Consider the following 144,179-nt stretch of genomic DNA (forward strand, 5'->3'; position numbering starts at 1 on the left):
AGTATGTAACCTATTGTACAAGCCAAGTAATTCAAGCCTTGGCCTATGTGCCACGTCTAACACAGTGTATGGCACAGAGTAGATATTCAATAAATTCTCTTTAAGTAGATAGACCCAAGGAATTATTTGATAGATGCATTTCATCTCTTGTGTATATCAGAGTTGGGGGAGGGGGGGAACACCTGGGAACCATGGTTTTTATTTTTTTTTATTTTTTTTTTATTTTTTTTTTTTTTTTTTTTTTTTAATACCAACCTTTTTAATTTATTTATTTATTTATTTATTTATTTATTTATTTTTTTTTTTAATAATTTTATTTGGTTACTTTTCAAGTACATTTTTTTTTCCCTCTTCCCCCCCCCCGCCCGGTCTCCCCCCCTCCCTCCCATTCCCCCCCCCAAGTCCTCATCTCTGTGTCATTCATACTTGTTCCTCAAAATCCCTCCCCCTTTTTCCCCTTAAGTTCCCTTCCCTCTCCCCTCTGGTCGCTGCCCACTTGTTCTCTATTTCAGCGTCTTTATTTTTATTCTATTTGCTTATTTGTTTTATTCTTTAGCTTCCTGTCAAAGGTGAGATCATATGGTATTTGTCCTTCAATGCCTGGCCTATTTCACTCAGCATAATGCTTTCCAGTTCCATCCATGTTGTTGCAAAAGGTAGTAGCTCCTTCTTTCTCTCTGCTGCATAAAATTCCATGGTGTGTATGTACCATACAATTTTTGGATCCATTCATTTACTGATGGGCACCTAGGTTGCTTCCAACTCTTGGCTATTGTAAATTGTGCTGCTATGAACATAGTGGCATAGGTTCTTTGAAATTGATGTTTTAGGATTCTTGGGGTATAATCCTAGCAGTGGAATTGCTGGGTCAAAAGGCAGGTCAATTTTTATTTTTCTGAGAAAATTCCATACTGTTTTCCATAATGGTTGTACCAGTCTACAATCCCACCAACAGTGAACTAAGGTCCCCTTTTTCCCCACACCCTCTCCAACATTTGTTGTTTGTTGCTTTGTCTATTATAGCCATCCTGACTGGTGTAAAGTGGTATCTCATTGTGGTTTTAATTTGCATCTCTCTGATAGCTAACGATATTGAGCATCTCTTCATGTGTCTCTGGATGGAACCATGGTTTTTAAATGATGAAATGGGTTTATTAAATTTTTAAATGATAACTAGATAAACTAGATATTCAATATGAACAAAATATTTGATAAAAGTTTGTTAAACAAGTGAAGTGCAATTATTAGAGATAGTAATGGAGTTGGGCAAATTCAGGATAGTAAATCTGAGGAGGAGAAGAAATTGAATAATGTGGATGCAGGGTAAGGCTGGCTGCATGCAAATCCAGAAAGAAGAAATCTGTGGGTTCCAGTGCAGATAACACATGAACGACAAAGAGAAGATGCTGAAAGGGTCATTGAGATTACAACCTTAACAATGTGTCCTCATTTCAAGTTTAAGTGACATAATTAAAGCAAGTCGTTAGCAATTCACCAGCTTTGTTTACTTGTCACTACTCTTCCGTCTTCCTCCGTTAGTGGGAGTGCTATTCAAACTAAAATAACTCAATTACTACCCTTACCCAGGTGGAGTGTGAAAAACAGGTCCTATGAACTTTTGAAATATTTAGGTTATTGTAGATCAGTCTGAAAGATGAATTTTTCATCCACTCAACGAGTGCTGACTGTCTGTTCTGTGCAAGGTACTGTCTTGGGTGTAGGAGGTACTGTGCTGATAGGGCCAGTGGGACCTCTGCCCTCCTGGGATTCTCAGCTATTAGTGGCCAGAGTTGAGGATCACAGGGGAGGATAATGGGACAGATCACAGAGCCAAGATGTGTGCAGCAAGATGGAGACTTCAATATTTTAGAGCAATGAATTAGTCCTTCAGACCACATGGTCACTGTTTTTGCTTGAAATGCAATCACTCCACCAAATACACTTCCCTGAATCAAGCATAAATGATGTTTTTATGTCCACCTTGTTCCCTGCCCCCCACCCCCCAGCAGGACGGGTCACTGGGCAGTGGTTACAATCCACTGTGTTGGATGTGGCCCTGACCCAGACTAGTTAATTTATCTCATTTGGGGCTCCACATGTGAGGCAAAGCTACACACTGTAAAATATATATATATAAAATGCTTAAAATAATATTAAACTGATAGAGGTTGCTGGTGATTTAAATAATGGCCTTCAGACCTTCAAATGGTAAATGACTGATGTGAGGCTATGAAACCTTTCTCTGGATTTGAATCCAAAAATATTGGAAATAGCTTCCTAAAACAAAAGAGAAGAATCATCATTATTATTAGCAACATTGTGTTGATGCTGCTCTAAAACAAACACACCAACAGAACAATGTGCAGGGTCAGGGCTGGAACACAAATAACCCTAGAAGCCAAATTCAAATTTCATTTTTGTTTCTAAACTATTTCCAAGTTGGGATGTCAGGAGGAAGAAAAAAGGTCCCATGAGGCCACATGCAGAGGAAGGGCTGTAGACACAGACCGACTAACATTCCTCTTCCTGCTTTTGATTTGATTTGATTCTTTGAAAAAAACAGATACGAGCATTGCTGATATGCAGGCCAGCCGGATGCTAGCATAAGTAGGCTTTGAAATCTGCTGTAATTTCTGTCTCTCCGTGATTACATGGGCTGGGAAAAAAACAAAAACAAAAACGGAACCTGGGACGGGTGTCCCAAGTCCCATAACCACAGCCTTATTCCTGTTAATGAAGGCACTGTCCCTTGTATGTCAGCTGTAACCAACCAACTGACATTTATCTTCTACTATGTCCAGACCCTGGGCAAGGTGCTTTCTTCTAAGATAGACCTGGATGAGAGGCCAAGGAAAAGGGATATATTCAATAGGGGATATTTGGGATCACATGCTCACCTCCCAGGACTTGGTAACAGCACTTTCATAGGCCTTCTGAGTGTTTTCCTTATAGGAAATAGAAAAATTTTGCAACTCTTTTTATTCCTGTTCTTGTAAGTTTAAATGTGTTTCATGTGTCCTAATAATCATATATTTCATTTTCTACCCATCCAGACTCCTTGCTCTTCCCCATTCGGCTGGGAGAAAACTCGTAAATGTCATTGGTCACAAAACCACTCTCTATGCTCGCTAGAGTGACAAATCCGTTTTCCGATGGGTTCACAGCTATGTTGTCATAGTCACAAGACATGTCATCGGGAGTGGCTTCTCCCGAACACACTCGGAATGAAATGTTTTTCAGGTCTGGCCGGGTCTCAGCTAAATCAGCTTCACTTTGTTTTCGTATGACGTTGTAAACCTCCAGGTCTGGTCTGTGGTGAAGAGATGGCCAAATGGTGTGCTGCTCCTTTGTGCTGGGGCTGGGCTGCTCCTGATTCCTAGGAAAGAAACCAGGGCTGAGCATTTTAGACAGGTGGACTGAGAATATCCCTGAGCCTCCTGCTAGGGAGGATGAGGTCATCCTGGGCAATCACTAGCTGTACTTGTCACCTAGCTGAACTTATCATGTCAGGGCTTCAGGGTGGGGTGGGGGAAAAACATGAAATGTTGTTATGTTTAAAGTGATAGTCTGTTCACTGCTTCTAGAGCACAGAACAGAGATGCTTATCCTGGGATCCCCAGAGCTTCCAGAGGGTCCATGAATAGAACTAGGTGGGGACAAATATCATAGTAAAAAAAAGCTTTTCTCTCAGTGAAATTTAGCATGTCCTTCAATCCTAACTGTAGGCAATAAATCAGAATAGAATTAGTAATATCTTGGACTTGATTAACAATAAAAATCACACATATTTTCATATCACATCACAGTTATAACAGATAAGTATTTTACTCTCATCTCTATTTCAAAATTATAATTATACCCACCACTAAATAAAAAAGCATTAATAAAGACATACATTTATTACTGTATCACATTCATTTTTTTAGAAATATCTTGCTAAACTCTATATTAGTATGATTGTTTCCCTTGCAATCCAATGCATTTTATCTTATGCATTTAAAAATATTCTTCTGGGAAGGAGTCCATAGACTTCACCAGACTGCTACAGAGGTCTGTGGCACAAGAAAAGTGAAGTAGACTACCTGTGAAATAGACTACAGCTTCAGAGTCACAATTCCCAAATCCTGGTGACATAGATTAAGGAAGGGAAATCAAGAACCAACTGCAACTTCTGGCCAAGGTGGAGATACATTGTGCCTCCTCCCACAACCAAAAGGACAACAACAAGTTTAAAAACAAAAAATAACCAGAAATGCCAGAAAATCAAATTGTGTGAAAGTTCGACAACCAAGGAGTTAAAGAAGAAACATTCACCCAGACTGGTGGGAGGGTGGAGATGGGCAGCCAGGATGGAGAGGACTCGCAGAAAGGCAGTGGCTGCAGGACCAGTGAGGTGGTGTCTGGCAGAGTGTGTAGCCCCAGATTTGCTTGGGAATAAATTGGGAGGAACAACTGGTGAGTGAGACAGACCACGCAACCCAAGTTTCCAGTGCAAAAAAAATAAAGCCCCCAAACCTCTGACTGAAAAAACCTGTAGGGGTTATAGAAGTGGGAGAAACTCATAGCCCCACAGGAGAGTTTGCTGAAGAGACACAAAGGGTCCTAAAACATACACAAAACTACCCCTCTAGGAATCAGCACCAGAAGGGTCCAATATGCTTGTGGGTAGTAGAGGAAGTGACTGAAAGACAGCTGAGAGCTGAACAAGGGGCACTGTTCCCTCTTGGACCCCTCCCCCATATACAGCACCACAGCACATTGACCTGGGTTGCCCTGCCCTGGTGAACACCTGAGTCTCCACCATTTATTACAGAACAGGCACACAGAGACAAAAAATGGCCCAAATGAAAGAACAAATCAAAGCTCCAGAAAAAATACAACTAAGTGATGAAGAGATAGCCAACCTATCAGATGCATAGTTCAACACACTGGTAATCAGGATGCTCACAGAACTGGTTGAGTATGGTCACAAAATAGAAGAAAAAGTGAAGTCTATGAAAAGTAAAATAAAGGAAAATATATAGAAAACCAACAGTGATGGGAAGGAAATTGAGACTCAAATCAATGGTTTGGACCAAAAGGAAGAAATAAACAGTCAACCAGAATAGGATGAAGAAAGAAGAATTCAAAAAAAATTGAGGAGTTGCTTAGGAACCTCTGGAACAACTTTAAAAGTTCCAACAGCCAAATTATTAGGGTGTCAGAAGGAGAAGAAGAAGAGCAAGAAATTGAAAACTTATTAAAAAACATAATGAAGGAGGACTTCCCAGTCTGGCAAAGGAAATAGACTTTCAGGAAGTCCGGGAAGTCCAGAGAGTCCCAAAAAAGTTGGACCAAAGGAAGCACACACCAAGGCACATCATAATTACATTACCCAAGATTAAAGATAAGGAGAGAATCTTAAAAGCAGCAAGAGGAAAGGACAGAGTTACCTACAAAAGAGTCCCCATAAGACTATCAGCTGATTTCTCCAAAGAAACCTTGCAGGCAAGAAGGGGCTGGGAAGAAGTAACCCAAGTCATAAAAAGCAAGAACCTATATTCAAGGTTGCTCTATCCAGCGAAGCTTTCATTTAGAATGGAAGGGCGGATGAAGTGCTTCCCAGATAAGGTCAAGTTAAAGGAGTTCATCATCACCAAGCCCGTATTATATGAAAAAGTAAAGGGACTTATCTAAGAAAAAGATGATCAAAACTATGAACAGTAAAATGACAACAGAGTCACAACTATCATCAACTGAACCTAAAAAACAGAAACAAAAACAAACTAAGCAAACAATGAGAACAGGAACAGAATCAGAAATGGAGATCACATGGAGGGAGACAGTGAATGAGGGAAAAGGTACAGGGAATAAGAAGCATAAATGTTAGGTAATAAATAGACAGGGGGCGGTTAAGAATAGTATGGGAAATGGAGAAGCCAAAGAATTTATATGTATGACCCATGGAAATGAACTAAGGGGTAGAATGCAGGTGGGGAGGTGCAGGGTGGAGGGGAATAAAGGGGTAAAATGGGACAACTGTAATAGTACAATCAATAAAATATATTTAAAAATAAAAAATAAAAAATAAAATTCCTTGGACTATCCTAAAAAAATAAATAAATAAAAGAACCAGCTGCAGTATAAGCAGTTGTAAATGCATTTGTAATTTTTGAGCTAATTCTATTTTCAGATTTAAAGGAATCAGCTAATAAAAATGATTATAGTAAGAGCTAACATTCTTAAGTGCTTACTTTATGCCCATTCTGCATATATTAACTGCCTTAATTTTAATAATTCTATAAGGAAATTGTTATCAAATGAAGTAGGTTCTACACTGGAATTATACTAATTCATCTTAAATTGGTCATCAAAGGGTGTCAAATCTTAAACTGGATCTTAGTTTTCTCATTGTAAATGGGCCCGCCAGCCTTCTTCTGCATACTGGGAATAAAACGGGAGCGGAGAAGAGCTCTGGGCATCTCAAAACGGTGTCACAAGATCTGTAAACAGCATTGCCCTAGGCTATTAATATAGCTATTTTGCAGCAATCTACAATCGTGCGCTTAATTGAAAGAAAAGTCAAATGTGGCTATTTCATTTTGAATAAATTGATTTGGTTTCAGAAGTTTGCCAGAATGATTTGAAAAAGATGTTTTTCATGTGGGTTACTATTCATTCCTTCACTCACCCAGCAAAAATTTTTAGAGTCAGAGTATGCATTTATAAGAGCACTTCGCTGATGAGTAGTTATAGAATAACAGTTTCACCCCTTAAGTCATTAAAATAAAATTAAAGAATGGAAGATTACTCTGAATCACAACTAAGCATAAATGCTTAGTACTTGTCAATTAGTTGAGCGTGGTCAAGAATTTACTCTTCACTCTGCTGTGGTAGCTGTCTTGGAGCTGGCATAGCTTTTAATGAAGTAAACAGAGCAATGTCCAAATTGCAGAGTTCAGAAGACATAAAGATTTACATGACGAAAGTTGTACTTGCCTCCTCCTCCAGATCCAAACCCAACATACAATGGTGGTGACCACAAGGAGGAAGAGAAGGGAAACACAGGGGATTAGGATGTAGGCAACATTCCAGGCAGCTTCTGAAAAGAAAAATGCACTTTTATCAGTGATGTTTTTATATGGTTCAAAATGGGCTTAAAAATCATAATCAATGTAACCAACACAGAGAATTGCAAAAAGCATCTACTTAAAAAAAAAGTGAGCATTTTCTACCTGTTCTATTATTTTAAGTAACAGAGAAAAGAAGTTTAAATTTGGGGGCTTCCTGTAGATATCAGAAGAAAAGTTTTAACTAATTTTTTTTGTCCATACAAAAGATATTCTCTCTTCTTGTCCTTCCTCTCCCTTAATGAAGAAGAGGCTGCTTGGGCAGCACTGATGTCTCCGACTCTAACAATGAAAGTGGGAAATGGCAGTTCCCATGGTGGGGCAAGGGAGATGCTAGAAAAAGGAGGAAGCCAGAAGTTTGAGTTATTACCAGGAAAGAGCAAGTCCTATGGAGCACACGCATCAGACTGCAGAACCCTCTGTTGGGGAATTATCTTTCAAGGGACTTGGGGAGGAATCAAGGATTGGGGACTGATCCCTTTCATACCATCCAACCAGAGGCTGTTGCTTTGTTTTTCTACACAGAAACACACACTCACACACAAGCCCCAAATAAAACCTACTTTAAATATTACCATAATAACAAAAAGCAATAAAAATGGAACTCATCTCTGCATTGCACTGTGTACTTTTATAAAAATATTTTCACATATGGGTATTATCTGTCGTAGAATAACAAATTTGCCCCAGGCTCCTGGGAGGGGTGCTACATCTTTAGAATTTGTCAGGTAATAAGAGTGACTGCTGCTCATGAGCCCCTCAGACCACATCAGTTTATGCTGACAGAGATGTTTCAGGATGAAGGCTGGTGGAGAGGGAGTGAGGCCTGGAGAATAAGTTCAAGTACATAGCCAATGGTCAAATCAACTAGGCCCATGTAATGACACCTCAATAAGACTTCTGCACACCAAAGCTCAATGGTATTCTCTGGGTGGTGGACACATTGATGTGTCAGGAGCATGGTTCTACAGGGACAGGACCCAGAGCTCCTAGTCTGGGACCCCTCCAGACCTTACCTTATTTGTGTTTGTCATTTGGCTGGTTCTGATTTATACCCTTTATAATGAAATGTAGTCATAAGTACAGCATTTTCTTGTGTTCTTTGAGTCCTTCTACCAAATTAATGAACCTGAGGGGGTTGTGGGCACCCCCCACATTTAGAGCCAGTTGGTTAGAAGTGCAGTTGCCCTGGGGACCCAGGGACTTGTGGCTGATGTCTGAAGAGAGGGCTGACTTGATAGGGTCTGAGCCCTTAACCTGTAGGGTTCGTGCCAGTGGGGTGGCTAGTGTCAGAACTGAACTGTGGTATTGCAACCTCCTGTTTTATTTTATGGACAGTTTCTCAGGCAGGTGAAAAAACTATTATTACTTCCATTATATAAATGATTAAGTTGAAGCACAGAGATGTTAAGCGGTTCTTAAAAGTTGTTTAGTGACAAAAACCTAGCTCTCCCTCCTAAAACTCAAGGTTGAAAGTCCACTATCGCCCATTTCCTTTTATCTTTTATGATTTAAGTTTTAAAATGTTTTTGCCCATTTCCTCTATTTGTTTCACAAATGAATATTAAACATGGATGTTACGCATTATGGTCTGGGTCTGTCTGCTCTTATTTCTCTACATCCATTTCTCAGTCTCTGCCCCAAGGCTCTACCTTCATGCAGATAATCTCCCCAATTGTCTTAAGGTACCTCCATTTGCATACTTCATGATGAAATCTAACATTTAATGCAGTTTTGCAGAGTCACACATGCCCTGTCTAGTTCCATTGTTAAGTTGCTGTGGAGAGAAGAAAGCAGGAAATGTAACTGTGGGTAGTTTGTGGTCAGAAGAGTCCCATTATCAATTTTTCCCAGGAGAGTTTTCTTTATACCTTTGTTTTCTCTTAAGGTTTCTTCGGCATCTTCTTTCTCTGTATCTTCTGGAAGTATGGGTGTGGCTGGCTCTGTTCTTTCACCTGGAGACAGATACAAGGACTTGAGAACCCGGAGAAAGGAAGGCATCATGATACAGATATTCTTTGAGGTCCTACCAGGTTCAAGGTGGGGTGTCAAAAGGCAGTAGCAATTTGACCAGTGCCATTTATAAACATAGAAAAGCAAAGGGTGGAATCTGCTGGCATAGAGGCTTATTTGTCTTCACCTTTCTGGTGAGACTCATGTACTGGATCATGTCCTGAAACAACCAGCAGGTGGCTGGCATGAAGGCACATGCAGTGCCCAGGTGCCTTATAAGGGGGAGAGTCCCTGAGTCATTTCTAGGACCATCGATGCTCAGTTTGGCTCACTCGTTTAATTAGATCGAGTTATTCCTTTCATATTGTCAATAATGACAAGTAACATTTCGAACTGCAAGTATTTCTTTTCAGCTTTGAGGGAAATAGACAATGCTAGAGAGTGAGATTAACGAACTATTATGTCTGTATGTGGTACATACCTGTATGTTTAAATGTTCTGTAATCTTTCTTTGGTAATGTTGAATAATCTGGTCTAAAGATCTCAAGGTTCTAACCCTATAAAGAAGGGCTGGGAAATAGCCCCAATTAACCCAAATCCCAAAGACAGGCTTACCTCCTGGCCCCATAGGAGGAGCCGTTAGTTCCTCTGTAGCAAAAATAAACAAAAATAGGAATTAAATTTCCATGCCATCTGAATGAAATTGACCAGGGTATAGATTCCATTTTATTTGCTCATTTGATGGCAGGAATGGAGTTAGTACATCAAAAGAATCACTCGTGCACAAAGACAAGCTTTCCCCCAACTTTGCTTGGGTACTGTTTTCTTTTTTAAAAAGTATTTTGAAATTTTTGAATATGAAAATTTCCAAATATACACAAAAATAGAAAGGCTGGTAATAATGAACCTTTATGTACCATCACTCAGCTGCAACTCTTATCAACATATGGCTACTCTAGTTTCAGCAATAATCCCTATTCCTTCCCTACTATACTCAAGCTGGAGTTATTTTAAAGCAATCCAAAAGACTTTGACAATTCCTTTCTGGATGTTTTAGAAAGCAACAAACACTGATCACAAGCTGTGGAAGTAGTTGGGGGGCTAAGTAGACCCCTGGCCAGCCCCTTGGTGAAGACTGGTGATCTAGAGCCCTGAGTCATTTAAAATATCTCAGAGAGCCCCGGAAAGTCAGGTTGTACAGTTAACCTGTAACCATGTTTTCACTTCTGGCTGGGAGTGTGCCAGCCTCTTGTATTGGCAGTTGCTCTCTCATGCTAATCAGATGCTCTGCGACTCATAGGGATGAGGTCCTTACTGGAAAGATTTTAGAATTCACAGTCCTAAGGCCAGGATGTCAAAGCTATTCAGAGAGAACACTTTTAATCTTCTCACAAGTTCATGAATTTGTAGAGGTGATGCAAATCCATTCATTTAATAAATGTATATAGTGCATGTTATAGGACAGAAACATCATCATGTTCTAAGTGGTTTCTAAAAGCAAACACAATTTATCCTGATAACAGCCTTTTGAGGTATGTGCTGTTATTACTCTGATTTTGTACATAAGCAAACTGGGAGATTAGCTGACCAAAGATACTCCAGTGAATGCATGAGTGAGTGGAATAACAAATCAATGTTTCTTTCACTCTGTCTCTCTCAGGTCAATAAATAAAAATTAAAATAAATTCAAATGAAAATTAAAATCACAAAAAAAACAAACTCTGTGCTAGGTAATGGAGATAAAATAGCAAATGAGAAGTGGTCCCATCCCTCTCAGGCTCTTACACTCTACAGTTTTGTCATAAAATATGGAAATATAGAACAATATTAATATTGATTTTGTGATATTACATTACAATACTAAGTATATTCAATAACATGATATGATCTATTCATTGTCCTGTCCTTCCGTGGTTCAGTGCACTGTGTAAACCTGCAGTAATCAGCATATTAACGCAGCATTTCCTTCAGTCCTGCAGTGCATCTGCAATGCATTGCCTCTGATGACTTGTCTCTGATTTTTACTTAATCTGCCTGTGCTGCTTGCATATGACAGAAGTAATCAAGTGTTCAGATCTGGTTAGCATGCCACCTACTCACTCTACGTGGCAATGGGGTCAAATCTGGTATTAGATGTTATTCAGCCAGTCCTTCGACACCCTAGCATAATGGATGGCACACCATCCTGTTTGAACCACAATGGATGACCCTGATTGATCAAGTTCAGGGGTTAACTGGTCAAACATGTAGATTTCCAGACCTCACCAACCATGTGGTGAAGGGGACAAACTGGCAAATAAGCAGTGACAGTACTGTGTGTGTGAGGTGCCACAATTCTCAGAGGAGGAGCACCTAATTTAGTTTTGAGGGTCCCTGGAAGGTTACCCAGAGGCAATGTTTTTAAATTTCTTATTTTGAAGTAACTTCAGATTTATGAAAATTAGCAAAATAGTACAAAGAATTCCCATATAACCTCCACCCAAATATTATTGTATTTCATTTATTGAATTATTCTCTTTAATATCTCTTGCTGTCATTGCCCTGAAAGATGACCCACTAAGATGGCCTCTGTCTTTGCAATCACCCTGCTTACAGCAACTCTGTATGGTGGGGAGGGCTAGGTCTCTGGAGCATAGCAGTCACTTGAGGGGATGGGAAGAAAGAAACCTTTTAGCATCAAAAACTGCAGCAAAAGCATAGTCAATTCAAACAATTGAAAAATGATAGAATTATTTAGTAACCAACTAGATGTAACCAGTCATTGTACTCCTGTCAGGAAAGGATGCAGAATTGGAACCAAGCAGTTGGCTTCATGGAGGGGAGAAACATCAGGGACAGAACAAAAATCATGTCAAGTTTAGATCCAAGTCAGTTATAGTGGAGGAGTTTGGGAAACTCCAGCAGAATGTGACTACATTATCATAGACTCTATATTCTTAACAGATCTAGAAGTAAGTGCCAGTTGAACTTGCAAGGTTTATATAAAGGGTGGCCTGGGAGTTTCAGTTCATCAATGTGTCTGCTCTTTGCATAATGCCAGTGAAATAGGTGTATTTTATTATCTACTGCCTTTGGTCATTATTTGGTTTCCTTAAAGTTCCGGCAAATAATCTCACAGGACTCTTAGAAGACTTGTAGGTACAATGGCCAGTTTCCTTTCATATTTTTTCTTTATTCCAAGATCCTACAGCCAACATCACATGTGGGAAGAGTAAGGATTCATAACTGTCCATCTAGGGCTTTTTATTTCCTGAAGTTCTCACAATTCTTGGTTTATTATCCATAAATTAGACCCTTTCTTTTCTTCATCCCTTCTCTTAGCATCTGATGCTCCTCGCCTTTGCTGGAACTACTCCTCAATGAGGAAGGGTCATTACATGTCCCTTTACAAGAATTCCCAGTGTTTAACATTGCTGGCATTGGCAACAAGCTTTCTCAGAGACCACATAGCAAATGCTTGGAACTAGCAGATGCTTATGAAATGAGACAGGAAATTGAGATTCAGCCACAGAACTTGGGAGAGGATTCATTACCATTGGAATATTTGCAAATGAAATTGTTCTTCACGTTGCATCGGTCATCATTCCACTGGAACATGTAGGGGCCTCCGATGCCGGTGGGTGCTGATGGCTGATGGTACATGACCACACAGACCTCACTGCCACAGGAAGGCTCATCCACATACCAGTTCCTGTAGGAAAGGGGTCCACAGTAGAGACAACGGCAAAAGGATACCACAAAACCTCAAAGCCTGTGTTTTCCAATCAAATTCCATGATGGGAAAACACAGAGCCATGAACTTAAGAGTCTGCTTCCGAAGAAGATAGAGAGGGAGGAATTGAAGTACTGCCAGTAAGAATAGTTGCATGCTTTCTGCTATGGACAGCACGGTCAATCATCTGACGTTTGCCATAACTTCTTTGCAGGGAGGGAGGAATACATTACCTTATGATGTCTGCAAAGTAATTATTAGAAAAGGCAGCTGGCAGCGCCAGTCTGGACAATCTTATTTCTTTCTTGCTTTTTGATAACTGGGTTTGTTTTTCTTTGTTTAGAAATCAGATGCATTGAGAAGAGGCATGACTTATCCAGACCTTGCCCTGCTCTCATCTCCTTGTACTTTTTAATTGAATATAAGCACCTTCCTAGCCCTGGAAGACTTTCCAAAATGTAGAGGCTGTCAAAACAGGCAAGGGAGAGGGGACAAGAAAGAGCAAGAGGCCCATGTAGCATTTTTCAGTGATTTCCACTTCATCAGGCCCCTCTGTCAGCTTCCACTACTCATTTTCTCTTCCTTGTCTCCCTAACTCCTGGATGAGGTGCATTAGCAGCCTTAGCTCCACTATACAGTGGTAGTTGGAATTACATGGTACTGCCACCCAACTGAATATGTGCGTGCCAGGCTGTAGATTCCATGGAAAGTCTAAGTGCTGTGAGCATACACCCCATGCATTAAGCCATGGCTGGGCTCTAGTCTGCCTAGTAAGCCACCTGAGCTGTTTGCTTCCAGGATTCAGACCTTGCCCTGATGCTCAGATTGTTAGCTGGGCCCTGCTGCTCTGCCTACTCTTGTCAGAGATCCTCCTTAGGAGATAGCTAAGAGACAAGTCTCCTCATAGCACCCCACTATGGCTCTGCTGGAGTGCTAAGGTGCCACCCACCAAACCCCTGTACCCATAGGGTTTTATATGCCTGGATATCATCTGACCTTGCAACATTGCTTAGACACTCTGCCTGGACAGCCGGCGGCCCTGTCTGGGGCTGGGCCCTGCACCTCATTAGTTACTTCCAGGCCATTCTGCAGCTCCACTGGGGGCTTCCTACACTTACTGGCCTCTTCTCCCCCCTGGCCTTATGACTTTAGGTTATTTCATTTCACAGATGATAGAATAGATGGAATATTATACCTGCTACCTGGTTTCTGGTCTTGAGCCAGTTTTCAAGCTCGGAACTCACTGATAGAAGGGAGAGGCTAGATTCCAAGGACCCTGCAATACCATGGCAGGTGCATGTGGTAATAATTTTCCCTGTTCTCCCAAACAAACCTATGGCCATTTACTCAAGTAACCATATACTTGGAAAAGAGGAATACCCAAGTATTATAAAAACTGTTAGACACAAGGTACAAAGTGACACTGATACCCAAAAACCTCAGTGTTATCAAGGCTACCCATTAGAGTGGGAACATACTGAGGCCAGGGATCAAGTGGAATCCTGGACCAGGGCCAGCTATCTCATGGTGGGACTCATCCAGTGGTTATCCTCCAGTCCCCAAGTACACAAATTGAAAGTCCACAGGGTAAGAGCTATAATAGTGGAGAAGGTCAAGTGGAAGTCTCTGAATCTGCATTCTTCTCCACCCTCTTCAAGATAATAAACAGAAACAATCTCTTATCCAGGGGAAGATGACAGAAAGTAGTACCCTCCCTAAAGACCTAGGGAATGCAACAATGGTCTTCCCCCATCATATCTCTGTTTGAACCACTAGTCTGGCTCCTGGAAAAAAAAAGTCAGATCCCAGAGGATAATACTGAAGTGGTGTAAACTGAACCAAGAAGAAGCCTCAATTGCTGCTGCTATGCCTTATGTGGTATCTTTGCTACAGCACATTAACATGACCTTGGTACCTAGTATGTAGATTTGGTGAACATATCCTTTTCCATCTTTATCAAGAAAAGAATCAGAAACAGTTTGCATTTATTTGGAATGGACCATAATACACATTTATAGTCTTCCCTCAAGCCTATACTAATTTTCCTGCCCTCTGTCCTAATATGGTGTGAGGAGACCCAGATTGCCTAGATATCTTGCAGAAAATCATACTGGTCCACTATATAGCTGGCATTGTGCCAATTGAACCAGATGAGCAAGAAGCAGCTAGTATATCGGAGGCCTTCTTAGTGAAATTTGTGTGCTCCAAGGGTTGGAGATAAACCTTATGAAGATTCAGGGACCTGCTACTTCATGAAAATGTGTAGGTGCCTTTCAAATTAAAGGATTTCATGCAGTAATTTAAAGCACCTTACAATAACTCCAAGGAGGAAGCATGGCACCTGGTAGGCCTCTTTGGCTTCTAGAGGTAGCATATTCCACTCCTGGGAATATGCCTCTGTCCCTTATATCAGCTGACACAAAGGCTGCTGGCTTTGAATGGGCAGAAAAGGACTCTGAAGCAGGTGTAGGCTGTGTAGTGCAAACGGACTTGCTACTTGGGCCATAGGATCAAGTAGACCATATTATCAGAGTCATCAGTAGGGGGAGAAATAATGCCATATAGAATTTGTGACAAGCCCCAGTGGGAGAATCACAGTAAAGACCCCTAGGATTCTGTAGCAAGACCATGTCATCTCTAGCTGAGAAAGAATCACGTGGCTTGCGACTATGCAAGGAGCACCAGACTATTCAGTTTAACTTGCCCATCATGAGTGAGGCATTGTCAGACATGCACAGTCACAGGTTGGCAGGCCTGGAACAAAACCACTATGAGATGGAAGAGGTATACACAGAAAGAAAGGGCATTGTGTGAGTAGGACCAAAGTGAAGGTAGAGCAGGCTTTCATGACATCTACCATTCTCGTGCCTCTTCCTTTGCTGATACCCACAGCTGTATAAGGGATCCCTCATGACTAGCTGAGAGAAGCAGCCCAAGCCTGGTTTGTGGAGAGGTCATCCAAGTAAGGGAGTATAGCACCAAATGGACAACAGCTGCACTCCAGCCCCACTCAGAGGTGGTCTTGAAAAATTAAGTGTTAAGGTGACATCCTCCCAATGTCCAGAGCTTACTTGGCAGTTATTGGAAGTTAGAATATAAAAGGACTCAGGGGTAGAGTGGAGAGCTTGGCCAGCTGATCAGGAGAAAAAGAACCTTTAGGAGAAAGGGTGAAAGATTGGGGACAAGGAGCTACTGGATAGAGTGATGTGAAAAGACATTATGAGAATAGGCAGAGTATGAGACTCTGTCATGTGTTGAAGTCTGCCAGAAAGCTTCTAGATGGAAGGAGCCCTAAACAATGAGGGGGACAACATGACTCAGCCAGTTGATGTCAGCCAGCCTGTGAGCAGCTGCCCCAAGTGCTGGCACCATAGATACCAGAGCAGCCATAGTGGCAGGGATGGAAGCTATGCCTGGGCTCAACAGCACTAGTCCCCACTCTCCAAGGGTGATCTAGCAGCTGGCAAAAATTTGGCCTCCAGCAATAGAGACCAATGCTAAGTCCCTGAAAGATTATCAGCTCTAGGAGATCAGCCTGGCACTTGGTAGAGAGTTGATGACATTGAACTTCTTCCAGTGATTCACTTTGACAGGAATCGACGTACAATCTGGATATGGGTTTGCCTTTCCTGCCTCAGGGCCTTAGTCAGCATCACTACCAAAAGCTTACACAGTATTCGATCTGCCAACACAGGATCCTGTGCAACATCTCATTAGACCAAGGGACCCACCTTCCAGCAAAGGAGGAGAAGGAGGAGGCACCTGGCCATGGGTTTATTAGTCCTATTGTATGTTGTGCACTATCCTGAAGCTGCCAGCCTGACAGAGAGAGGGAAGAGTTGTTGAAAACACAGCTGAAGCACTAGCTTAGCGGCAATACTTTGTACGAACAGGGCATCATCCTCCAAGATGCAGTGTATACTTTGAATGAATGACCTTAGTATCACCCTGTGTCTCCAAGGGTAAGAATATATGGGTTTGCAAGAATATGGGTGGAAGCAGGAATAGTCCCAATTACTGTCACTTGGAATATTTGTACTTCCTATCTCTGCAATGCTGGGCTGTATGAGTTTAAAGGTCCTCATACCCAAAGGGTACCCATTACAAGATATAGCAAGAGCCTTATTGAACTACGAGCTATGGCTGTCACTTGGGCACTCGGGGATCCTTATGCCCAGGCACCAGCAGGCAAGAAGAGGACTCATTAACTTGACAGATGGTGACTGACCCTAATCATGGGAAGAACATCTGCTGTTACACACGTGGGCAGAGAGATAAGTTTGGCACCCAGGTTACATACTTGGGTATCTGTCGGTACTTATGTGCCAATTTTGATGGTAAATGGAAAAGCGATTGCACCGAGGAGTGCAAGGTGACTAGGGCCTCCCTCTCCCTCAGCAGAGGGCAAGGGGAATTGGAACTGATAGTAGAGGAGGGAGAGGAGTAAGGTTCCTTGTGGCCCTGGGACCAGCTGCAGCAGAGGGGAGTGCAGATCATCTTACTAACCTTCCTTTTTAAAGTTTCTCCCAGGAGGAAATGCCCATGAGAATCCCAAAAGAAGAACCCCTGGAACTCAGAGGAAGATGGGGATGTGATCGGCATGATGGGTACAATAGATGCTGACATACTGTCTTAAATGTAATAGGTAAAGAAGATATATTTCAACCTCATTCTTTTGATTGGTAATGAGGAGTTTAAACTGCATTTCCATATGATTGTTTACCAGTCGGATTTTGTATTTCCTGAAATGTTTGCTTAGGTTCTTTTCCTCTATCTTTTGGGATTTTATTAACTTATGTAAACTTTTAATGTTTTGACTTAAATTCATAAAAAGATACTCTGTTAAATTTGTTACAACATTTTCCCAGTCTCGTGTCTGCCTTTTAATCTCATATTTTTGATGTTTGTCCATGCTACTGCATTTCCTGGGGTGGGGAAGGCGATGGCAATGCCATGGTGCCAGGGTCAGGTGTGAAATGAGTGAGTCCTGATGCTGCGGGTTTGGGAGGGTTCTACAAACTGCAGCCTTCCTCAAGTCCTCTCTTGGCCAATCAGTAGAATCAGATCTTGGCTCTGATTTTTTGCGCATCATTCTGATTCCCTGTGGTCTGGAGCCCCACAGATCTTTAATCTCTCAGTGGAGTTCTAGTCCGAAAAGCCAGATAGCCAGAACCATTGATGTGAAGCATTGTATGCCACTGAAACAACCCTTTTGGGTTGCACCCTGCTGAACGGAGCTCAGTGGATATGAGTTGGGCCCAGGTCAAGGCTGCTGCACCACCTTTACCACACTGCTCTGGTCAGTGCTGATCTGGTGCAGCTGTCTCTTCAGGGCTGTTGCCAGGGTCAGCCTTCTCCTCTCCCTCATGGTGACCTGGCACCATGGCATCTGCCTCCTTTTTTAGTTATGTCAAGTGTGTTAGCTGCTGTGGGTTCCACACACTTACCTGAAAGTTGATATGCTGCCATCGGTCCAAGTGTAAAGGTCCTGGCAGGCTGTGCTGTTGCTTTGTTTCTCTTCCCGCCTCCTGAGCCCAATCCAGAAGTCACCATCAGATGCCAGGAGGTTTTCGATGAACTTTTCTATCAGTCTCTGTTCACCTTCAGACTCGATGCTGACTAGCTGGCCACCATCCCTCCAGCAGGCTGCTCTAGCTTCCTCAAAGTTCAGTCTTCGAGAAGCATCATGGAAGTACATGACTTTATAACAAGGTCTCTGTGTTCCTCCCTTGCAGATGGACTGCCCTACAGAAAAAAGAAGCCAGCCTATTTCAGGGCTCCCCACGTGCACCACGGCATGTGGATGAAGCCATCCCTAGGGCAGGAATTCTGATTCCTCACCAGTGGACTGTCGTAATGTCAGTTTGGGTTCTCAGAGTGAATTAATACCCCTTCCAGCATGGAGACGCAGTCAGTTAAACTATATTGTGTAGGAGCTCCATGTTTTGTTTGTTCTATTACAGATTCTTGAACAACAGACATTTTTTACTATCCTTTAAAAGAGGGGTAGATGGCCCTGGCTGGTGTGGCTCTGTTGATTGGAGTGTCCTCTTGTAAACTAAAAGGTTGTGGGTTTGATTCCTGGTCAGGACACATGCCTGGGTGATGGGTTCCGTCACCAGTTGGGGCATGGATGAGCGGCAATTGATCAATGTTTCTCACATGGGTATTTCTCCCCCCTCTCTCTCCTGCCTTTCCCCTTTCTCTAATTAAAACAAAGAACCAAAAAAAAAAAAAAAGAGAGGTGGATGAAAATTTGATTTCACTTAAAAGCACAAAAATTACTTTCATGCAATTATGAAATGTCAGGGGAGAGTGTGGCTGTGAATGAGGTGTCTCTGTTTGGTGCTTCCTCAGGTAAGAGAGGCATTCTAAATTGGGCATGGGCTTTTCTACCTTGGAGCCCTCTGCCTAGTAGCAGGACTGATATAAGCAGAAGCTACATGATATAAGCAGTGTGTGATATAAGCAGAAACTCCGAGCATCAGACCCATGCTGTGTTCTGCTGCTGATCTTTCCTAAAGACGGCTAAGGATCACTGAACTCCCACTACATGCCATGAACTGTGCTAAGGTTCTTTACATTTACACGCATTATTTATCTCATTGAATTTTCATAGCAAGCCCCTGATGTAGATATTATTTATGCTCCACTTCACAGATGAAAAACCTGAGGCTTAGAGAAATTAAGTAGTTTGGCTAAGGTTAGGTAGCTATCAGCAGCACTGCCCAAGTCAGAGCCCAGATCTCATTACAAAGTCATGCCAGTAGCCAGTGAGCCACACTGCCCACTCCCTGCTCCACCTTAGGTGCAGGTTGCACTGGGAGCCCAAGGAATGTGTTTCACCTGACTGACACATGAAGGGCAGAAGATCATGTTAGACAAATAGATGGGAACCTACTGAGGAGCAAATAACAAATTGTTCACCATTGCACACCCCCCTGACTTGTGCCTGAGTGCCTGAAGCCTTGCTCTACCTGGGACATTTGCCTCATCATTCCCTTGTTAAATCAACTTGTATTGTGTGCACAGTGTGTGCCTAGCATGGTGGTGAGTGCAGGAAATATGGAAACAAATGCCAGTTCTCAGCCCACAGGAGCAGACAGTATTTGTTTCTGGATGCAGATGTACAAAGTGAAAACCAAATTTCAACAAGGGGAATACCTTGCAGCAGAGAGCCAGACTGTGGGCTGCGGGTGTGAATTGCTGTCATAAAGCAAGAAATAAAAGATTTTGGTTTGGGAACCTCCCAGCCAGCCCTCACGAAATGTTCTCATGTTTCTAACTTGTCCTGCAGCTGTGCAGGGAGCCAGATAGCATCAATTGTTCTCGATACTGTCTAGAATACAGTGCGAATGGGAACACAGCACCTACGGATAGTCCAGAAATCTCCTGTGATTTCTTATTTTCTATTTTCCCTTTCATTGCTTTGGTAAAAAAAAAAAAATTCTCAGTAACAAGTTATAAGAGTTCTGAATCTTCTTCTTTTCTGTGTCACTCTGCTATTGCTAAATAAACTCTAACAGAACTGTCCTGCTAGACATATAGGAGGCAGGCCTCAGACACAGGACATTTTCATTAAAGGGCTATTCTAGAGAAATTGGCACTCCTGGGCAGAGAGGCTGGGCTCCTGTCTGGGGAGAAGGAGACGTCTATATGGCTCCCAACAGCCAACAGAGCACAAATGCAGGGGCCCCAGGACTCCCCAGCCTGCAAAACATAAGTGTGAGTTGAATTTCCTGGTAGTCCCCACTGAACACTGTTGGATTATCAAGGGAAAATGTAACACCTTAAAGGCATTTCCTGTGTGGTCCAGCCTGGCCACGCATCCTCAACTGGGAGTCCAGAGGGAGAGCTGGAGCTGGAAGGAGGTCCAGGGGCACATCTGGTTGCCTCCAGGAAGGGTCTCGCTCTTCTTATTTGCAGGAAGGGGGAGGGCAGGAGGACTTCTGTCCCCCATGAAAAAAAAAAAAAGCAGAACCCAAGCAGCCCCATTCAGCTACACTTCCCCCACCCACCCCATCCTGAAACCATCTTTAGATTTTTTCAGTCCGCCGCGCAAGCACGATAACGGAGTGCAGGTTTTCATTCTCCTCCGTCCCTTTTAGCCAGTCTGTCGCCTGCGAGGCCGACCTGAGAAAGAAGGGAGCACGGACCTTCTACCCCGACATGCAGACTCAATGGAAGACGCGGAAAGCCAAAGCACTGGACCTCCTCTGAGGTCCAAGTTCGGGGCTGCAGATGCCACAGGAGGAAGGAAGCAGAGAGAGTTATTCTCTGAGTCGGGCGGGGCATGTCCCGTGCAAACTAGGCTTCTTTCCGGATCTCTGAGCGCTTTTATTTCAAGTGCTGGATTCAGCGATCCCTCGTCTCTCCCCCCCCCCCCCCCCCCCCCCCCCCAAAGACCAAGAATAACAGGCACTGCGGATCCAGAATCCCTATTGTACCCGCCGTTTCTGGGGTCAGAAGACGTCCGCAGGGGTCAGGACGAGGGAGTCGGTGAGCCCTGCCTGCGCGAGGGTCCCGGGCTCTGCTGCGCCATGGCTCAAGGGAAGGGGTGCCTACTAGGGCAGCTTCGCTCACTGTCCACCTACCCTACGTCCCCCGAATTCCCGTGACCCCGGGGCGGGAATGGACTTCGAGCTACCCGGGATAGGCAGGGAATCCTCGCGGGTCTCAGCCACAGGGGGATTGCTCCCCTAGACACAGGGTGTGCCGAAGGGCTGGGTCCACCAGTAGGGTTGGGGCGCCACCCCTCACCACCCCCACCCCGCGGCGGGCCAAAGAGGCACCTCAGCCCTGAGGACAGTAGAGGCTGGCGATCAGTGGGTGCGGCAGCCTGGCCCTCCAGGGAACCAGAGTCCACCCCAGCGTACTCACCACTTAGCAGGCTACCCATCGCCCCTCGGAGCCCCGCCAGCAGCTCGGCCAGCAACACGGCCTGCAGTGCCGCTCTCAGCTGCATGGCCTGGCTCTAGTGCACCCTCCGACACCCGGGTGCTACAGCGGTGCAGCGGGTGGACTTTCAGCAGCGTGCAGAACTGCCAACGCGACAGCAGCATCTCCGGAGGACCCACGGACCGACACCCGGACCAGGCCGGGAGGGCGCAGAGCCAGCCAGGCTCCCTTCCGCCCCCTGGGACGTCACTGCAGGGAGGGCAGCCCCTCTGGCTGGCCCGCCCCCATTGCCTGCTCCCTGGAGCCAGGCACCAGACACCCGGCCCTCCGGAGCGGAGCGAGTAGAGGCGGGGAGGGAGCTTCCCAAGGAGATCCTGCGTTTGCTTAGGGCTCAGGGCTTGGGGAAAATCCTAGTCTGGTTTTTCTGAAATCTAATGATGAGAGCACTGTGGCTAAAAACTGAACCACAACTCGCCCCAACTTCTGAGGACATAGTCGAGGCTCTGCGGAATGGGCCAATTGGAGGCAAGGCACTCAGACCTTCCTAAGGCGGGGTAGAGTTCGAGCGCAGGCTGTCAGGGCTGCTCCTGAGAAAGGAGCGCTAGATGCAGAGAAGAGATGCTGAGGGAGATGGTGTGCCGCAGGCCAGGCGCATTATAGGACGGCGTGGATGGCATCCAGAGAAGGAGGCCAAGTGGAGGTCTGGCTGAGAGGAGAGCAGCTCCACCAGAGGCCAAAGGGCGCCTCTAAATGCATCAAGGAAATAACATTGTACTGCTTTTGCAGGGCACGTGTTGGGATGTGGGGCTGAGTTTTCAGCCCTGGACTTGTGACACAGTGACATCAGTTCCTCTAGAAAAGCATTCCTCAACAATCTAGCCTTCATTATGTCCTCCTCCTTCTGAACTCCCACAGCAGTTGTGTTTTACATTTGCTTCTTATAGTTAGCAAAATGTTCTCAAATATATTCAGGCAATAATAGCATGAGCCTCCTGCCCCAAAACTAAGGTACTAAGTGACAGAAGGTGGGTCTGATTTCCTTGCTTCCCCCCTCTCTGAAGCCTAACAGAAGCTCCATCTGGGCTACTGACTTCTGGGTCTGGGTTTCAGCTTGAGCCACTGTAATTCTAGACGAACAGGCTTGGATGCAGGTGGCGGTGGTGGTGGCAGCGGCTGTGGGCCTGTTGCAGTTCCAGCTGTTAACAGGGGGAAGCTCTGCTACAGAAGAAAATAGGAGCATCAGCAGGAGCTAATGGCAAGTTCAATTACAGCCAGTCTTTATGTCCGAATCAGAACCTCTCACATCGAACGTACATTCTAGAAATTCCTGATTATCCAAACAATCAAAGGGAGAGCTGCTATGGTGAAAACCGGCCCTCGAGTTGGCATCTGATAGTTTCCAGTCCTGCTTTTCTTCACTTAATGTCCGTGTGGCCTTCAAGATTTTTATTTTTATTTTTGCCTAAGTTTCGATTAAATCTTGGCAACACTAAAAGTTACCCTAAGTTTTGTGAAGGGTTGGTAAGGCAAATAGATATTCAAGTGTGCAGATAGCTGGTCACTTAGTGTCAGTTGCAAAAGATTTATTTCCAATATTACAACATCTATTACAACTTAGAGAAGCTGTAACCCTCATCCAATTAATTAAATTGTGCCCTGAGTTTTCCCTTTAATACCCTGGCCCTTGTCCAGATAGACTTTGTTAAGGTATATGGTCAACCTAATCCACTAGATTACAATAACAACCCCAATTCTTCACATATCCTGTATCTATAACCTTTACTATGTGACTTTGAAGTTCCTCTTACCAAAGGAGCACAGTATGTTTCCCTACCTCTTGTCTTTGTGTTTGACCATGTGACTAGTTGGCCAATAGAATGAACCAGAAGATTCTGAGCCCACACTGGAAAAGGCCTCACATGTTTTTATTTGTTCTCTTGCTTCTCTGCCACTCTCTGAAAGGTACATAGCTTAGATGTCCCACTGGTTCATGTTTATCCCAAAGAAGATACAAGGAGCAGAGCTGCCCCAATCAACAAATGCATAGTGAAAACCAGCCCTGCCCCATGTGCTGTAGCCCAAAGCACAGCTGTCTCTCCAAGTCTAGATCAGCCACCCCCCCACTGACCTACAGATGTGTGATTAAGAATACGTGTTGTTTTAGGTCACTTTGTCACTCAGTATTATTGCAGTATACCTAACCATTACGCCCGGTAATGCAAACAAGTGTTATTGGGGGAAGGCTGATTGCCAAGAAAGCTAACAAAGTAGAATTTTCCTTGGTTTAATTATCTTGGTCCAGATAATTAAACCAAGATAATCCTTAGTTTGACCAGCTCAAACCCAATCTAAGAGACTAATATGTTCACACATTAAGAAATACAATTATCAGGTAAACTGATGTTTGCATTTAATGTTGAGCACATTGAAAAAAGATTTCTCTGTGAGCATGGAATCAGAGCAAAGAGAATTAGTTATATGATTTGAAAGTTTGGGCTTTGATAGCCTGCTATGTCCGTCTTCTTTATAGATATTTATCTGGCAGACAAAACACATCATCCTGATAGGGTGCCTTTTATTCTTAATAGTGCTGAGATGAGATTCTCATTTTATAACTCTCTAATCTTCCTTTTTTCAGATGTCTCCTTTCTGTTCAAAACATTTTTCTTCAAATAGTGTGGCAAAAACTACTAGTTCCCACTACTATCATTCTCTAATTCTTTTTGTGTTAGAATCCTGAATTTTAACTAGGCAGACCCACCCCCATTTAAAGCCCATTTCCTGGCCTCCCCTGCAGTTTGGTGTGTCCCTGTGATTAAGTTATGTTGTACTGTGGAGTAGGAGTTGCATCTAATGGAGGTTATATCTAGGAGTTTCAGGTGGAGGCCACGTGAACAGTGATCATAAATAGAGCTGTGAGCACTGGAGCAGAGTGTACAGTTCTGAGCAAGAATGCCAGCTGGACAACGCAGATGGGATAGATGCTTAACCTTCTCTTTTCCAATATACACCAAAGGGAGGGAGGGAGGGAGGCACCAGGTTGTACATGTGTGTGACATAGGAACGCTAAAGCAGCTCTTCACAGAACTAGAAACAATTCATTTCTGACTTCAGACATGTTCCAGAAACTTAAGAAAATAAATTTTGGAAAACAAATTTTTTCTTTAATAGAAAGAAGACTTTATAGAACTGCCCCTTCATTCTTATTTCCTTATTATTTTTACTGGTTGTCTACACGTTGGGATGCATAAAGTCCTGCTTCTTGTTTATCCAATATTCATAATACAGATCAAGTCTAGCAATTCTGAAAATAACAAATGAAAATAAGGTAAGTAGGAGTTTGAGACTGTGAAAGATGAGAGATAGTACCGTGTGCTGTCAAATACAGTAGTTCCCAACAAGTAACATAGATAAAGTATTCAATAACTGGTAAGGTTCCTAGAAGTCTGAATACTTAACTTTTATTTCTCTGCCTATTTTAACTGATGACCCCAATGAACCTGATGTAAAGGCAGGTTGTTTCAAAAGTGAAGATCAAAGTAAGCCATCCACTGCCGTGTGTCCATCAAATTAGTTCAAGGCTTTGACTTCTTCTTGTTCTTTATTTGACTCTGGAATCAGTTTCCTGTTGGCAGTAACATGAATCAGTTCCAAAACACAGAACTCTGTAGTTGTGAACTCAAAGTAGCAGGAAATCAGCTTTTAAAAGTTTCCCCAATAAAGATTTGCCACTTTAGATTCTGACTATGCATTAGATTTTGCAACCAAGTATAAACCTATGTGCAAAAGACGTGGTTATTCTACTGTACAGTGTGACTTGAAGGGCGTGGGAGAAGAACTCCTAACCCTTAATGTGTTTTGCTCACCCAAGAGTCAAACTTGGGAAATTTCATCACTGGTGATTGATTTCTTTGGATTGCCCATTGTTTCTTCTAGTCAGCCCTCTTTACAACACAAATATTCCTGGGGTGGATAATAAACACATTGCTACTCAAATCTTACTTTGTACATACTTTCTAGTTCTTTCTGACAGAAGGGGACTTGGATTATCTTAAGGTCTGTTGGAGAAGGGACACCAGGGGTGTATCTGTGTGCCTGTGGGGGTTTGGGCAGATGGGAAAGAATGGAGGGAGGAAAAAGAGGGCAATAATATTTTACAATGTGTCTAAAATAATTCAAAATTTAAAAAATCTAGTTAGTTTATATACTAACATTCTGTATAAAATACCACTTTCTAAATTAACTAATATCCCATATTTTAAAATGAATTTTTTTCATTACAAATATTTTCTGAATCTCTACATGCAGGCAGTGTGCTAGGCACTTTGAGTGACCCCATTTCTCATGGAGCTCACAGTACCATCATAGACAAATTAGAGATATGTGACAAGTTAAATAACAACTCAAGAGATAATAAGAGTAGAATAATTATAAAATATGAGCCCAAAGTAGTGCTTGGTCAATTGCCAAAAGTTGATAATAGTATGAGAAGCTCAGAGGAAGAGGATATCACAGTGAAATGGGATGAAAACCAAGGACAGAGGAGGGAGAATTAGCAAGCAGATACACAAAAGAAATTAAGAATTTCATTAATCATCAAGGGAGTTATCTGTTCAAGCTGTGAAATAATGTTTTACTCTTAGATAGACCCACATGGATAGTAGCAGAAATGTTCTGATCAGTCCTGCAAAAATATGCCCAGAAATCAAAGGCCCCCAGAGATACCTGTGGATGATATGCAAATAGCAGTCTTCATGCATTATTTGAATCAGATATAAGTGAATCTTTTGATAGAGCTAGTTTTGCATCATCCTTAGAAGTTAAATTTAATCATCTGGCTACAGTGAGAGTGATTAAGTTTCTGAACATTATATAAAAGATATAGCCAGGTGATTGAATGATCTTTTCATTTTCTTCAAAGTTTTAAAAATTAGGGTAGATGTACTATTTTTTCTTTAATAACATCTGATAACATTAAAGGGAGTCAGCCTCAATACCAGTGAGATAAGAACAAAAATTACTTTCTGTTCTTTTCTGAAGACTATAGTATTAAAATAAATACTTGTCAAATTAATGTTGAGTTAGCCACATTAGTTTTCAGTCATAATATAAAAACTGAGATTTTTAGTTAATGATTAACTAGCAGTAGTTGGTTTCCTTTGAACTCTTCTGAACCATGTGCCTGGTCCTGCTCTAACATTATCCCAGGAATAAGACTACTCACCCATCACTGTGAGGGTAAAGCCCTTGCTACGTGAATTTAGATTGAACAACTTTACATATGCCACTGGTGACATCAGCATCGATCATCTAGAAGGCCTTCTGATTTTCCAAAGATGGTGGGGTTAGGTGTGGGTAGGGGAGAGGAGAGATGAGGGGCAAGAGCAGGTGACTACAATAACCCAGGTTGAGAAAGGAGGGGAAGAGAATAGGTACAGAGATACAAGGTTGACTTACTTTCCTGTTTATACCAATTTATGCTTGCATATATCATGGGGCTTAATGTAAATGAGGGGAAACTTTATTCAAGGCAAGAAATTCCTAAATCAGTGTCATGGTTTTTAGAAATTTGAGTGTAGAGGGCAAAGTGAGTAAGAAAAAAGAAATGCTTCTTTATGGGGAAAATAGAACAGTGAGAATAGTTGACAGAAGTATACTTACTTTGCTTTGTGTACTTTGGTCTTTGGCTTGTGAGGAAGGGAGACAAGTTCTTTCTAAACAAAAAAAAATTAAAAAGGAACTGTTTTGTTTCTTGCACTGACTGAAATTTAATAGAAAAAAAATCCGAGGTAAAATTATCACAGAATCTATATGGACTAGCTTCTTCCATCTGGAGATGGCAAGGTCAGAAATGTTCCAGATTAGGGATTTGGGTTCATTCAGGAAAGTGTGTTTGTTCATTCATAAGTTTACAGGGTGCTCTTATTGTTTTTATTAAGTTTGTTTTCTTCACTTAGCATTTGCTTTTGCATGATCTAAGTAAGAGCAATCATGGTAAAACAAACCTTAGCACTGCAGTGATCCATGTTAATACAGAACAGCTTTACACCGGGTGATAATAAACTCACTGACAATAATGCCGCATTTCTCTGCCAGCAGATCTAGCACACTCTGGAGATGTCTCTGGTGTACCAAGGATTGCCAAATTATCTGATGTCTACACTCTGCCCCCCTCTGGTATATAAGTGGCTCAGGGCCATGTGTATCTAGATTTAAGGGGTCAACCTCTGAGAATTTGCCATAGTTCAGCCCCACCCCCAGCAGAGAGATTTTTCCAAGTGCCTCACTACCAGTCTCACCAAGATCCTCTCTTCTCTTTGTTTTCTTAAGAGTTGGAGAATCTCATCTCTCCTTTTAGCCTGTTTAAAAGGCGAAAAAAAAAAGCAGGTGAGTTTTTAATTCATTAATAAAGTTTTATGTCCACCAAGGGTAGAATTTTTTTTTCATTTTTCTTCTTGTATGTTGGGGCTGAATTTAAAAATATTTTTCCATGATAGGTTTACACTTTTAATTTGTAACACAATGCAGTTTTTATTTGAGAGGATGCTGATCTGCAAAATATTTTGATTTTGATTCCAAATAAAAGGGGGTTTCTTATGTATCTAATAATTGGCTTTTATTAAGACTTTAATACATGAACTATGCTAAGAACTTCATATACATTATGTCATCATTTTCTTATAATAACTCATAAGTTTGATGACTATTATCCAATTTTACAGATGAGGAATCTGAAGCTTACTCAGGATAAATAACTTACCCAAGCTATTAAGTGCAGAGTGGGATTTTATACCAGCTGTATTTGATAACGAAGTCTAAGCTATTGACCACCCCACTAAATTTCCATTAAATGGAAATTGTATCATTAGTAAGCTACCAAATTGGTGAGCTCAAACAACATGCTGCCCCCTAGGTCCATGATCACAGGGCTCACTCTAGTAGTTTGCATATGAAAGAGTCTTATTCTCTCATCTCTCCTGTCTCAGATGTTGAGACATGTACATTCTCAGGTAAGTTCTCCTAAGCGTAAAAAACTAATTTAATTCAGTCATAAAGATTTATCAAGATACAGATTATATAAAAAGAGGCAAGTATAGTTACAAGTTATTTTTCATAGAATCCAGTTATATTAAGTTTTGGAGATAGCCAGACAGAGACCTCATCTGGAGAATTGGAGAACAAAAGAAAAACTGGAGAATCTGGCAAACAAAACTTGTAGCTTCAAATGACCAAATAAAATGAAAGAAGTTCTGTTTAGATCAAGGCTAGAAGAAAGAGGCTTCCAGTCCATATGGTAGCAAAGGTTATGTGGTACTCATAACCTTCCCACAACCACATCAGAAATCTTCCCACAACCACATCAGAAATACAACTAAACTACAGAACAACCATCATTCAGAACTGCCTGAAATCTGGCTGAATGAAAGTCCTACAACTAAAGATGTAAAGAAGCCTCATGAGACTGGCAGGAGGAGTGGAGACACAAAATGGGCTGGTGCCCCATGCCCAGTGTGGTGGTTAAAAATCAGGAGGGATATCTAGGCTGCTAGGACCTCCTGAGGATCAAAGGTTCTCAGTCCAACACCAGGCCCCATAGAACAAGGGTTCCAATGTCAGGAAGAGAAGTTCTCATAACTTCTGGCTGTGATAACCAGTAAGGAATAAGGCTAAGTGAGATGGAGGTTTTCTGGAACCCCAGGTATTCCTCTTAAAGGGCCATTACATGGACTTACTTGGACTCTCTCTGAGTCATTGAACTGGGACAGCAGCTTGAAAGGCACCAGGGATATATAGGAATGAACTGAAGTGTCCAGCATCAGGAACAGAGCTGGAGGGGCAGTTTTCTCCCAGACAGAAGTGCTAACAGAGGCCACTGTTCCTTTTCTGAATCCTCCTTGCCTTCCCCCTCTGCCCCCCCACCCCCCAAAGCCAGCAGGCAGGTACCAAAATTGATTCTCTAGCAACCTGGCTATGCGGTTCACCCAGCCCTGGCGATTCCCTGACACCCTGCCCCACCCCACCTAAGGTGTTTCCAGTGGCTTTTCAATACCAATGGCCTGTCACAATTCATCCTTCAAACTTTTCTGAAGTCTCTTCAATAAGCAACATCTGGCCCCAGCATGCCCTATACCTCTTGCTAAGTGACTCCAGGCCTGACACTACCAGCATCCAGCCTTGGTCTTAGCTTGGTCTCTCCTGCACACCTCCAAGCCCAGCACAAGTAGTAGCTATCTGCAGATTGCTTTGTAGCTTATGCTGGTGGCCCCAGGCAGAACACAGGTAGTAGTTGATCTTGGCCTATGCCTCCTGGGAGGCCCCAGAGCCAGTGCACCTGGTGGACATCTTCAGACTATGTTGCTGTACCACACAACTACATCCACAAGTGACAAACTCAAGGGGCAGAGTCAGTGGGCACCAGAACTCCACTGAAATAAGTATTGTTCCACTAGACAGGTTCTGGCACAGCTGATCCTCCCTGGTGGTCTCAGCCAGTCCTTGCAGCCAATCAATCTGCAATTAAATCATATGTGCCAACAGCAATCAAGGCTCAAGTACAATAAAAGGGTGTACACAGCCTTCGTGGGGGTTGGTGGTATAACTGGAGGGCCCAGTCTGGATGAATGGCAAGGCTGTGCCACTGGACCCTTCAGGATACATACTACATGAAGCCATTCTACCAAGCCTGGGAAATGTAGCAGCTCTACTTAGTACATAGAAAGAAACACAAGGAAGAGGCCAAAATGAGGGCACATAAACACATGTTCTAAATGAAAGAACAGAACAATATTCCAGAAAAAGGACTAAACAAAATGGAGACAAACAATCTACTAGATGCAGAGTTTAAAACACTGGTTATAGGGATGCTCAGTGAACTTAGGGGAAAAGTAGATGAACTTAGAGAGAACTCCAAGCATAAAAAAGGACATGAAAACCATAAAAACTGTCCAGTCAGAAGTGAAGGATACAATAACTGAAATGAAGAATAATTTACAAGTAATCAGTAATAAAGTAGGTGAAACCAAGATTTAAATCAGTGATTTGAATATTAGGACACAACCCCCCCCAAAACACCTAATCAGAACAGCAAAAACAAACAAAAAAATGAGAGAAAGAGAGAGAATTAAAAAAATGAAGATAGTGTAAGAAGCCTCTGAGACAACTTCAAGCATACCAACATTCATTCACATCATGGGGATGCCAGAAGGGAAGGAGAAAGAGCAAGGAATTGAAAACTTAAAAAAAAATAATGATAGAAAACTTCCCTAACTTGGTGAAGGAAATAGACATACAAGTTTAGGAAATGCAGAGAGTCCCAAACAAGATGAACCTAAAGAGGCCCACACCAAGACATATCATAATTAAAATGACAAAGGTTAAAAACAATGAGAGATTCTGAAAAACAGCAAGAGAAAAGCAGTTAGGTATCTACAAGGGAGCTCCCATAAGACTGTGAGCTGATTTTTCACAGAAACTTTGCAGGCCAGAAGGGATTGGCAAAAAAATATTCAAAATGATGAAAAGCAAGGACCTATAACCAAGATTCTTTACTTAGCAAGGCTATCATTAGAATTGAAGGGCAGATAAAAAGCCTCCCAGACAAGTAAAACCTAAAGGAGTTCATCATCACCAAACCAATAAGTATTACATGAAATGTTCAAGGGTCTTCTATAAGAAGAAAAAAAAAAGGTCAAAAGTATGAACAATAAAATTGCAATAAATACATATCTATCAACAATTGAATATGAAAAAAAGCAAAACAAGCAGAACAGAAACAGATTCACAGATACAGGAACATTTTGATGGTTACAAGAGGTGAGGAGGGTTAGGGGTTGGGGGAAAAAGGTGAAGGGATTAAGAAGTACAAATTGGTAGTAACAGAATAGTCATGGGGGTATAAAATACAGAACAGGGAATATAATTAATAATATTCTAATAACTACATATGGTGTCAAATGGGTATGAGGTTTATTGGGATGATCATTTAGTAAGTTATATAATGTCTAATCACTGGGGTATATACCTAAAACTAATATAACATTGTATGTCAACTGTAATTGAAAAGTAAAAAATGATTTTAAAAAGGACTAGAAGCAAGAAATAACAGCATAGATAGAAATTTGTCATCACCAGGTAAGAATTGTCACTCATTCATTGTTCCCTTAAAATTTATTGAATACAGAACTATTTTCTCAGGGCTGCTGTAACAATGTATCAAATTGGGTGGCTTAAACAACATATTGTTGTCTCACAGTTCTGGAGGCTAGAAGTCTAAAACCAAGGCATTGGGAGAGCCACGCCCCCTCTGAAACCTGTGGGGGAATCCTTCCTTAGCTCTCCCTAGCTTCTGGTGGTTTGCTGGCAGTCTGTGGCATTCCTTGCCTTGCAGTGGTGTAACTCCAATCCCTGCCTTCATGGTCACATTGCTTTCTTCCTGTGTGTTTCTGTCTTCACAGGGCTGCCTTACTGGGACACCAGTCATATTGAATTAGGGGCCCATCCTACTCCAATATTAACTTTTTACTTCATTTTATCTACAATTTCCAAAAAAAGGTCACATTTTGAGGTATCAGGGGTTGGTAATTCAACACAACTTTTTTTGAGGGACCCATTTCAATCCATAACAAGCATTTATGATGTCAAGCACTGTGCAAGGGCTGAACAAAACACAATTCCTTTATTGCAGACTTGTGGAGAAAAAGCAAATAGTTCCAATGTGCTATGATTCAGTTAGTATAGAGTGCAATTAAAGAACTGAAGAGGGACCCTTAATTTCAGACTGTCAGAGGAACTCAGGGAAGATGTCCCACGGGAGGTGATGTCCAAGCTTGGCCCTGAAAAGTGGTGGTCACCGGATAACAATGGAGACAGGATAGAAAAGAAAGAGCTTTTGAGGCACAAGAAACAGAGTGTGCAAAGCCCCAGAAGCTGCTGCATTGCTAAGGGATTCCTCAGGATGAATCTTCAGTCCAGATACCTACAGGAGAATCTTCACCCCTCACGCACGCTCCGAGACCCTGGAGAGGAGGAGCCCGTGCAAGGGCGGGAGTAATCAGCAGCCAGACTGGAATACTGGTGCTTGGGCTTTGCATCATTCTGCTCAAGTTGCCTTAATCTGATCTTCTATGAGCCTACAAAGTTTTAATTTTATTTATTTTTGGACAAGATTTCTACTTTTTATTTGAATATTATGCATCACATATCATAGTTATTGAAAGGAAATAAATTCAGGGTATTTTAAAAACTAAGCCAAATTTCATAATACCTGTCAGCTTGCTATGGATTGAATAAAATAATGTCTGTAGATGAAGACCTGGGTTATTTTCAATGTCGGTATTAAGTGTTAGTTTCATTTCCAACTTTCCCATTGCACATGTACTGAGTTAGAATCAATTGCTCCCATACAGTGATTACATAGCACTTTATATCTTTATTATGGTATCAATCTTGCTTTCCCTGCTTTATCTCATAATTGCTACTGTGTCTGTTTCAGAGTCTTACTCACTTTCTTATGCTTCCTCAGCACTTATCAGTGCCTTGTATGTTATATTCAATGTTTTTTTGTTGAACTGAATTTGAATTGAGTCATGATGTCTGAATGAAATCATTACACTGTCTAATACACAACTGTTAGCCTGAGGGAAAAAAGTTTTCAAAAGTGATATTAAACAGGGGCAAGTTTAATTCTTATAATCCCTGTGAACAAAACCACATGATCATTTCTTGTGTAGCCATAGGCAAGTTATATTGTTATCATGCTTCTAATATCAAAGTAGGCAAATATTTAGTTACGAGATTCTAAAATAAGAATAAAAAGTTCATTTATTTTTTATTTTTATTTCATGTCCTTTTTTATTATAATGGGTTTTAGTGACTAATAACTTTTATAATGTAATACAATACACCAGAAACAAAGCTTTCAAATATGATTAGATTTCTGTCCTGGGACATGATTCCTGGGAATGGACAACAAAACTACCATAAACAACTGTGTCATTGCCCACTAGTATAAGAAATCTCGAACTTCTGCTAAGATGGAGGCATAGACAGAGATGCCGTGCTTTCTCACACAACCAAGTTTAGAGACAACTAAATATTAGCAACAGAAAACACAGCCAGAACACAGAAAATTGAACTTTTTGGAAGTCTATTAACAACAAATTCTTCAGCCTGACCGGTAAGGGGCGAAACCAGCAGCTGGCTGAGTGGAATAGCACAGGAAAACTCGGTCAGATGGACTCAGGCGCGGACTCCAGGCGCAGGGTTGGACCCAGTGAGAGACCCGGCGAGCAACTGCGGGGAAACAGCGAGGGAGCATGGCTGCAGGTTGACTGTGGTCGCACATTTGTGTGTGGATAGACAAGCGAGGGAGTGGGCAATTGGACCGGGACCCAGAGAATACCCTCGGCGAGTGGCTGTGGAGGGTGCCGCCATTTCCCCTGCTCTGACCCCACCTCCACATACAGCGTCATAACCCAGAGACTCTGAGTGGCCCGGCCCTGGTGAACCACATAAGGCTCTGCTCCTCACCCAGCAGCGAGAAACAGCAGAGGGGGCCGCCATTTCCCCGCTCTGACCACACCCCCACATACAGCATCACAAACCAGCGACCTGGGAGTCCAAGGCTCCTCTCCTCATACTTAATCACCCGAACAGACCAAAAATGGCTCAAGAAGAACTCAAAGCCCCAGAGCCTATAAATCTAAGCAATGAAGAAATAGCAAAACTCTTGGATGCACAGTTTAAAACACTGGTGATCAGGATCCTCACAAAACTGGTTGATTATAGCCACAAATTAGATAAACATATGAAGGCGAAACTAATTGAAATGAATGGAATTGCACAGGAAACTGATAGCGATGAAAAGGAAACTGGGACTGAAATCAATGGAGTGGACCAGAAGAAAGCAAATAATGGCCAAACAGAAAAGAGTCAAGAAGCAAGAATTCAAAAAAAAAACCGAGGAGAGTTTTAGGAACCTTTAGGACATCTATAAACGCTCCAACATCCGAATTATAGGGGTACCAGAAGGGGGAAAGGAACAGCCACCAGTGGAAAGCTTATTTGAACAAATAATAAAGGAGAACTTCCCCAATCTGGAAAAGGAAATAGACTTCCAGGAAATCCAGGAAGCTCAGAGAGTCCCAAAGAAGTTGGACCCAAGAAGGAATACACCAAGGCACATCATCATTACATTAGCCAAAATTAAAATGGAGAGAATCCTAGAAGCAGCAAGAGATAAGGGGACAGTCACCTACAAAGGACTTCCCATCAGACTGTCAGCTGATTTCTCAAAAGAGACCTTACAGGCAAGAAGGGGCTGGAAAGAGGTATTCCAAGTCATGAAATCCAAAGACCTACAACCAAGATTGCTCTATCCAGCAAAACTTTCATTTAGAATGGAAGGACAGATAAAGTGCTTCTCAGATAAGATCAAATTCAAGGAGTTCATCATCACCAAGCCCTTATTATATGAAATGTTAAAGGGACTTATCTAAGAAAAAGAAGTTAAAAAAACATGAACAGTGAAAGGACAGCAAACTCACAGTTATTAACAACCACACCTAAAACAAAAGCAAACTAAAAGGACAGCTAGATCAGGAGTGGAAACATAGAAATGAAGATCTCAAGGAGGGTTAGCAACAGGGGAGTGGGAGGAGGAGAAGGGGGGAGAAGGTACAGAAAATAAGTAGCATAGACAGTAGATAGAAAATAGATGGGGGGGCAAGAATAGTATGGGAAATATAGAATCTAAAGAACTTGAGACACATGGTCATAAACTAAAGGGGGGGTAATGTAATGGTGGGGACGGGGGAGTAGGGTGGAGGGGAATGAAGGGGGGAAGAGAACAACTGTAATGGCATAATCAATTAAAAAATAAATTAAAAATAAATAAATAAAAAATGTTTTAAAGAAAGAAAATAAATAAATAAAAGCATAAAAAAAAGTAATCTCTGCCAGGATAACTAAATACACTCATTGGTAAGGGAAACATCCTTAAAATTACCTTATTATTAGGGATAAATAATTTACTTGTTAATTTCATAACAACAAAAGAATTCTCATTCCTAATCATAGTGTTTTGTGTTCATTAGTGGAATTTTATAAGATATTTTAATGTGTTAATTAAAAAAATGAATACATTAAACAGAGGTGAGAATTTATAGTTATAATATTTAAATATTGAATATTTTCTTATATTTATACACTATTTTTGAAAAAAGTAAGTTATCTAATAAAAGTTGATTACAGGAAGTTAGAATGTGATAATTTATAAATGTAGTGCCTCCTAGAATAATAATGAATATTAGTGTTACTTCTAGAGTTAAATTGCTTAGTTCTCTATTTCTGTCTATTCAAAGCCAAACAACTGGGGTGGAAACATAGATTACTGAAGCCAAATCCATCTGGGTTTGACTACCAGTTCTGCTGTGTGATCAATGGCAAGTAAGCTCTTCACTATTTCTCCTGGCTGCTCCCTTCCTCCCTCCAACTGTAATCACTAATTTCAAGGGTTAGAAGTTTGTGATCTTGGGTAAATCAAAGAATGATTTCTCTGAATTTTGGGCCTCTCGTCTATAAGAAAAGTTGTGAAAACTGGAGGTAACACAAACATTGCTTAACATGATGCATGGCATGTGGTGGATAGTTAGTAAATGGTGACTATTATGCTGTGGTGACGATGGTGATAAAAGAAAATTTTTCTTTCAATGCTCTCAAACTGTGGAAGAGAGGGAAAAGGAGAAAAGGATGAATTGCCCACCTCCTTTATACAGGCATGGAGGATTTCTGATGATTCAACCTTTGACCTATGGGTGAATTGGTGAATAGAGTTTGAAGGAAAAAGGAGAAATAAGGAGTGATATCTAAGCTATTATTTGCCATGAATTATGTAGTGAAAATTCCTCTGTCCACAAATTCTCCTGTGTATCATAAACTTTCTCCTTAAAATCTTCGGGTATAAAAAAAGCTCTTAATACACACAAGACTTTAAAAGAAAGGTCTTTTCTTCTTAAGACCTGGTTCTCATATGAAAAATTAATTTCTTCCTTGTCTTATGGTTGTTGACATTTTTTTGACTAAAACATTCATCAAAACTAGTATATGGTAGTGTTTGTTTCTCCAATTACCTATTATATCACCAAAGAAGATTTTATTTTGATTACCATAGTTTAAAAGCTAATTCACTCACTAAATTTAATCTTAAAATATTTTACAGTAGTATTGAATTGATTCCCAAATCAGCTCTTTGCTTAGTTACTTGGCAACCATCCCAATACTTAGGATCTAGAAACTCTTGAAACCAGTATGACATGATAGTCAAGCACCTAGGCTCCATTGTCAGACACACCTAGGTTCAAACTGTCATTACTATATTTTAGATGTGTGATCTTGAAAAAGCCACTTATATATTTCTGCTTCAGTTTCCTGACTGTAACAGGTAATTTAATGCTTCTCCAACAAAGTTTTTCTGAGAGTTAAATGACAATGTGACTAAAGAGCTTGTAGTTTATATGCTATATAATTAGTTTTCAAAAATATTATTATATAGTGAGAGGAGCAGATGTTATGAAAGCAAAAAACATGATGAAAACAGACTTAGAAGCACTGGGGGAAATATATTAATTCAAACAGGAAATTTTTAAAATTCTTTATTCCTTTCATTGAATACAAATATAATACATGCTTCTGGCACAGACACCAGAGAATGTGAAAGAGAGCACATGAAGGAGGATAATATTTACACAAGCCTATTGCTGAATCTTAGTATAAGTTTAAAATTTTATAACATGTAAAACATTTAGAACCTTAGAGAAATAAAAAGCTTCTGCATGGCTAAAGAAAACAGTATTAAATTAAAAAGACAACCAACTGTATGGGAAAACATATTTGCCAATGATACCTCAGACAAAGGTTTAATCTCCAAAATATACAAAGAACTTACACGACTCCACTCTAGGAAGACATCGAACCCAATTAAAAAATGGGAAAAGGACTTGAACAGACACTTCTCTAAAGAGGACATACAGAATATCCAGAGACACATGAAGAGATGCTCAATATCGTTAGCTATCAGAGAGATGCAAATTAAAACCACAATGAGATACCACTTTACACCAGTCAGGATGGCTATCATAAACAAAGCAACAAACAACAAATGTTGGAGAGGTTTTGGGGAAAAAGGGACCTTAGTTCACTGTTGGTGGGATTGCAGACTGGTACAACCATTATGGAAAACAGTATGGAATTTTCTCAGAAAAATAAAAATTGACCTGCCTTTTGACCCAGCAATTCCACTGCTAGGATTATACCCCAAGAATCCTAAAACATCAATTTCAAAGAACCTATGCACCACAATGTTCATAGCAGCACAATTTACAATAGCCAAGAGTTGGAAGCAACCTAGGTGCCCATCAGTAAATGAATGGATCCAAAAATTGTGGTACATATACACCATGGAATTCTATGCAGCAGAGAGAAAGAAGGAGCTACTACCTTTTGCAACAACATGGATGGAACTGGAAAGCATTATGCTGAGTGAAATAGGCCAGGTGCTGAAAGACAAATACCATATGATCTCACCTTTGACAGGAAGCTAAAGAATAAAACAAACAAGCAAACAGAATAAAAACAAAGACGCTGAAATAGAGAACAAGTGGGCAGCGACCAGAGGGGAGAGGGAAGGGAACTTAAGGGGAAAAAGGGGGAGGGATTTTGAGGAACAAGTATGAAAGACACAGAGATGAGGACTGGGGGAGGGGAATAGGAGGGAGGGGGGAGACCGGGCGGGGGGTGGGGTGGGATGGGAGAAATAGATTAAAAAAAAATGTACTTGAAAAGTAAGTAAATAAAATTTAATTTAAAAAAAAAAGAACCTTAGAGAAGCTCCAAAATAAATAATCTAAGGATTTTAAAATAGTGAATCAAAGGGAGAAAGCTAGCAAAGCGGTGGGCTAGTTTAGTTAACATAATACAAAAAACATGCCCAGTGATGAAAAGAAATCAGTCCAATTAAAAATAATTGAAGGTATGGAGGTTGGGATGAACGTAAAGGTGATTGAAGCTGCTCATAAACAAGGCCGCCTGGGGTGAGGTATCCAGCACAGGACAGTGGAATGGCCTCATGCTGAGGATGCTGACACAGAAATAGCTGCATGCAAACTTAGTTTTAGTGGAAGGCAGAAACTGTTTCTGATGTCAATGTAGAGATAAAAACCAGATAATTTAAGAAGACTTCATATATTTGAAAATTAAGAAGCATACTTTAAAAATACAATAAAATGAACTTAGAAAATAAATAAACAAACAAAAACAGAAAAAATAAAATAACTTCTCTCAAAAGGGCACTTAAAAATAATTTATTAATTCAGGAGATACATTTTAAGTCAAAATATAAATTTATAAATATTTAAAATGGAATAAAGATGAAATCACTAGCTTAGGAGATGCAACTAAAATAATACTTTCAGAGAGATATATATAGCTGTAAATGATTATATTAGAAAAGAGATAAAATGGAAAATTAAGAAACAAGTAAAAAGAAAAGAAAGCTAGAAGGAAAAAAGAACTATCCCAATATTGAACAGAGAAGTAATAAAAACCAGTAACAAATGATATAAAAACCAAAAACATGGTAGAGGATAATAAAGCTAAATTCTGGCTTTTTTGAAAAGAATCTTAAAATAGCTAATCCACTGGTATAGTTACTTAATAAAAGAAGATGCAAATGATTAGAAATGTAAATGGGTGATGACCAGAGCTAGAGCAGAAATTAAAATGTGATTAAAAACACTATAAATTCTTTATACCAAATAAACTTGAGAATGTAGGTGAAATGGCAAATTTCTAGAAAAAAAAACTTAACTAACTATTTCAAGAAATACAAAACAGTTCCGATCAAGATGGCAGAGTAGGTAAACACAGTACTCACATCCTCTAGTGACCACATCAAGATTACAACAAAACTACAGAACAACCATCATTGAGAACCACCTGATGTCTATCTAGCTGAGCAGAAGTCCTATAACTAAGGTTACACAGAAGAAGCCACGTAGAGACTTTAGGAAAGGTAGAGATGCAGAATGGGTTGGTCCCACACCCATGCATGACAGTTGGAAATTGGGAGGGATATCTTGGCTGCAGAGTCCCCTCTGAGATCAAGGGCTCTCATTCCCACACAAGGATGCCCAGCCCAGGGTTTCGGTGCCCTGAAGAGAAGACCCCATAACTTTTGGCTGTAAAAACCAGCAGGGATTGTGGCTAAGTGAGATGGAGGGCTTTGGAATCCCAGACATTCCTTTTAAAGGGCCTGGCAAATAGACTTAGACTAACTTGCTCTAAGCTCCAGCATTGGGGCAGCAGCTGGAAAGGCTCTAGGGACATATGTGGAGGAACTGAATTGTCTGGCTTTGGGACAAGAGCTTGGAGGCAGCTTTCTGTGAAACAAAAGTGCTGGCAGAGGCCATCGTTCCTTTTCTAAGGTCCCCCACCCTCTACAGGGCCAGCAGGTGGGTGCCATATCTGAGTCTCCATCAGTCTGGCTCACACTGTTTGCCCTGCCCTGGTGATTCCCTGAGACCACCTCCTACCCTCAACTTGTGGGATCAGTTAAGCTGCTTTCAGTGGCTTTTCCATACAAATGGCCTGTCTAGTAGGCTCATGCTTTAGAGTTTCCTAAAATCTCTCAAACAAGTGGCATCTGGCCTTGGTGTGCCACATACTTTAGTCTAAGTGGCCTCAAGCCTGGCATTAGCAGCAGCTGGCCTTGGCTCACAGCTTGGCCTTGGCTCACAGCTTGGCCTTACCTAGGCACCTCCAAGCCCAAAACAAGTGATGACCATCTGCAAATCACTTTGTAGCTCATGCTGGGTGTCTCAGGACAGGGCACAGGCAGCAGCTGAGTTTGGCCTGTACCTTTTGGGAGGTCAGACAGCTAATGCACCTAGTGGACAGCTTCAGGTCATGCTGAAGTACCACCCACCCACCTCTATGACCATCACACTGAAGGGACAGACTCAGTAGGCACCAGAACGCTGCTGAAGTTGGTCCTGCTCTATGGGGTGGGCCCCTGCATAGCACCTTCTCTGCTGTGTCTCAGCCAGTCCTCAAAGTCAATTGGCCTGAAGGCAGGGCGATCAATCCTTCTCTTTGATGTGCCAACATGGGGGTGGTGCATCTGGAGTGCCCTGTTGGGGTTGCCAGGGAGGCTGCAACACTGAGTCCCATAGGATACCTACCACATTAGGCCACTCTACCAAGACTGGAAGATGTAGCAGCTCTACATGATACATAGAAATGAATACAGGGTGGCAGCCAAAATGAGGAGACAAGGAAACATGGCCCAAATGAAAGAACAGAAGAAAACTCTAGAAACAGAACTAAATGAAATGGAGACAAGCAACATACCAGATTTGGAATTCAAAATACTAGTTGAAAGGATGTTCAACAAACTTAGGGGAAGAATAGATCAGCTCACTGAGAGCTTCAATAGAGAGCTAGGAAACATAAAAAAGGACCAGTCAGAAATAAAGAGTACAATAACTGAAATGAAAATACACTAGAAAAAATTAACAGTGGATTAGAGAAGGCAAAGGATTTAATCAGCAATTGGGAAGATGAGGTATCAAAAATTGTCCAATCAGAACAACAAAAAGAAAAAAAGAATAAAAAGCAATGAGGACAGTTTAAGATACCTCTGAGACAACTCCAAGCAAACCAACATTTTCATATCATGGGGATGCTGGAAGGAAAGGAGAAAGAGAGTGAGCAAGGAATTGAAAACCTATTTGAAAAAATGATAGAAAACTTCCTTAACCTGGTGAAGGAAATAGGCACACAAGTCTAGGAAGTACAAAGAGTCCCAAAGAAGGTAAAGTCAAAGAGGCCCACACCAAGACACACTGTTATTAAAATGGCAAAGTGTAGAGACAAAGAGAGATTCTTAAAAGCAGCAAGAGAAAAGCAGTTAGGTACCTGCAGGGGAGCTCCCATAAAGACCGTTAACTAATTTCTCAACAGAAACTTCACAGGCCAGAAAGGATTGGCAAGAAATATTCAAAGTGATGGAAAGTAGGGCCCTGCAATCAAGATTACTCTATTCAGCAAAGCTATTATTTAGAATCACAAAACAGATAAAGAGCTTCTCACACAATCGAAAGCTAAAGAAGTTCACCACAATCAAATCAGTATTACAAGAAATGTCAAAGGGTCTTCTTTAAAAAGAAGAAGAAAAACAAAGAAAAATATGGATAATAAAATGGCAATAAATATATATCTATCAACAATTACTTTAAATAGAAATGGATTAAATGCTCCAATCAAAAGGCATGGGGTATATGAATGGATAAGAAAATAAGACCCATACATATGTTTTCTACAAGAAACTCACTTCAGATTTAAAGATACACACAGACTGAAAGTAAAGGGATGGAATAAGATAGTTCATGAAAAAAAAAAAGGGCTGGGCTAGCAATACTTAGGCCAGGCAAAATAGACTTTAAAACAAAGACTGTAACAAGAGACAAGTAGGACTCAGCAATTCCACTTCTGGTTATTTATGTTTAGGAACCCAAAACACTAAATCGAGAAGACTATGTTCATTGTAGCATTATTTAAAGTAGGTAAATTATGGAAGCAACCTAAATGCCCATCAACAGACAAATGAATAAAAAAGATGTGGTACATACTTGCAATGGAATATTACTCAGCCATGAAAAGAATAAAATCTTTCCATTTGTGACAACAAAGAAAAACACTATGATTTCACTTATCTGCAGAATCTAAAGAAAAAAATAAGTGAACAAACAAAAACAGAAACAGGCTCATAGATACAGAGAACATTTTGATGGTTGTCAGAGGGGTGGAGGGTTTGAGGGTCTGGGTAAAAATGGTGAATGGCAAATTGGCATTTACAATCTAGTCATGGGGATGTGAGTACAGCATAGGGAATAGAGTCCGTCACACTGTAGTGGCTATCTAAGGTGTCAGACGGGTGCTGAACGTATTGGGGTGACCACTGCATTGGCCATATGGATGTTTGTTCACCAGGTTGTACACCTGAAACTAACATAGTATTGTATGTCAACTGTTATTGAAAAATAAAAAAAACTATTTAAAAAACCAAAAAAATAAACAGGCCCATCTATTTACTCAAACCACAAAACAAATTAAATAAGTTAACCAGACCTATAGTACTTATGAAGATTAGGATCATATTTATCATTTCAATTTTAGTCACCATTTAGCTCATCAATTGAGTTTGCTTTGGATTGAGTTGGGTCTACTTGCTGTATAACTTACCACGTCTCATAGTGCTTCAGCTTCAGTAGGTTAGCTTCTATACTGGAGTCTTTTTCTAAGTTTTTAAGAACTATTGCAAAGGATGTATATAGTTAAAAATATCCCTTTCCCAGCTGATTTTTGATAGGGTTCTGTTTGACAACCACGGATCCAGACCTTCAGCATCATTCACATTCACCTCTTAATCTAAAGAGAAGAACTACCATAAATTTAATTACTTTTATTTACCTGCAACTGTTAAATCAACTTTGGCCACACATTTTTGATCCATGGTTGAAATTGTGAAATATATCTCCAGTGGTAATTTTTCTTTTTGCAGTTGATTAATAAGGGGGGTTAAGGGAAAATATCAGGAGAGCCTCTTTAACAGTATGAACAAGCCAAACTTGACTGTTTCTATTCACAGGGTGTGGATACTTGTCTGACTATGACTATGCCTCCAGTAATCTACACATCACCCTCCAAAATTTACCACTTTAGTCAAAGCATTTCATTTAACATTAAAGCTTATTTTGTACCTACTAACTTTTATTTTTCAATTATGGGTAAAAAAAAAAGGGGGAAGGCAAAGAAGGTAAAAACAAAGTTTCACTGAGTAACTGCTAGATATCGGACTAGTGTGAGGAATTACTCATTTAATCCCCCTAACACAGTGAGGTAGATAATATTACTACTTTACAGATGAATGAACACAGCCACATACAAATTAACAACTTTCTGGAAGGTCACTTAACCAACTACTAACTTCTCAGTTCTGTTTGACTCCATATCTTACGCTTCTTTTGCCATTCTATTTCAAACACATATTAGAGAGTCTGTACACCTAATGCACACACACACTGACAGAGTGGTTTCTTCATTTTGAAAATGAAGAATTAATTAGAATTAACTATGATGAAGAAGATAGAGTCTCTGCTCTCACATAAAAGCTTATATTCTAGTAGAAAATGCATACTATGGGAATACACAGCAGGCATAGCTAATCCAGTTTAGGGCCAGTTTGGTTCAGTGTTAATTTGCTTATTTATGGTATCATGTAACATTTTGTAAAAGAAGCTTAATGGGTAAAGAATAGTCCTCAACAAAATATTATCAAACCGAATTCAGCAATATATTAAAAAGGTCATACACCATGGTCAAGTGGGTATTTTTTCTGGAATGATCAAGTGGGATTTATTCCTGGGATGCAAAGTTGGTTCATTATTTACAAATCAATTAATATGATGCACCACATAAACAAAATGAAGGATAAAAAATCATGTGATCATATGAATAGATGAAGAAAAAGCATTTGATGAAATCCAGGCCCATTTATGATAAAAACTCTAGAGAAGTAGGAATAGAGGGAACATACCTTAATACAATACAGGCCATACCTAACAAATCCACAGCTGATGAAAAGCTAAAGGTGTTTTCCTTAAGATTAGGAACAGGACAAGGATGTTGACTTTTACCACTTCTATTCAACATAGTACAAGACATTCTAGACACAGAAATCAGGTAAGAAATAAAATACATCTAACAAAATGGAAAGGAAGAGGTTAAACTGTCTTTATTTGCAGATGATGTGATACTATATCTAAAGAACCATAAAGATTCCACAATAAACTATTAAAACTGACAAATGAATTCAGCAAATTAGCATGATATAAAATTAATATTCAAAAATTGGTTGCATTTTATGCACCAGTAATGCAGTATCAGAAAGAGCAATTAAGAAATCAACCCCATTTACAAGTGTATTGAAAATACTCAGGAATAAATTTAACCAAGGAGGTAAAAGACTGGTACTTGGAAAATAATAAGACATTGAATAAAGAAATTGAAGAAGATACAATTAATGGAATCATATAGCTTGCTCATGGATGGGAAGAAATAACATTGTTAAAATGTCCATGGTGCCAAAAACAATTTATATATTCAACGCAATCACTATCAAAATACCAATAGCATTTTTCATAGAACTAGAATAAATAATTTTAAGATTTATCCTGAATAGCCAAAGCAATCTTTTTTTCCCCATAAATTACTGCCAAAGCCATCTTGAAGAAGAAGAACAGAGTTCAAAGATTCATGCTACCTAATATCTAACTATACTATAAGACTATAGTAATCAAAACAGCATGGCACCTACATAAAAAACAGGTACTTATATTAATAGAAGAAAATGCAACCCACGCCTCTATGATCAATTAATCTATGACAAAGAGTAAAGAAATACAAAGGGGCAAGGACAGTCTATTCAATAAATGGTGTTGGAAAAAATTGGGTATATATATGCAAAAAAATGAAACTTTACCACTTTCTTATGCTATATAAAAGAATAAACTCAAAATGGATTAAAGACTTAAATGTAAGACCTGAAACTGTAATACTAGGAAAAAACATGGACAGCAAACTGTTTGACATTGCACTCAGTAATTTTTTTGATATGCCTCCTTGGGCAAGGGAAACAAAAGAAAAAAATAAACAAATTTGACTATATCAAACTAAAAAGTTTTTGCACAGCAAAGGAAGCCATTAACAAACCAAAAAGACAACCTATTGAACTGAAGAAGATATTTGCTAATGATATATCCAATACGGTGTTAATAACCAAAATATATAAAGAACTCACATAACTTCACACCAAAACAAACAAGCAAACAAACAACACCCCCTAAACAAGTGATTAAAAAATGGGCAGAGGACCTAAATAGACAAATATCCAAAGAGGACATACACCTGATCAATAAATGTATGAAAAAATGCTCAATGTCACTAACTATCAGAGAATGCACATTGAAATCACAGTGAGATGCCATCTCACACCTGTCAGAACAACTATCATCAATAAAGCAACAAACAAGTGCTGGCAAGAATGTGGAGAAAAGGGAATTCTTGTGCACTACTAGTGAGATGGCAAATTGGTGCAGCAACTATAGAAAACAGTATGGAAGATCCTCAAAAATTAAAAATGGAACTACCATATAATCCAGCAATCCCACTCCTGGGTATTTATCTGAAGAAAACCAAAATACTAATTTGAAAAAATATTTGCATCCCTTTGTTCATTGCAGCATTATTTACAATAGCCAAGATATGGAAGCAACCCAAGTGCCCATCAACGGATAAAGGTATAAGGCTAAATGAAGTAGGTCAGACAGAAAAAGACAAATATCACATAATTTCACTTACATGTGTACTCTAATAAATAAAATAAACAAACAAAACAGAAAAAATATAGATACAGAGAACAAACATGATTGCCATATGAGAGGGGATCTTGGGGGCTGGGTGAAAAAGGTGAGGGGATTAAGGAGTACAAATTGGCAATTATGGAATAGTCACAGGGATATAAAATGCAGCATAGGGAATATAGTCACTAACATTGTAATAATGATGTATGGTGTGAGGTGGGTACTAGACTTACTGGGGGATCACCTCATGAGTTATATAAATGTCTAATCAATATGTGGTAATGAAATGAGTATAATATTGAATGTCAATTGTAATTGAAAAACAAAAATATTAAAAATGAGTAAAGAATACTTGAATTATAGTGGTACTTACAAACTGATGAGATTTCCAAGATCTTATTTAATGTAAACTAAATATCTATGATAGGACTTTTGACTACCTATTAAGTACAAAATGGGAATTACATTCTAAATTTAGAAAATTACCTAAGAAGAATCAAGGTTCTATGATTTTACAGAGGTTGAGAACATTATTTGATACTTTTTTCTTGAGACTCCTGAATTTAAATTTTAAATCTACGTCAATGATTGGGAGTTAAATGTCCCATAGGATCACTAGAGAATTTTAGTTCCTATTCTACAGAGTCTTAATTCTTAGGAGGTTCTATTTCTATTCTATGTTACAAATGCAATCTTAAGGAAGGTGAGAATTTTTCTTGGCTTATGGTAAAGCTACGTACTAGTAAAAACAAATCACTTTGGGCTCGATTCCAAAAGGCAGTATGCACATCTTAGCTTGTTGACTCTGATAAGAGAATGCTTCAACTGTGACTATATTTTATGAATTTACTGCCATCCCCTGTGTCTACTAGTTGAAATCTGCTATGTAGATTCTATAATTTCCATTTAGTAAATGTATAGCTATTATAATAAGACACAGAACTGTTCAACCTCAACGTATCTGCAATGTACTTTAAAAGACAGCCTGAATAATAAAATAAGTAAAAACACATTCTCTAGCACTAATCTGATTTTTAGAAGGTAAACCTAACCAGTCATCTATCAGTGTGGATGAAAGATGTTAGACGATTATTAATCAGAGAGAAGAAGAATGCTAACTTGCAGGGAAAAAATGCATACCTAAGCACCTTTCCATTCTTCCTGGAAATTGCTTGATCTTGGCTCATTTCCCAGCTTTGACATATAATTTTCATTTAAAAAATGACAGCTTACTAAAATGAGAAAAATACATTAGTCATTACATAAAAGAGAGGTGATAGATTTTTATAAAATGTACGTTTCAGTAAAATATGAATTTATCTGTTTTGAAGAAGAAAAATGTATTCTCTTGGTTCTTTTACATATTTTTTCTTACTTCTGTTACATATAGTTAATAGAAAAACAATAATAATTACTCAAAGAATGTAGGTCTTCTTTTAAAACATTTACACAAAACAAATGCATCACACAGGAAAGAAAAACAACAAAATAAAAAGACAACCCATAGAACAGGAGAACATATTCACTGATACATTGAAAAGGGGTCAATATTCAATATTCACAAAGAACTTACAAAACTCAACACCAAAAAACAAACAACCCAGTTAAAAAGTGGGCAAAGGACCTGAATAGACACTTCTCCAAAGAGGACATACAGATGGCCAATAGACATATGAAAAGATGCTCAACATCACTAGTCATCAGGGGAATGCAAATTAAAATTACAATGAGATATAATCTCACAACTGTCATCATCACCATCAAATGGCTATCATCAATAAATCAACAAAGAACAAATGCTGGTAAGGATGTGGAGGAAAGGGAACCCTTTTGCACTGCTGGTATGAATGCAGATTGGTGCAGCCACTGTGGAAAACAGTATGGGGATACCTCAAAAAATTAAAAAAGAATCTTCCTTGTGACCCAGCAATCCCACTTCTGGGAATATAACTGAAGGAACCCAAAACATTAATTTGAAAGAACATAAGCACCCCTATGTTCATTGTAGTGTTATTTATAGTTGTCAAGATATGGAAGCAGCCCAAGTGTCTATCAATAGATGAGTGCATAAAACAACTATGGGACATTTACACAATGGAATTCTACTTGGCCATAAAAAAGAAAATTTTAACCCTTACAACATTATGGATAGATCTGGAGAACATTATGCTAAGTGAAATAAGCCAGTCAGAGAAAGACAAATACCACATAATTTCACTCATATGTTGAATCTAATGAATGGAACTAACAAGCAAAACAGACAGACTCATAGATGGAGAGCAGATGACAGCTGGTGAGGGTAGGGGGAGGTTAGGAGATAGAGGGATTGAGCAAAAAGGAAAAAAGACTGGTGTACATGAACGACAGTGTGGTGATTGCTGGGGGAGGCATGTAGAAGGGGACTAAATGGTAATGAAAAAAAAATAAAATAAAAACTAGACTTTAGTCCTGGCTGGTGTAGCTCAGTGGATTGAGCACAGGCCTGAGAACCAAACTACTGCAGTTCGATTCCCAGTCAGGGCACATGCCTGGGTTGCAGGCCAGTTCCTGGCAGGGGACACACGAGAGGCAACCATACATTGATATTTCTCTCCCTCTCTCCTTCCCTTCTCCTCTAAAGATAAATAAATAAAATCTTTAAAAAATTAACCTTTAAAAAACAAAAGCGCGAAAGTAAAAGTATGTGATTATAAAAACTGCTTTAAAAGTCACTTATTTTTTACTTTTAGGTTCTGTCTTTAATTTTTTCTAACATAATGTAATTTATGTCTTTTTTAAAAATAGATTTTGTTGATTATGCCATTACAGTTGTTCTATTTCCCCCCTTCATTCTTTTCCACCCTACCCCAACCCTGTCCCCACCATTCCCCCCTTTAGTTTATGACCACATGTCTCAAGTTCTTTAGATTCTATATTTCCCATACTATTCTTGCCCTCCCCCTTATCTACTTTCTACCTCCTGTCTATGCTACTTATTTTCCGTACATTTCCCCCCCTTCTCCTTCTCCCACTCCCCTGTTGCTAACCCTCCATGTGATCTTTATTTCTATGGTTCACTCCTGATCTAGCTGTCCTCTTAGTTTGCTTTTGTTTTAGGTATGGTTCTTAATAACTGTGAGTTTGCTGTCCTTTCACTGTTCATCTTTTTTATCTTCTTTTTCTTAGATAAGTCCCTTTAACAATTCATATAGTAAGGACTTGGTGATGATGAACTCCTTGAATTTGATCTTATCTGAGAAGCACTTTATTTGCCCTTCCATTCTAAATGAAAGCTTTGCTGGATAGAGCAATCTTGGGTGGAGGTCCTTGTCTTTCATGACTTGGAATACTTCTTTCCAGCCCCTTCTTGCCTGTAAGATCTCTTTTGAGAAATCTGCTGACAGTCTGATGGGAACTCCTTTGTAGGTGACTGTCCCCTTATGTCTTGCTGCTTCTAGGATTCTCTCCTTCATTTTAATCTTGACTAATGTAATTATGATGTGCCTTGGTGTATTCCTCCTTGGGTCCAACTTCTTTGGGACTCTCTGAGCTTTCTAGATTTCCTGGAAGTCTATTTCCTTTGCCAGATGGGGGAAGTTCTCTTTAATTATTTGTTCAAATAAATTTTCCACTCGTGGCTGTTCTTCTTCCCCTTCTGGTACCCCTATAATTCGGATGTTGGAGCATTTAAAGATGTCCTGGAGGTTCCTAAGCCTCTCCTCCTTTTTTTGAATTCTTGTTTCTTCATTCTTTTCTGTTTGGTCATTTTTTTCTTCCTCTTGGTCCACTCCCTTGATTTGAGTCCCATTTTCCTTTCCATCACTATTGGTTTCCTGTGCATTTCCCTTAATTTCAATTAGTTTCACCTTCATATGTTTCTCTAATTAGTAAAAGTCACTTATTTTTTAAAAGCAATAACTGAGATATGAATTTTAACATTGAGAAAAATGTAAACATAAGATGAGCATTACACAGGATGGTGGCCATGAAAGTTGAAATCTGCTCAGGAGTATGGAACAACTCATCTGCTCAGTCAATTAGCCCTGAAAATGGATGGTGCTGGAGCATCGGACCCATACCCAGCCATTGCCAGCAGTTGATGGAGTGTGAGCATTGCTGATGAACATAGATACTAAAATCCTTAACAAAATATTGGCAAACCATATCCAGCAATACATTAAAAAGATCATACACCATGATCAAGTGGGATTCATCCCAGGGATGCAAGGATGGTGCAATATTTGCAAATCAATAAATGTAATATAACACATAAACAAAAGCAAGACAAAAATCACATGATCATATCAATATATGTGGGAAAAGCACTTGATAAGCTACAGCACCCATTTATGATAAAAACACTCAGCAAAATGGGAATAGAGGGAGCATTCCTCAACATAATAAAGGCCATATATGAGAGACCTACAGCCAATATCATAGTCAGTGGGCAAAAATTAAAATCTTTTCCACTGAGGTCAGGAACAAGTCAAGGTTGTCCACTTTCACCACTTCTATTCAACATAGTATTGGAAGTTTTAGCCACAGAAGTTGGACAAGAAAAGGAAGTAAAAGGCATGCAAATCGAAAAGGAGGAAACAAACCTGTCATTGTTTGCAGATGATATGATAATGTGCATAAAAAATTCTATAGACTCCGCCAAAAATTTGCTTGACCTAATAAATGAATTTGACAACACAACGGGCTATAAAGTCAATATCCAGAAATCAAAGACATTTTTGTATACTAACAATGAAACAGCAGAAGCAGAAACCACGGAAAAAATCCCACTTGATATAGCAACAAGAAAGACAAAATACCTAGGAATAAACCTAACCAAGGAGGTAAAAGACCTGTATTCAGGAAAACTACACAACACTGAAGAAAGAAATCAGGGAAGACACAAACAAATGGAAACATATACCATGTTTCATGGATTGGAAGGATTAATATCATCAAAATGTCCATACTACCCAAAGCAATTTACAGATTCAATGCAATATCTAATAAAGTACTAATGGCATATTTCACAGACATAGAACAAACACTTCAAAAATTTATATGGAGCCATAATGACCCCAAATACCTGCCGCAATTTTGAGAAAGAAGAGCAAAGTAGGAGGAATCACATTACCTGATACCAAACTCTACTATAAGGCCACTGTAATCAAAACAGCCTGGTACTGGCATAAAAACAGACGCATGGACCAGTGGAACAGAACAGAGAACTCAGAAGTAAACCCAAGTCTCTACAGTCAATTAATATTCAAAAAAGGGGGCAGCAACATAAAATGGAGTAAAAATAGCCTCTTCAACAAATGGTGTTGGGACAACTGGACGGCTATGTGCAAAAAAATGAAACTCCAGCACCAACTTACACCATACACAAAAATAAATTCAAGGTGGATAAAAGATTTAAATATAAGTTGTGACACCATTAAAGTCCTAGAGGAGAACATAGGCCAAAAAATCTCAGATATTTCACACAGTAGTATTTTCACTGATATGTCCCCTAGAGCAAGGGACATAAAGGAAAGAATAAGCAAATGGGATCTCATCAAAATAAAAAGCTTCTGCATGACTAAAGAAAACAGTATTAAAATAACAAGAGAACCAACCATATGAGAAAACATATTTGCCAATGATACCACAGACAAGGGTTTAATCTCCAAAATATATAAAGAACTCACATGACTCTAAGAGAAGCAACCCAATTAAAAAATGGACAAAGGACTTGAACAGATACTTCTCCAAGGAGGACATACAGAGGGGCCAGAGACTTATGAAAAGATGCTCAATATTGCTAGCTATCAGAGAGATGGAAATTAAAACCACAATGAGACACCCACTTCACACAGGTCAGAATGGCCATCATAAATGATGCAATAAACAACAAGTGTTGGAGAGGCTGTGAAGAAAAGGGAACCCTAGTGCATGGTTGGTGGGATTGCAGACTGGAGCAACTACTATGGAAAACAGTATGGAATTCCCTCAGAAAAGTAAAAATGGGCCTGCCTTTTGACCTAGGAATTCCACTACTGGGATTATACCCTAAAAACCCTGAAACACTAATTCAAAAGAACCCATGCATCCCAATGTTCATAGCAGCACAATTTACAATAGCCAAGTGCTATTGTAACTTAGCACTTAGGTGCCCATCAGTAAATGAATGGATCAAAAAAACTATAGTACATTTACATGATGGAATACTATGCAGCAGAAAGAAAAATGACCCTGTACCCTAATTACATAGCAAGGTTTCTTTTACATGCTGTTGAAACTTGGCACCATGACCTTAAATTTCTAACTATTGCCTTTTCCTGGCATCATCTCCAGAAAATAACATACAATGCTCATCTGCTGTGACTTTATTCCATGACCTACAGACTGTGTTTTCACTCTTGTTTGTTGCTTGCACATCCTTTTGTACAACTAACTACATGTCTGTTCAGTACTTAGGAATCTGTGAGGCCTCTGGGCCTTGGTCAATCCCATCTTGAACTCCAACAAAAATGAGTATCTCATATACCATCTGAATGGTACTATCATGCAGGATCCTTGTCCAGACAAGTTAAATCATCCATTTACTCATTCGTAAGCACTTATTTGTTAGGTTAGGAGATCATCTACAATTTGTTAGGCCCTGTGATTATAAAGTCAAAGAAGTAATGATCCCTTTCCTTAAAGAATGTAGAGCTTGCTCTGGCTGGTGAATTGAGAGCAGGCCTGCGAATCAAAGAATCATGGTTCGATTCCTAGTTGGGGCACATGCCTGGGTTGCAGCCAGTTCCCGGCAGGGAATGCACGAGAGGCAAACATACACTGATATTTCTCTCCCTCTCTCCTTCCCTTTCCCTCTAAAGATAAATAAATAAAAAAATCTTAAAAAAAAAGAGAGAACGTAGAGCTTCCAGGACAAATATAGTAACTACACCACAGCACCCTGTCAGGATTTTGACAGGGCAATGCAGAGTCCCAGGGAAGTAAAAAGGAAGGGGCCTTCACTGGGAATATGTGAAGGGGACAAAACACTGGAATGTGAATATTGAATAGTTTTAAAGTAAAAGTAGGCATTAGCTAAGTGGGAAGGATGGGAGAAAGGCATTTCCAGGTAGAAGAAATGGGAGGCTCAATGTCACAAAGGTATGAAACACCTTGGTGGGTTCTTAGAACTACAGGGGTTATAGTGTGAATTGCACTTAAAGTGGGGGTGGTGAATGAGGCTGGGGAGGTGTGTCAGGAAGCAGACAGGGAAAGACCTTGTATATTAAACTACAGTTTAACCAATTTTAGCACAGTCAGTTCTCATTCGCAGTAGCTATGGTTTATAAAGTTGCTGCCAACACTGAATGAGCAAATACTGAGCTATTGATCCTAGGTTCCTGTCTGCCTTTGGTCACATTTCATCAATGGATCAATATATAACTTTGTTTAATGTGTGTTTATATTTAAAGACACCATATTTAAAATACATTGTTGATTCATCAATATTGAACTTGTGGCCAGCATCACTTATACCTATGTCTGAACAAAGCTTATCTAATGCATATATTTTCCCCATTAGACATTACACTTTCTTGCACTTTGGAACAATAGACAGCATTTCAGCACTTGAAAACTTTTTTAAAAAAGTAAACTATTTTTTTAAAAAGCTAAAAATGTGGCACTAAATAAGCTACAAAAAAGAAACATGTTTGTAGTAAAAGAGCTAAAACAAGATGGCAGAGCATCATTACCTCATTCATCCTTCAGCTAGAAATGTGTGATTTTGGGCAACTGTAAATTCTCACTGTTTGTGAATGTCCATCATTGACCATGAGAGCACCATGAGTATGGATTTTGATGTTACAAATAAATTGTAGGTAGTAAGTGAATGTGCAAATTTTACCAACACAGTGACTTAGGGAAATGGTAAGATCTCAAAAGTCAAAACACCCAAATGATTGCATCACCTCAGGCTCCGAGGGCATTCCTGAGCCCACTTCATGTGACTAACACGACTTATCACAAAAAATGGTAAAATGATGAAGTAAATATAGACACATAAACTGTTTAACTTCACTATCTGGCTACACTATAACTTGCCCATGATTTTTCATCTTGCTTGTGATAGAGACAAAGGGAATAAAGAACATTATATTTTGGATTTCAGGTATGTTATGATTCTTTTTTGAGTCACATGATCCAAAGAATAATCCAATTCTTTAATAAATCCTATTTGATTTGCCCTGCTGCTTTTAAGGTGTTTATTAATTTGAACAATAAGACTTTTGTAAATGAAATCAAGTTGATATTTCTGCATTTATTTAAAAAAATACATGATCCTGCACTGGCTGGGTAGCTCAGTTAGTTGGAGCATTGTCCAGTACACTGAAAGGTTACAGATTTGATCCCTGGTCTGGCCACACACAGCTCATAGGAGGTAACCAATGGATTTTTCTCTCCCACATTTATGTTTCTTTCTGTCTCCCTTCCTCTCTCTCTAGAATCAATGGATATATGCTCAGGAGAGGATTAGAAAAAAAATACATGATCCTTTTTAAGATTTTATTTATTTGTTTTTAGAAAAAGGGAAAGGGAGGGAGAAAGAGAGGGAGAGAACATTGATTTGTGAGAGAGACATCAATCGGTTGCCTCTCCCACACCCCCAACCATGCACCTGGACCATAACACACGCTTCTGCCCTGACTGTGAATCATACCTGTGACCTTCTGGTTTGCAGGTTGATGCCCAACCCACTGAACCACACTAGTCAGGACCATGATTCCCTCCCCCAACCTTTTTTTTTCTTCATTCTGTATTTAATAGTTTAATTTAATCATTGCAAACAGAAAATTAGTATGGGTCCCCATCCAATTGTACCTTAAAGATTTTAGTTCTTAAGGTGAATATGTCTAGAAGATAAAGTATACAGATCTTTGGGTAAAAAAGGAAGAGATACATCTGGGGACATGACCTTACCCAATGGCTGGGTCTGTCTAGGGTAATGAATTCAGTTACTTCATCCCAAATCTAATTCTTTTCCCCAAGTACATTTTCATGGACTATAGGTGTTACAAAGGAAGATTAAGAGGAGAATCTCATCTGTCAACTAAACACGTTCTCCAAGATTAGATATGTTTGAAAGTGAAGTGGTACTATAGATAATATAAGAGTAACTCATATTTATACTGTATTATCTTTTAACTATCATTTGCTTGTTATTGTGAATGCACAGTCTATTTTTGTGATTCTTCCACTTGAATTCTTTGATAAATTAAGAACAAGAATTTAAATGACTAGATAGATTTTGTTGGTGAAGGGGAAATCTACTACTTCCTAATGGTATTTGTTTTACGTGGGGAAAGGGACTCTGTTAATATTACACTAAGGTGGGATAGTAAAACTAAAATAAAGCCAGATAACACTGTTACTGAGGGACAGTATTAGGTTTGTCTGGGAAGCCCATCCTGATCAATTTGGCACCAAAAAAGAGTTTCTTTATCTGAGTTTCCTGCATCTTTGATTTGGTCACAGGACACCGATTTACAGTGATTCTGAGTATCCCTCTTACAATTGTACATTGAAAATATAGGATAACATTAAAGTTTTATATCCACTTTCACAATTCAGTGCCTAAAAATATACCATGTCAACCTTTTTAGATTTTTCTTCTAAGAATGTCCTTAACATAGTACAATTTGTTTCTGGTTCACAGGAGTGACATATAGCAAACTCACTTTTGACTTAGACTTACATTATGGCCCATGTTGGTTGGTAGACTGTGCGATAGGACAGATTAAAACTTCATTCCCAATAGAGCATTTATTTTAGATGTTGATAATGTAGATTGAATAATTTCCTTATAAAAATATTATATATTCACTCATTTAAAAATTTTGATTCCAGATGAATATTTCCAAACATGTCATCTATAAATATGCCTTAAAATACTGCTCTGATTTCTTCTTTATTCTCCCAACAAATGCATCACTTATAATTCTTTTCATAGAGATAATCATCTAAAGAGCTTTCTGAAAGGTGGCAAAACTAGAAAGCAAATTAGTTTTATGATTTCAAAGAATGAGCTGACTATTCATTTATTGTAATGTTTTCAGACTCCTTTGGAACTCTCAAAGGAAGAATAATGGTCCCGTATTGTGCTATAAGGTTTCCTTTATGGGCAGAGTAAGCCATCTAATCTTGACAGGCTCAATTGTTTTTGATTTTCTGCCATGGATATCCATCACAGAAATAGAAGTTGTGATTAATAGCATTTTGTACACTAACCAAAAGCATTTATAATGTATACCTGGAAAATATTCCAAAATGGAGGATAATGTTAAAGTTTCAAAACTTTCAACAACTAAAAAATCAATATCAGTTGAGGAGAGAAAGGTATAAATGTATTTTTAGAAGAAATAAAAAAATACTTTTTTAGATTTTCATTAATTTTAAGGAGATAGTGGAAGAAAAAGAAACTTTTCAGAGAAGTGATGGGAAATATTTTTCCTATTTTAAAATGAAAATTATTCCAGGAATTTATTTATCATATAGGTGTTCAAAACATGTAGAAGATTCTCTTAAATCAAATAGATTATTGTAAATGTTTTATTAGTTAAAAAGAACCACTTCCATTTATTTTCTGCCATCAAGCTAAAAATTCTAGAATAGTGGTGGCAGCAATATAGAGTCAGTACTATAGACTTAGAAAAACAGTGGTACCCCAAAATTGATTCTATATTTTAGTAATTACAGGGAGTCACCTTTCCTCTCATCATATATAAAGCCATGAGACAAAAGCGCAGCTGAGAGGAGAGGTGATGTGCTAAAAATGGTCCTAAAGCAGACCTGCACACAGGTTAGCTTTGGGGAGTATTCTTGCACACATTATCAGCCTACAAATTTTCAGCCTGGAAAATTTGCTAGATGGATGTAATCCTAGAAGTGGAATTGCTGGGTCAAAAGGCATATTCATTTTTAGTTTTCTGAGAAAATTCCAAACCGTTTTCCATAGTGGCTGTACCAGTCTGCAATCCCACCAACAGAAAACTAGGGTCCCCTTTTCTCCACAACCTCTCCAACACTTGTTGTTTGTTGCATTGTTTATGATGGCCATTATGACCTGTGTGAAGTGGTATCTCATTGTGGTTTTAATTTGCATCTCTCTGATAGCTAGTGATATTGAGTATCTTTTCATGTGTCTCTGGATCCTCTGTATGTCCTCCTTGGAGAAGTGTCTGTTCAAGTCCTTTGTCCACTTTTTAATTGGGTTTCTTTTCTTCTTAGAGTGAAGTCGTGAATATGCCTTTTGATGCAGCAATTCCACTGCTAAGTTTATATCCTAAGAACCCTGAAACACCAATCCAAAAGAACTTATGCACCCCAATGTTCACAGCAGGATAATTTACAATAGCCAAGAGTTGGAAGCAACCTAGGTGCCCAACAGTAAATGAATGGATCTGAAAACTATGGAACATTTACACAATGGAATTCTATGCAGCAGAAAAAAAGAAGGGACTCCTACCCTTTGCAACAGCATGGGTAGAACTGGAAAGCATTATGCTCAGTGAAATAATCCAGGCAGTGAAAGACAAATACCATATGATCTCACTTTTAACAGGAACCTAAACAACAAAACAAACAAGCAAGCAAAATATAACCAAAGACACTGAAATAGAGAACAGGCTGACAGTGACCAGGGGAGAGGGGGGGGAATTTCAGGGGAAAAGGGGAAGGATTTACAGGAACTAGTATAAAGGACACATGGACAACAACTAAGGGGAGTGGAAATGGGAGGGAGGTGGGTAGCACTGGGGGTGGGGTGGGCTGGGATGGGAGTAAAAGACAGAAAACTGTACTTGAACAATAATTAAATAAATAGGAAAAAAAGAAAATTTGCTAGATGGATATATGTGGAAAGGCTAAAGAAAATGGAGCTATTATCGTAGAAAGCATACATTGTCATTCATTAATTCAATTACGCATTTATTTATTCAGTCAACAAATATTTGAATTTCAGTAACTGGAAAGGCATGGGGGTTAAGTGAGTAAGGAATGACCTCTGCACTCATAGAGCAGAAGAAAATTAACTTTTGTTGAGGGGAAACTATGGTCAGATGCTTTCATCTTATATCAACTTTATGAAGTAGATAGTTTTACCATTCCTCCTTTTATATCTGACGAAGCTGAGCCTCACAGGTGTTTAACAGGTTGCTCAAAGTCACACAAATAGTAAGTGGCAGAATTAGACCTCCAAACCCACTTTGACTCCAAAGTCCACTACACTATGGCGCTTGTAATCTAGTTGGAAAGATGGAAACCTACCCAATAACTTTTGATCCAGATAAGAAACTGTGATAAATACTAAGGCAGAGGTAGATGGGTCATGCTATGGGAGCACAGAGAAGAAAGCTGTTCATCTGTTAGTCTGTAGATCACCTCTAGGAAAGCTTCAGAGAGAAGGTGACATTTGAGCTTGGCCTTGAAGATAAATGGAGAACAGTATTATAGGTAGAGGCATAAAAGTGCATTGCAGGTTGAAGAAACAGCTTATAGTTCTGCAGGGATGGGAAGCTGTTTCTCACACTTGTGTTCACTATGCTGTTTTGAGTTTTAGAATATTGGTGCTGTATATGAACAATGCCATGGTCAGCAGTCTTTACAATACAATGAGTCTCAGTAGCTCTGGAGTTAGGATACAGGCTTTGAATCTAGGCTCTGCCACTTCCCAGTTATGGGGACTGTGGAAAGTAATTTATGCTTTCTTTGATTAAATGGGATAAGCATCATGAGGCCGTTTTAAGGAGATTATGAGTAGATGTAAACTGCTTAGCATAGTAGTATATGAGCACATGGCCTGGACTCACTAACTTGGCTATTAGGAATACCACATCACAGTAATATGTGAGGATTTCCCAAGAGCATTAAGTTATTGCAGGATTCTCTTGGTTGCTATTTGCACCATATCATTGTTTGAAGATAACTGACTCAACTGTTATATTCAAGACACAGTTTTGGTAACATTCTCTTTCTTTTCTACTGGCTCGCTGTTTTGTTAGGCCTCTTCTACTCTCAAAAAATAATCTTCTATACTGTATTGCAGCACCCACTTGACTTAATGTACAATTTAGAAGATACCACAGAATAATGTATATGTTTAGTTTAGCAAAAACATATTTTACCCATTCAACTTTGGTAGCACATATGGAGAGGGGTACATAACGCGGCTTAGCCTAGTGATTGTGAACCAACTGTAGAGGGTAGGTTACATTGATGGTGGTGTGGAGTATAAGGAAAGGAAGAGAGTGGTAGGAGAAGTCAACGGGGTCACAGTCAGATTGCAAAGGAACTTGAATGCTATGTTGAAGGGTTTGGTCTCGATCCTGCAGAAATGGAAAGCCATGGAAAAAATGACAGTAGGTGAGTGGACTGAGCTGTATCCCCCTCAAATACCCATGTTGAAGCCCTAACCTCCTAGTGTAACTGTATTTGGAGGTAATAAGGTTAAATGAACTTATCAAGGTTCATTCAAGAACCTTGATATAAGACCAGTGTCCTTATAAGTCCTAATATAAGACCAGTGTCCTTATAAGAAGAGAAAGAGATACCACAGCCTTCCTTCTGCCATGTCAGGTCACAGGGACAAGGTGGCCACCTACAAGCCAGGCAGAGAGGCTTCATCAGAAACCAACTCTGATGGCATTTTGATCTCAGACTTCCAGCCTCCAGAACTACGAGAAAACAAAATTGTTTCATTTAAGCTACTCACTCTGTGGTATTTTGTTATGGTACCCCAACAGACTAATATAGTAGGAGAGCAGCATAATTGGACTTGGGATTTAGGAAGAGAACTAGTGCAGGGTGCAGAATTGCTCTGCATATTTTGTCTGGTCAACTCTATACATTCTTTGAAATCAACTCCTTTGAGAAGAGTTCTTGATTTTTTTAAGCTTGATTTATTGACCTTCAGTATGTTCCCATAATATCATGTGCATACATCTATCATAATAATATATCACAGTTCTTGACTTTAATTGGCTATCTCCTCCACTAAGTTGTAAACTCCTTGAGATCAGGAACCACATTTTATCTTTGCATTCCCAGCATCTAATACAGCATTTGACACAGAGCAGGTTCTCAATAAATATCCGAGGAATTAAGCAGTTTATAAGTTTATTGGGGAACCTGAGGCAAAGCAACCGGTTCTAAGATTGCTGATATAATTGCCCATTGGCAAAACATCCACCTGCAATTCACGCCATATTGTCTTATCTGTCTGACAAAAGATAAAAAATTTGATAATAGTTTACCTCTAATCTTTCATTTCTAATCCCTTCCAAAAATAAAATTAAATGAAACTTAAACTCCAAAGTACTGAAGAAGTTCCTTTATAATGATTTTTGCCTCACTGAAAATTAGGCTCCTTTCCTCCCTTTAAGTCCTAGCATAAATATACAGCACCTAATACCCTCTTAAGAGAAGAAAATGCTGACTATTTTTCATTACCTAATTTGTTTGGAGGAATCACCAATAGTCCACAAAGTAAATTAATGTAATCAGCAAACTCAAATGCATTGTTCTGTAATTTATGCAGAATTCCCAATAAGTCTTTCAGAGTTTGCCAATATGTGCTATGATTAAAGATATTTAGGCCAAAGTGAACCCTCTGTCTTTGCCTTCATAGTGCAGGAACAGTCACAGAAATGGAATTTCTCCATTAACCCACAAAACATTTCTATAAATCACTGCATTAATTGCCGAGTTAAAGGCTGTGGCTGCATCACGAAAAGCAAACAAAGGATATTGCCAAAACAGACATATTCAGTTGATTTGATACCACCAATATGTTTAATTTCAGCCCTGCATGAAAATGGTTCTAGATGACAGACTTATTCCTCCCATCATTTAATTTTGACCTATTAAGATGGTCAATTATATTCAACTTTTCCTGATCTTATAATATTTCTGTTCTTAGAACATTGTGTATGGTTTGGGGCCTTATTGGATAGACAGTATGTGAATTCATTTTTCTGCATTTCCCTTTGATTCTGTTTTTCTATATATCCTTGGGCTTTTGAAGAGACTGAGAACAGCCAAGGTTTAATAGAATTTCTTAATCTTCAATTAAAACTCTAATAAAGGTTTTCCATTTGTTCAAGCAAACATACCAGAAATAGAAAATTTTTATATACATATATTTAAAAAAATAATTAGGATTATTTAGAAAAGTTTACTGAAAATCATATGACCTTCTGAAATGTTGGCCTACCTTTTGGAGATACTTTTCTTTCTCCTCAATCTTTAGGGTTTCAGCAATATCATCTGTAGCCTCTAAAGAAAATAAAGTCAAATTCAATCTGGAATAATTTTATAATGATTTTACAATAATATTTATATAAAATTGCATAAAGATTAAAAGTGCAAAAGTAAACATAAATACAGTAGAAAGGTAAACATGAATACATACTGTCTTAAAACTTTATAAACCAGATTCATAAACAATTGGAGGTGGAATTAATTAGCTATGGCTGCAGGGAACCTCTAATCTTTTTAGAAGATTAAGTAAGTCTGAGTCCAGAGACAAGAAAAGGTCTCTAAAGAGAACATATTTGCAGTATCAGAGATTCCAGTTTCCACATTCCTATTCAACAGGCTATAGGAATTTAGACGTTTCCCTCCAGATAAATAGGGCAGTTCCTGAAGCAGGGTTTTGGTATGCAATTCAGAAAGTTGTGCCAAAGTGTAAAGTTGTATCCTTATACTTACTATCCATTTTCTGAAGAATCTCAGAGTCAGGATGTTGAAGACATAAAACTTGGTACTTACTGTTTTTCTCAAGGAAAGAAGACTGCAAGTAACTTTTCTCTAAAAATTACAAAAGAATAGAAATAATTGGGAAACCATAGCATTAAAAGTATTTAAGCTTTTTATACCTATAAAAATTACATAGTAAAGGTTTTCATATCTTAGGCCTTACTAAAATCTTACAGGACAGGGAAGATTTTGGTTCCTAATGTTGACTCTGCCTTCAACTTTCTCCAGGGATTGCACGTTTGAACTCAATTATGTAAAGAATTATTCTTAATATCCTTTAAACCAAGATATAACATTTCCCCAGATTATTCCAAACCCTTTGGCCAAATAGATGCATTGCCTAAGGGATACTGTGAGATGTACTTTTAGATGTAACAAAGATTTTGAGTAGAAAGATTGCTGAGAAGTTTGAAGAATTATTTATATAGGGTTTTACACATTTCAAATGAAAGATTCTTATTTTAAAGTTAGGTTTTACAGATAAATGAATAAAGAAGATGTGATACACATATACAATGGGATATTAGACATAAAAAAGAATGAAGTCTTGCCATTTGTGACAACATGGGTGGACCTGGAGGGTATTATGCTAAGTGAGATAAGTGAGACAAATCAGAGACAAATACCATGTGACTTCATTTACATATAGTCAATAGTATTGTAACAAGTATACGCATGGGCACTAAACTTATGGGGGGAACACTTCATAGGCTATATAAATGTCTAATCACGATGTTATACATCTGTAACTAATATAATTTTGAATGTCATCTGTAACTGGAAAAAAACATTTAAGAGAATTATGTTTGGCAGTTTCTCTTGGAAAGAAGGGCTCTAGTATCTTCAGTGTTATTCACGGTGGAGGCAGAAATGATCACCTGGAGGCAGCTACTCACCAGCCTCACTGGTCTTGGAGACCCCGGCCACCGGCAGACGCTGAGTGCTGCCTCCAGACACCAACTGGGATTCATTAGGAGGGTACATTGAAGCTGTGATCCAAAATTGCTTGGCCAAGTTCATGTCCTGTTCTGAAGAGCCGCTGAACACCAGTAGTCCCTGGGGACAAATTTCATAGGCCTCCTTTCCACTGCTAGGGCTTGCTCTCGGCTTCGTTTCCATGGCAACTCAGGACGCTTCAACAAGCTCCCCGGCCCCTCTACCAGCCCCGCCCCTCGGAGAACGGTCAAGTTGGCGACTGCCGGGCCAGAAGCCTTCAGTTTATTCCATACATGTTGGGGTCCATCGGGCGTTGTGGGCTCTCTGAAGCCCACTTCTGCAGTGATCACAGGCTTCGAGACCAGCCTTAGCCTTGGAGTCCGGATATGGGAGTCAAAACACCAATTTGGGGGCGTGTCTTGTCTTGTTGGAGTCAGCGGGGAAGCACCTCAGCTCTCTCTCAGTTAATCTTCTATCTGCCTCCTCATTCTCTAGCTTCCAACCCCCCAGAAGATACGAGTAAAGCTTTCAGTCCTTAGCCCCACCGCCCCAATCCCCCATCCACACTCGATTGCCGTAGCTCAGCACCCCTTAAAGGGAAATTCTGGGTCAGCTTTGCTTGGAGAATTAAATAAGGCAGTTAGCATCCTATTGGGGAGCCAGAGGTCTGAACCTGACCGATGGGTACCCATGTATATAGTTTTTGTTATAACTGCCCCCCCCAGGCCCAATCCTTTAAGACAAATCTTAGGAAAGAAGCTGGATTTATATTACACTGCGTTTATCAGTGGGCCCCACTGAGAGCTGCCTAGGCTGCAACAGTGTGAATGATTGCTTGAAAGAAGGGGTACATCTGATAAGCGGACTGAATCCCTCCGTGAAAAATATTTTAAGAAAAAAATTGTTAATTCAGTCTTTTAACCATTTCAGTGATAGGGAAGTTGTAATTTCTGTGACAGGAATTGCGATGATCCTCATAACTTAGGAAATGAACACATGCTAATAACCCACAGTTTGTGATGTTATGCCATTTTATTCTTTCAAAATATTAATAAAGTCTCACAGAAAAGTACTGCAAAAGTTGATAATCACAAGTCTATACAATGACAGAGATCAGGTAAGGGGAAAACCTGATTCCCCAATTTACCTGAAACTTTTCTAGCTAAGAGTCTGAAGAAATACTAAAAAAGTACATATAAAAGTACATATATATTACAAACGTTGTATGTTTAGCAACTAATAGGTTGATTCTTTTTTTAGCTGAGCTATTGGTAAAATAGGCATTGGTTAATACTAGTATGTTTTAATCCCGTCTCCCTCAAACACACTGCTGTGCACAAGTTCATCTGGATGAATTCTCAAATCTTTTTACCTGGCCGTGTGGTTAGTGATTGGTTCTATTAGCAATCAGCTAACTACACTGCCTAGTAACTAGACTCACAGAATAAAGTTTACTTTCGCCACAAACCGCAGTCTGAAGTAGGTGCCCCATACATTGCGCTATGTCGATCGTTGATTCCGCTATAGCTCACGTCGGTTGGTGGGTTTGTGAGTGCCCTACTAAACAGTGAAAAGAGGCAAAATGAATCACAGCTATACAGCATTAAACGTTACAGAGGGGGCTCCTCCCCTCGGTTTTAAAGTCTGTATCTCACAATTAAAGCCGTTAATCTCCCCTATTTCGCTTTCCTTAACGCGGGATTGCACAATCTTGCGTTTGCTCCTAGAGAGGGGCGGTTGAAACGCGTCGGGAAGCAGCAGCGCGCCGAACGCGCAGCGGTTCACTCGCGCTCCGACCGCGCGCCGCCGCCTCGGGTCTCGAAGCGCAGCGTTCGGCTCCCAAACGCTCCAGGTGGGCCGTTTGCGGCCCAGGGCGGCGTCCTCCTCCCGGCGGGGCTGCGGGTGAGGCCGTGCCTTGTTTTGATGGCAGTGGAGTTAGTGATTGCAAGTACTAGAGTACAATCAGCTAATTACACTGCCTACAAACCGAGCACCGGGCGCCCGGGGGCGGCAGCTCCCGGACGGTGCGCAGAGCCGACGCGGAGTCCTCCTCTGCGGGCCGGGGTAGCGCGACCCGCCAGGACCACACACTTCACCCGGGACGCTTCACCCGCAGAGCCCAGGGAGAGGGTCTCCGGAGGACTCCACCGGACCCACCGGGGACCCTCGCCCGGCCTGCAGGCTGCGCTGCTCCGGCAGGGCTGGCGGTGAGCGCCAGGCGTGGCACGGCCAGCCCGCGGGCGGCGCCCCAGGGGTCTGCAGCCCCGGGGCCCGACCCCAGGTGGTTCCCCGAAGCTCCGGCCCCTTAGCTTCGCCTCCGCCGCCCCGCGGCCTCCCGCGCCCCCCAAGCGCCCCCCGCCCGCTTCAGGTTCCCTTCCCTTTTCCTCTCCCCTGAGCCTTCTCGGGCCGGTCCCCACCTCCCTCCCTCCCAGGCGGGCCGCCCCACACTACTTCTCTACAGTTCCCAGCCCAAACCCTACGGCAGGCTCGCTCAACCCCCTGCGCCCCGCAACTCCCAGCGGCCGAGTGACCGCGACCGCGGCGAGCCAACCGCCCTTGGAACCCTGCGGGAGGAGGGGCAGGGCGGGCGCGAGCCCGGCTGGGGGAGGGGTGGGGGGGGAGGGAGCGAAGCTCCGAGAAGGGGCGGGGGCCGGAAGACGCCCGGGAGACCAAGGCACAGGTTCTCAAAAGGTTTCTCTACCTGATCTGACGTGAGGGGCGAAGAGCTCCTACTCCCGTCACCCTCCCCAAGGGCCCCACAAGCCAACTTTTCATGCTCATCCCCATTAGGGAAGACAGCTTGCCAGGCTCCAAACTGTAGGCTGAATTTTCCAGATGCAGATGGGCCGGGATACCCTGTGACCTGCGGAGAGCTGACTTTGGGAGTGTCATTTTCACTCTTGCGTTCCCCTTACACTCTTGGAGGGCCCGGTGGTGAGGTGAGAGTCAAATCGTGAGCCAGCCAGCTTGCCAGTTGGATCCAAGTGTGGCCCTCATGAGATCAAGGCCACAGTTTTATACTCTCAAAATTGTGCTGCTTTAAACAAACTCTTCCTACTTGCAGCACATATTTATTTAAAAACCAGCTATGTGTTCAGCACCTAAGGTCATTCATTCCACCTCCATATATACAATCTAGGTGATAACAAAAACGGAACACATTATTTACTGTTGGAGACAGTGTACAATAAATTACTGAACAGGCTAGAGACAAAAGTGGGTAGAATGGGACACTGTGGATTGTAATGGGCCAGGGAAGGTTCATGGAGCAGGTGACACTGAGGAGGTCCTTGAAGCAAGACTAAATTTGGACATTCAGGGTGAGGGCTGTGAAGGACGGAGGAACAATGTCTTGTGACCAGGTCCATTTTCTTACTCTCACCATTTCACGTTCAATGACGTAGATGTGTTTCTATTTGTGTACTCGGAGTAGATTCGGCAAAGAGGACAGTTGCAGAGGATTTCTGGGAGACCTCTACTAATAATCGTTTCCTTAATTACTCCTTCCCCCCTTTCCTTCAATGAATGAATCAGAAGAGGATAAAGAATATACACTTTGTGGAACTCAATTGGGAGTAGCTCCCCTCCCCCCGGCCCGCACCATATAGTCTTCATGAACACACTACGGTACACTCATTGTTGACCCTGAAAGCTTATTTGCGAATTATTTTCCACAAAAAAGCTTCCCAGCTATAGATTGACTCCCTAACCCTGGCAAATGGTCTTGCAGATGCCCCTAGTAACACAGATGGGGCAGGTAACCCAGATCATTCAACACGAATTCCATATTCACACTATTTAAACACCAGAACAACTTTCTAAGGATAAAGTTGAGTAAATTATAGCATTATCTTTGAATATGAAAACATATATTTTGACAGATTCATCATTTCTTCTGTGAACAACAAAATGAAGAATAAGAAACCCAAGTGAAGTATAAAGTGTATAGTACAGAAAACTTTAATGTAAAAATTAACTTGTAAAGTTAAGTTGCAAAAGACAGTTAATTTACAACTAACTATAAGTTCTATTCATCTTTGGGAGAGGCACAATATTGTAGAACACATTAATTCCTTATACACCTTTAAAATGTACAATGACGTCATACCAGGCAACATACTGAAGTCAGAGGTAATTAACCTCTGACATCTTTCACGGTAACTGTAGAGCCAATTTTGTATTTTATAGTTAAATAAAATACAATATATTTGTATTTGTATATTGCTCCTGAATAAAATCAGGAGCAAAATATCTTTCATTCCATTAGCAATATGTTAACTTTTAAGTCTTGAGTAGGGCACAGTTACAAAAATAATTCCGTTCTTTCAAATTGTTAGTCATTTTTTTCTCAATGCAAGATTTTAATACCTCTCCTTGATTGATGTTTTATGATTATCAGTTTGGATCTCACATGCCTTACCTGAGTCGAATTGCTTCCCGTGAAGGCTGCAGTAGATGCCTTGAAATTTAGATTTTTAAAACTTTTTTTCAGGCCCTGGCTGGGTAGCTGAGTCAGTTAGAATGTTCTCCTGATACACCAAGGTTGAGGATTTGATCCCTGGTCAAGGCACGTTAAAAAAGCAACCAGTGAAAGCATAAATAAGTGGAGCAACAAATTCATGCTTCTGTCTCTCTAAATTCAATTTTAAAAACTTTTTCAAATATAATAAAAATAAAGAAAACATACATAAAAGTCACCAAGATGCACTGCCTACTGAAATAAATTTTTAAAATGCGGTTTATTTTGTAGGTAGTACAACTAAAAAAAATGAAATAATGAGAAAAAGTGTATGCGGCCTAGTTCTGTGGGGCTTTTTGTTTGTTGGTTGGTCTTGTTTTTTAGAATGCTTGTTCTCAGGGTTGCTGTTGATTTGGCCTGCAGTTACTAGAGAAACTCCAAGGATCTCATTTGCTTTATGGTTCATGTCTAGGCATGCCTGGAGACAAGGGAGACCCACGGTTTAATCTAAGTAAGAATGCGTGTGGTGTGTAAAATGCCCAAACAGAAGATTGTGTTTGTTTTAGACAGCACCAGGAAGGCTCCTTGCAGAGGAATTATTTACTGTTTTATTTAATTTCTGAGCTTTTGATGAATAGGGAGAAAGGGAAGGAGCCCGAAGGAAAGGAGTTACTGAGTAGAAGGAAACCAAGAACTGTATAGAAAACAAACACCTTCTGGGTGAGCTTTGGCAAATTTATATTGGCTAAATTTACCATTTCTGAAGAAAAGACTAGAATTGATGGGAATTAGGAATTAGAAAAGATGGAGACAACTTACTCCTTTCAGCACACATAAACACACCACATGAACTTTTCCTATTTTCCACAGCTTTTGAAGCATGTGTTAGGGAGGAAGAAATGAATCAGACTGATTAGAAATTACTGGAGTTTATTAGCTTCTTTTAAAACTTGTTTCTTTATATGCCTATTCTCTCTTAGGAAATATACAACCACATTTTGATTTTTATATAAATCAGTAAATGTCACTATCTTATTAACGTTCATGATACTACATTTAGGAACTAGTTTATGTGTTCAGACAAGATTGAAGTCAGCTCAATGCCTTTGAAGAACCAGACATCATTGAATCTGCTTAATTATGGAGATGTTCTTTCTAGCTGAATGAACTGCCAGCAGTTTTTATGATCTTATGCTTCTGATTCCATGTCATTGTACTCTCATTAGCAAGAGTGCACCAGATTCTTAATTAGCTTCTTGTATATATTTATTGATTGATCGATAACATTTCTTTCAATATGAAAATGTTAAAATAATCTTTTAGTAAATCAAAACTAATTTAAAAATAGGCTTTATAATTAAGGTTGCTTGAGCTCTTAGAAGTAGGAGTAAACATGTTGTATGTTTACCATCTTCAGAGAACAGAGTCTAAGGATTTGTAGTCTAGTTGGAGACATACACAATTTGTATGTATAGATGGCTGAGATCGTTATAGTATAGTCAGCCCTTGGTATGCCCAAGGGATTGGTTGCAGGACCCCTGATGGACACCAAAACCTGCAAATGCTCAAGTTCCTTATGTATAGTATTTGTATATGAACTATATACATTTTCCTATATACCTTAAATTACTTCTATATTACTTATAATACCTAATATACTGTGTTATATAAGTAGTTGTTATACTGTATTGTGTAGGGAATAATGACAAGAGAAAAGAAATTTGTACATGTTCAGTACACACACAACCATCCTCAATACACGTCTGCAACAACATAACAATTTTTTGAATATTTTTGATCCATGGTTGGTTGAATCTGAGGATGTATCTGACTCACAGATATGGAGGGCTGACTGTATACTAATTATATTAATATATACGATATAATACTTTAGATATTATTTATGTGTTTATATTACATATAATTATGTTAAGTACCTAGGTGGCACTTAATTATGACATGTTTAGGCTTAGGCATGTTTAGTTCTAGGCAATGGAAGGACAGTGTGGTGGAATTAAGTTTGTGGCACTGGAACTCTGACAAGAGACCAGATCTGAAAAGAAAGTTTTCACAGTTTTCTTAAGGTATAATAGTTGAAGATGTGAGGATAAGAGAGCTATATTGTCTTATTTTTAATTGATCCTCCAGTACCTGCTATGTTTCACTCAGGACAGAGAAGGAGACTAACAGCAATGTGTTGTTCTGGCAGAAAAGGGAATAGAATGATGAAAGCAGAAGGCTCATGACCAGCTTTGAGAGCGTCCATCTTCTATTCAGGCAAGAGGAAGTGAATTTTGAGAAGGATTATTAGCCCACAAGGAGAAGCAGAAGAGAGGACACTCATTTAAGCATCACTCTGTATCTACTTATTCTTGTTCTTATTTTCACTCTCCTTAATTGGCACTGAATCCTTTTTTTCTAGGTAGATTTACACTTTTTAGTTTTAAAAAGTTACATAGCTCTCATTTGTTATCTTTATTTCCTTTATATCCATAGAATACATCTCCGAATTTTGACATAATTACATTTATTAAAGTTAACATTGTTTTTCACCCCTTAGTGCATCTATAGCTTGTTTAAATCTCAAGCTGAAATCTTACTTTTGGGGTAAAATTCCCCTTGGTGCCTTTAGCTGATCTTGATCTTTTCCTTCTCTAACTCTTTGTGCACTTAGTCTATTTACTCTACAGTTAGTATCTTCCACTGGTCAGAGAACATTATTCTCCAATATCTAATCGCCTTTTTTAAAAAAGCATTTTATTATAACAGTAGAGTGTGCTGGTATATATAACATACATTTATTATTTAGCACAGAGCATAGTACATACATTTTCTTACACCCTGAATCACTTTTAGTGGGCTATCTTGGTTTTCAACTTGATGTATGATACACATGTTTGCATTCTCTAGCACAATACCACTTACATTATGAGTGCTCAATAATTCACACAGAGAATAAAAATAAAGTCAGAAAAATGCTTGTCATGAATAAAGCATGTGTATAGTAAATTGATGAAAAAGAAGCATCACATAGTTTCAGATTCATTTATTTTAGGCAGCTCTAAACTGAATTTCTTCTGGCTTCAAATCAACATTGTATAACAACTATATGATTTTACTAGGTAATAGTTTGGCATGTGAATTTTGTTTCAATAATTAATGTAACTTTCTTAATATGTGGTTTGACAATAATGGGACTAAGTTCATGCCTGGGTTGTAGAATAGTTCATCACTATATAAAATGGTGCTACTTACTTGCTTTTCTTAAAGAAATGCGCTGTCAGAAGTGGGATTTCTGTGGGCACCGCCACAGTTTCCCCTCGTGAGCAATGACACGCACTTTCAAAGGGATGGATGAGCTAGTAGGTGGACGCAATTTGCAACTTAAGGAAGGGAAGCCAATGATCAAAAGTCCAGTGAGTTTAGTGTTCAATTTAGATGATATATTTTAAATTATCTTGCCTATTTTATACCGTTAGAGACAAAAATATTTTCATTTTGTAGCTGAAGTTTAGGTAAAATCGAGAAGACAAATGTAGCATGAGATTTTCAAGGTTTACCTTTATTGATGAGCCTTGCGGGGCTTGACGATACTTTAGCAATCAAATTGAATTCATGTTAATATGAAGAAACACAATTCTTAAAACTGTTACTTGTACAAGGTCATTTGGGGCAGTTTCATGTTTTGTGCTATTTGACTTTCAGTTACAGAAAAGAAAGTGCCTTTGATGCTCCCCTTGGTTCAGTTCTTCATCGCTGTTCCTAGTGGCAAGAAGCCTCAGGTTTCCCACTTTCTGGGGTGCACCCCCCACCCCATGTCTTCCTCCCCCTTCCAAATGTCTCCAGAGGGAGTAGGATCCTTTTGTTGTACTATGGAGAACTCATTTGGTATTTTAAAAAGAAAATCCTGGAAAGAAAATGTCTTAATTTAGGGCAGGGGTGTCAAACTCACCTTTGTGGGGGGCCACATGGGCCTCACAGTTGCCTTCAAGGGCTGAAATAATTTTAGGACAGTATAAATGTAACTACTCCTCAACTGTTGAGTTGAAATTACATTCTTCTGAAATTACATTTATCAGAAGGTTGGCCCAGACTCGACCTTCTGCTAAATTCTAACATCCTTTCAATGGATATCACAACCTAGGTGTTTCATCGCCATGGAAAACTCAGTATACCTCATCTGAACCAGCCATTGTTCTTTTTATACTGGCTTTTCTGCTGAACTTGATTATTTCTATGATGACATTATTGTCTTGGTTACTAATGCTTGAAACCTGGAATAATTTTTCGGTATCCTATTTCTCAAACTCTGTATCCAAACAGCCACTTATGTACCTATCTGATTTCTTTCTCTAGATTATAAAACTCTTAAAAGGCAGGGTTTTTTCCAACTCCATCACATTAAGCATTGTCTAATATGTAGTACATAGTAAATTTTCATGAGCGAATGTTTACTATAACAGAGGACATAGTTGTCATTAATGTGTAGGAGGTGATTTAAATAGGTGGCCATAAACAAGTAACTGAAGGAAGTCTTGCATGATGTTTAGTTTCTATTTGATTGTTCTTTCCTGAAATCTAAGTACATTGTTACCCTATTATTCTATTCATACTTCCAAGGCCTGCCTGGGCCTGTTGCAGAAACTAATGCTAGGAGAGGGTTCAAAACCTTATCAGCTAATGTGATTCACTAACTCAAAAGTCCAGTAAAACAGTAGCTATCCAGGAAGATGAAATAATAAAAGCATTATTAAATAACTGACACCACTTTAATACTATAAATGCAAACACTGATCACTTGAAAAGGAAAAATTTGAGTGTGTTCATATGTTGTCTTTAGTTCTGAAGCATATTTTATTTCAGTAGCATCTGAGTAGTTGTCCTATTTTCAATTTTGTTATTTCCAATAAAAGTTTAAAAAGTAATCTTCTCAAAAGTTATCCCAGCAAAGGCTAGATAAGATGAGATGCAAATATATCATAATAATCTTTGTTAAGCTTAAGGCATTATTAAGCAATCAAAAGTGTAAAATAAAATTCAAATTTCTTTGATAGCTGGGAAAGATCTATGTTGATGATCTTCCACTTTTGCTGTACATTAGGATTACCTGGGAGCTTTTAAAATCCTGAAGCCTGGGTTGTACTCCACCCCGATGAAGTCGGAATGTCTGGTGGTAGGAGTCAGGCATCAGTATTTTAAAAGGATACTCAGGTGATTCCAAACTGCAGCAATGTGGAAGCCTGTGCAGTTGAGTAAAGGGAATAGAAATCTATCATGGAAAGCTGAAATAAATAAGACACTGTGGACATGGAAGATCATCAGAGTCCTAGTCTCACCATTTTTTAAAGATTTTATTTTTTATTTCTTTAGAGGGGAAGGGAAGGAGAGAGGGAGAGAAACATCAATGTTTGGTTGCCTTTCGTGCGTCCCCTGCTGGGAACTGGCCTGCAGGGGACCGGCCTGCAACCCAGGCATGTGCCCTGACTGGGAATCGAACTGCGATCTTGTGATTCGCAGGCCTGCACTCAATCCACTGAGCTACACCAGCCAGGGCTTCACCTTTGTTTTCTTTTTATATGTTCTGGATATTTAGTAGATACTTAGATACTTACTGAATTGAACTAGACTTATTAAATAATATCATTATTAGATGATTCAGTCATCCATTTCCATAGTCCTTATATAATCATTTTTCATACCTCTTAAGCATCAAAGATACTACACTAGCCAATGTACCGGTATCTGTACTTCATCTCCATCACTGATAAAAGTTTTGACAATCACACCTCTCCAGCATGCCAGAAGCCATCCATCCCATATTCTACTACCACAAGCAATGAGGTTTTCATTCTAGCCAGCATGTGAGTAACCCATCTCCAAAAAATCTCATTTTAGAGTTGGCTCCCTTAAAACATCCCTGTTACAAACTGTATTAGATTGGGTTTCTTTGAAACAGACTCTGAGATGGGAGTTGCATGCAGAAAGTTTACTGGAGAGTTCTCTTGAGAGATATACTCGTAAGGGAGTGAAAAAGATAGGACTGGGCAGACCGAGAGATGGACCAGTGAGGTGATTGCAATTGAGGCCTCACTTAGCCTATTTTATGAGAAGCTCTGGAGGTACCTACCTCCAGAGTTGTTGCTAACTGAGGTAAGACAGCCAGGTTTTTGTATCTCCACATTAGCCTGTCAAAGGGGGAGGGAAAGATAACTTTACTCCGAGGTAGTTTTCAGAGCAATTCCCAACGAGGGATGCAGCTGTGAGCCAATAGCATCTGATGCAATAGTTCCATCTGTTGGAGGATAATTGTGATGACCCTGAAGAGGGGCACAGGTTGAAGGACCAAAATATCCACTGTAAAGTTCAAAATGACTTGTCTGTGATCACTGGGAGTGCCTTGTGTGGGCCCTTGTGTTTTTTTGACATGATCATTGGTTTTGTATAGTTTCCTTGCTTTCTGGTATAAAAATTCCAGCCTCTTATAGTATATTACCTGAACTAGAACTGATATTTGCTATTTCTCCAAAGATTTTCTTTAAGGTGCATTTAGAGACCACAAAATGAATGTTAGGATTGTTTATTAATTCTAGGCCTTTTCAATGGACAGCACTAAAATATACATTTTAAAAAGATGTATATGTAAAATATACAAAATACAATGTAAAATATACATTTTACATTCTTGTCATATTTACAGATAACAGGAAACCACAAAGATAAAAGAAAAAAATCACAAGTTCATATTAATTTTGCCATTTCAAATTTAACATTATGGAATTTTTTACTTAATTTATTTGATTTTACACTTTTATCTCCTTTTCCTTACATTAAAAAGCTTAGTTCATAATACCACAAAGTAAATATTTGTATTCCTCTAGTATCTCCCCATATGTTTCAAATTAGTAATACTACTATTACTGTAAACAGTTAGGCTACAAAATAACTTAAAAAATATATTCTTGCAGATCTTCCTAGAATATATTCCAATGTGTTTGAGAGTCACTAGATTTTGTGAAAAAGCACACTGCTTGATTTTTACCCTCTCCAACCTTTTAATTCACTACTTATAAAAAGATACATTCTTGTCATATTTACAGATAACAGGAAACCACAAAGATAAAAGAATTTATTAGAAGACAAAAATCAGGCTCACAAATAATCTCAATTCTTTACAGTGATGGTCTGAGTTTAATACAATGAAATATGATAGGTGTGGCTGCAATTAGGTTTTATATTCCGCTTAATCCACAAAGAATCAGAAAAGACATAATAAAATGATAAACATAAACTTACACTTACTAATAAGAAAGGCTATCACTTTTTGAGCACATACGATATGCTAGGCCCTCTGCTAAATGCTTCATATAATTTTTAAATTTAATCTTCACAAGAATCTCATAAAATAATAGCAGTACTGTAGTATGAAAATTATACTACAACTAGTAGTAATATCTAACATTTAAAGGGCTTGTCTTGAGTACCAGGTTCTGGTCTAGGTAGTTTACACTTAATTCTCCTAACAACTTTACAAATTGCATCCTACTGTTACTTTCTTTATATAGATTGGGAAACTGAGGCACAGGGAATCTGTAGTAACACAGCAACTTGCTAAGTAACACAGTAAATTTAGGTGGGATCCAAGTCTGGCTGTCTGATTCCAAGGTCTTAGGTGTACTTCTCCCCCCTTTTACAGATGAGGTTCAAGGATAAACAGGCGGAGAAACTTCCCCAAGTTTCTAGTAAGGTAAGGACTAGGATTCATCCACGGTGCTTGATTTTTATAGCTGATTTCTCAACTGCTAGGTAACTGATTTCCTAACTGGTAGGTAACTAGTAATTGGATCAGTTGCTTTAACACATTAATAGCTGTAATCTTAGTAACAACCCTAGGAAGTTGCTACTTCAATGACAGGAAATGTAAAGTTCAGGAGGTTAAGCATGTGACTCAAGGTTATAGATAGTGAGCTGTAAAGTTGCAGCTCACACCCAGATCTGACTCCAAACCCCATTTTCTTGAACATTGTACCATGCAAGAAGATAAAGATGTGACAAAACAGCAGCATTAGTTTAAAAAAAAAAGAGAGAGACTTCTTGCAAGTTCAGCATGAGGCAGTGGTAGAATGCTACTGCCACCCAGGTAAATGCAACCTGAAGCTGCGGTGCAGAAATACAGTATTCAAAGCAAGGGAGGCAGCCATCCCACTCTATTCAGTAATGGCAGAGGACACCTGGAGCACTGCATGTGATTCCGGGCTCCACGCTTTAAAGGAGGGTCATTGACACACCTGAAGCTTAGCCAGAGGTGAATGTCAAGCTTGGTGAAGGCTCTGAGTAACATTTTTAAAAGAACTGTTAGAAAGCTGGGAGTCGCCCTCACAGAGGAGACTCAGAGATGGTTGAAAAGCTAGTATTTATAGTGTCTTCATGTGGTGGAGGATTCGATGCAATCCAGCGGGAGAAATTAGGCTACATAGAGAATCACAGAGCTGGATTTGGCTCTTCAGAGGGAGGAAGGACTTCCAGGTGTTCGGAGACTTGAAGAAATGAAACAGGCTTCCTTCTAAGAGAATGAATACTTGCTCACTGACATGAACTTGACCACTTGAATGACCACTTGCTGTGGGTGTTAAAGGCTTACATGTCAGGTGTGGTAGTTCTTAAGTTTTTTTTAGCTGGTATATGAATCACCTGGGGGGCTTGGTAAATACTAGTTTCCAGGCCCTGTTTTCAGCAGTATTGACTCAGTAGATCTGATAAGTTCCAAGAACTGGCATTTTTAACAGGTGGTGTGGTGGATCTAAACTGGTGGTCAGTGACTCACACTTTGAGAACTAGTGAGATTAGTAAACTCTGAGATCTCCTCCACTTATTTCACAAATAAACATTTTAGTAAAAAATGTGTGTAGTCAACATATGACTTCTCAGAGAAAGTTGTCATAAGTTTTACAAAAGATTCAAGACAAAATTCTTTGATATGTCGACAGTTACAAGTAGAAATGAAATTATTGGAATGTAGGATATTACGACATGGAAGGAGAAGGCTTGATTCTTAATCTGTCAAAAAGATAAGGCTTTAAAATAAAACGGAAGGTACAAATCCAGTTTGAAAATCTTTGAACACTTTAAATAAAGAACACAGTCTACGTATGACAAGAAACAATTTCATGGGGACCTCGCAAAAGCTGATTGTCCTAAAGGACTGCACCTGTGTCAGGTTAAACACCCACCAGGCTTTGGGGCCCAGGCTTATATAATTTCAGCCCCAAACTGACACAGCAGGTGGGGGTGCGAGTCAGAAGCCCAAAGCATAGCTGGTCTTCTAACTCTCACCCACTTTTTGTTGGGGCTAAAGGACTTTTGCTGGCAAGTACAATATGTTTGAGTAATCTGAACTTTTACTTAAAGTGTGCAACTTGAGAGCCACATTTTAAAACTATACTGCACCCTGAAATGTTTTTGCTCTCTGTGAATATGTTTTTAAAACGTATTTACAACAATTACCCACACTGATTACAACAGTTTTTAAAAAGTGGTGCTTGGTGTAATTACTGTCGTATTTCAAGACTTTTTCTTTTACTTAAGTTGCATAATATTTCATTTGTTAAGTATATTAAAGTTTAAAAAGATGTTTTTCCTTGGGAAATCATTAAACACTGTCTAGTTGAGGAAGTGGTGTTTTGTATTGTCAGTTGATAGTATTAATGTGCTTATTTAGCTCATTAAGAAGTAGTAAATAATTTGTTTTGAATTTAAGGTATCTACAATTTCTGAATATCAGTTACATGCTGGTAAGCTAACTTGTTTCTATTTAACTTCTTTTTGCTTCCTTTTCATGGTTACAGACCTCCTCATAGGGTTTTTTTTTTCTCCTTGAATCATGAGAGATGAAATTGCAACAACAGTGTTCTTCCTCACAAGATTGGTGAAAAAGCATGATAAATTGAGTAAACAACAAATAGAAACCTTTGCAGAAAAGCTGATGGCCATCCTGTTTGAAACCTACAGAAGTCACTGGCACTCTGAGTGTCCTTCCAAAGGGCAAGCCTTCAGGTAAGAGCCAGTGCGTGGTGCGAAAGGGAAGCAACAAGCCTCGGCCATGATTTTGTGGGCAGTCTATCTGTAATGTCAGTTTAGTGGATCCGAATTTATTTGTTTGAATATGGGCTTGAAAGAAAGAGGTGCATAGGTGATAGTGCTGTTGATTATTGCAGTACAAACTTAAGCAATTTGTAACTTGTGTTTACCATGAAAGATATACAGTGAATGTTTGGTGAACAAATTGTGTGACTTACTGATGCAATTAACATCCTGAGCTGCTGTGAGAAAAGTTGATGTTTCAACTCTTACTTGTAAAACTGGAGGGTGGGGAAGGGGTCAGGGGAGGGCAGGGGTGAGGTTGGAATTGTGGGTATTGCAGCAGCGTGCCTACAACATGATTCTCCTGCTACAGCACCTATCACCATGCCTTTGTTTCCCTTTCTTTGTTTTTAAAGGTGTATCAGGATAAACAATAATCAGAATAAAGATCCCATTCTGCAAAGGGCTTGTGCTGAGAGTAATGTGGATTTTGCTCACCTGGGACTTCCAAAGGAGATGACAATATGGGTAGATCCCTTTGAAGTTTGCTGTAGGTGAGTAGTCTCATTGGATGTAAGAGTTTGTGTTTTCTCTGACACCTGGAAACAGGTTGTTCGGTCAATTCTGCACACCTTTGTGAAAGATGATGTTCCAAAACCCTGGGTTAGCAGAGAGGGCAATGGTTGGTTAAGATTTTAGACACAAACTTTATTAGATAACACAGATTTCCAGTAGGAGTGGGAAGCACAAAGATTTTGCATAATATTGGAAATTTGATTTTAATCCCTGCACCCTATTGCCAGCAGTAGATTATATAAGTATTATTATAGGCAGTATCAAGGAGGAAGAGGAATTACTTCTCATGGGGCAATTCAGTCCATTATTTGGATCAAAAGAAACTAGTCTTTGTCTTTTTCCAAGCAATTAAAGGAAGTAGTTCTTACAGAATGCCCCCACTAATTACAACAGTGTGGTTGTTGAAGATTATAATGTCTCTTGATTTACTTTGCTATGAAGTCATTTCAATTTATTTTTCAGAATAACTTTTTTTGTTAACTCTTTTTGTCTCCAGAAAAGATTTGAGATAAAAATGTGAGACATTGAACCCCAAACGAATACTTTATTTTCCTCTGTTACTTAGGTATGGCGAGAAAAATCATCCATTTACAGTGGCTTCTTTCAAAGGCAGATGGGAGGAGTGGGAGCTCTCTCTGTGGATCCGGGACGCCGTCAGCAGGGCCGCCCTAGACCACGCCTCCAGCGGCGCTTCCTCGGATGAAGAGAGTCACCACCGAGAACCTCAGAGAATCCCTAAAGTCTGCAATCCGAAGAGTATTTATAAGGTAGAGTGTGTTCCAGTTCTTCTGTATGCTTTGACCCCGATTCCAATTCTAAAAAGAATATGCTCACTGTAAAAGCAGAGAAACAGCAATTGGAAAACATGGAAAAAACGACACTACAAAGATTAAAACCTCGATTTTAATATTCTGGCAAAACGCCTTTTTCCCTTTTCTATAGGTATTTCCTCCATTGGCTGAGTGCTCAGCATCTGTACCGCCTTTTACAGTCCCGTTGTCTGTATAGTATTTGAACATGAGCTTTCTTTCACCTCAATTTCTTTAGAATTAAACATTAAAATTAGTGGGCCTTTTTTGACAACACTCATAGATACCACTCATAGGTAATTTGGAAAATTAAGAAATAACCAAAGGTCTGCAATCCCACCACTGGAGCAGTTTTTTGAAAAAATTTTTTTTATCATAATCCATAGAAAGATATGCACTGCTTTGTGTTAGAAATAGGTTTCATGAAACAATATTTATCCTTACTAGTACGGTTCTCTAATTTATCCTTACTAGTACAATTAACACTTTGAATGAAATGAAATTGATTTCAACCACCTGAATTGATTTCATGATTTCCTAATGGTGGTAACCCACAGTTTGAAAAGCAGTGATCTAGAGACTGTGTCGACACTGTGTGTGTATATACTTATTGGTATTTAAAAAAATAACTTATGCATTAAACTGTTACAGCAATTTAAATATTTAAAATTTTAATATTCATTTGCCTTAACTAAGTAATTTACTTAGTTAATCTATTATTGGTAGATATCTAGACTGTTTCTACATTGTCGTGATATAAAAAAAGCTGATAATTTGTACCGAGATGTCTGAATTTTAAATTGTTTCTGGAAACGTGATTCTCAGACATGGAATTACTAGGGCATTGAGTATGGACATTTCACTCATTCTCAATGTATAGCCACAGTACCTTCTAGAAAGTTGTGTTTATTTATAGTATAGCCAGCTTTATGTGAAAGTATTTACCATTTTTCCTACAATTGCGTATTCTCAGTTAAAAATAGTTTGATAACAGTACTATTACAGATATTATTAATTTAATTAAAAATTTAAAAAATCCCCATGTCCCTAAATGTTTAAGATAGTTACTGTCTTTTGAATTTTCTCTTTTTCATCCACTTATCATGGAGGTCTGAATGTATTGGGTTGGCCAAAAAGTTTGTTCATTCTTTTTTTTTTTTTGTAAGATGAATCTCTAGTAGAGCTTACTTGTTTTTTTTAATTCCATTCAAAACAATTTTGTTAGATTGTATTGTGGCAGATGTCATATCAGCATGTACTAAAAAAATCAAAATTGGTGAATTTTTGTGTAGCCATTTTAATATTGAAGATGGAAAAAAGTAAGCAACTTTTTTCACATGTTATGCTTTATGATTTCAAGGAAGGTAAAAACGCCAGTGAGACTCATAGAAAAAGATAGGAATAGTGAGTGTATGGAGAAAGTGCTGGGACTGAGCAAACATGTCGAAAGAGGTTGTGAAGTTTTGTGCTGGAGATTTCTCACTGGATGATGCCCCATGGTTGGGTTGACCTGTTGAAGTTGACAGCGATCAAACTGAGACATTAACTGAGAACAATCAATGTTATACCACATAGGAGATAGCTGTCATACTCAAAATATCCAAATCAATAAAGTTATTGATGAAAATGAAGACATGTATTTTTTATGGGGGAAAACACATGAACTTTTTGGCCAACCTAGTATTGCTGCTATAGGCTCTTCAAACTTTAGGAGTATTTTAACTCTTCTTCATATTACTGGAAAAAATTTTCCTTTAGCTTGTATAGTTTTTGAAACTATACATATAGTTCATATATAGTTCTATATGTATACAAGTTAGTAAAATACTTGCCCTTAATTCTATCTTTATGCTTAGAAAGGTCATCTTCCATCTAGGGGTCAGGTCTGTAGTCAGCTCTGTTCTTCTAGAGCAGTATCCTTTCAAGGGATAGTCTGCAAAACATTTGCGTTAGTCACCTGGGATGTTTAAAGTGGATATTTGTAGATCTCAGTCCCAGAGATCATGATTAGATAGTTTTGGGTTTCACCAGTGAGGCAGGGTGAGGTAAGAGAGGAGTTAAAATGTGTAGAAATTTGCATAAATGTGTTTTAAAAAAATTTAGTTGGAATAAGAATTAATTTTGTTAAAGTATGAAGTTGACTTTGTTACATACAAAATGCTAGCCATTTTTTCAGACATAATTATTTACTTTTATTTCTCTTCATTTGTACTTCCTATACTTTTGACAGGTTTAACTTGAGTTTACTGGTTTTATTTAATCCTTACTAGTTTATTAGTTTATAGAAGATCTTTATACTACCCCTTTTTCTTTCTTTTCCTCCCTCAGGTTGAAAACTTGAAACAGCCCTTTCAATCTTGGTTCCAAATCCCCAGCAAAAAGAATCTGGCTGATGGCCGTCTGAGCTTCCTAGGAAATGCTTGTCATGCCCTGCGTAAGAACCCTAGGGGTCATAGGCCTGCAGCTCTTTGCCGGGTGGACAGGTACCACTGGGTCAACACGAACCGGTGAAGCCGTGCCTTGGCACTCAGGGCCTCAGAGCTCAAAGGAGCCATTTTATTTTCTCTACACTGAAACTAGTCTCGGTGGAGAGGGAGGCCCCTGGAACAGAAAAAATAACGACATTAGGGACCAGCGTGTATGATGGTGAATCCTCTCACACAAATCATGACTGTGTTCTTAGCTGTACTTTTAATTCTTATTTAATTTCATATAAACTTTTATGTAACACTAACAGATGTACCCAATAAGTGATAGAATGAAGATAACTAACCTGTGTTAAGATTCAGTGAATTTTGAAAAGTAACAATTTAAATAAATGTGTTGTGTTTTTAATATAGTTCCCGTTCAGTTTGTTGCAAGAAAATCTTAAAAGTTTGTATTTCTTCATTAGCTATTAAAAACAAAGTAGATCATCGTTCAGGGAAGAGTGGTCCTCGTGATAGAGTTCCTGGTTCTGCTTGATTCCCTGCCATCACTTCTAGTTCATAGGGCCAGCGAGAGCTTGTTTGAAATTGCTCCTTAAGGAAAATAATTCTTTTTAAAAATTAGTTTACTTCTAACCCTTTTAATAGACTTAATCACTATGACTTATTTTATAAGAGTGATAATATACTTATCACAAAGAATTCAAACTAAGCAGAAAAACACAGTGCCAAGCAAATAAAGATCGATCACATCCAGCCAGAAATGACCATCCCTGACATGAGGTGGTGGCCATCCTTCCAGCCACCCTCTTACATTGCAGGTGCGAGGCTCTAGCTGTAGACCCGGTAGTGATACAATCACACTGCAGGAGCTACTTCTCAAAATACTCGGGTTAAACTTTGCTTGATCTTAGCAAAACAAAGACACCTAAAGTGAAACAAAGAACTGTTGAAATATTCAAAAGCTTTTCTATCACAAAGTATTTTATTTCCTAAAAGACTACTTATGGTGTTTTTTAAAAGGAAAATACCAGGAGGCTTGGAGCAGTTTTTAAAACTTAATTTTTTAATATATATACAATTTCATTATTTGTTGCAATGTAAGCTGCAGAGATTAGAACTCTTCATTTTTTCCTATCCTTCACGTCCCTTGTCCTTTTTTAAAAACTGAGGTATAATTGACAATTAACATTGTTATTTTCAGGTGTACAACCTAACTTGGATATTTGTATACCCTGAGAAATGATCACCAAAATAATTCTAGTTAACATCCACCACCATACACAGTTACAATTTTTTTCTTGTGATGAGAACTTAAAGATTACTCTTGGCAATTTTCAAATATGTAATGTTTTTAATGTCAAAGTTTATGTTCTGTCCTAAAACAATTATTCCTATAGGTTTTTCTTAGTTGTATGTTTAAACTGATTCAATGCTCATCGATAACCTTTTCGAAACATGAAACGTATTTTCATCTTTGGTTAGCTGGATTTTATTGTTAAGCAGCTTTTCTTTTTTAAAAATTAAACTTTTTGAGAGAATTGTAAATTGACATGCAGTTAAGAGAGAGCCTGTGCACTCTTTACCCAGTTCCCAAGGGTAACATTTTGTGAAACTGTAATGTCACAATCCGATATGGACATTGATACAGTCCAGATACAGAACAGTTCCATCACCACAAGCATCCCTCTTGCTGCCTTTTATAGTCACACCCACTTCCCTCCCACACTCATCTCTCCCTTTACCCCCTTGACAGCTACAAGTCTGTTCCCCATTTCTATAACTTTGTCACCTCAAGAATGTTATAAATGGAATCATACGTAGGTGACCTTTTGGGATTGGCTTTTTTTTTTTCACTAAAATAGTTGTCTGGAGATTCACCCAGGTTGTTTCATGTATTAATAATTCGTTTGTTGTTACTGTATTTCATGGTATGCATATAACAAGATTCGTTCAACCATTCACCTGCGGAAGGATGACAACTGGGTGATTTCTAGTTTGGGGCATCATGTATAGGAGCTGTTACAAACATTCGTATACATAGAGTGGGTATCTAAGTTGTTATTTCTCTGGGATAAGTGCCTAAAAGTGCAATTACTGGGTCATACGGCAGTTGCATGTTTAGATTTGTAAGAAACTGTCAGGCTGTTTTGCAGAGTTGGCTGTACCATTTTATATTCACACTAGCGATGTGTGAGTCATGTAGTTTCTCCATACCTGTGCCTGCCTTTGGTTTTATTACTTCATACTTACCAGAAGGGCTTAAACAAAAGGAACAAACAAACAAAAAATAGTGTCACCTCACTCTTAATTTACATTTCCTTGCTGGCTAATGAATCATGTTGAACATCTTTTCCTGTGCTTATTTACTGTCTTTATATCCTCTTTGGAAAAATGGCTATGCATAGCTTCTGGCCCTTTTAAAAATTGGATTGCTTTTTTATTTTTAATCGTTGAATTTTGATTAAAAAATTCTTAGTCTCTACAGAGTCCACATACTGGTCCTTCATCAGATATTTGGTTTAAAATTATTTTCTTCCAGTTTGCAGCTTGTCTTTTTATCCTTTTAACAGGGTATTTTGCAGAGCAAAACTTTTAAAATTTTGAGTATTTCATTAGTTTTTCCTTTTATGGATTATGCTTTGCCATCAAGCCTAACATCTCTGACTAGCCCTAGATCCTGAGGGTTTTCTGTTTTATTTTTTCCTGTAAAAGTCTTGTAGTTTTACATTTAAATATGTAATCCGCTTGGAATTAAATTTTGTATGGGTAGTGAGACTTCAGTTGATGTTATTTTTTTTTTCTGTTAGTATCTACTTGCTCCAGCCCCATCTGCTGAAAGTTGACTTGTTTTTGCGTTTGTGAGAATTCAGCTAGGCACGTACATGTTGGTCTACCTCTGTCCTTCTCTTGTACACTGACCTGTGCCTTTGTCCTGCCGACATCACAGTCTTGGTTTCTGTAGCTATGTAATTCTTGAAACTGGGTAAGTTGAATTTTCCCACTTTATTCTTCTTTTTAAAACTTCTTTTAGCTCTTCTACTTCCTTTGCCTTTCTATAAAAAATTTAGAATAAAGTTTTGTCTATATCTATAAAAAATCTTGCTAAAATATTAAAAGGAAATGCTTCAAACCTGTATATCGGTTGAGGGAAAATCAACATCTCTGCTAGGTCAAAGCCTTTCAACCCAAGAATATAGTATGTCTCCGCATTTATTTAGATGATCTCTGATTGCTTTCATCAGCATTTTGTAGTTGTTAGCATACACATTTTATACATGTACTTGAAATTTATACCAATAATTTAATTTTTTAGTAGTTATAAGTAGTGTTATTTTAAATTTTGATATCTATCCATGTGTTCACTGGTAACATTTATAAATATATTTGCCTTTTGTATGTTTATCTTTTGTCCCATGACTTTAATTAATTCATTAGTTTCAAAACATTTTTTTATTTATTAACTTTTTGTAGAGTTCTTGGGATTTTCTAGATAGACAATAATAATATCTGCATTTAGGGACAGCTTTATTTCTTCCTTCTCAATCTGAATGCCTTTTATTTCCTTTTCTTGCCTTGTTGTAGTGGCTAGAACTTTCAACACTGTGTTGAACGAGAGTAGTGAGAACAGGCATCCTTGCCTTGTTCCAATCTTAGGGGAATGCAGTCAGTCTTTCACTATAAAGTAGATATTTACCATTTTTGTAGATATTCTTACATCAAATCAAGGAAGTTCCCCTCTATTCCTATCTTTCTGACAGTCACAATCATAAATTGGTGAAAGTTTGACAAATGTTCTTTCTGCATCACTTGTTACAACCTTGTGATTTTTCTGCTTTAGCCTGTTGATGTGTGAATTACATGTTTTTTAAAATATTGGACCAACTTTGCATCTATGGATTGTGGTGCGTGATTATTGTATTGCTGAATTTTATCTGCTAATATTTTAAGGATTTTTTGCCTCTATACTCATGAATAATATTGGTCTGTAGTTTTTTTGTTGTCTTTGCTTTTGGTATCATGGTAATAATATAAATATACTATAAATATATAAATAAAACATATACATTACATCGCAAACACTACATAGAATAACTTGGGAAGTGACTGCTCTTATTCTGTGTACAATTAGTGTTCACTCTGTTTTTAAATGTTTGGTAGAGTTATACGGTGAAGCCATCTGGGCCTGTGGATTTCTTCTTTGGCTTTTAAAACTATGAATTCAATGTCCTTAATAGTTATAATGCTATTCAAATGATTTATTTTATGTTTGATGACTTAGGGTAGTTTGTGTTTTTGAGGAATTGATCCATTTTATCTGTCAACTTTATTTTCTGTAGAGTTGCTGTTTGTTTCCTTATTATCTTGTTGTTGTCTGTAGTGATAGCTCTGCATTGATTTCTAATGTTGGTAATTTGTGTTTTCTTTCTCTTTTCCATTGTCAGTCTTGCTGGGTGTTTGTCAATTTTATTGACCTTTCTAAAGAAAACAGCTCTTTATTGATTTTTTCCTATTGTTTTTCTGTTTTCAATTATATTGATTTCTGGCCTTTGTTACTGTTTTTTTTCTGCTTGCTTTGGGTTTACTTTGCTTTTCTTTTTCTAGTTTCTTGAGGTAAGAGCTTAGATTATAGATTATTTGCTATTTAATTTTTGTTTTCTATTCTGTTTTTCATTGCCTTCCTATGGATTACTTGAACATTTGTTAGAATACCATTTTGGCTTATCTGTAACATTTTTTCCTAAAGAACAATTTTGTTTTATCATCATGATTTGTGAAAACAGGGTAGAACAGTTCAAGGATATACACATACACAGTGTCCTGTTTTAGATCCCAAATTTCTTTTTTGATGGGTGGTGGGAGCTGAGCAATGCTGTCATACAGAGGCCATTCTACACCCACCAGTGTTCTTTCATTGAAAAGATCCAGTAGGAGCTTGTATATCTTAGTAATTTTTAAAATATATTTTATTGATTATGCCATTACAGTTGTCCCATTCACCCCCTTCATTCCCTTCCACCCTGCACACCCTCTCCCACCCACCTTCCCCCTCTTTAGTTCAGGTCCATGTGTCATAAGTTCTTTAGCTTCCACATTTCCCACACTACTCTTGCCCTCCCCCTATTTTCTCCCCACCGTCTATGCTACTTATTCTCTGTACCTTCTCCCCCTCTCTCCTCCTCTTACTCCCCTGTTGCTAACCTTTCATGTGATCTCCATTTCTGCGGCTCCGCTCCTGTTTTAGGTGTGATTCTTAATAACTGTGAGTTTGCTGTCCATTCACTGTTCATATTTTTAAATTTCTTTTTCTTAGATAAGCCTCTTTAACATTTCATATAGTAAGGGCTTTATGAACTCAGATGATGAACTCAGATAAGGTCAAGTTCAAGGATTATATCTTAGATTTTTTAAAGGCATGGATTTTGTGCCTCCTGATGACATCTGATTCACTCATGGAAGGAAGTAGATTGTACAGGTTTTGTTATATGGAAGAGGCAATGACTTATTGATAATGCTCAACATGTAGGCATCGTGGAGAAGCATGTGCATTGGTCCCTTGGGATGAAAACTTATGTGTGTGGTGGGAGTATGCCTTTAGAGACAAAAGTGATGAAACATCTGCATCTGGATGGTCTGGCTCTACTCTATATACTGTCTAAGATGCTGTATTCAAATATCTGCCGGTCAGAATGAGCAGTGACAATGTTGTTGGTATTGGCCAGAGCAGTTACAGCTCCTGTAAGCTGTGACTTACAAAGAGCTCTGTAAGCAGGAAAATTGTAAGCAGGCACTGTACAGTGAAGTTTTGGGTGTTTAGTTGTACACATGGACTCCAGCACTGGCACCTGATGCAGCTATCCAATTTCCATTGGGACTGGCTGTCAAAAGACACGTGTACTCCACTGTGCCTGAGTGAGGCTGTAAAGTATGCTTAAAGCCTGATTCCAACAGCTGAATGCTATGTGGAGACCCCTGATTGGAAGCCACAAAGAGCTTTGTTGAATCTCTGGAAAACAAAATCTGAAGCACAGAGTGAGGAAATGCTGACATTTTGGGAAAACCTTTGGAGGCTTATGTTGTCGTGTTCATAATTTAACTGATAGATAAAAAACCAAGAAGCTGTAGAATAGGCCATCCAACTTCCACATGGGGAGATACAGCTGCAAATAATGTTCTTAGGATACTTCTCTTGAGGTGTAGTAAATGACCAGCATCTTTAGAGAGTGGAAGGGCATCCCCATGCCTTCCTGTTGCAAATATAGATCCCAGTCACCAAAGATCCAAGTGATGAAAAAACTGAAAGAGCGGAAGCTGCCTCTTTTGAACAGCAGAGATGTTGACGGGGAAAAGTGATATTTCAGAGAGTAGTGTCATTTCTTTACCTCCATTTTTTTCCATGAGAGAATGAGTGACTAAGTGTGTGTTGGTGCTTCCAGATATCAGTGCTGTAGGGCTGTGAGCCACAGTTTGCACACCGTGAGCATGATGCTGAAATGGCTTTATTTGCACCCATTTCTTCTCACTGCTGTTAGAAATTATGGAGACCACCTGAAAATGATATACTGTCCTCTCAGCTGTGCTCACTATGAAATTGTCTTCTTGCTCAGATAGAGCAATGGACTGCATGTTAGCATTTGTGATGAGATCATTCTTCACAACCATCCTGGTAGCTGAGTCCCAGAAGTGCACTTTCTAGCAATGCCATCTCACAAGAAGGCCACACCCCATATGATACACTTCTGCTTAGACACACCCATATACTGTCTACCTACAGGCATCTTATGAATACCACTACCTGATTTGACATCAAACAACAATAATATAGTCTATGGAGCTAGTGCAATGTGGGTACCAGAAGGATGCCTGCTGAGATTTTAGATGTGACTTTTCTATCAAAATATATTTCAATCTGGATATTGTCTGGGATGATGTGAAATAGTTTTGCAGATCCATTTCACAGCCAACCAAAAGTTGAGAGCCAGGGAGGCTGGCAGGTGTGCTCCAAATGGGTCCTCCAAAGGCATCCACAGAGTACTTGAGGTTTAATGCTTGCAAATTGTACTTGATAATGTCCCTGTTGAGTCCAGCACTAAAGAGTCACTGTCCTTCTGCCCACCACGTAGTTTCTGTAGCTCGAGACTCATGAGCTGGGAAAAATTTCTCTTGAAAGTAGTTTGCTAACAAGATATAAATTTCCACAGTGCCATCTGTTCTCAAAACAGCCAATCTATTTGGTTATCGTAAGCTGCAGAGCAGATCCCTGATGGAACATGATTATAGAAATTAACTCAAGGTATGACAAACTCATTTCCAGTGGATGGGTGTTCTCTTCTTTCCGCCCCAGCCCCATGTGTATGGGCACTCCTGTGGTCTTCCTGAAAGTGTGTGCAGCGCCGATCTATAGTATTTTTTAAATATAGATTTTTGAATGTACCTCTTTGGTAGCTTTTTTAGCGGTTGCTAGGTATTGCATTATGTACATAACTTGCCATGGGCCACCGGTGTAGTCATGTTATCAGTTCACAGGAAGTATAGAAGCCTGAACTCCCTTTATGTCTTATTATCCCCCTTCCTTTGTAATATAATTGTATTAAATATTTCCTCTACATATATTTGGAGCCACATCAGGAGTATTACAACTTTTACTTCAACTGTCAAACATAATTTAGAAAGTCGATTGTATTTAATCTTATTTTTTCTTGCCATGTTTTCCCATCCTGGTGTTTGAGTCCTTTCCTTTCCTTTTAAAGAATGTCCTTTAGCCTTTGTTGTAGGTTAGCTTGGCTTACCTACCACATATTGTAGTTATGACATATTCTTGACATAACTTGTTTTTAGTTTTTCTTTATCTGTGAATGTATTGATTTTTCTCTTCATTCCTGAAGAATATTTTCACTGGATTGATGGTTCCTTTTTCTTTTCAGTGCTAGAAAAATGTGCCACTTCTTCCTGACTCCTCTGGTTTCTAATGAGAAATCTCATTCAAAATTATTTATTTACTTATTAAAAGATTTTATCTATCTTTAGAGGGGAAGGGGAGGAGAGAGGGAGAGAAATATCAGTGTATGGTTGCCTCTTGTGAGTCCCCTGCTGGGAACTGGCCTACAACCCAGGCATGTGCCCTGACTGGGAATCGAACCATGATCCTTTACTTCACAAGCCTGTGCTCACACCACTGAGCTACACCAGCCAGGGCCTCATTAAGAATTTTTTTGACTGTAGATAAGGTGTCATTTTTTTCTGGCTGCTTTCAAGATTTACTTTCCTGCTTTTAGCTTTCAGAAGTTTAATTATGATGTATGTTGGTATAAATTTTTTAGGGGGTTTATCCTGTTTAGAATTCACTCAGCTCTTTGAATTGATAGGTTTATATCTTTTTCCAAATTCTAGTAGATTTCAGCCATGATTTCTTTGAGTACTTTTATAGCCTGCCCACTTTTTCTTCTCTTTCGGAGACTTTGACTTGAATGTTAGGTCATTTGTTATAGTGCCACGGGTCCCCAGGGCACTATACACTCGTTTGTTCAGTCTTTTTTTCTCTGTGCTCAGAATGGGTAGTTTCTATTGTTCTGTCCAAAAATCCACTGACTCCCTCCTCCCTGTTTCTTCCATTTTACTGTTAAGCTTATCCAGTGAGCTTTTTATTTTGGTTTCTGTATTTTTTTCATTTAATTTCCATTTGATTCTTTTTTGTCTTCTATTTCTTTGCTTGTGGTTTTATAGATCCTTGCTGAGATTTTCTACTTTTTTTCATTTGTTTTGAGCAAGTTAATAATTGCTTGTTAAAGCACTTTAATGATGGCTCCTTTAAAATCTTTGACATGTAATTCTAATATCTTTATTATCTTCACCCTGGCATCTATTGTCTTTTCCTATTCATTTTCTTTCTGGCTCCTAGTATAATAAGTGCTATTTGACTGAAACAGCTACATTTTTGTTATAGTAAGACTTGAAATCTTATTTAAACTTTGAGTTCGCTGACTTCCTTTGGCGCCTTCCAGGGCAGCACATAAGGGGACCAGAGGGTGCTGCCTTGTTACTGCCCAGTGGGAGGTGAAAAGTCCAGGTTCCCCACTTAGCCTCCACTAACACCTCAGGAAGGGGTTCTTCATACCTGCTGGACAGTATGGGAGTTACAGCTCCCCATGTGGTTTTCACTAATACTTTGGTGAGGGTGGCCTTATTACTAACGAGCAATGGTGAAAGTTCTGACTCTTCATTTGGCCTCTGCTAATGCCACTCCAGCAGAAAGGTGGTAGTGAGGGGCTCATCACTGCTGTATGTTGGTAGATGTCTAGATTTCCCATGTGGTCCCCAATGACATCAAGAGGTAGAGGGGGGTTTGTTGATGACCTGTGGGGATGAAAAGGTGAACATTACCAGCTCTTTGCTTGGTCTTCTCTGGCATTACCACAGGAGGAAGTTGGGTGCCTTGTTACAGGCTGGCAAAGGGGAAGTCTAGATTTTCCACTGAACCTTGGCTTTTTTTTTTTTTTTGTCTGTGACATTTGGCTGGAGTAAAGCAGTCATTGTCTAAAAGTTTTCTGTCTTGCTAGGATACCCCTTTCTTAGTCCTTCTGGATAGAGCAGGCTTTTGTGGAGCTCTTTTGGCCTGTGCTCATCGGTGTTTAGAAGTTGTTAGATTTTTAAAAAATTTTTAAATATGGAATAGATGAGGAAAAAAGAGACTCTGTGGAGCTTACCACCATATTCTGGCTTGGGTTCTGAGGTCTCCAGCTCTTCTGTTTTCTTCTCTATACCTTTCAGAATTTTCTTGTCTGTATTTACATATAATGTCCAGAGATTTTAGCTGTATTTGTGGGAGGAGTAGGGAGAAGTATGCCAACTTCAACTTCTTGGAAACAAATCTATGTACCACTTTTGAAATTAAAAACCAAATCTTAAAACAATTAAGTTATATTTTGGGGAAAGAGTTCTATTTGTTAATAGTTGGTGAAATATGGTTTCTATATCTACTGAGGTTTCCTTATCCTTTTTCTGGTTAGTGGGCTGTTATTGTGTGTATATGTTTGTACATACAAGTTAATTCCTTAAAGACAACTAGAATCTTAAAACTTAAAGAAATTGCTATTAATTTGATTCAGCAATAAATACACAATACAATTGGAAGGAGAACATTATTCCTGCCCTGTAATCTGTGGCATTTTAACTAAAAAGCATGTGTTTACCAAAAGCTTACAGCTGTTGCCTAGGCCAGGTGGCTCGGCTGGAGCATCATTTCATACACCGAAAGGTTGCGGGTTTGGTCCCTGAACAGGGCACATACCTAGGTTGTATATTCTATCCCTGGTTGTGCACAAGTGGGAAAAACTGATCAATGTTTCTCTCTCTCTCTCAAAAGAAAAATCAATAGACATATCCTTGGGTGAGAATTTTTTTAAAAAGTTCACAGCTGTTAATGTATTAATGGAATCAGGTGGCGGGCCCAAGAAATCATGTTTCAATTGGTGTCTTGCTCAGCCAAGACTAAGACTACAAAAGAATTATCTTTAATTTCTGCACATTTTCTTTTTAAAAAATTTTATTTTTAGAAAGAGGAGAAGGGAGTGAAAAAGAGAGGGAGGGAAACATTGATGTGAGAGAGAGAAACATTGATTGATTGCCTCCCTTATGTACCCCACCTGGGGACTGAACCCACAATGCAGACATGTGCCATGACCAGGAATAAAACCAGCAGTCTTTTGCTTTGTGGGATGATGCTCAGCAAACTGACCCACACAGGTCAGGGATGCATAGCATTTTCTTTACTAACTTCCTTAGTTGCGCTGGACTTTTTGGCTTAACGATCCTAAATAGTCTTATTTGGCACAATTAATCATCTTACTTGCTGTGAAATTCATTTAATAATTTATGTAAAGAGCTCAATAAAGTTCTTGAGGGCACATACTCAATATTTATCATATCATCTCGAGTACTGGAGAAGTCTTTAATCTTATAAAGTTATGCATTGACTGGGGGGGTGTGCTCTGTGTAAGAAGTCCCAGTTCATGAAAGAGACAGAAGAATAGTTGCCTCATAGACTGTTAGCACTGTATCTGTGCTACAAAGGCAACTAGTGATTTTAATTGAGGTAGAAACTAAATGAATTAGTTTTAAGGCTGGCAAATTTGGTATTTACTTTGCTTGATGGCAAATCTACTAATTTAACTTGAATGGCTAAGTAAGATGACTATGTGACCAACCTCTAGCTGCAAAGAAAGGAGAACTCAAGGTCAGTGTAAAATGGTAGAAATCGAGGAGTTAGGTACAGTGAGTTGCTTCCGAGCATATATTCTTATAGCTTGATTAAAATTTTTGATAACCTTAACTGTGAATCTTCTTGTCTCACAGTGTTTTTTATTTTAATTTATTTTCACTAAAGTAACTTATTAATATTTTGGTTGGATTTATAATTAAACCCTCAGCCATGTGTAGACATATCTTAATTATGACCAAAGACTTGTAGGGCTAAAAAGTGTTGAATATAAATTGGATACTGCATTCTAGTAACTAATTAGTTATTATTCATTATCTACCCACAAAGTATTTGTTTAAAGTTTTCTTTACTAGCATGTCTTCCTTGCATTACTTGAGAGACTCAATGACAATTGTCATATTATTTTAAAAAATTCCTTTTTTAAGTGATATAAAACCCTAATGAGAATCATCCTGAAGCACAATAAAGAGAATTACCCTTGTGAGAAGCAGCTTGGATTTCTGCCATTGGGTTTGTAATTTGAGCAGGCTTTTGATTTGGAGTTTGTCTTTAAAGATAACTTTTTGGCTTACATTGATTCATGTGGTGGTTGTATCTCTCCTGATCAGCACTCAAATCTGCTCTAAGACTTTAGTTCCAGATAACTGCTAGTCTCTTTGAGGTGTTCCACCCAGGGTCTCCAAAGTGAATTTATGTGTGCCACATGAACTGTATTTTATGTACTCTTATTAGTCACCAAATGTTGTGCATACTACTTGGTCTGACTAAGTAACAGAAAATTTTAGTTAGTCAGCCAGAAAAATGATAATATATACAAATTTTATGTCTAGAAAGACATTCAGCCAATATCATTAATTAATGAATATTTTATAAGATATGTGGTGTAATGATCTTTTAGTCATAGTGAAAATGTCAGTATGTTCTTAATCTTCTGTGCCAAATATTATTCTCGACTTCCAGCCAAGATGAAGGCATGGGTAGATACACTGTGCCTCCTCGCACCACCAAAAGAACAACAACAAATTTAAAAACAAATAAAAATCAGAAGTATGAGAAAATTCAACTGTAGGGAAGTCAGACAACCAAGGAGTTAAAAGAAAAAACATTTATCCAGGCTGGTAGGAGGAGGGGAGACAGGCAGCTGTGGTGGAGAGGATGCACAGCAATAGCAGTGGCTAGAGGACCTGGACAGGTGAGGCAGCAGCTGGTGAACCAGCTGGTTCCACATTTGCATGCAGATAAACCAGGAAGAACAACTGGGGAGCAAGACAGATTGTGCCACCCAGGGTCCCAGTGCAGGGAAATAAAGCCCCAAAACCTCTGACTGAAAAATCTGTGGGGATTGCAGAGGCTAGAGAAACTCCCAGCCTCACAGGAGAGTTCGTTGGAGAGAGACAAAGGGTCCTAAAATATACACAAAGCAGCCCACCTGGGGATCAGCACCAGAAGGGCCCAATTTGCTTATGGGTAATGGAGGAAATGACTGAAAGCTGGCTGAGAACTCAAGCAAGCAGTATTGTTCTCTCTTGGATCCCTCCCTCATATACAATGCCACAAACACAGCAATGTGGGTTGCCCTGTCCTGAGGAATACATAAGGCTCTGCCCCTTACTATGTAACAGGTGCACCAAGACAAAAAAATATGGCCCAAATGAAAGGACAGATCAAAGCTCCAGAAAAAAAATAGAACTAAGCAATGAAGAGATAGCTAACCTATCAGATGCAGAATTCAAAACACTGGTAATCAGGATGCTCACAGAAATGGTTGAGTGTGGTTGTGAAATAGAGGAAGAAGTGAAGACTATGAAAAGTGAAATAAAGGAAAATGTACAGGGAACTACAATGAAGGGAAGGAAATCAGGATTCAAATCAATGAGAGCAGAAGGAGCAGAGGGAAGAAATAAACATTCAACCAGAACAGAATGAAGAAACAAGAATTCAGAAAAATGAGGAGAGGCTTAGGAACCCCCAGGACATCTTTAAAAGTGCCAACATCTGAATCATAGGGGTGCCAGAAGGGGAAGAGGAAGAGCAACAAGTGGAAAGATTATTTGAAAAAATAGAGAACTTCCCCAATCTAGCAAAGAAAATAGACTTCCAGAAAGTCTAGGAAGCTCAGAGAGTCCCAAAGAAGTTGGACCCAAGGAGGAACACACCAAGGCACATCATAATCACATTACCCAAATTTAAAGAGGAGAGAATCTTAAAAGCAGCAAGAGAAAAGACAGTTACCTACAAAGGAGTCCCCATAAGATTGTCATCTGATTTCTCAGAAGAAACCTTATATGCAAGAAGAGGCTAGAAAGAAGTATTCCAAGTCATGAAAGGCAAGGACCTACATCCAAGATTGCTCTATCCAGCAATGCTATCATTTAGAATGGAAGGGCAGATAAAGTGCTTCCCAGATGAGGTCAAGTTAAAGGAGTTCATCATCACCAAGCCCTTATTATATGAAATGTTAAAGGGACTTATCTAACAAAAAGAAGATAAAAATATGAAGAGTAAAATGATGACAAATTCATAATTATTAACAACCACACCAAAAACAAAAACAAACTAAGCAAACAACTAGAACGGGAACAGAACCACAGAAGTGGAGATCACATGGAGGGTTAGCAACAGGGGAGTGGGAGGAGGAGAGAGGGGGAACAGGTACAGAGAATAAGTAGCATAGATGGTAGGGAGAAAATAGACAGGGAGAGGACAAGAATAGTAGGGGAAATGTAGAAGCCAAAGGACTTATATGTATGACACATAGACATGAACTAAAGGGGGGGAATGATGGTAGAAGGTGGGGTGCAGGGCAGAGGGGAATAAAGGGGGGTGAGATAACTAACAGCATAATCAATAAAATATATTTTTAAAAAACTGGCAAAAATATCATTCTCTGTTATGTTATATATCACCCAATATTTTAATATACATTTATGTGATTCACACATGAATATTACAGATATTTTTTAGAAGAGTTTATTTTTAGAGATAGGGGAAGGGAAGGAAAGAGCAGGAGAGAAACATTAATGTGTGGTTGCCTTTCACTTGCCCCCTGCTGGGACCTGGCCTGAAACCCAGGCATGTGCCCTGACTGGGAATCGAACTGTGACCCTTTGGCTCTTCGGCCCATGCTCAATCCACTGAGCCATACCAGCCAGGGCAGTATTACAGACATTTTTAAAAATTCCATTGTCAGCTTCATTGGATGTTGTATTGACATATTTAATGGCATTTAATCATGAAGACAGAAATGAGACCACCATTTTTTCTAGATCTAAAAAAATAAAACAAAAAGAGAACATGTGCAGTTATTTTTATATAAATGCAATCCATAGAATGAAGAAAAACTGTTCCAGAATAAAGAACTTATATCAATTAAATAGTCAATGCAATAGAAAATGGGCAAAATATCTGAACAGGCATTTCTCAAAAGAGGCCATTCAAATAATGTACAAATACATGAAAGATGATCAGTTTCACTGGCCACCAGGAAAGTGCAGATTAAAACCACATCCCAGAAGAATGGGTAAAATAAAAAAGATCAAAGATACTAAGTGCTAGTAAAGGTGGAGAGTGACACTAACTCTCATCGATTGCTGGTGGCAGTATATATTTATACAATCACTTTAGAAGTCTGATTTGTAGTATCTACTAAAGCTGAATTATCTCCAATATTTGTTGTTTTTATAAAATATATAACATTTTAAATGCTTATAATTAAATAACAACCTTTTATAAAACAGCAGTATATATTATTATGGTATAGAGGAAGAAACCCTGAATTAGAAAGGAATTGGGCCCAAGTTCCAACTACCCTTTGTCCTCCTCCAGCTGGTTGAACTGGGCAAGTATGAGACTCAGCTTCTGCCCTCTGGGATTAACACTTCACCTGCCTGAGGGCAGAGGGGTGAACTCTAATTGCTTGGGTCCTTTCTAACTCTTAAATCTAGGACCCACTAATTGGTACTGGTAAAGCTCTTAAAGTGCTGATGAGCTAAGTTATTCACGCCGCCATTTATTTCCATCCTTTGCTATGTTCAAGTATAAATATGGCTTTAAATACACAATAACAAGTTTCAATGTATGTAACTGAGTACAATCTCAGTGCTGTAGCTCATTAGGGTACCTCACCTTATCTTTATCCCCAAATTGATCTCTTGGTTTTCTTGGGGTTTGTTGTTCTGCAGCAAGGATGCTTTTCAAGAAATGTTCCATATTGGTGAAGAGGAGAAGATCTTTGTTTTTTTTGATGTACTGTAGAGAGTGTAGAGGACAGAGTTAATACTTTTGCTCCTATTTGTTTTAAATACTTTTGGATCTTCTTAGCCAGAATGTGGACCTGATAGTACCATATGTAATTCTGCTTTTAAAATAAAACAAGACTTCTTTATAGGTGGTGGCTGGCAGAGGCCACCACCTAACTAACTTTCCAGCTCCACAACTATTGCTGTCTTGGCAAGTTGTTTCTATACTTCTAAGCCTTGGTTTCCTCATCTGTAACTTATATATAAAAGTAATGCCTACCTTTTAAGAGCATGGAGAAGGTGAAATGAGATGATGCGTGTAAATCTCTTAGCAGAATCTCTGGCATGTGGCAAGTGTGTAATAAATGTTTGCTATTATCTGCCTTGTAGTTAGCTCTGGTAGATTGGAATGTTCAAATATTTAGCATCAGGATCCATATAAATCTACTTATTCATTAACATAGTAAATATATCAAAACCCAACTATGAGCTAGGTACATGGGCTTAACATATCAGGAAACAGAACAAACATCTCTGCTCTTGTGGAGCTTACATTCTAGCAGGGAAAGAAAAGTAATAAGCAACAAGAATATGCAAGTAAATTATGTAGTACATTAGGAAGTGATACAGAAAAAAAGTAGAGCAGTGTAAGGGAAAGCTGATGAACACAGGATAAAGGAGATATGAAATTAAGATAGGCTTGTCAGAGGAGGCCTTGCTGAGAAGGTGAAGAAAGACATGAGGGAGGTAAGGGGGCCAGGCATTCCCGGCCTCAGCACTATTGACATTTTGGGATGGATAGTTTTTCTTGTTGTTGTTGTGGGGGCTGTCCCCTGCACTGTAGCAGTATGTCAGGCCTCTGCCCACTAGGTGACAGTAGCAGCTACCTCTCCAGAGTCAGGAAGACCAAAATGTCTCCAAACATTTCCCAGTGTCCTGTGGGGAATAAGGACCACCACTTTAAAAAAAAAAAGAGTGTTGCAGACACAGGGAACCCTAAAGAGGGGAGGGAGGGTCCCTGGTGTATCTGAAGAATACCAAGGAGGGAAGTGTGGTTGTAGTTGAGTGAATGAGGGGAAGAGTAGTTGGTGAGGGGGTAGGAGACAAGGGGACTGGGCTCTTTTTCAGTCTGAGTGAAATGGGGAGCCACTACTAGTAGGATTTCGAGCAGATCCAATTTCATTTTATAAGAATCACTCTGACTACTGTGTTGAGAATAGGCTGAACAGGCAAGGCTGAAGAGACAAGGCTGGACTCAGGGAGACCAGGTAGTATCATAGTAATCCAGGCAAATGAAGATGGATTACTTTCACCTTCCCAGGCTGGTAACAGTGTTGGCAATGAGAGGTGTTCAGATTCTGTATATATTCTGAAGTTAGGGCAACAGGGCTTCCTGGAGGGTTGGTTGTGGGATGTATACAACAGAGAGAGACAGAGGTTTCAAAGAACACATTGGCCTGAAAAACCAGAAGAATAAAGTTGCTCTTAACTGAGAAAATAACCAGAGGGGAGGAGGCAAGGGACAGTGGGTAGAAGGGTTTTCAGGAACTGCTATAAAGGACACATGGACAAAACCAAGTAGGGGTGGAAGCAAGGGAGGTGGGTTTGGCTGGGGTGGGGGGTGAGTGGTAAGGGGTAGATGCAGACAAATGTAATTGAACAACAATAAAATAATTTTTAAAGGTTTTGAGTAGAGCATATTTAGAAATAAGATAGGTTTGGGGCACATTGAGGTGGAGATACTTGCTAGACACCCACCTGCAGGTGGCTAGTAAGCATTTGGAAACAGGAGGTGAGCTAGAAGGTTGGGTCGGGGCTGGAAATAAAAACTGGAGAGGCATCGACCTGTGGATGGGATTTAAAGCTGAAGGCTGGATAAAATCCCCGAGGGGAATGAATATAGGCAGAGAAGAGAAAAGGCAGGACATAACCCTGGCCCTCCAACAGCAAGAGTCCAGGGAGAAGAGGAGGGATCAGTAAAGGAGACTGAGAAGGAACAGCCAGAGAGGTAGGAGGAAAACCAGAAGAGGCCTAGTGGAGAAAATGTATTGGGAGAAAGTGATCACATGCATCAAATGCTGCTGTTAGATGAGGACAGAAAACTGACCATTCTCCGTGGTTTGTGGGAGTTACGGTGCAACAGAATTCCATGACTGGGTGACCAGCATCACCATCACCATCAACCACAAAATAAATATCTGACTCAGCAACTAATGGAGATTTGGTTACAGATGAATGTACATGGAACATCTGCTTAGGAGTCCAGAGATCTAGAATCTAGATCCATCACTACAAACAGCTTCACGATTTTGGGAAAATTGCTGAATCTCTCCTTTAGTCATGAAATGTGACTAAAAATATGTATGTTACTTATTTCCCAGGATTTCTGGTTGGGTCAAATGAGACAATATATGTAAAAGTGCCTTGAAATTTATAAATTTTTATAAAAATAATGAATAAAGATATGTTTTTGTTTATAACTCAAGAATGAATTGAGCTTTAATGAAGGATAAAACTTTCAAAATTATAGATTTAAATTTTATATTTCATTTTTAATAGTTAAGCTGAGATATTTTTATAAAAGTACTTTAAATGACAGTATTAGGAACAAATCCATATACTCACCTTTACAAAGCAAAGATAAACAAAAAATAAAAACAAAACTAAATAGAGAACAATAGAAGAGGGAAGAAAAAAAGGGGGAGAGAGAAAAGAGAAAGACAGGGGGGGGGAGGGGGGGGATTAATTTAAAGAGGATACCATTGTGTAGTTTGCATAGAAAACAGCACACACTATAATTTTGGGTAAATGGATTATACTTGTGCATTTGAATTTAGTCTCTGAGTCTCCATGGGTGTTACAGGTTTACTAGTAATGTGTTAGAGGGACATGAAGTTAGTAACTGGAGCCACATTTGCAATCAATTCCTACACATGATTCAAAGGGCCAGGTACCCACCATCTTCCCTGTAGAATACAGAATTTAAAAAATATTGTCAGATGTGGTTTGAGAAGCAGGCTGAGTGTCAAGGCAGTGTACTGCCTAGGGAGCCAGAGGTATTTGAAAAGGTTGTGCACTGAGCCATTTACTCTACGATGAAGTCAGTTTTAATGAAGACCATGTGCTATACAAGTGAAAGTTAGTTACCTCTTCTGATGAGACTGGCTCCAGGTGAGACTCATGCTTCCTTTCTATGAGTTTAGAAAGAAGATCTCTTTCTCTTTCAGAGATGGGCTGCTCTCCCAGCAGAATAGCACTGATGCTTTGGTTCAGCTCACTGTCTTGGGAAACTGCTGACATTTGCAGTGTGATAGAGAATGCTTCCCTGAAATAGGCCTTCAACCCCTGATCAAGGAGAAGGTGAGGGGGGCAGTTCAGTACAACTTCTAGGCAATTGCTATTAAAGCTTAAAATAATAGTTGAAAGAAAAATGGGACTTGGAATTTTTCATCTTGCCCTCACCATGGGTTACTATTGTCATTTGCAATTATGGCGAGGGTTATGTGTTGACAATGAAACAGCCACAGAAAGCTGTCCTCATAGGGAGACAACTTCTCTCCAGAATTCATGCAGAGTGGTGCATACCTTCTGTCATATGCTGCCACAGGAAATTTGATCATGAAAATCTTTCTGGCTTGGCAGTAGGAATCAAAGGCCACCAATAGGACCCTGGTAGATTTGAAATGTTTCGAGCTTATAGCATTTATTGTCCTGGGAAATGGATCTGAGTCACAGAGAAAGAGGAGCAAAAAGCCCTGTGCATGTTATGAATACCTTGTAAAATGACCTCAGAAAGGCCGGATTGGAGTCTTGGTGGAAGTCCTCTGCAGTGATGTGGGCCAGGCAGTGAATCAACAGGAGAATGAAGCTCCCCACAGACGCCAAACACTCTCTTTTAACAAACAGTATGTTTTCATCATTCTGAGTAGAAAAAGTACCCAAACACAGAGATATCAACCTCAGGGAACATTTCCAGTGCCTCTATGTTTTTCTAGTGTTATATAGTCTGAAATAACTTTTGAAATCATAAAGTCAGAAACTCCTGGGCTTAATGGTAATTCCTGAAGTGACTATTCAGAAGACAAAGGAAAAATTATTTTTAGCTCAACTCTCTGAATAAATCATTTTATCTATTGTCTCCCAAATTTTCTTTTACTTAGTCCATCTTACAGAAAACAAACTATTGGAAATTCAGAGCAAAATTACTCAAATATCTGTTTGTTTGTTTTTTAAATCAAAGTCCTCTAGTCACTGCTTCCTTATGCAATGGTTCTCAGTGTGACTTCAGTGTGAGTAAGAGTCACATGGGAGTGATTCTATTCTTGGAGCCCATCCCAGAATTTCTGGTTTTGTGGGCTTTAGGTGGGGTCTGGGCATTTCCATTTTTACCCAGCTCCCCAAGTAGTTGATACAGGAGGCCTAAGGACCACAGTTGGAGGATCCTTGTCTTGCAGGGCCCTCAGGTTCTATTTGTCTTTCATGCCTTTATTGTGGTCAGGTTCTCCTAATAGATTTGAAATAAATCCCTCATTCTTTCTCTTAAGAGGCAGTAGGTTGCATGGAAAAGCCTTAGGTGTTTGGGAGTCAAGACAGTCTGAGATCTGTCCCTGATCAGCTGTGGGTGGCAGCAGACTAGTAGTTAAAAAACTTGTTTGAGTCAAATATACGTGGCCTTAAGTTTCAGCTCTTGCTAACACTGTGGACATGTTCTAGGCCTTAGTTTTCTAATTTGTAACATGTGAATAACAAGAGTATCCACCCCTGAGGGGTGACTGCTATAAGTTGTGAATGAGGTAAGGCAGGTAGGCATATGGCCAATTGGCCAATTGCATGGCACACAACACTCAGTGAATCCCATCAGTACAATGGAATTAAAGTCTTGCCTACTTCGGAGACAGCTTTGAGGGTCACATGAAGTAGTGTCTGGAGAGCACCACAGATGAATAGGTTTTGATCTTACTAGGTCCCCTAACAACCTACTAATCAAATATAAACCGTCTCCTAGTCCTCTAACATCGATTAGCAGTTCCTCCTCTCATAATCCTCATTTACCAGTGTGTCGTCATCAGTGTTTAAGGCCTGTATACACCAGCTAAGAGTTTCCACCGAGGCACCGCCAATCTACATCTTTGATTAACTACCAGGACAGGCACAATTTAGATCCCTTTATGTGGAAAGATGCTGATTATGCATGATTACCTGAAGTTGGAACCATGAATCTTATGGGAAACATGCATCTAGAACCACTGGCTTTGACGATTATAGAGATTCATTAACAGGCACGAAGCCATTAAGATTCCCTGGGCATAAGTCTAGACATATTCAATTCAATGATTAGCAAAGCTCTTAATGGTGACATTTATTATGCCTTAGCTACATGACTTATTACTAAGGGAGAATGCAATATGTCAAAACTTGAGAGAGGAAATGTTGTATAATTTTTTTCTCTGTCTTTACACTATACCCTAGAGTTCCAAAACCCCACATCTGGTACTCAATTTTCAGCACCTGATAGAAGAAGGAACCTTGGAAGGCATTGTCTGAGGTTTCCATGGCAGGAAGACAAGAAGCAATCTGCAGGGTGACTTCTGGAGTCTGAAAAGAATAAAAGAAGAAACAAAAATAAAATTCATCATTTTGTTAAAAAATTCTCATGCAGTTCAGCTATATAACACCACCAAATCAATAGGAAGTAGATGCACTGAACATCAATTTAAATTGTAACAGGTTAAGTCAATTCAGTATACACTATAGGAAAGTGCAAATAATATCTAACTATGTGTTAGATATTTATGCTAACTACAAGAATTAGTTTACTACTTTTCTAAGTAGAGGTAGGCTAGAGCAATACCAGGGCTCTCAGACCACGATGCCTGGATTCTAACCTGACTCTAACCTTTTGGTTGTGTGATCTTGGGTAGGTTTACTCAACCATTGTGTATCTTTCCCCCTCGACTTCAAAATGAGAGAAAATAATAGTATCAATATTTATGGCATGGAGTTTTTTTGTGAAGATTAAAAGAGTTACTTCATGCAAATAAGTAGAACATTTTCTGGCATGTACGGAGTGCTTAATTTATTGCATTACTAATATCATTTGAGAGATTAGACTTTAGATTGGTAAAATAGCTCCTATCTCCCTAAAAGGAGAGACTAGAAAATTTCCTGCTTAATCCTGAGGAATATCCACCACCTCAAACCCGCCTTCCTGGTTACCCTAGCTTTCTTGGCTCTGACGGTGACTCCACCACAGAGAGGCCAGAAACCACACTTACGTGAAGCTGGGGCATGAGGAGGTGCAGGATGGAGAGGCCATACTGGTAAACCACAAACTCCCTGGCGGAAAGGTCCATGGGTTGCACGGTTATCGGCTCTTCCTTTTCCATTATCTGAGGTTTTGGAAGATCTTCCAAAGGGACTGTTGGGGCTACAGAGATCAAGAGAAACCAGCAATGATTTCACTGATTTCTATACAGTAATGATATACTAACAACAATGACCACAACACAGTTCAGCTTGGGAGAAGTTCTATGTCTGTCCATCCATCCATCCAACCACCCATCCATCATCCTGTGGTACATGTGCACTGCAGCTCAGGCTCTCCCGCCCATCTCCATGGAAAAGTGGCTGAGTCTCTTTCAATGGGAACAAAGAAGAAGCCAGAACAACAGAGTGAAGGTTCCAAAAAAAAAAAAAAAGGGAACAGATTTTCTTTAATTTCATAGGGTTATTTGGGGTATTAAATGTATTACACTCAGAACAGTGTCTGCTGCACAGCAAGTACTCAGTAAATGTTAGCTGTATTGACAGTGTTCCCCACAAAATTGTCTCTAATGAGCATTGGTGCTTTAAACATTTTTTGTTGTCATTTTGTTTCTGAGAGGACAATTACAGAAGGTATGGGTAGCATGCCATGGAAAACAATGATGAAAGATTAGTCAGAAGACCTGTGTTTGTGGTCTTGGTTCTGTAAGAGCCTGGGGAAGTCACCTAACTTCTTTGAACATCAGTTCTCTTATCTACTTAAAAAAGAAGTTAAGAACCTTACACTGCCTTACAAGGCTTCTGAGAGTAAGTAAGACAGTGTATTTAAAATTGTTTTAAACACAATAAAGTCAATGTAATTGTAAGACAAAGAAGGTGGAAGTAGTGGTGGGAGCTCCTGAAGGAGAGGCTATCTCTATGCCCACCCTCTTATTAGTTTCTCCTGCAGGTCGACAGAATTAATTGTAAGATTAAGTCACGTTCTGGGGTCAGCAAACTGTTTCAGTAAAGGGTCAGAGAGTAATACGTTAGACTGTGGCAGCCAAGAGGCAAAATCGGGGTTTAATTGTTCCCTATCATCATGTGACCTCACCCTCCTATGAAACCTTCCCCTGCTTCTCTGATACACAGTGATCTGCCTTCCCGGGAACTCAGAACAAAGGGTCTGCATCTCCCTTTTGGCACTGCCTTTATAGTGCTGGACAATTTTTCCTATGGGGAAGCAGGTTGGGAGCATGGGCTCTGGGGTAAGACTCCCTGGGATTAAATTGCAGCTGAACTCCTCACTAGCAATATAATTTTGACTACTTGTTTAAGTCATTCAGAAGCTTCATTTTCCTTATCTATAAAATGGGTAATAGTATCCAGTTCACTAGGTTGTTGTAAACATTAAATGTGCTAACATATTCAAAGATTTAGAATAGCACATGGCGTATTGTACAGCACTCCATAGAAACGTTATTCTTCTTTTGACTTTTTTTTCAATTAATTACAAGTGTGAAACCATTTTTAGCTTGTGGGACATACAAAAAACTGATAGCAGTCTGAGTTGGCCTGTGGGTCATAGTTTGCTGACCCTGGTCAAGTTCAAGGATGCCCATGGAGCTGTGTTTAGTAGTGGCCTGCATCATAGTCGACTGAAAGGAATGTACTCACTTTCTATTACTCCTCTTTTACTTGGGAGATGGGTGAGTCGGAATAGAACTGACTCTTCAGGGCAGGCCCACCACATTCTGGTTTGACTCACAGTTTCAAGGGGTGCTATTGGTAATGTGATCTGGGGTCCCATTTGGGGGACAAGATCTTCTCTCTGTCTCCTCTTTCTTTATCCCTGTGTCTTACTTTTTTTTTTTTTTTTACATTAATTCCTCATGACATGTGGCTAACCAGAATGGGATAAAATCCCAAAATTTAGATTTAGTGTTTAGTGGGGCTGTAAAGGGCCATTAGGAATTCCCTTTGGAGAATCAGCCAAATTATTATTACAGTGGACTTTGATTCCCATTTGTTATTCCTTATATGGAAAAGTCCCTTGGGAATCTTAGGGTGGGGTGGGGAGAACAGGATGATTGGCAAGGCAGGATTCTGCCTTGTCCTAGTCCCTGGGGGTTACACCACTGACTACCTTCAGTGTGCCATGATACCTCCAAATGGGCTACCAGGAAAAGGTGGTTACCTAGTTTGTGATGCACTTGTCCTTGCAGTTCAGCTCTCTCCCTGTAGGCTTGGGGTCGGATGTCTGGTTTCTCAAGGATGGAAAAGAGGAGTGAGGTCAACATGATGTCAACCTTATCTGCATCTAAACAGAGGGGAAGAAAATAACTGTTTAAGTAAGGGCATAGAACTGTGGCCAAAGTCTAGAAGAGCCAGACATGTCATCAGGTATGACAGACAGTCTCTGAGATGACCCTCATGGTCTCCCCATGTATATTCATTCCCCTGTGTAATCCCCCCACCTTGAGTGTGGGTTGGATCTGGTGGTTCACTTCTAATAAACAGAGTAAGGCAAGGGCGATAAGATACAAGACTGTGGGTTCCTTTTTTTTAGTTTTGCTTTTTCTCATTTGCTTGCTCTTAAGGACAGCAACTGCCATGTTGCGAACTGCCCTATGAAGTCCATGTGGCAAGGAATTGATGTCTCTGGCCAATAGCCAGTGAGGACTTGAGGTCTGCCAACAGCCGCAGGAGTGAACTTGGTCTCCCCAGTTAAACCTTGAGATGACTTTCAGTCCTGGCCCAATCCCTTGATGTAGCCTGTGTGAGACCCTGAGCCAGAGGCTCCCACTGAACTGCACCTAGATTCGTGAGCCACAGAAGCAATGAGGTAATAAATATTTGTTGTTTTAAGCCACAGAATTTTGGATTAGTTTTTTATGCAGCAATGTATAACTAATACATTGGGTTTCTCTATGTTCTTCCTTGGCCATGCTCTTATGGTTCCTGAAGCCCTAGTTGTAGTGATAAAACTTATCAAAACATAACCAAGACTGGCAGCAGAAGGGCACATGGGGCCAGCAAGCAGCCTTACCTGCTCCTGGCCCCTGATCCTCCAATGCAAGGCCTTGGCCTTGGGCTCCCACTATTGCTGCAGTGAGCCTCTTCAGGAATGGGATCAACAGTGAGCAGGCAGCCGCCTGGTCCCTGAGAGACATGGTGACTGATCCATAAAACCTGTTTCCAGGGTAATTCTCCAAACACACAGGGGCTCCTGAGGCAACAATCTAGGACAAAATAGAATTGAGTTCCGTGCTTGGTTTGTACCTGTCCCACATGGCTTCATTGGGAGCTTCCCTCTGAAACCCCCATCAGAGGTGGACATGCAGATCTCTTGGGCCATGTCCAGAGGTCAGTACCTGGGTATGCAAGAGCTGGAGGCGGCTTAGCTCCCGTTGGTACTGCAGCTGACTGAGAGCCCTATCCAGGAAGCTCTGTCTCTCCCTCACCACCGCCTGAAACTCATCAGAGAGATGCTGAACCACCTAGAACTCAGGAAACATAATGCCCAAATTAGAATGGAGCTTTTTTCCCCTCCTGTGTCCTTCCCAGCCCATCCACTGCATCTTGGGCCCACCTATCCCTGAATATTACATCACCCTGAAGAGCCACCCCTGATGACATGGGAAGATGTGCTCTTTCCACATGGGTTTTCTCGTTAGCCTCTGAGCCTCACCTTCCTGTGACGGTTCCAGACCTGTGGGCTCTGCTGTAGCCGTATCTCCTTCTCCTGGCCCTGCAGGTGGCCAACTGCCTGTCTGAGCTTTTCGGCTGCCTGTTTTAAACTCTGCAGGACTTTCCATATACCCAGTGCCACCTGTGCCTCCTGTTCCCACTCTTCTCTGTCTACTGCAAGGACAGAAAAAAGGGCTGCATGGTAGTGGCCACCTCTGGAGGTAGGGAGGAGAAGAAAAGACAGTAGTTTGTCAGAGTCGGGGGAGCCTGCTAGCTCAGAGCCAGGGCTGGGCTGCGAGCCAGGGAAGTGAGCACATTCCCAGGGCAGGAGGCACTCCTCGCTGGGCAGCTAGTGAGGAGTGTCTCCTCACTAGCACCCCTCCCAGAAGGTTTCTGCTTTGGCAATGTGGGCCCAGGGGATGCTTTTGCACCTTGGGATAGCAGGCCCCGCTCTGGGCCGTTGTGCATGCTCAGGGCTCTGGCTCTCCTCTGGGTTTCCTGCAGGCAGCGAGACTCCAGCGCCACACAGGTGTCCTCGGCGGGCCTCAGCTGCACAGGACAGGAAGCACAAAAGACTCAGCCATGGAAGGGAAGGCAGGAACTCTGGGGTGGCTGGGTCATCTCATGTTGGCCCCTCCTTCCCTCCTCTATCTTGCTGAGACACTCAGGTGTGACCGAAATCTAAGGCCTAGAGCTAGGGGAACTTGGAATTTCCCTGTCCTGAGATGGGGTTCCATTTCCGTGGTCAGGGGAAAACGAGGGCTTCACATTTCCAAGGGAAAGGTATGCAGTCTGGGCTGACAGGTGGGTGGAGGCTGTGAGGTGGTGCTTCTGACTCACCTGCTGCCTGGCATCTCTGCCTGGAGTGGAGAGGAGCTGCCCACTCAGGTCCTCCAGGTGCTCCGCTAGCCGCATCTCTGCCTGCTCCTGGTGATGCCAGTACTGCTCCCGGGCTCTCCGTTCCCTCTCCAGGGTGTCCAGCTACCACATGCAGTTTGTTTAGTGCTCATAAGCTATTTCTCCTCACAACCCCGTGCGGTCTGGCTGAAGATCCCCAAAGCTGCTAAAGATATGGGTGTCCCCCACCTCGGCCATCCATGACTAAGCCTGGTGAGGCAGTTGACTCGTTTGTAAATGGAAAAATAATAATGATGCACCTTCTTCAAGCTCCCAGGCCTGCCCTCCTTCCTTCTAACACCTGGACCCCCCAGAGTCATCTGTCTATCTGCTCTCTTCTCACCTTTTCCTTGAGGGGTCAGGGGAGATGGGCACCTGGCTGTGGGGAACTGTTCTCACCTCCTCCCATGGCCCCTTCATTTCCATCTGTGAAACTGAGTTGGGGCTAGAATTTAACTTCCCTGGCTTCTAACAAGACCTGTTACAACATATCCATCTTTGTTTCTGAAGCTGTAATCAGACTGAGAACGTATGGGAGGACCCTCCATCATTGTCAGTTCCTGGAGATGTGCCAAGGGCTGAATTACTGCAACGGCCTCCTGACAGGGCTTCCTGCTCCAGCCTGGCCCTGCACCACTGCCAGAGGGAACTTTCTAGAATGCTGATTATTTGTGAACTTACATAAGCATAGAAATGTCTAAGAGGAGGTGTGCCGACCTCTTACTAGAGACTGCATTTGTTGGGAGAGAGGGAGGAAAGGCGAGTGCTATCCGGCTGGTCAGCATGATGTGGGATGTTGACAGCAGATGGGGTGAGGGATGGGGAGGAAGGAGCTTTTGCTTATTCACTTACATACTTTAAAAAATGTAGTATGATTGTGGAAAATTTATTTTCTTTTTGTATTTTTTCATATTTTCCAAATTTAAAGGTCTTAAAAACATTCATATCTGATCCTATCCCAGGTCTACTTAGAACCCTTCAATAGTGCCCATGGCTTTCAGGAAGAGTCCTATCTCTTGGCCTCAGCCATACCCACAGGGCTGCTTCAGAGTTGTTTCCCGCTTTCCTCATTGGCCTCACCTGCTGCCTTTGCCCCTACATCTTCCTCATTCTCCCAGAACGTCTGTGGTCTCATTCCTGCCACCTTGGCATGTGCTGGTCCCTGAGGCCTTTCTCTGATGCCTTCTTCAAGTTTCAGCCCAAGTGTTGCCTCTTTGGGGGACCTATGGCCAGTCAGTTCCCTGGGGATGGGAGCCCTGCCCAGCTATCTTTCCATCTCAGCACCTAACGGTGCTGGAACACAGAAGACTTGATGTGTAGTTGCTAAGCGAGTAGAACAAACTTCTCCTACATACCAGCCCAGGGTCTCTCACTCCCCGAGGCAGGGCCTCCAGCACCTGGATGATGGGCACCACCACTCGGGTAGAGGGATCTGTGTGAGCTCCAATGACAGGACCAGGTTCCCCAGTCAAGGGGTCTATGGCTTGAGCCCCAATCGAGATGGGAACAAGACCTGTGGGATGCCAAGCCCACCACTGGCTTTAGTAGCCAGTGATGGGGAAAGAAGGAAGAGGCAGTTATGGGAAGAGAGAGGTGGCTGGGAGGGAGCTGAAGAAGCCCTCAGAGGTCCCTCTACCCTTTGAGGGGCTCTGAGCTGGACTGAAGTGCTTCCTGGCGGCCACAGACCCTGAAGGTGGGACTGGGTGCTGAGTTTCAGCAGTGCTCATATTTAAAAGGACCCAGTTTTCTCAGTGGAGGATTAATGACCTGGGATCCTTGGATCCTGGAATCTCTGGACACTTTTATTTTGGGTTGCAACAGCCCCAGCAGAAGCATCAGAATAACCCCATTCCTTGGCTCATGAGGGAAAGACCAGACTGGGTGTAGGCCTCCTGAGATATACTGGGTTTTCTCTCCCAGGCATAACTCACATTCCTAGGGCTTTCAGAGGCCCCACATTTCCTCCTACCTTTGCCAGTGGCATCTTCCATCGAACCTGCCAGGGGTGTGGCATCAGTAGCATTTCTATCGCATTCCATGCCCAGGATGGGCACCATGAGCCCTGAGCCCTCGGGGTCTGGAATCTCCATCCCATACAGGACTGGGACCCACAGCTCTGTCCCAGGATAGCACATCATTCCTGACACAGGGGCAGGGGCACAGGGAGGACCAGTTGAGGGGTAAGTACCACATGGAGGGTCTGTCCAGGTTCAAAGGGCTACACCCCTGACCAGAGCACCTTCTCGCCACTATTGTTTCCTTTGGGGTCCAGCTTAGCAATTTAAATTCAGAAGGAGAGGAACTGAATGGCATCAGGATTTGGGGGAAGCAGAGAACACTTCTAGGCCACATTGAAAAGGTGAAAGAGAAGAGGACAGACATTTGTGAGCACTGCCCATGTGCCAAAGAGCCTGACCTAAGAACTCCATATAAATTATATTTTCTTTGGTCCCACACTCAACCTGTAAAGGATGTATTTTAATCTTCATTTTAAATATGGCAAAACAGGCAAAATGAGGTTTAGGGACTTGCCCACGGTCAAAGAGTTCATAGATAGTGGGGCAGTTCTTCAAACTGATGTCAGTTCTGACCCAAAACTCTGGGTCTTTTGGTCACACCCCGAACAGACGGAAGCATCTAGAAATAGTGAAGTAAGCTCTGGGAAGGTGCCACTCCCACTTCCTGTCCCCAGCCTTCCCTGTGTCGGAGTGTGGGAGAGCCAGGGGAGTTGGGCGGGCTCCTTCCTGAGTTTCTTAGCGGGAAGCTGAAGGCTATTGCAGGAGTAAAAGTGAGAAGAGAGTGGAGGACTCAGGAGGCTCAGGCTTTAGGCCTGGCGAAGCGACCGCGGCAACTCACTGAAGCCCTGACATTCAGATTCCCCAACGTAAAACGGGTCCCTGTTATGGTTTGGGGAGCCTATGGAATAAAAGAATATGCACTTTACAAACATAAAGTGTAAGATCCAATAACACCAGCAAGGGATTAAGTGACAGGGATACCGCCGAGTATTCACGGGGTCAGGGCATGAAGTCACTGAATTCCTTCTCTCTTCCCCTGTGTGGGCTATGGGTGTGCAGGGCTGCAGTCCTGTCCCTGAACTTATAGCCTGCGGGTCCCTGAAGCACCAGGTCGTTCTGGGCCTGGGACTTCAGGGCCCGTCAGCGTTTGGCCCAGGTCAGCACATACCTATTTTGCCGCCACTGGCCTCGATGCCATGTGCTGTCTCCAGCTGTCTCTCCAGTCTCCGAGCCTGCTGCAGGACATGGTGCAGGCTCAAGGCCAGTGCCTGTCTCATGTCCTTGATGGCAGCCTCCAGAAGCCCCTGTGTCCTCGATACTGGCCTCTGCTGGAACTGCTGGAGCACTGCAATCACCTGCCTCTGGGCCACCAGTACATTAGCGTCTAGCAGGGCCTCTGACCCTCCCACACGGGGCACTGTCTGGCCTTCCTGCTGGGAAGCCCCCTGAAGCCGGACTGTCTTCCTGCTCAGCGGCTCCACAAAGTTGTCGCCAGGCAGCATGAGGTCTCCCGAGGCATCTCGTAGCCCTCCCAGTGCCAGCACCTGACCTGAAAGTGGGAATCCGAGAGGTAGAGGTGGGAAGGGGATGCAGCAGAGTTGCAGGCAGATGAGGCAGGAGGGAGACCCAGGGTCTGTGGGCAGAGTGAGTATCAGAGGAGAGAGAGAGAGCAGAGGGACAGTACACCGTGGTGGCAAGAGGAGAAATGATGCCCCCTCTTGGTTGAAAACATCAATTTACTTCTACAGCAGAACGGGCTCACTTCTCTTTTTCCTCCTTGGGGCACTGTAGCCAAGATGAGGAAGGGGTGAGGGGAGCAGGGAAGGTGAGGGGAGGTGGGAATAAGAGGCAGACAGAGGATGGTGGATGGAAAGATGGGGCCGGGGGTGGAGTTTGCAGCCTGGACCAGAATACCAGGGAGCCACAAGGGGGAGACTGAGGAGTCAGGCCCGGCAGGGAGGAGAGGTGGGAGGACAGCATGGGGGGCTGCCAGGAGACCTGTGTTTTCATCCAGCCCGACTCCCAGGATTGGCGCGATGCCTCCTGTGACTGGATCCTCCATGGGGCCCCCCAGCTCTAGAGGGGCCAAGGTCTTGGTGAGGGGATTGCGGTATGTGCCCCCAAGAGTGAGCCACTGCCTTGTTTGGGGGTGAAGAGTCACAGCCAGCACAGGCACCTCGATGCCGGTAATGGGGTCTGTCATGACAGCTCCAAGCTGTGAGGTCCTTCTTGGCTGCAGGACAGGCAGACAGGTGGCTGGAGGGGAGCCTGTGGCAGGACAGGTGGGATAGGGCACATAGGGGAGGATGGGAGCTTCTGATGTTCGGACGCCACCTGGACAAGGAGACGGGGAGATGTTGGTACCCTGGACATGCCAGCCTTCCTCCTCTCCCCTGAAGAGCAGGGACAGAGAGTAGCTTCGGGCGTCTGCTTTCTCCGTCTAGCTACTCCCCGCAACACGGTGCCCTCTGCAGCAAGAATGTTACAGTGAAGAAGGGGGAGAAGGCGTCGTTGCTCTGTTGGTCACCAAGCTCCACTGTGCAAGGAGAAAGCCCTGCTTCCTGTGCTGTACCCCTAGGGGGCCCCAGTGAGCCCTGGGCGTGGCTGGGGCTATTAAGTAGTCAGGGTCTTACCGGAACTGAAGTCAGTGGTGGGCACCAGGGTAGCTGCCTGCAGATCATATCCCAGATTCCCGGCCTCGGGCAGCACCCGCCCAGTGTCAGGGTGGATGAAGTAGCCAGAGGGTATGGACCCTCTGTGGCCACTGGCTGGAAGCATTGAGCACTTGGGGCCAGGGACCTTCAACTTGGTGATGGGATTCACATTGATGTCATCAGCACCCCCTTCAAGGCTTGCTGAAGCTTCGGGAAAGCAAAGACCTGCTCAACCCTCCCCCCCGCCCCCTCCCACACACACACACACATGCTGAGGCCAGTGAAGCAGGCCAGAGCTTGCATGGTGACTGGGAGGAGTTGGCAAGAAGCCCACCACCGCCCCCATAACAGGTGCTCCTGAAGGCAGGACTCCAGATTTGAAACATGACACTTGACACCACATTGCAGGCTGGCAGCAGCTGGAGAAGCCCTGGGAGATGGTGGCGTTGGACGTGACTGGGGAACTCCCTGTACTCAGCTTGCCCACAGGCTGCCCCAGGGGGTCCTTCTCCCACTCTCCCTTTCCAGGCAAGTTCGGCATTTCCAAATGTGGCCCTCTGCATTCATCCATCAAGCTTTTACTCTCAGTAAGTGTTACCTTGTACGTAAAGCTATAATTTGTATACTTTGTGGTCGTTTGACTTGTTTCCTTCTCTGTTCCTCCCATTTCTGAGGCTCCCTCTTCTGTAACACAGACCCTGGCACGGAGCACTGCACAGGAAGCCCCTCCCAATCTCGGGGGTTTCCACTTTGTTTTGTCCTCCTCCTCCCTTCCTCTTCTGCAGTGTCTTGGGTGTAGAACTCAAGCTTTTGCAGGGCCCATCACCCAGAATGCCCCCACAGGTTTCCTGGGGCCCCTGGCTGAGGCTGAGCAGGGCTCACCTGGCTGCAGCAGCTCCGCCCCTGTGCCTGTGCCCAGGACACCCCAGGCCTTCAGGCGGTGGCCCTCCCGCAGCAGGGCCCAGGACAGGTGGCTCAGCACAGCATCCAGCTGAGAGATTTCCCTGCAGTGACATGGAGGAGGACTCATCAGGGGGGAGGGACGATTCCCGATGGGCAAAGACCCAGTGAAACCACACTCTTTCCTCCCCTGCTGCAGATCTCCCTGAGTCTGACTCAGATTCACCGGGTACACACCCTTCTGGGTTCTGCTCAGCCTGGGAGGACTTCGGGGGCCAGGAGTCTGTCTGTGCCTTCAGCAGCCGCTGAGCCGCCATCACTGCTGAGCAGAAAGAGGCCCACTGCTCCTGCCTGGCACGAAGGTCTTCGCGAAGGAGCTTCAGTTGGCGACTAAGGCTTGCTGCATACTCGCCAGCCAGGTTCCGCCTTCGCCTGACCTCCTCCTCCGCAGCCCTGGCCGCTGCTTCAGCAGCCTGGGGGCAGAGACAACCCTGCAGGCTTACCTGCAGGGGCTACGGCCGCCAGCGACAGCAGCCTCCGGGACTGGACGCCCAGCTTCTGTTGGGAACTCCAGAGCATTCTGGGCAGGCACAGGGGCAGTGGCAAAGGGGGAGAGAAACCCCTAGGGGTGGGTGCGGGGCTGAAAACTCTGGGGTCTGGGAGCTGGAACTGAGGGGAGAGGTGCTCAGGAGAGAAGCCTGGGCCCCAGTGAGGGCGGGGAGAGTCGCATTTGGGCACAGGGACTGTTGGGGTGGCGTGAACACAGCCCGACCTGTTGATGTTTCTTCTCTGGGCTCCCCGGAGGCTGGTCAGTGGAGACCAGGGTGCCATGCGCAGCACTCCACAGCTGCCGCAGAGAGCGGGCCTCGTTCACAAGTTTGAGGCAGAGGAGTTTGAGCTGTGAGAGAGGGTGCAGTAGCTAGTGGACATTTGAAGCCTCCACTTTCACTGCCTTGATCTCAGCGCCCCCTGCTGCCAGTCTGTGGAAGGAGACTCCAGGGGACAAAACGCAGGAGACACTTGGGAGGACCGGCTGACCGCCAGCTGAGGCAGGTCCTGGCAGGTTCCAGCTTACACATTCTGCCTGGGGAATCCCTGGCCCGGTTTCTATACTTGGAAATCTAGTGTGTTCTTTCTGCTCCCAACGTCTACCACCTACTGCCTGAATCTGCTCACTCAGTTGAGCTACTGAGGACCAGGAACTGGGGCTCTGAGAAGAGACTTCAGAGGCGGCAGTGATCTGAGACCCTAGGTCTCATAAACTCCATCCTAAATTTAATCTGACCTCTATCCCCCCTCTCATATACTCGCCTTTTTTCTAATTCATTTAGGCTCTATGTCCCATGACCAACTCTCCCAGCAGCGAATATTTCCAGTCCTGCTTGCTCCTCGAGCTCCTCCACTTACCTCCTCCTTGGTCTGGCCGAGTCTGGCCGTCACCGACAGAGACTGCTTGAGCAGGATCTCGTAGAAGGTTTCTGTGTCAAACCACTCCAGGTCCACCTGGTCCTCGGCCTCCCAGCCTAGGCAGGGATGGGAAGCAGGATTATTTTCCTGAAATGCAAATACGAACTTCCCTACAGATCCACAATGGTCTAGACACAGTCTGGCTACTGTAAATGTGGTCCTTGGAGGAGCAGCTTTGGCTTTGTTGAGGAACACTCGTTAGCAGTGCAAAATTCCAGGCCCCGTCGCAGCCCTATTGCAACAGAAGATCCCTAGGTAATTCACAATCACTAGGTAATAATTCACAATCACTCTGAAGCTTGGGACAAACAAATGAAATCCAGTGCTGGTATCCGAGGACTGTACTTTGAGTAGCAAGGGTAGAAGGTGAAACACCTCAGCATGACGTGCAATGTATTCTACAATTAATTCCTTTAGGTAGTACCGTTCATTTCCTAACTCGGTTACTTTGTCCTTGGTTACATTTCTTTTGGAAAGTTTGTATGTAGGCATCTCTTTCCCTGTGACACCGCATTTCTAGAATCGGGCAGTGTGTGGCTCTCAAGAAATATTTTTTGAGCAAATGAATGGTTAGAGAGGAATGAAACAATAAGTAGCCTAAGAAGATGAACAAAGGAAGCAGAAGCTGGCTTTGGGTTTGGGGGGCCCCTCTGCGATTCTAGCCCAAGTCTGTCACTCACCATGACCTCCCTCAACCTTGGGAGTATCAGAGTCTTGGTGTGATCCACCTCTCCTCACTGATATCATACCAGTTCTTGGAGAGGTGTAGGTATGCAGGTTGTACCCTCGCTGATGCTTCCTGAAGGCGGGTTGGGGAGTGGCCTTTCGGGCCCAGCTCAGGCTGTGACACTGAATCTACAGGATACAAATGGGGCAATGTGAAGGAAAGGGGGGAGTGAGGGAGAAGCATCTGTTTAGAAGACTCTGAGAGGAGGAAGAGCCCCGCTCAGCTGTGGTTGGGGAGCGCCTCATCGTCTCTTGTTTGGCCCATGCTAATAGCTGATGTATCTCTTTGTGGCTTTCTTCTCTCTAATTCATCTCGGTCTTCCACTGTATCACTAGAGTAGAAATAAAAGTCTTACCAGGGTTTCTGCCTTACTCAAAATTCTAATGGATCCCCAATGCCTACAGGATAAAGTCCAAACTTATGAGAGGGCCCACAAGACCTTCCACAATTTGGTCTCTTCCCCCAGTTCCAACCCATTCCTATCGCTGCGCCCTCAGCTGCGTTCTCGAGAGGCCATACTTGGTTCCCTATGCAGGCGCAAGCCATGTCGTGCTTCTGTGCCCTTGCTCCTAATTCTCCCTTTCTCTTCTCCACCCCTCCTCCCAAGTGCGTTACCCCCCTCCGCCCACTCACCTATGCCTTTGTTAGTGCAGGGACTGCATTCTTATATTCTCATATTTCAAGCCTCCTTCAGGGATCACCTCTCCCAGAAAGTCTGTCCGACCCCCCGAGGAGAACAGTCAACTCCCTCCTTTGTGCAACTGGGTCACTCTGGATACGTTTTCACCATAGCTCTACAGCACTCGCTGACATTTATTTGTTTCCTTGTCTATATTCTCCCTACTCAACTTTGCTCACTGGAAGCCTAAGGCTATACCTTTGTCACTTTGGCATCTTAGCAACTATTATAATGCCCACTGCAAAAGGAGACAAAAGACCCGCTCACATGGGATTGGAGAGGTAGCCTGATATCGTGGTTAAGATGTCCCACATGCAGCTTTACTCACCGACAGAAGCAGGCAGAGTCCCAAGAGCAGGACAATCTCTCCCAGGACTCCTGGCCAGTACGACCTCTTCAGGGGGCCGGGGATCCTGGCAATGCCAGTTTGGATGAGATACCTGGGAGTCGTGGAGGCAAAGGGCCCTTCTCCGAAGCACTGGCCCCCTGGTGGGAGGGTGCGGACATACTGTATGGAAAGAAATCTGTTCAGGCTTTTGTTCCCACAGGGACTGGCTATGGGGTGGAGTGACAACCCAGGCTTGTCAACACTAATTGAATAGTCCAGATTTTTGTGCAAATCTGGGGGGAGCAGGAGCTGGGTTTTACCTGGGAAGTGACTTCATGTCAGATAACTAACTGTCTGGGGAGCTGTCTGCACATTCCCCGGCTAGGTTAGCACAGCCCCTTAGAAGCTGTGGTAAAAAGCTGAGATACTAAATTTTGTGCGTGACCTGGATCAGTGGTGGCATCGTAAGCAGGTCACATGCGTAAAAGCCTGTGTAGACGGGCTTGGGATCTGTGCCTTTGAGATGAAAGAGGGTGGGGCTGGGGAAATGAGGCAGAGGCTGTGAGACAACAGAAGTTCTGATGTCCTGAGCTACACATTTTTTTTTTAACCTCACAATCTTCCCCACCTCTTACATCACAGGTTGGGCTGCTCTGGAGCTACCCCTAGGCAGCTCCAGAATTATCTGTTAGGACTGAAACTCAGCGGGCATTCAGGACATCTCCCTCCCTGGAGATCTGCCTGGGATGGTTATGAGGCAGTACTTTTTAAATAGAAAAGAGATAGTGGGATGATGTCTTAAATGAAGCAAACCATTGTAGACAAACCATTTTCCGATGCCGATTGCTGCTCAGACGAAAGATGTAGACCCCCGGCTGCTGGAACTGTTGAAGAAAGAAGAAGGGGCTTTGGTCGTGGAGTGGGGCCTCCTCGGCCAAGGCTCGGAAGCGCCCCCAGTCAAACTCCGCCAGCGTGTTATAGAAGTGGCCCCTGGGGGTAGAGAAGGGCGGGAGTGCATTGTGTCCTGGAGGTGGCCTCAGGCACAGGAACATTTCCCCTCCAAGGCCTTGATGGTGTCAGGCCATGTCCTCTGGACACTCACAGGTCATACTCAGGGTAATGCTCACGGGTCACCAGGAAGGCCAGTGTATCATTGATTCGAAGGCACACTGTGGGGTTTGGGATGCCTGGATCAGGGGGCGACAGGTCCCCAAGGTGCGTGGAGTTGAGGCTTGGTGACCAAGGACGGGTCAGATGTCCTTTCCTTGACTTTCCTGCGCAAATTCAGAACATGAGGAAGAGCAGTCACTCTTCAGATGAATGTGTGCTGGGAGCTGGGACAGGTGGAGGAGGGAGAGGGAGGCAATAGGTGTCCTCGGGGTTGGGGGGTGCTCACCTGCATCCTGGCCTGGGAACCCGGACTCCCTACGGGGCAGGCCAAGGGCAAGCAGCAGTTCACAGCCTGGTCTGGTCAGGCCCAGGAAGCCAGTCCCTAGAACACAACAGGGCTCTGCTGCACCTGCAGGACCCTGGGAGAGAGTTTTTCTGGTACATGGATACGACTGACACTGTCGATGTCTGATCTGCACGTGGAAGGACTCCACCTTCTAAAACACCGAGGGGCCAGAATCCGCATGCACTTCCGAGGGAGCCCTCCTGGGGGAGGGAATGCCATCGCCCCCCCGCTTCTGCTTGCAGGGGCAACACTTACACGGGACATGGACAAGCCTTGCCTACGTGTGGTCTCAAGCCACGGCCTCCCTGAGGCCTCTCTCAGTCCAGCTCTCTTACCATCCATCCTGACCACATACAGAGGGACAGGCTTCTGCCTTTGATCCAGGTGGCAGGGATGGCCCACCGCGCGTGGGGAGGAAGGCTGGTCCAGAAGGTAAAGTTCCTGGGAACAGGGAGGTCGGGGAGGTGAGGAGGGCACAGGGCTTCCTTGAGCCCCGTCTCAGTATCATTTTGGAGGAGGTGGCGGGGGGAATAGGTCTAAGAGCCCCACGGGGCAGGGGCAACCTGGAGTCATGACACTGGGTGCAGCTCTTGCTCATGTGGGAAGGTTCCCATGACTGTTCCCTCTCTGATGAACACAATGACTTCTATAAGGAGTTCTATGGGATGCCATTAAATCGACAAAGGGGCTGTTTCTCTGGCACCAGAGAGTGGGCCGGTGATGTGGTCAGACCCCGCACACAGGCAATCCCTCCTGCTCCCCCTTAGGAAGCGGAGGCTGAAGGTGCTGGGTCTGCGCTCTCGGCAGTGGCCAGGGCAGCGCGGGGTGCGCCCTGGGACACACTGTACCTGGCGGTCGGTGTCTTCAGTGGTGGAAATCTGTGGGACGCCCTCAGAGCAGCTGAGCTGTAGGACATGTCTCTGCCCCTCTGAGCACAGGGGGCCACACGCTCCACCTGAGTGTCGTCCCCAGCACAGACAGAGCCCCAGGCCTGGGTCGTAGCCACGGGCATCTCCCGGTGTTGGACACACCTGCACAAAGACTCTAGCTTCTTGGGGATGCTTCCCTTAGGGAAGTTTCCCAGTTCTCCCAGCTTCAGAATGTAGCTCACAGATCTCCATGTTTCCAGAGAGGGGTTAGTGGACCGAGTCCAGTGGCCAGGAGGTTGGGCCTGTGAACAGGTGGCAGGGGGCCTAGAGGGCAAGGGGTGCAATATACCTCATGGGCACAGTGGCCATTCCACTGATCGTTGGTCAAACATAGCCCCTCCTGGTTCCAGGTGGCTCCATCTTTGCAGCTCTTGTGTTCCCACCTGACACAGCCTCTTGGTTCTCCAGCGTCTCGATGGCCCGGAAGGCAGGTGCACTGCCCATCACTGGGCTGGGGGGTGGGGAGGGAGGAAATGCAGTAAAGTTGGTTGCAGTAAAACATACAACCCTCGGCTGTGACCCTGCCTGAGGTGGGCCAGAAGACAAGGGGAGCGGGTGAGGGATCAACAGGCCTGGACAGCAGTCAGGCCCCAGGGAAAGGTCCCTGGCACATGCTGGTTAGGGGTCACTGTAGTCAGAAAGACTTGGGAATTACAGGAGAGGAAGAATTCACAGTTGTATTGTTTGTTGGCTTACAGGACAAGTTCAAGTTGGAAGGCATTGGGCCAGCATGTGTTTTAGGAGTGGTCCTGGAGGAGGACAGCAAGAGTCTGCCCTTTCCTCTGAGTAGTGTTGCCAGATTTAGCAAATAAAAATACAGGGTATCCAGTTAAATTGAATTTCAGTAAATAATTTCTTAATATACCTATGTCCTATTCAGTATTGGAGACATACTGTGAGCCTATCCATAATTGATCTGAAATTCCAGTTTAACTGGGCACATCCCATTTTCAATGGCAAACTTATCCTCAGCTCACTTGGAAACCTGAGCCTATCCCGGTCAGGTTAAACCTGAGCTGAGCCTGACTGGAGACAAAAGCAGTTCTGGAAATGCAGCCTGTCCGTGGGTCCCGCTGCCAGAGAGGACACACCTGGAACACACGGCCAGGCCCTGGGCAGATGCACGTGTCCTTGCCTTCCTCTGGCTGGGTGGCCTCAGAGCCACAGGGAAAACAGGCACCCTGGCCAGGCCAGGGGTTGAAGAATCCTCTAGGGCAGCGGTGGCAGAAGGAGGTGTTGTGGGGACTCGTTCTGGAGAGGAAGGTTCCAGGGGGACAGGAAGCAGGTAATGGGCCAGCACAGAGTCCGCCTGTGGAGTGACAGTCCACAGTCATTAAGGCTGACACTAAGCCCCCGGGAGCTGTGTGTCCCAAGGTCATTTCCCCGTGAGCCCTAAGTGGATCCCTGACTGCTCTCCTCCCTGACGGGGGCTTTCTGACCAGCCCGGTGTCTCCTCTACTTTACCCCCAGCTCCTCCAGAGCAAACTCAGCCCCAGGCCCTACCTTCTGGACACCCTGCTTGGTCCGGCTCCTTTTCTGCACAGGGCGTCTTGTCCCCACAGTTCTGGGGTTTCTCCCTGCTCAGGCATGTGGAGCGCTGGAAGGCAAAGCAGAAGAGAGCTACACGGGCCAGTGTCCCAAAGGGGCAAATGCTCCCTTTTCGGACAGAGGCAACAGTGGAAGGGAGAGAGGCAGACATGAAGGTGGGGGAGGACAGGCACCAGGGAAGACCTTTGGGTACTTCTGGGGTCCAGACGGAGGGAGACAGGAGCAGAAGGGAAAGGCACAGTGACAGAGCAGCCAGCACCAGGACAGGACAAAATCAGGACAGGAGAGACACAGAGAGCTCTGAGCCTGGGGTCTGTACGTAGAGAGAAGTGCCCAGGAAGGCCAGCCCCTGCCACTCACAGGAGCTCCAGGAAACAATGAATATTTCATGAAGATGAAATCTGAGACATGGGTCCTCTGGGTGGCTTTGGCTCACACAACTTAAATATGCCACCTCTCCCCCCACACACATTTCCCAAGAGCAGCTGGTGTGTGTTGTGTGTGTGCGCGGAATGGGACTCTGGTGGCAATTCCAGCTTTCTCCTTTTGCACGGCAAAGCCAACGGGCCTCATTTAAGCACTCTGCATGTGCAAAATCCTGTAAGAGAGGTGCAAAAGGAATGAAACAGGGCTCCTGGCTTTGCTACACATTCAGCCAAGTTTCCACATGATTGTAGCATCAGAAAGGACCTTAGAGATCATTTAGTTCTATCTTCCTAATTTACAGATGAGAAGACTGAGACCAGAATGATAGAAAGTTTTACAAATACATGCAACCAGTCAAATGCTCTTTAAGAGTATGCACACCTGAATTCTTGGAAACTATAAAACAGCCACTGAGCCCTTGGACCACTGTGTGCCACAGTGGATGGAGCACACAGCAAGTGGAGAGAAGAGGGTGTGTTCCTGGCCTTGTTGTTAATTGTCTCTGGAAACTGGTTAATCAGTTGACTTACCCTTGTAAAAATGTGATAACAAATAAGGCTGCTTGGCTTTCTTCACAGCAGTTGTGAAAATCAGTCAGATATGAGGTGAGATACTACAATACTTGGAAAGCCATAACTGCTAACAGAAGTAAGTGCTAATGGTGAGGTGTGGCTGCCAAGCAAGCGAAGGTGAGAATCTGACGCTCTGGGGCTTTCAAGGCCACCTGGTTTGCAGGGGCAACTGAGAACTTGTTAATGAGGCCTCACTCCAGTTGGAATGGTCCTGGTCTGGAAGAGCTTGAAGAGAACTTGTATGACTGCACTCGGGCCTCAGTTTTAAAAACAACAAACGCCGTATCTGATTTTATTTGTTCCATGTAATTCTCCAAATTTTCCTCCTATGAATGACTTGTGACTTAGTTGTTTCCAAAAAGAGGTACACCCATTCAGGACAAGGTGCCCCTCTACTTGAGGGCCTTTCATCCATTCATTCATTTATTCACCCTACATTTACTTATTGTGCACTTACTATGTACCAAGGTCTTTTGGGGGGGCCGGTGAGACCTACAAGAATGTACCACAAGCCCTGCAGGATTGCTGGAAGCTGTCTGTGGAGCTGAAGCTGGAAGGAGAATTGTTGGGGTGCAGAAGTAAAGGCTCTCTGCAGAGACATTTCTCAGGGGGAAGAAGTTAAGATACCTGGGAACCTCTACTCTGAAAACATGTCTTTTGTATCACTGCTGTCCAGTAGAAATACAGTGTGAATCACATAGGTAATTCAAAATTTTCTATTAGCTACATTATAAACAAAGACGGAATTAATTCTAATAATGTTTTATTTAACCCAATGTATCTAAAATATTACTTCAACATGTAATCAATATAAAAACAAATACTATGTACGCAACATTTTATCTTATAACAAGCCTTTGCAATGCATTTTATATTTCACAACTCATCTCTGTTCGGGTATCCGCATACCAAGTGCTCAGTAGCCCCATGTGGTCACTGATTACCATATGGAGCAGCTGACACAGGGTGTCCGCTTCCAGCAGTCACCTGTCTGCAGGCTCCTCTAGGCTCGGGAGTGTCCCCTGCTCTGCACGTCGTCCTGCCCTGTCTTTCCAGACGGTGGCGCTGTGAGCTTGTGGGAAAGGGTGGTGGCGGTTGGTGATGCGGGTGGTGGTGGGGCTTCTGCTGGAGAAAAGGAAAAGTGGTTGCCAGAGAGAATGTGTGTGTGCCCGTGTGTGGTATAAATTAGTATCATGACCTTGATTATTTTGTCAGAAATGAAGATAAACTTCTGTGAAATGTTTTGTAACAATCCTAAAACTGTACTGTCCCTACCAATCACCTGGGGATCTTTTATTTTTTAACTTTAGTTTTATGTTTTCTCTTTTATTTATATATTTTTTAAAGATAAAATTGTATATATTTAAGGTGTACAGTGTGAAGATTTGATATACATGCACAGTGAAATGATTACTATAGTCAAGCTAATTAACGTATATCTGCACATAGCTACCCTTGTTTTTGTGATGAGTGCCCAAAATGTGCTCTCTTAGCATATTTCCGGTATTCAATCTCTAGACTTATTCATGTTACATAACTGAAACCTTACCCTTTGACAAACATCTCCCTATTTTTCCCAGCTCCCCAGGCCCCAGTAAACACCATTCTACTCTCAGCTTCTGTCAGTTTGACTTCTTTTTTTTAAGAATCCACACATAATTGACTTCAGACAGTATTTACCTTATCTGTCTGGTTTATTTCAATTAGCTTAGTTTCATTCATATTGTCACAAATGTCAGGATTTCCTTCTTCCTCATGGCTGACTAACAGTCCATCATATATACAATATCTTGATCATCCATTCACCTGTTGATGGACACTTAGGTTGTTTCTATAACCTGGCTGTTATGAATGATGCTGCAGTGAACATAGAAGTGCGGATGTGTGTTTTTAAGTGTTAACACTGTTAACAGATACCCCCATTTTCCCACCTTTGTCCCCTTTGACCCCTCTCCCACCCCCTTATTCCATTTCTTTTTGATCCATGCCCAAAAGTGGGATTGCTGGAATATATGATAGCTCTATTTTTAATTTTTTGAGAAACTTTCATACTGTTTTCCTTAATGCCTGTAGTAGTTTACATTCTCACCAACAGAGCTTAAGTGTTTTTTTTCTCCATATACCTGCCAACAATTGTTATCTTTTGTCCTTTTGATGATACCTGTTCTAATAGGTGTGAGATGATAGCTCGCTGTGGTTTTGATTTGCATTTCTGTGCTGATTAGTGGTCTTGAACATCTTTTCATGTACCTGTTGGCAATCTGTATCTCTTCTTTTGAGTACTGTCTACTCAAATCCTTTGCCTATTTTTTAATTGGGTTGTTTTCTTGCTATTAATTGTTTGAGTTCTTAAAAGGGAGATACTGATTCGATACTAAAGGCGATCTAGGGTGGGTCCTGAGCTTCTACATTTCTAACGATCTCTCAGGTGAAGTCATAGTCGCAGCGTTTTACGTAGCAAAGTTTTGTAAGGAACTTTGACATGCACCATCCTTTTGGATACAATGATTTTTCTGTAATAGGCATTGCAGATAACCCTCTCTCATTAGGAAAGAAATAGAGGCTCAAAGAGTTCAGTTTCTTGCTTAATATCACATTGTTAATCGGAAGTGAGACCAAGGGCAGAACCCAGGTATTTCTGGCTCCCAAACATATCCTTCCTGCAACAATTACATAAATTTCCCAGGTGGCAGAGTGTTGGTTAGGGTAGGTGAACTTACAGATCTTAAGGGAAATTCTGTAGCTTTTTGAACTCTCTTCATCTTGTGCTTATTGCAATCCGGCCAGTAACTCTCCCCATTCCTCTCCCTGCAGTGAAATCAGTCACAACCATTATTTCTACCTAGTGAATGGGACTGTGAGGTTGTACTTGGCTGGTAGTAGAGTCCTGGGGTCCTAAAAAGAATCAGATTACTCCAATGGATAGAGAGTATTCCATCTGAAAGGGACCCTAGGGGTTATGTCTTTTAACCTCCTTATTTTACAGATGAGGAAACTGAGGCCCTGGAGAAGGGAAGTGCCTTGTCTTGGGTCAACACACACACACACACAAAAGATAGAAAATCCCCATAAGGTCAGGTTACTGGATCAGATTTCTAGAAGTAAAAAACTGAAAAAGAGAAAAGTTCAGATTGCTCCTCAGATCAAAGTTTGAATTTAAAAATCTAATCCTAATTCGTTTTTACTGGGATGTCTGGCCTTAAAATCTTTAGCTACTGAGAATATTTTGAGGCTAGAATGTGGCAAAGTATTGAATAAGCTCATTTGCGTAGCCCAGTCCTATGGGAATATAAACAACACATAGGACATGAATGGACGCTGCCCTCATAGGCCGTTTAGGTGACAAATGAGGGTAGTGGGAAAGATGTAGAAGGTGCTAAGGTGTGTGGATGACTACATGCTGCAAGGGCTCAGAGAGCGGATATTCCCTGGACTTTGTTGCATAATAAGCAGTGGGAGTGGGGGAGTAAATGACGAAGATCATGGTGTGATGCTGGCCGCTGTGAGTTAACGCTACTAGTCTTCCTTTCTGTGTTGACTCACACATTGCATTAACTGGTGGAATCAAAGTAAGAAGCATAGACATTGGTTCCAATCCCTTGTTCTAGAGCTGAGGGAGCAGGCTCAGAGAGGCTGAAGGATTTCACAGGGTCACACACCTAACTGGGTGATGGCAGATGCAGTATCCAAATTTCCATCAGTGATTTTTTTTCACAGTACCATGATCGGAGCTGTAGGTTTTCCTTTGAAATCCCAGTCTCTCCTCTTTTCCCCAGCACCAATATTTATTTTTTTCTGTTTCTTAAAGCTTATATCAGAATGTCTAACTGACAAGGAAGGTTGTGGCTTTCAAAAGCCCTCTTTCTTGGTTGACAGTTTACTCTGATCTGCCTGCTCCGCTCTTCATCCCCTCCCACAGAGAAATCCCTCACTTAGCTTTTGATGCTCTACTCTCTTGCCTTCATTCTCTGGCATCACCAGCCTCTCCTTCTCCACTCTTTCCTTCTCCCCTGCCCTCTAGTTTTGAAGACAACGTGATCTGTCACTTCTCGGAAGCATGGCTCTCCTATTTCCCCTTCCTTTCCTTTCTTCCCCCCTCTCTTCACGCCTCTCTTTCTCTCTCACATTCGCACACGCACGTGTAGAGTTTTGATTTGATCATACGCAGTTCATGGCACATTGTCATTGCTGTTCTGGGCAGGAAACTTCTCTGATTGTATCCATTTATTTTTTCCAGTTTTTCTAATTTCCATATCCCTGTAGACAATCATTCTAATACATTTAATTGTTGCAAAATGAGTATTGTTTATATGCATGCACTTTAAGAATGTACGTAAAGGTGGTTGTGTGATCGTGTCTTGTGTTTTACTTCCTCCTGTGTTGCTCAGACTCACCTGTGTTGCTCAGTGTATATCTCATTTGAGGCTCCTCTCTGAGCTTAGTGCTTCATGCCGTCTTTTGTCTGTCCCTAAAGACGGCACTGGCTCAGAGTCTGTCTACACGTTGCTTCCAGGAGCTTGTGCTGTCTCCCCCAGCTCTGCCTTCCACAGCCACCATCTCCCCGCACTGCCCTCTCCGTGGCCCCGGGCGCTGCCTGCCGGCTGGTTTAGATCTTTCAGTTCTGATTTTAACTGGTTCTGACAGGTTGGGGACTTCTTAACTTCCAGGATTCTAAGGTCCCCTCAGTCTTTTCTTTTTCTCTCTCTGTTTTTACAACTCTATTTAAGTTTCTCCCTGAACCTGCTGAGTTTTATTTTTGATAAATTTTTTCAAAGCATATTTTTAGATTTACAAAAAATTGTATAGATCATACAGAGTTCCCATATACCTTACACCTAGTTTCCCCTAGAGTTAACATCTTCTATTAATATGGAAGATTTGGTATAATTAACTAATCAATATATTAATATTACCTAAAGTACACACCTTGCTCAGATTTTATTAGTTTTTACCCAACATCCTTTCCTGTGCCAGGATCCCATATTAGAGATACTCCTCATGTCTCCTTAGACTCTTCCTGGTTGTGGCATTTTTTTCCAGATGTCTTTTGTTTTTGACGAACCTGACAGTGTTGAGCAGTTCTGGTGAGATGATTGTAGGATGTCCCTCCATTGGGACTTGTCTGATGTTTTTCTAATGTTTAGACTGGCGTTACCGGTTTTCGGGAAGAAGACCAGAGAAAGCTGTTTTCCTCACTTCACGTCGAGGGTACCGGCTATCACTGTGAAGGATCATTGCTGACGCTGACCTTGCCAAGCTGGTCGAGGTAGCATTTGCTAGGTTTTCTCCACTGTGACATTATTCTCTTACTTTTCTCCATTTCATACTGTGCTCCTCGGAAGAAAGTCACCATGTGGAGCTCACACTGAAGACGGGGAGGCTATGCTCCACCTCCCTGGGGACGCGGTAGCTTAATAAAGGACGTGGAATTCTTCTGTGGGAGAAGCTTGTTTCTCCCCCCTAATTTATTATTGAGTTACGTATTTATATAGCATGAACTCATAACTATTGATTTCATACCTTGTTTTTCTTCCTTTCCTTTTTTCTTTCTTTCTTTCTTTTTTTGTTTTTCTTTTTTTCAAAATGATCCAGCATTGACCATGGGGAGCTCTCTCAGTTGGCTGCTGGGTCCTTTCACATACCCATCATTGTGGGTTTAAAAACTTTTTTTTTTAGCCTTTCCTTACTTTCTGGCACTAGAAGATGCTTATGCTCAACTTGTATATTTCCTGCCACAGTCTTAGAATGAGTCATTTCTCCAAGGAGTCCTGGTTCCTTTGAATGAGAGAATGGTACTAGAAACCAAGTTTTGGATGCTAATTGTGCTCTGGTCACTTATTTTTCAACCCGCTGTTTCTTTACCTTTGTGTTAAGTTTCCTGTTCTTTGCCCATTGACCACGGGGGGTTCCCGAGAATTAATCACACATTCAAGTCGGCAACAAAGAGTCCTGATTCTGCACAACAATTTTGTGAGAGATCAAAAATGAATAATGCACTGTATGGAAGTTCCCAGTGAAGTGTGGGAGTCAGATGGACATAGAAACTTAAAAGTCAATCTCTAAGGAATCCCTACGGTACTAGTGATTAATTCAGACTGTGGGATCTGGGAAGTCTCTGAGCTGGGAGTTAAAGGAAGGAATGGTCTACATTTGAGATAGTCTGTTCCTAGACTTATGAAATCTTTCTTGACCGAAGCCCCAATAAGCAGTCCCTGTTTGGATGGAGCAGCAATTGTTCATGCTGAGGATGGCTTCGCTCTTTGCCATCGATGCTTCTCCTTTCCCCAGGGGAGCATGAGCAGATGCCCCCTTCTCTCCATGTCTCTAGAGCCCGGTACAGGCATGCGGCACAGGGAACTGCCACAGTGTGGTTAGCATTTTATCTCTTAACTTAGGGGGAGTACATGGGTGTTCATTTCTTCATTCATCATTCTTTTTTTTGTGTGGCTTAAATATTTCATAATAAAATTTGAACTGTATTAATGATGAAAATAAAAAAGACCTGTGTGTTGCCCTGCCTTACATGACCCTGCACCCTTGCTCCTGGAGCGAAGGTGGCCCCGCCAGATGCCTGCCACTCCCAGCCTGGAGCCAGGAAAAGCAGCTGGTTCTGGCCGGTGGGTCTGCCGCAGCCCGTCTGGCCAGTGTTGCTTGGTGTGGGTGTTGCTCAATACCTTAGTGGTGTGGCAGATAGAAACCTATACCTCACCCCAAATTTTCCTTGCCCCCCCTCTACTGCAAGGCACACCTCTGACTCCCAGAGAGCCTTACAGCATGGCACACTGACAACCATTTCCCTCAGCAGAGACTTGTTGCTGGAGCAGTTTTGCAAAGGCTGGGATGGGAGTTAAAGGGAACATTAACTCCCCTATCTTAAGGCAGCATCTTTGCCTCTGTACAAATGGACTCAAACTTCCTTATCTCCCATCTAAACTATCTGCTCACAAAAGATTGAAAACGGCAGCTCTAGCTTTGGCAGCAGACAAGAAAAACCAAAGATCCTGCCTGCAGATCCAGGCCTGGGCCAACAGGGAACATTGTGCTGGGGCAGGGGTCGAATGTCTGTCTGTCTGAGTCCTGGTGACACAAGGGGAGTGATGCTGGCACCTGGGGCATGCAGGCTGGTAACCGTGATGTTCAATTCGCAAGCCTAGGCTCTTTGGACTTTGGGCCCAGGACAGTGCTCCTGTACTGCTGGCTCCCTACAAGACCTTTTCAGCCGGCGTGGTAGATAAAGAATGTCTGCAAATTCATTCCTCTTGAACCTGCTTGACCAAAAGCATATGGCAGAAGTGGGGTTCTGGGATTTCTGAGCCCAGGTCTTATGAAGCTTTGCAGCACCTGCCCAGTTCTTTTGGAATATTCTATCCAACAGCCTTGATCTGTTATGTAAAGAAACTTCATTATCCTGAGACTGGGAAGCTGAGGAGACCATGTGTAGGCCCTTTGATCAACAGTCCCAGCTGAGCCAGGCCTTCTAGCCATACTTACCACCAGCATGTAAGACTTGAAAATGAAAACATCTTAGACCCCTGCCTGGATCAGCCCATTTGCCAAGCCGGCTACCACAGAGAAATGCCCATTGATGTCACATAGAGAAGAATCGCCCTGGATAAATCTCTGAATGATTACATTGTGAGATATAATAAAATAATTGCCATTTTATACTTCTAGGTTTTGGGGCGGTTAGTTACGTACCAGTAGATAACTGAGACAACCAGGGCCCTGCCATCCAAGCCACCTGTCTGATGACCAACTTCCACAATCTGCATCACCATAAGAGACGGGCATCATGGTTCATTCTCCCACTGACCTTTGAAACAGTGTCCTAGAGGCTCTCTGCTTGGGCAAACCCTATGAGTCCCAGGGGCGAAGTGCTGAAGTAAACAGAAAACTGACCTACTCTGTGCATAAGTGGAGGGGCTGAGTGGGTCTGGGAGGGGAAGCCCAATGGGGCTGAACACTTTTTAGAGGAGGAAGAAGATCAACCTGGGAGCCCAGGAAAGGGAGAGCTGGATTTAGTCAGGAGGGTGTGGGTGTGAGTGAAGTGGGACAGTGGGCAGGGTGGGGAGGAGGAGAGGAGGCTGTGGGAATATGAGAAGCCTAGAGTTGGTGTCCAGCCAGGGTTCAAGAGGCCCCTGGGCTCGTGCCTTCTCCCCGTTGCTGTGCTTGGCTCCCTTTAAAGAGCTCTGTGGGTGCCGGGTGATCTGACACAAACAGTGCAGGTGCAGACCTGGCCCGTAAACCACAACAACCCCAGCCTGTGAGGCTACAATGCAAGGGGCAAAGCTCCCAGAGGAAAATAAAGGGTGATTATTTGTTTAGCATCATTAGCAAGAGTCCCAGAACCTGTCCAAAGCAAAGCAGAAACTTTTATATTAAGGAGATTAAACCTTAAACTCAGCTGAGAAGGCTCTGCTGTGTGGAGTGGCTTTGTTGCGCCTGGCATTGTGTGTGATTATATGCAAATCACAGGGAGGCCTCCCTGGGGTCCTGACCACAGAGGCTTAGCCGCCAGCTGGGGTGGGTGTGCAGGAGAGGGGACGGCAGCGCCGCATGGGCTGGCCGGGCAACATCCAGGACCCCAGGCTGTTTTTTCTCAAGTTCAAGAAATTGGGGTTTTAAAAAAGTGTTTAATATGTTAACCAGAGGTTTCTGATGGATGAATAGAAGTGTAGGGACAGAAGTACCACAAGAAAGTATAGCCAGAAATTCAGGACAATGTCCTGTAAGGAGTGGGAAGGTTCTTACACCCAGAAAGTCTCTGACCATATCACCCAAGACATTCTTTAGCATTCTCTCTTTTGAAACTTTGAGTAATACACATGGTTGCCAAGGAAATTGGGTTTTGATGTTCTTTTTTCCTTCAGCCATTTGCCAGGATCCCTTGCGGCCAGCCAGAAGGACCTGGGGGGAGGTTATCCTGAATGTACTGATCCAGAAAATGTCTATTGTCTGCAGTGTGGAGGGTACAGTGCTGGGAGCTAGCAGCAGGGAGCAGTGGGAAGTCAGTGAGAACAGAGATGAGCGCTGTTGTTCAGGAATCTACAGATAGGATGTATACTAAGATAACTAAAATACTTGGTGGAATTTGGTAAGCACTGGAAAAAATGCCCTAAGGGAGTACTTGACTTCAATTAGGAAGGGGCCAGGCCTTAAAGGTCTAGAGGCTAAAGCAGGCGAAAGGGCAGGGCCTGCGTGAGCCAAGGGGTTCACCTTAGACAGCATAGGGTACAGGCTGGCAATGTGCACTGGGTTGCATTGAGTCTTCAGGGACTGGGAAAAGGAGCAAGTTCTCCTTTTGTGATAGAATGTGGCCTGCACAAATGGGAGTCAACAGTTTAAGCCAGAAACTAGGGAGTCCCATCTAGGGAGTCTGGGACCCTGTGTCGGCATCTGCAGAACTGCCCAGGGGTGGCCCCGGGGACTCTGTGTGTCCTGCCTGGCCATGGCTCTGTGGGTGCCTAGCACGCTCCTTTGCCTTTTCTCCTGAGAAGGATCTTCAGCTGCTTCTAGGTGCTTGACGACAGGGTCAGATTGGACCTATCCAAGGCCCTGCTTTCAAGTAGGCATAAAATATTGTCCAGCAGGGGTCAGGAGTGCTAACCATCAGTTCCCCCCTGCGAAGACTATGGGCTTATTTGGGGCCCTGTACATGTGAGCTGAGCATGAGGCTGGAGTGAGATGGGCTTTTGGCTTATAAAAGCTGTCGCTGATAGAGATCATCCAAGACGTGACCAGGGCTGAAAAGAACACCCAGGAGGTCTAGGTAGTAAGCCACCAGTCTGAGAAACTGGGCAGACTGGTAGAAGCAGGTGAAAGCACAGGATGAAAACTGCGTTGTCTGGCCTGGTTTTGATCACTGGACAGTAGTAAGGTACAAGGGGGTGGGTGGCTTGCCAGCCCCTGTACTCCAATGGTAGCCAGTTCTCTGGGGTTGGCCCAGGGTATTCCCAGAGGGACAGACACCAGTCCTCAAGTGGAGCACAGCTCTTGGGGCCTGATGGGAGCTCCGAGTATTGGGAATGAGAAACATTTGCTTTAACAACAGAGAAACTCCTTTCTTTTCCATCACTCTTCTACGCTGGTTCCTAGAGGAGCACCTGGCCTCACTGCCGCATAGAAGGCCCTTTTGGTAAAAAGTGGAGGGTCATCGTGGGCCCAGCTGCTGAGGGGAGTTCTGCACAAGGAGAATGGGAATTATCTTCTCCCTGCCACAGCTCAGTACACTCCTCTCTTTCTGCTGGAAGTTTCTGTGAACATGGCATCTCTGAGTTCTGAGGGGGCTGTAATGGACAAAAGCCAAAAACAAAACAAAAACAGCCCCCGCCCCAACAGACCAAATTGCCCTTTGGAACCGTGTGTCCTTTGCCCCATGAGAGGAGCAGATGTTTCTGTGAGGGCTGGAGAATGTTGGGGGCTCCAGTCGGATGGGATCCAGGCAGGAAGAGCCCCAGATGATGAGGGAGTTGAAAGGAATTTTGTAAAGATATTGTCTGGGCTTGGATTGGATAAAAGATGCCGGCGACGCTGCTGTTCACCTGCTAGGCTTTTGTTCTGCCCTGCGGCGGCTGCTTCCCACACAGCCCTTGGGGTGGGGAGGTGACGGGGAGGGCACTCTGTTTGCCATCTGCAGGAGAAATACAACAAACACCCACACGCGAGCCAACGGAAACTCTCAGCAAAGCAAACAGCGCCTAGGGCGCAGGCCTGGAGCGTGTGGCTGGGCGGGCGGAGCGCGGGTGGAGGGAGGGGGAGGGGGAGGGGGAGGGCTAGGGCTCCCGCGGCGGGTGGGCGGGGCTTCAGCTGTGCTCAGTGGCCTGGGCTGGTTGCCTGGAGGTGCAGGGGTCAGGGAGGTCTGTAGCTACGTCTGCTCACCTCCTTCAGGCTGCCAGGTGAGAGCCTCTCATTCATTCAGCAGTCAGGTTTGGAAAGCCAGGGGTAGCAAAGCCCGAGTTTACAGCCCTTTCTGCTAATCACCATCCCTGCTCTGAGGCTGCTGGGTTTGTAGCCAGGATCCATGTGAAATTTACAGTTAGGTAGCTTGGGACAAAGACCTGACTTGGCCAGTGGTCTCTTTAAGTCTTTTGCTATCGCATCTGTAAAATGGGGAAATTTCATGCCTAACTTAGAAAGTTGTTAGGAGGATGGAAATATCTTTAAAAATAACTTTGTGAATGGCAGAATGCTGCATGGATTCTGGTTGTTATTAGTATTTTACTTCTGCGGGTGACCATTTGGGTCACAGGTGCTTGCTCCTGGCTTGTGACATATAGAACACATAGGTATACATCAGTAGGGAGGCCCACCACCTGGGGCCTCCACCTGTGGCTTTATGGAGTTTATGGGGAGGGAATCCTGGACTTACAGCTGGGTTCTGGGGCCCTGGTGAGTGAGGAATGTGGGTACTGAGATGGCATGTGGCGCAGCTGGTGTGCAGAGTTACATCTGAGGACATTAAATGTTGGGCCCTGGCCTTGCTGTGGGGGTTGAGGCTGCACTAGAGATTTTCTCCAGTATCCTACTCCCTGGGGACTGGCTTCCTTCCCCTTCCCCACATCCACACCTCGGAGCAGTGAGTGACAGCTGGCATCGGCCAGTGTCCACAAACCTGTTGGGACAGGGCAGCTTGTTTGCTCTTCCCAGGGCCAAGCCTGGTGGGCTGGAACCAGAAGTATTGTGTTACTCAGCCAAAAAAATTCTTTTCCTTGCCTGCCACCATTTATGAGGGGGAAATCAAACTCTGAGGTGTAGGCTCTCATGGCCCAAAGCCAGGTCCTCAAGTGCCATTTCTGGGGAACTGCTCTCCCCCGGGCAGGGTGCAGCCTCCAGGGAAACCAGAGCTTTTCTTCCCCTTCCCACCTGTGGTGCTGCTGGTGGGCCTCACGCCGTCTGCACCCACCCCAGGAGACCCTGTGTTTTCCAACACTACCTGAGAATATTGTCCTCGTCCCAGGTCTCAGCCCTTGAGAACAGAGTGGGGCTTGGAGCTTCCCTTGGCCCAGTAGAGACTGGAGCCAGGTGGCTGGGTATTTGCTCCAGCCCCTGTCGGGGGGAGGTGCTGGTGCCGCTACATTCCAGCCAAGAGAACCACCAAAGAGGTCTTTTGCCATTGCCTATGGCCTGGTGCCTTCATCTCTGTTTACCTTGAGAAACCGAGATGGGTTTTGGATCCTCCAGGGCATGTGCCCCCACACTTCTGAGTTCTGGTCAGAACTGGGCAGGCCCGGGACAGCCTGCACCACCCGCCTTTCTCAGTTGCATCTCATTGGAGACTCCCAGGACCAGGTGAGGTCTGAACTTTAGAGACCTGCTGGGTGAGAGCTCTAATTCCACAGCCAGAATCAGAAAAGCTGATGGAATAAGAGTGAGGCAGGGAGAGCAACAAGTGAAGGAGTCGATAAAGATACTGCCAAGAACGTGGGCCGGGAGCAGTTCAAATCCTTGCCTCCCTAACCCCTTCTGGGTCGATGGTTGTTTTTCCATCTGGAGGAAGAGGGACTGATAGGAAATTGGAATTTGAGTCCAGTGATGCTACCAATTAACCATGGCAAAAAACATTTTATACCTCATGCCTAAATTTATTCATTTGTAAAATAAAGAAATCAGCCTGGATTGTCTTTTAAGATCTCTTCTATCTTTGATGTACATTTTATGGCCATTTTATATCCCTGGCCCAGTGCAAATAATAAATGTTGGTTTATGAGTGAATTCTGGGCACCACTCCTTCCTGCTTCACCTCCCGACAAGTCTACCTGACTTGGCCCAGCTGAGATGACAGAGCTTCTAGAAATATTCCTAGGAGGGACAGATCTATTACTTGAGAAGTAGCAGTGATATTGTAAGATTCAGCTTCTGAAGAATATGAAAGTTTAGTTTTTTCAAACAGCATAAGGCAATATATAATCAAATTTGGCCAGCACACTTCCCTGCCTTCAAAAATATTTTGCACCTGGCAGGACAAAACTCTATTTTCTCCTGTCTGTTACTTTGTTTACATCTTACTTAAAGACTGGACTGCAGTTCAGCTTGCCATGTGTGTTTTTAGTGTCCATAGCACAGCTTTGAGTGATTTGGGCACAGGGATCATGATCTGCATTCTTTTATGTCACCTCACAATGAAACATCTTGCTCACGGGCATTCCCCAAGAGTGTCCGCATCCTGAGAGTTTTCCCTGCCTATTCACCCTTCTCTCTCCAGCTCCAGGAACAGAGCCTGGTGCAGAGTAAGGCTCAATGAATATTTGTAGAATGACTAGAATGTCAAAGGCATGGAGAATAAGTATTCCTGAGTGCTCCTGGCTTTGCTGCTGCCCTCTGACTAACTCACTCTATTCTCCTCACCTCTGACAGAGTCCCCTTGGCTCCATGCTCAGTGTTTCCTGATGTTCGGTTCTCTGGCTTCTGCTCTGACCCCTCTTTGTGTCCTCCATTGAGAACTCCACCCACTCGAGTGAAAGTGTCTACTACTTTAGTGCTGATGGTGCTAAGGATGTGTCCTCAGCTCTGAACTTTGCTAGAGTTGACTATTTATATCTCCCGGTGACTGCTGGGCAACCACTGGAATCACAAGAACATCAGTGTTGGAAGGAAACTTAGCAGTCACTTAATCAGATCCTTTTCCAATACTTCCTGTGCTTTTGCTGGGTTCCCACCACCTCCCTCAAGAAGCAGCCCGCTTGTTGTCCAGCCCCGGCGGGGGTCCTGCCTCCTGCTTCTTCCCTTCCACCTGCCCTCTTGCCTAAATTGTAAGCGTCTTGATGGCAGTGGCCATGTCTTGCATGAACCAACTAACATCTGTTTATATGTAGTGAATATTTGATAATATGAAGACAATTACTATTTAAACTTAGCTGTTCCCTAAATAGGTTTTGCAGTCTTTCCCTCCTCTTTTATTTTGAAATCAGAAAGCCGTGGGTTCAAATTCTAATGCTACTACTTATTAACTAGAAATTTTAGGATACTTACTTTTCTGAGTCTCGATTTCCTCATTCATAAAGCAGTACCTACCTTGTAGTTTTGGTATGTGGACTCATGAGATGTGTAAATTCAGTGCTTAGTATAGGGCCTGACACATACCAGGGATTTATTGTTATTCCTATTAGGCTGACATTAATCCTGGACCCGGGGGTCTGGGCCAGCACGTTCCCACCTGCAGTTCACCATTCAGTATGTTATTGAAACGATAGTCCTCCTTTTATACTCTGAGTCAAGGGACACACATCAGCTCTCCCTTGAGATAATTTCTGTTTCTGGATTTGAAACCATTTCATCCCCAACATAGACACTATGGGGGCACAGAGAGAAGAAGGAAATGAGTCTGTGTGAGGCCCTGTGCTGCTTTTATAACATGGCACCTGTCCCTGAAGTGCTCGTAATGTGGTAGGAAGGAAAAGGCCCGTGTGTGTGTGAAAAGTAGGAGACAATATTAGCTCCATGTGATGGAGGGCTACATTGTGACAGCCAGTCTCAGGCGAGAGGCCCCTTAATACCATGGCTAAGAGGCTAGGTTCTAGAATCACAAAGACTGGGTTTTAATTTTGGTCCTACTACTAGTGCTTGTGTGACTGAGAGCAAGTTTTTTAACCTCGCTAGGTCTCAGTTTCCTCATCTGCGTCCTTTTGTGAGGATCGGATGAGGCCATGCTCTGAAAAGCGCTCAGCGCAGGGCACGGCACGCAGCCAAGGCTCCCTGGGTGTTACCGACTGCTGACTGCCGCTGCTATTACCTGATTCTGCATCCAGAGAAAGAGCTCGCTGAGACTGTGCCCACAGGAAGGGGTAGGATTTACATAAAGTAAGAAGAGGGGAGAATGCACTGTAGATGGAAAACAAAACGACAGCAGCGCAGAGCCAGGGGGAACTAAGGAATGTTTAATGGCAGCAAGCTGTATGTCAGGACCTGAGTAGAGAACGTGATCTGGGAAGATAAGGGAAATAAAGTTGGAGCAGTTGAAGAAGTAATGTTGGAGAGTTGCTTCTTTGTATAGTACTTTGCTCAGCAAATGCTTCTTACTTGCTACAAAGACTCTTGGCCTTATTAGGCGGGCCCATGTCACTTTAGATGACGAATCTCACAGATTTGATAATCTTTAGTGCTTCCTTTTAGTTTCCTAAAATTACCTTGTTCAAAGTTCCATAAATGGGTCTTTTCCCCTAATATCTTCAGATTTGGTTAGAAAATTCAAGGGGACCTCATCTGTACTGTTTCTCGTTGAAAAGTTAAAACGCATCTTTCTTCCTAGACCTTTATCTTCCAGACAGAAGTGTCTGTCTGTCCCATTCTGGCATCAGACAGCCTGACTTCACCTTTTGACCTGGAGGAAGTTACTTAACCTCTCATGCTCCATTTCCTCAAGTAGAGTAATGTGTCAATCATCCATGATTGCCTCCAGATCCAAGTTCACCTTCTGGTACCTGCTCTAAAACACTTTCTGGTCCCTAAGCATTTCTCCTTTGGTGAGCGTGATGTTAAATTTCGTCACCAGGGAGCACAACCTCAAAGCAGGTTCTTTCAACTGCTTAAAGGCATGGGTTGATAAAAATGTTGTGGAATTAAATAAGGCGATGGTTGCACAACATTACGAATGCACTGGGAGTTACAAAACTGTACACTTACATTTAAAATGGTGATCTTTAATTGTTAAAATGATCTTACTACCCAATACCCAAAGCAATCTATAGATTCAATGCAAATCCTATCAAAATGTCAAGGACATTCTTCTCAGAACTAGGATAAATGATCCTAAAATTCATGTGGAACCACAAAAGACTCTGCGTAGCCAAAGCCATCTTGCAAAAGAAAAACGAAGTCACCAATATCACACACCCTGATTTCAAACTACACCATAAGACTATAGGAATCAAAACAGCATGGTACTGACATAAAAACAGACATATAGAGAACCCAGAAATACACCCATGCATACGTGGTCAACTAATCTATGAGAAAGGAGGCAAGAATGTACAATTTCTTTCCAGTACATGGTGTTGAGGAAATTGGACAAGTACACACACACACACACGACCACTCTCTTATACCACATAAGAAAATAAACTCAAAGTGGATTATAGACTTACATTTAAGGCCTGAAACCATAAAACTTCTAGAGGAAAATATAGGCAGTAAACTATTTGACATCAGTCTGAGTAATATATTTTTGGAGATGTTGCCTGTAACAAGGGATATAAAAGCAAAAATAAGCAAATGAGCCTCATCAAACTAAAATGCTTCTGCACAGTGAAAGAAACCTTTGACAAAACAAAAAGCTCATTGATGGGAAGAATGTGTTCACAAAGGATATATTTGATAAGGGATTGATATTCAAAATATTTAAGGAACCGACACAACTCAATAACCAAAAATGTATAATAATCCAATCAACAATGGGCAGAGAACATACAGATGGCCAATGGACATATGAAAAGATGCTGAACATCACCGATCATCAGGGAGATGCAAATCAGATCTCTAACAGATACCATCTTACACCTGTCAGAATGGCTATTATCAAAAAGTCAACATGTCTCTACCTTGGCGAAAAGGTAGAGAAAAGGAAACACTTGTGCACTGTTGTTAGGACTGCAAATTAGCGCAGCCACTGTGGAAAGTAGTATAGAGATTCCTCAAAAAACTATAAGTACAGCTGTGGTACAAACCAGAAGTTCCACTTTTGGGCATTTATCTGAAGAAAATGAAAACACTAATTTGAAAAGATACATGCATCCCTATGTTCATTGCGGCATTATTTACTATAACCAAGGTATAGAAGCAACCTAGGTGTCCACTGATGGATAAATGGGCAAAGAAGATGTGATATATGCATAGACACACACACAGTGGAATAGTATGCAACAACAAAACATGAAATCTTGCCATCTGTGGCAACATGGATGGACCTAGAGGGTATTATGCTAAATGAAATAAGTCAAACAGAGGAAAACAAATGTCACATGGTTTCACTTATATGTGGAGTCTAGAAAAACAAAATGAATGAACAAATTAAACAAAACAAAAATGGACTAGTAGAAACAGAACAGAGGAGTGGTTACCTGAGGGGCGGGGCATGGGGGGTGGAGGGATGAGTAAAAAATGAAGGGCAATGTAGTCACTAATATTGTGATGAGTTTCCACAGTGATGGATGATTGGTAGACGTTTTGGGGTGAGCACATTATAAAGTATAAAATTGTGGAATCAGTATACTGCACACCTAAAACCAGCATAACTCACGATAAATTTTATGTTACATGACTTTTACCTCAATAAAAGAATGTAGGATGTTGTGACGATGGGACAAAGTTGTTAATGAAAAAAGTTTAGAACAGTGCTTGGAACATAGTGAGTGGTCTAATACAGTGATTATAATTTTGCTTTATTATTCAGTGGTTTGTCACTGCACCTTGTGCTATTGAGACCCTTGCACCGTCGTCCTGATTATCAGAGGTTGGCTGCCCTAGAGCTCTTCCTGTCTCTCGGGCTGGTGTGTCTCAGGCTGGTGTTTCTCAGGCTGGTGTGTCTCAGGCTGGTGTGTCTCAGTCTGGTGTGTCTCAGGCTGGTGTGTCTCAGGTGGTATTTCTCACACTGATGTGTCTCAGGCTGGTGTGTCTCAGGCTGGTGTGTCTCAGTCTGGTGTGTCTCAGGCTGGTGTTTCCCACACTGGTGTGTCTCAGGCTGGTGTGTCTCAGGCTGGTGTTTCCCACACTGGTGTGTCTCAGGCTGGTGTGTCTCAGGCTGGTGTTTCTCACACTGATGTGTCTCAGGCTGGTGTGTCTCAGGTGGTGTTTCTCACACTGATGTGTTTCAGGCTGGTGTGTCTCAGTCTGGTGTGTCTCAGGCTGGTGTGTCTCAGGCTGGTGTGTCTCAGTCTGGTGTGTCTCAGGCTGGTGTTTCCCACACTGGTGTGTCTCAGGCTGGTGTGTCTCAGGTGGTGTTTCTCACACTGATGTGTTTCAGGCTGGTGTGTCTCAGTCTGGTGTGTCTCAGGCTGGTGTGTCTCAGGCTGGTGTGTCTCAGGCTGGTGTTTCTCACACTGATGTGTCTCAGGCTGGTGTGTCTCAGGCTGGTGCTTCCCACACTGGTGTGTCTCAGGCTGGTGTGTCTCAGGCTGGTGTTTCCCACACTGGTGTGTCTCAGGCTGGTGTGTCTCAGGCTGGTGTTTCTCACACTGGCTCCTCAGGGAGCTAAGTGAATGCCTGTACTCACACTTCTCCTGAATTGCTTGACCAGGTAAGTGTTAGGAGTAAGTCTGCAGAGGGGGAAATGGCTGGATAGCAGATGGGAGGAAAAAAAATTTATATTGGACTTTGTGTCCCAGAGTCCTGGGCCTCTGGCCAAAATTTAGCTACATAATGAACAGCACTGTTGATGCCTGACTGTTCTCCCCTGGTCTCTCCACTGCTGTGATTATTGTGGAGCCCAAGCTGGAAATTTCCAGTTCCTTCTGGGGAGAGGGGGAGAATCTGTAGCTGTGGGCTCTGAGAGCCCTGTACTTAGATCAGCAAGGCCTGAAAGGCCCACAGGATGGGGATGCAAAGGAAAGCAGCAGGAATCAGCAGTAGAGTTTAAAGAAATCCTGGGGGTTGGTTTGGGGAGGTCTTTTTTTTTTTTTAATTCTCACCCCTCACCTGTGGATAGTTAATTGATTTTTAGAGAGGAGAGGAGAGGAGCAGGAGAGAGAGAGAGATGTGAGAGAGAAACATTGAACAGTTGTCAACTGGGGACTTGAATCCATGACCTAGGCATGTGCCCCAACTGGGAACTGAACCAGTCACCTTTTGGGGGACAGGAGGACACTCCAGACAACTGAGCCACCCAGCTAGGTGGGGAGATCTTTCTTTAGGATGTGGTCATCAATGATGACAGAGGGAGGCAAACTGGAGACAGGTGTAGAGATACAAACAAGAAACTTAATTCCTTCATCTTCTTTTTGTTCTTTTTTCATAGCTGTAATACTCCTTGTCCTAACCTTTAGTCTAGAAGTCCAGTATTTCCATTCTACACTCTATCACTCGTACAGAAGCCAGAGTTCTCAGGACAGCCCTACTTCAGAAGTTTTCTATCCTGGTGTCTCTATCTCACTCATGCCCTTGTCAGGCCACTTGTCCTAAGTCTTGGTTAGGGAAACACGGTCATGAGTCATATCCTCTCCTTGCAGCTTCGTGTTCAGATGGGGCTGCTTGTGGGGGGAACTGTCAGAGAGCAGGAGGTGAGCCTGCGACCTGCCTCCTGGCAGAGCTGTGTGTCCCCAGACTAATGCTGGGGGTGGGGGAACACCAAGAGCATGTGTCTTGTGATGTGACAACTCTATCATTTTGTTGCCGTTTTCTACTGAGCCGACTCAGGAAGGGTCTGGGACCAAATGTCTGCAAAAAGTAAGAGAAACCAGCTACCTGCGTTCAGGACCCACACCTGACCCCCACAGCCTGTGGGTGACATTGGTTTGGGGTCCCTGAGTTGCCAGGGTATCCCTCTGAGGACCACCTTTGGACCCCCCCTCAGACACAGTTACCAAACATGTTTTTCACCTTTATTAATCTTCTCCTCTTCTCACATTTCTCAGATCACAGCTGCATTGTTATCTGATGGGCTCGTTGCCAGCTCTGTGAAGCCTGACAGTTACAAAGGGTGGATTAGCTGCAGGAGATTATTTATTAGGAAAAATCCCTTTTTATTCTCCCGTCCTTTTATATGGAGTTAGCCATATCTTGCCTGGGTGAGATAGGAGAACGTCGTGAGCTGTGAGCAGAGGTCCAGTATCTGCGTGATGGCGGCGCGGGGGCGTGGCGACGATTCTCCCCGCGCGCTCTGGACCACCTCTCTTCCTGCGTCCCTTGCAGGATCCTGCTCAGTTTCACAGCTCAGAGAGTCTGTAAGGTGGCTGCCTGTCTCCAGAAAGAGAAGAATCTGTGTAGAGAAGTCGTCATTTATAATTATTTTTCAGTTTAGTACCTCCACTCTGCTGGGGTCATTACAAGAGAAAAGATACGTTCCCTATGAAGAAGCTGCCAGTGACGGAATTCTAGGTCTCCAAAGAAGTCAACCCATTTGTGAGAAATCGATGATCATTCTGCTTTTGAGACTTTGGTGGTGGAACTGCAAGTCAAAGTATTTGTGTTTGGCTGCTGCAAGCCTGAGAAATGGGCTGGTCGTGCCACACAGAGTCCCTGGGAGGTCCCAGTGGACATGCTCTGTTAGGGACATGCACTTTGAGTAAACCCAGAGGAGCTGTCACTCCCATCTCGACCTGCCTGGGCCTGCCGGCTCTGATGTAGCATGACATGGGGCAGAAGGGTAGGCAAAAGGCCCTGGGCACCGGCCAAGAGGGTGGCTGCTGATAACAGTCATGGTCATTATCTGGACTCGGGCCAGCCTGGGCTCAGGAGGTAATGGGAAAACTCACCAGTCAGGGTCTCCAGACCAAGGGTCGGGGTCCCTGGGCTGTGGAGGGAAAATCACTGTCAGGACAGAAACCAAAGTATTAGAGTTACAAGAGACATTGGAGAAGAGTACCCCTGTCCACTCACCACCACTAGAAATCCAAATCACCCCCTACCTTCCCACTGCATTTGCCACACACACTTCCGCCAAACTCTCTGTTGCATGGTCTCCTGAGGTCTGCTGTGGCTTTTAGAAGGAAAAGTGTTCTTTTTTATCTTTATTTTTTTAAATTTTAATTGTTGTTCAAGTACAGCTTTCTGCCTTTTACTTCCACCCCAGCACACCCCCCCAGCCCTCCCCACCTCCCTCCCATTTCCACCCCCCTTGTTTTTGTCCATGTGGCCTTTGTACTTGTTCCTGCAGCCCCTTTCCCTTTTCCCCTGAAATTCCCTCCCCTCTCGTCACTGTTCTTTATTTTAATGTCTTTGGTTATATTTTGCTTGTTGGTTTGTTCTGTTGATTAGGTTCCTGTTAAAGGTGAGATCATATGGTATTTGTCTTTCACTGCCTGGCTAGCTCCTACCCTTTGCGACAGCATGAATGGAACTGGAAAGTGTCCTTTCAAAGAGAACAATAGGTGCTAGGATCTCGAGGAGATGTAATTGCTCACTATTTAGCCCTCCTTTATCATTTTCTCATTTCCCTTCCCTTCCCACTGGCCCTCTCTTCTTGGCTAGGGTTTCTTGGCTATTTTCATTTGAACAGAATACCCCTTCCCTCTTTGGTGGGCAAGACACTGGGCAAACCCTGCCTCAACTTACCTTCTTTCCCATCCCAGTGTTTCCTCTTGACTCTCTGGTTTTGGAAAATGGCCACTTTCTGTGAGTCATACTTTCTGTAAGTCACACAGGCTCCAGAGCCCAGATCAATCTGACACTTTTCTTGCCCTGCCTTCTGCACCCAGCTAGTTCACAAATCGAGTGTAGTTTACCTAGGTAGTACCTCTTCCATTCATACCTTTCCTTTCCTGGGTTTTGGTCATCATTGCTCATCTAGGATACTACAGTAGCTTCCCAACTAGACTTTCCCTTTTTTCCCCTTTCTTCTTAAATTTGTCTTATAATCTGGGGCCAGATGAATCTTCCAGAAGGCTGTAATCATAACCTTTCAGTATTAAAAACTATCACTAACCACTGTGCCAACCTGAAAATCCCCAAACTACTTAGAAGGGCCGAATTGGGGGTTTTCCAGTCTTCCGCTTTAGTCTTATTCTTGGAGGGACTGTAGGCTCCATGCGGTGAGGGACTCTGTGTGTTTTATTCACTGGTTTATCCTGTGATCAGCACAGAATCTGAATACAGCACATAGATGTGACTGGCACACAGTGATGCCACTACCCCCTGCACACAAATGCTGCTACATTCTGTAAGGAATCCTTACTGCTTCCAGAAATGACCCTTCCTTCTCCCCACCTCCACTGCTGTACATGTTTTTCATGGAATGCATATCCCAGCATCTCTGTCTGTTGCACTTCTACCAGTGTTTCAAGGTCCAGCTCAGAATTCACCTCCTTCATGAAGCCCTCTGGGATTGTCCAGAAGGACATGACCATCCTCTCTGTATACTGGCAGTCATGGCAGTTTGTGTCCTCATACGGCACTTACCATAGTTTGTCTTTGTTTGAGACCTTCTGATTTCTGGTACTACTAAAGGGACCTTTTTCTATTCAGCTTTTCAAGTACCTAATGCAGTGTCTTTCTCTGGAAGAGAGTAAGTATATACTATTGAACTAATAAATGAATACCTACATGAGTGGTAAATCTTTTATCTGTAAGCCAGATTCATTAGTAACCACAGAGTCTTCCAGTTTAATGATGATGAATAACTCTGAGGCCAATTAGCTTTCATTTATGCTGCTGCTGCTGCTACTGGGCTGATTAATGAACTCTCATAAATGTGAACAAATTAGTATTGTTGTCTTACAGCAAAAATTACCTGAAGATGAATTCAATGCCAACTGGTGAGGGCACTGGGTTGTACAAATGTGGGCTGTGATGGGAGATGTCATGAGCTGGAACCCATGAAGACCTCCAGCATTCCCCCAGCTGACTGCTCCCCGGGTCCTCAGAGGATGCACTGCATAGTGGAAGGAGAGAAGGTTCTTTTTTTCTGGCAGGAGCTCAGGCCTCAGAGGCTTCCTGGTTTCCAGGGTCCTTCCTCCTTAGGGTTTTAGCTCAGAGCTCTGTCAGGTTACCTCATCGCTCTATGCCTCAATTTCCTCATGTGCTTAATAGGGGGTCATAGTTGAAGATTAAGTGGGATGACAAATGTCACACGCTTTGAAAACCAAGGATATTATATTATTACTCATCTCATATGAGGGACATCAACAGGTCCCTCAGAAGCTGTAGGCTTGTTCTCAGTTGCTTGCGGTGTGAAAGGTGGTCAAAGTGTCTAAGAATTCCTTTGTGGGAGGGGGTAGGCCGCTCTCTCAGGAAGGAAGTCAGCATGGGCATTTATCTGAGTTGCCTGGCACACCCAATTCTTTGAGCTCGGTGTAGCGAGAACATTGGAATACCTCCCATCAGTCTGGCCCAGTGCTGGGTGCAG

General features: G+C 42.0%; 3 protein-coding genes and 1 pseudogene across 6 annotated transcripts; 1 reads left to right on the plus strand and 3 right to left on the minus strand.

The window, feature by feature from the left end:
• Positions 1 to 1,146: 1,146 nt before the first annotated feature.
• On the minus strand, positions 1,147 to 21,913 carry LAYN (layilin). Of its 2 annotated transcripts, XM_037152365.2 has the most exons (6): positions 21,655 to 21,913; positions 18,222 to 18,519; positions 12,596 to 12,753; positions 8,981 to 9,064; positions 6,979 to 7,081; positions 1,147 to 3,376 (listed from the first exon to the last, which is right to left on the minus strand). In XM_037152365.2, the coding sequence occupies exons 1-6, from the start codon at positions 21,737 to 21,739 to the stop codon at positions 3,019 to 3,021; spliced, it is 1,086 nt and encodes a 361-aa protein (XP_037008260.2). In that variant the 5' UTR covers positions 21,740 to 21,913; the 3' UTR covers positions 1,147 to 3,018. The 2 variants fall into 2 exon arrangements, with proteins under 2 accessions (XP_037008260.2, XP_037008264.2); XM_037152369.2 differs by lacking the exons at positions 12,596 to 12,753; positions 21,655 to 21,913 and having other exon boundaries at positions 18,222 to 18,428.
• Positions 21,914 to 25,121: 3,208 nt separating this feature from the next.
• HOATZ (HOATZ cilia and flagella associated protein) lies at positions 25,122 to 63,038 on the minus strand. Of its 3 annotated transcripts, none has more exons than XM_053670474.1 (6): positions 62,816 to 63,038; positions 61,932 to 61,970; positions 61,375 to 61,436; positions 27,972 to 28,031; positions 27,334 to 27,386; positions 25,122 to 25,297 (listed from the first exon to the last, which is right to left on the minus strand). In XM_053670474.1, the coding sequence occupies exons 1-6, from the start codon at positions 63,036 to 63,038 to the stop codon at positions 25,243 to 25,245; spliced, it is 492 nt and encodes a 163-aa protein (XP_053526449.1). In that variant the 3' UTR covers positions 25,122 to 25,242. The 3 variants fall into 3 exon arrangements, with proteins under 3 accessions (XP_053526449.1, XP_053526450.1, XP_053526448.1); XM_053670475.1 differs by having other exon boundaries at positions 25,122 to 25,337; XM_053670473.1 differs by having other exon boundaries at positions 61,872 to 61,970.
• Positions 63,039 to 76,772: 13,734 nt separating this feature from the next.
• Positions 76,773 to 81,364, plus strand: BTG4 (BTG anti-proliferation factor 4). Its single transcript, XM_037152292.2, has 4 exons — positions 76,773 to 77,364; positions 77,808 to 77,945; positions 78,533 to 78,734; positions 81,105 to 81,364. Exons 1-4 carry the CDS (start codon positions 77,192 to 77,194, stop codon positions 81,285 to 81,287), a joined length of 696 nt encoding a protein of 231 aa, XP_037008187.2. The 5' UTR covers positions 76,773 to 77,191; the 3' UTR covers positions 81,288 to 81,364.
• Positions 81,365 to 85,924: 4,560 nt separating this feature from the next.
• Positions 85,925 to 88,714, minus strand: LOC119054433 (U3 small nucleolar RNA-associated protein 4 homolog; annotated as a pseudogene).
• Positions 88,715 to 144,179: the final 55,465 nt, after the last annotated feature.

This window comes from Artibeus jamaicensis, unplaced genomic scaffold (assembly GCF_021234435.1).
Source record: "Artibeus jamaicensis isolate MK-2021 breed Jamaican fruit bat unplaced genomic scaffold, CSHL_Jam_final contig_585, whole genome shotgun sequence".
Classification (NCBI taxonomy): domain Eukaryota; kingdom Metazoa; phylum Chordata; class Mammalia; order Chiroptera; family Phyllostomidae; genus Artibeus; species Artibeus jamaicensis.

What these genes read in the sequence shown, in the direction of transcription:
- LAYN (XM_037152365.2), bottom strand. Translation starts at nt 21,739, where the DNA reads ATGCAGCTGAGAGCGGCACTGCAGGCCGTGTTGCTGGCCGAGCTGCTG. An exon ending in GATGGGTAGCCTGCTAAGTG is followed by an intron (nt 18,520 to 21,654) that starts GTGAGTACGCTG and finishes TTTTTTCTGTAG; the next exon opens with GGCAGTCCATCTGCAAGGGA. An exon ending in AACCTTAAGAGAAAACAAAG is followed by an intron (nt 7,082 to 8,980) that starts GTATAAAGAAAA and finishes TTTTCTTTTCAG; the next exon opens with AAGCTGCCTGGAATGTTGCC.
- HOATZ (XM_053670473.1), bottom strand. Translation starts at nt 63,038, where the DNA reads ATGGAAACGAAGCCGAGAGCAAGCCCTAGCAGTGGAAAGGAGGCCTAT. An exon ending in AAAGAGAAGAGAGGATCTTG is followed by an intron (nt 27,387 to 27,971) that starts GTGAGACTGGTA and finishes TTTTTTGTTTAG; the next exon opens with AAAGAACTTGTCTCCCTTCC. An exon ending in ACCAAAGTACACAAAGCAAA is followed by an intron (nt 25,298 to 27,333) that starts GTAAGTATACTT and finishes TACTGCCAACAG; the next exon opens with GAAACTGATTCCAGAGTCAA.
- BTG4 (XM_037152292.2), top strand. Translation starts at nt 77,192, where the DNA reads ATGAGAGATGAAATTGCAACAACAGTGTTCTTCCTCACAAGATTGGTG. An exon ending in CCCTTTGAAGTTTGCTGTAG is followed by an intron (nt 77,946 to 78,532) that starts GTGAGTAGTCTC and finishes TCTGTTACTTAG; the next exon opens with GTATGGCGAGAAAAATCATC. An exon ending in ATCCGAAGAGTATTTATAAG is followed by an intron (nt 78,735 to 81,104) that starts GTAGAGTGTGTT and finishes TTCCTCCCTCAG; the next exon opens with GTTGAAAACTTGAAACAGCC.